The 141754-nt window shown below is 39.3% G+C and overlaps 13 protein-coding genes across 18 annotated transcripts; 5 read left to right on the forward strand and 8 right to left on the reverse strand.

The window, feature by feature from the left end:
- Positions 1-1751: 1751 nt before the first annotated feature.
- On the reverse strand, positions 1752-3289 carry LOC116248614 (EPIDERMAL PATTERNING FACTOR-like protein 9). The gene is made up of 3 exons (XM_031621509.2): positions 3012-3289; positions 2342-2406; positions 1752-2236 (listed from the first exon to the last, which is right to left on the reverse strand). Exons 1-3 carry the CDS (start codon positions 3265-3267, stop codon positions 2057-2059), a joined length of 501 nt encoding a protein of 166 aa, XP_031477369.2. The 5' UTR covers positions 3268-3289; the 3' UTR covers positions 1752-2056.
- Positions 3290-6802: 3513 nt separating this feature from the next.
- LOC116248441 (asparagine--tRNA ligase, cytoplasmic 1-like) lies at positions 6803-11430 on the forward strand. Its single transcript, XM_031621229.2, has 7 exons — positions 6803-7434; positions 8001-8237; positions 8421-9005; positions 9355-9590; positions 9859-9988; positions 10186-10244; positions 11113-11430. The coding sequence occupies exons 1-7, from the start codon at positions 6940-6942 to the stop codon at positions 11294-11296; spliced, it is 1926 nt and encodes a 641-aa protein (XP_031477089.1). The 5' UTR covers positions 6803-6939; the 3' UTR covers positions 11297-11430.
- Positions 11431-15190: 3760 nt separating this feature from the next.
- Positions 15191-17105, forward strand: LOC116247631 (ras-related protein RABA5c-like). The gene is made up of 2 exons (XM_031619855.2): positions 15191-15985; positions 16586-17105. The coding sequence occupies exons 1-2, from the start codon at positions 15658-15660 to the stop codon at positions 16909-16911; spliced, it is 654 nt and encodes a 217-aa protein (XP_031475715.1). The 5' UTR covers positions 15191-15657; the 3' UTR covers positions 16912-17105.
- Positions 17106-18008: 903 nt separating this feature from the next.
- LOC116247629 (pirin-like protein) lies at positions 18009-20135 on the reverse strand. Of its 2 annotated transcripts, none has more exons than XM_031619853.2 (8): positions 19954-20135; positions 19713-19843; positions 19558-19607; positions 19435-19473; positions 19290-19318; positions 19130-19192; positions 18920-19023; positions 18009-18818 (listed from the first exon to the last, which is right to left on the reverse strand). In XM_031619853.2, exons 2-8 carry the CDS (start codon positions 19829-19831, stop codon positions 18314-18316), a joined length of 909 nt encoding a protein of 302 aa, XP_031475713.1. In that variant the 5' UTR covers positions 19832-19843; positions 19954-20135; the 3' UTR covers positions 18009-18313. The 2 variants fall into 2 exon arrangements, with proteins under 2 accessions (XP_031475713.1, XP_031475712.1); XM_031619852.2 differs by having other exon boundaries at positions 19713-19832; positions 19954-20134.
- Positions 20136-22655: 2520 nt separating this feature from the next.
- LOC116247630 (protein CMS1) lies at positions 22656-26627 on the forward strand. Of its 2 annotated transcripts, none has more exons than XR_004170866.2 (6): positions 22656-23288; positions 24120-24315; positions 24960-25032; positions 25192-25241; positions 26141-26267; positions 26362-26627. XR_004170866.2 is itself a non-coding variant. In XM_031619854.2 (6 exons), the coding sequence occupies exons 1-6, from the start codon at positions 22898-22900 to the stop codon at positions 26438-26440; spliced, it is 903 nt and encodes a 300-aa protein (XP_031475714.1). In that variant the 5' UTR covers positions 22656-22897; the 3' UTR covers positions 26441-26627. The 2 variants fall into 2 exon arrangements, 1 of the variants encoding a protein (XP_031475714.1); XM_031619854.2 differs by having other exon boundaries at positions 26154-26267.
- Positions 26628-30050: 3423 nt separating this feature from the next.
- Positions 30051-32048, reverse strand: LOC116247416 (cytochrome b561 and DOMON domain-containing protein At3g25290-like). Its single transcript, XM_031619601.1, has 3 exons — positions 31377-32048; positions 30444-30695; positions 30051-30299 (listed from the first exon to the last, which is right to left on the reverse strand). Exons 1-3 carry the CDS (start codon positions 32046-32048, stop codon positions 30051-30053), a joined length of 1173 nt encoding a protein of 390 aa, XP_031475461.1.
- A 2625-nt stretch (positions 32049-34673) lies between these two features.
- LOC116247417 (cytochrome b561 and DOMON domain-containing protein At3g25290-like) lies at positions 34674-37041 on the reverse strand. Its single transcript, XM_031619602.2, has 3 exons — positions 36363-37041; positions 35082-35333; positions 34674-34925 (listed from the first exon to the last, which is right to left on the reverse strand). Exons 1-3 carry the CDS (start codon positions 37032-37034, stop codon positions 34674-34676), a joined length of 1176 nt encoding a protein of 391 aa, XP_031475462.1. The 5' UTR covers positions 37035-37041.
- A 104-nt stretch (positions 37042-37145) lies between these two features.
- LOC116247252 (uncharacterized) lies at positions 37146-38592 on the forward strand. 2 transcript variants are annotated; one of them, XM_031619300.2, is made up of 2 exons: positions 37146-37689; positions 38463-38592. In XM_031619300.2, exons 1-2 carry the CDS (start codon positions 37146-37148, stop codon positions 38468-38470), a joined length of 552 nt encoding a protein of 183 aa, XP_031475160.1. In that variant the 3' UTR covers positions 38471-38592. The 2 variants fall into 2 exon arrangements, with proteins under 2 accessions (XP_031475160.1, XP_031475159.1); XM_031619299.2 differs by having other exon boundaries at positions 38427-38513.
- Positions 38593-40677: 2085 nt separating this feature from the next.
- LOC116249216 (uncharacterized protein At5g39570-like) lies at positions 40678-43733 on the reverse strand. Its single transcript, XM_031622421.2, has 2 exons — positions 42767-43733; positions 40678-40963 (listed from the first exon to the last, which is right to left on the reverse strand). The coding sequence occupies exons 1-2, from the start codon at positions 43679-43681 to the stop codon at positions 40892-40894; spliced, it is 987 nt and encodes a 328-aa protein (XP_031478281.1). The 5' UTR covers positions 43682-43733; the 3' UTR covers positions 40678-40891.
- A 1766-nt stretch (positions 43734-45499) lies between these two features.
- LOC116246860 (signal peptide peptidase-like 2) lies at positions 45500-70598 on the reverse strand. Of its 2 annotated transcripts, XM_031618760.2 has the most exons (14): positions 70151-70596; positions 69833-69991; positions 67641-67752; positions 67378-67497; positions 65826-65983; positions 62767-62949; positions 55851-55885; positions 55613-55769; positions 55132-55185; positions 54907-54999; positions 48367-48509; positions 46715-46785; positions 46261-46344; positions 45503-46170 (listed from the first exon to the last, which is right to left on the reverse strand). In XM_031618760.2, exons 1-14 carry the CDS (start codon positions 70331-70333, stop codon positions 46076-46078), a joined length of 1647 nt encoding a protein of 548 aa, XP_031474620.1. In that variant the 5' UTR covers positions 70334-70596; the 3' UTR covers positions 45503-46075. The 2 variants fall into 2 exon arrangements, with proteins under 2 accessions (XP_031474619.1, XP_031474620.1); XM_031618759.2 differs by having other exon boundaries at positions 45500-46170; positions 54907-55185; positions 70151-70598.
- Positions 70599-78995: 8397 nt separating this feature from the next.
- On the reverse strand, positions 78996-82505 carry LOC116248342 (U-box domain-containing protein 9-like). Its single transcript, XM_031621083.2, has 2 exons — positions 82079-82505; positions 78996-80392 (listed from the first exon to the last, which is right to left on the reverse strand). Exons 1-2 carry the CDS (start codon positions 82373-82375, stop codon positions 79304-79306), a joined length of 1386 nt encoding a protein of 461 aa, XP_031476943.1. The 5' UTR covers positions 82376-82505; the 3' UTR covers positions 78996-79303.
- Positions 82506-100486: 17981 nt separating this feature from the next.
- LOC116247418 (uncharacterized) lies at positions 100487-101389 on the forward strand. Its single transcript, XM_031619603.1, has one exon. It carries the CDS (start codon positions 100487-100489, stop codon positions 101387-101389), a length of 903 nt encoding a protein of 300 aa, XP_031475463.1.
- A 23856-nt stretch (positions 101390-125245) lies between these two features.
- Positions 125246-128753, reverse strand: LOC116248711 (transcription factor bHLH78-like). 2 transcript variants are annotated; one of them, XM_031621661.2, is made up of 8 exons: positions 127305-128753; positions 126691-126918; positions 126518-126583; positions 126362-126430; positions 126197-126268; positions 125902-126084; positions 125713-125806; positions 125246-125614 (listed from the first exon to the last, which is right to left on the reverse strand). In XM_031621661.2, exons 1-8 carry the CDS (start codon positions 128217-128219, stop codon positions 125577-125579), a joined length of 1665 nt encoding a protein of 554 aa, XP_031477521.1. In that variant the 5' UTR covers positions 128220-128753; the 3' UTR covers positions 125246-125576. The 2 variants fall into 2 exon arrangements, with proteins under 2 accessions (XP_031477521.1, XP_031477520.1); XM_031621660.2 differs by having other exon boundaries at positions 125902-126114; positions 127305-128752.
- Between the last annotated feature and the right edge of the window lie 13001 nt (positions 128754-141754).

Consider the following 141754-nt stretch of genomic DNA (forward strand, 5'->3'; position numbering starts at 1 on the left):
TTAGATTTACTCAGCAAATCTGTTATTGAACACAACCTAATGGGATCTTTGAGACATTCCAGCAACTTCTGTTTACTATTTTTTGGTTTTGAAAAGTTCAAGGGAGGAGGGGACAGTCAAAAGACATAAAGTACTTAGCATAAATACATAAAAATGACCACGCCCTCCTTGGAATAACAGCAATAAAAATTTGTCTAACATGAAATTCAAATATTCGAAGAATCACTTTAGGTGCAGATACAAAAGCAGACGCTGAGTGCGCTTGCCAGCACAAACGCGCGCAAAAACAAAATAAAAATCCTTGATGTATCAAGAGAAGCACATCGTTACTTGATGAAATGGAAGTCTTGGAACGCATTCTCAGGTTTCATAAGAATTATGGTGGTGACTATGTTATTGTCTCCCTTATTGGGTAAGGAAAACTAGACAAAGGTTGGAAGGAAGAAGGCCAATTGCTAGCTGGACTAGGTATATTGACCAATTACAGATGAGATTTTTTGTGGAGCAGGGTGCTACGACAGTTGACATAGGATGTCTGATCATGGTTCATGCCAATGATCCACATAATTATTTTGCTGACTTGAAAATGTATATACATAGCTTGTAGGTTGTGGTTGTCTTCATTTTTTAGGTGAAAGGTTGGGTCAATCCTTTGTGCTTATAGTTAAGGTCTTTTCTGACCTTCCCTTGTATATAACCATTTTGTTGGAATAAAAGTAAGGGGCCTAACCCCCAAGCAAGCTTTTTACTTCAAATATCTGATTTTAGTTGAATCAATATAAGATGGTGTCTCTTTTTCATATAATTTAATATCTTAAGAGCCTCCAAATCTTCACCAGATTGATATGTATGCAAATTGTAGCTTTCTATTTGATGAACTCTTAGGAGTCTGCCTAGCTCTTGCTTGATTATCTAGAAAAGAAAAAAAAAAAGATTATCTTTTACATCCTTTCACATGAACCAACTTGATCTAAAGCTCATTTCGAACCGATGGAGAGCCTTGGCAGAACTTTGAAGCACTTTACCTAAACACAGATGCACGATCTTCAGTTTGTCGAAAAGGCAAATTTACCATTGCTACTAATAAATGATGTTGTTGGCGTTGGAATCAGATTTACATGACGTTTTGCTGACTGAGATGGTGAATCAGACCATACCAGTTGTCGATCGGACCATACATGACGGATTGATTTTATATCTGAAGACATAAAAAAAAAATTAAACTAATTTAAAAACTAGTAAATAAGGAAACAGTTCAAGTCTAATATTGGCCTATATAGTTGTCTATCGGCTGATTCTACCAATACATAAGTTTTTGTTAAACTATTAGTAGCCATGCACAACCTTCAGAGGCGGATGGAGCCACCAGTTGATGTTATAATACTGCATCGTCAAGCAACTGAATGGCCCTCAGCCAAGTGAAACATAGCCACATGTGGGCTAGTGTGGGCAGTTGCCCACATCACATAAATTAGTATGTTATATATTGGTAACCCTTAATATCCTACTTCATATTTGAAGGGTTTAAATTTGAGTTACTATGTACTAGTGCCCCTCAGGAAAAGGTATCTGCCTCAGCTAAGTACACCTCGATGTTGAACTCTGAAATCGATGCAGTTTTAAACGGTAAAGTTAGCCCCTAGTACGTCAAATGTGCATGTACCCCTTATTGGCGTTGCATTTTCCTCAAGCAATTACAAAAGAGAATAGCAAAAATCATCACTTTGATTACCACTGTGTGAAGACTAAAATAAATCAAACAGCAAATAAAGTTGCATTTTCATCCGCCGTTACCATTAAAAGCAAGGAAGAACAGCATAAGTTCAAACTAACTAATCTTCTCTATGTACCACCATGAATTCCCATACATTGTTGTAAACATCATTCTTTTTGCTCTTGCACTGATTTTTCTGGGTAATTAAATGGATGGGAATTCCTTAATGGTCCCAACTGTAGAAGAACAATAAATGTTGATTGTCTCTTTTACAACAGATAAACGATAGCAATCTGCTTGCGCTTGAATGGCTCTTTGGTTCTCTCCCGCTTTCCCTCTCATCTACCAGTGACAAACACACTTGTAACGGTAGGCACTGTTCATGGGATCATTGGCATTCACGGGCACTTGCTCTGCACTGCATCTGGTTTTACAGCCTCTGCATTCATTGTATGTGCAGATAGGAGCGGTGGAACCAATCAGCAACCTTCTTGCACTTCTGTCCGATCCACCGCTAACTTCCTTTTAAAATTCTCGCCATTATTGTTCACATGTTAGCATGTATATACATAATGCCCTTGAATTCAATTTTAGTCATCGAACGACAAAGGTCAGTAAGATATTTACCTGTAAATTTCCTTCACCAGAGTGATGAGTATTTGGAGGTCGTTGGCCTTTTCCATCTACACTACCTGCACTTGTCTCATGTTAACCATATGCACCCAACGGGAACATAAAATCCCTTACAGACAACACAATCAAAATTAGTTTAGAAGAAAGCAAACAATTCTGGAGTTTTCTAGATGATATGCCACATGCGAGTACAGCGCCTTGGTTCTCAGTTACAAATCTCATCTTCATGAGTGGAATCCTATGATAACACGGAAAAGAATTTCTGGGAAGATATTGGCATTTTAACATGAAAAAATATAGAACTAAACAAATTTAAATACAAATACATGCAAACTTCAATTTCATAATGCATAAGATTGTGATGCCTTCTGGTAAGCGACATTCTGAAAAGATTTTTTGGAGCTTCATCAGGCTTTATAATCAGATATAAAATCGTTATGCTTTGGAAGGCACACTGATATTTGTTTCTGTAGCTTCAGTAGTTTGGTTCACAGCACAAAACATAGATTAAATTTGCAGAATTTGTCTACAAGTGTGTGCATGCATGACCTCACAAAAAACTTGAAATACTCAACTCGGTGGTAATAGCAGGATACAGTACATGCTTGTGTGTGTGCAAGAGAGAGAGAGAGAGAGAGAGAGAGAGAGAGAGAGAGAGTTGCACCTGACAGAGAAAAGGCAGAAGCTGAAACATAGACTGCATACAGGAGAAAGAGAAGGCAGAAGAAGTTGGTTCTGGGCTTTATTCCCATTCGGAGACCTGAAAGAGCTGAGTTAAGAGGAGAGAAGAGGTAGGTTATGGCAATATTGAATGTGTGCGTGTGAAGTTGGGGGGGTGGTTGTGTGTGGGGATTTACTAGGAGGAGGAGGAGGTATTTATCAAATCTGTGTGCAAACGGTGAAGGTTCCTTTTTGACCATCTATGTGGCACTGGTTAACACAAGCAGGGAACAAGCGTGCCAAATTTTGGCAGAGAGAAAAGAAAGTCTGAAGGTGTGAAAGCAGAGACTATTAATGAGGTCCCCCTTGTCCTTCCTGTCTTCTTCCTTCCTTTTCTATCAGAAAGAATTTTGAAAGGAAAAGGAAAGGTTCAAGCGCTAGTCCATAGATGACTTCTGTAACTCTACAATGATGACGGCTGGGGAGCAGCACTAGAGTTAGCAGAATTTCAACTTTTCTAGCGTCTTCCATTCAGCATTGCAGATGCATACCAAGAACTGGTTTCTGTTATGTGGTCCTTATATGAGAGCTCTTGCTTACTGCTTAGCAGGAGAACAATTTCAGTGAGGACAAGAAGCGGCCATGCTACCAGCCTGTAAGGGGCCCCTGGTTGGTTCTCATTATGCAATGCCCTGCTCCAAGATGAAAGAATTGGATGGTTCCAAAATGCCATCTATGAGTCTCTCTAATCTTCATGGAATCCTGCAGTGAGTGACCATTTATCAGACTTTTCTTATCTTTCCTGTTTGGACGACAAAGGAAATCATCCAGATTTTTACCTGTTGGACTTGCCGATTCAAAAGTGCACATTTATTGCACCATGTTCCCTTGTATCTCTCTAAAATTTCCAAGTTCCCTTTCCTTGTCCGATGGCAAGGTCTAGCGAGTCTAGCCATTGCCTCCGCTTTCCTGAAACATGTATTCTTTGTATGAAACTGTAACCCTTCCCCAGTTATAATAAGAAGGAAGCAAGAAGTGCTTTCTGTTACCACCCAGTACTCTGAAAGTATGTGGCACTTGCCGACTCAAGAGGAGCATTTTTGACATGCCCCTTTCATTAATTTTCACCAGTGTAAAACCCTGCAACTCTCCCTGTCCTTGCGCCAAAGCACCCATCTTTTACACCTTCCTCCATGCAGAGGCTTCAAGTGCACAGAGCGGTTATGCTTGTTTTTTCCTCTGACAAGACCACTCGAGAGGAAAAGGTTTATGCAGTGTCGACTATAGACCGTAGACTAAACCTGCAGTGGTCCCAAAATCAGGCCTGCACTGTACTTTTATTTTATGCTGCAGCAACCTGTAAAAGGCAAGCCATTTATGGTCATTTGGAAAAGGATACCATGCATGAGAAAATTCTTTCAACTTTTTTCCAGCAGAATGTAAGTCAGAAGGAATTTGGATTACCTCTCAACCCTTTGATTTTTTTCATTCCTTCCTTTAAAATTTAGACATCCAGACACAACAAACTATTCTTTCCTTTTCATTCCCTCTGTTCTATCCAACAGGCAGAGGGGATTTCAGAGGTATCTGTTGTTTGACAATCCCTCGTGAATTTCTGGGGAAGTATTTGTTTCGTTTATTTTCATTGAATGTTCGCTTCATGCAATTCACTATACCGTGGGAACCAAATTCCCGGGGAAGGGAGCACAAATTACCCAATGGAAATTGGCCCGTGAAAATTTATGATTCATTTTTTTGTGAATTTATTTTATAAGCGGACGATGACGTGATTTTGAATGTTAAGTGGTTAATTGTAAATATGTTTTTATTTATTTTTCGCAATAATGCAAGCACATGCATTCCTGTAGCTTTTCTGTGAAAGTACCTTTTTTCTTTACCTAATTTCCATCAAATTTTAAGGCCGGAAAATGAGCTGATCAACCGGATACGAGGACCTTCTTCAAGGTCATATATGGATGTAAATAAATCCGATTTAGATTGAATACCCAACCAACCTGCTTCTAGAAAAATCTGACATGAAAAAATATTGAACATCAGATTAAGAAATTGGATCGTATTCAGATTTAAGAAAGATTGGAATAAAATATGATCAAGTTCAAATTCTTATTCGGATTAAATTTGGTTTTAAATAAATATTCTACATTCAATGTTCAAACGCTCTGGGTTCTTAACATATCATAATGCGGTTTTGTTCTGCTTAAAAGATTCGTATGTGAATTTATGGATTTGGATCAGATTTAGAATGAGAATTCAGATTCAGGTTTGGTATCAGCCTTTTTCATTTGTAATCCAATATGAATTCAAATGTAAATATGTGGATATCCAAAAAAGGGGATATGTTTATCAAAGATAAGTTCAGATCCTTATTCAGATTGAATTTGGTTTTAAATAAATATTCTACATTCAACGGTCAAACAATCTGGAATTGGGTTCTTAACATATCATATGCAGTTTTGATTCGGTTTAGAAGACTTGTATGTGAATTTAAAAATTGGATTTGGATCGGATTTTGATTGAGAATTCAGATTCAGGTTTGGTATAAGCCTTTTTTCATTTGCAATCCAACATGAATTCAAATATAAATATGTGAATATCCAAAAAAGGGGTTATGTTTATCAAGTTCAGATTGAATTTGGTTTTAAATAAATATTCTACATTCAATGTTCAAACACTGTGGAAGTGGGTTCTTAAAATATCATAATGCGGTTTTGATTTGGTTTAAAAGACTCGTATGTGAATTTAAAAATTGGATTTGGATCAGATTTAGATTGAGAATTCAGATTCAAGTTTGGTATAAGCCTTTCTTCATTTGTAATCCAATATGAATTAAAATATAGATATGTGAATATCCAAAAAAAAGTAATGGCAAACTCACTTGAATGGCCCTTGAAGACCATGAGGAGCTGCTGTCAAAATCAACTTAAATTAGCGGATTCGAATCAAATCGGTGGCGAATCGGTGACCGATTCAAGGGAGCTATGCCAATTTTTTAATTGTTTCTAAAAATATTATATAAATTTTTAAACTAATATTATAACTTATATACGTATATCTTTATTTCTAATATTTTTGGCTAATTGATAACTAATTCCGGTCGATTCGGCGAGTTAGCAGCACCTGACTTTGAGAACCGGTGAACCTGATTTTGAGAACAAATCAGGAACTGGTTCCCAGTTCCGATATTCAAAACACAGATCTGGTATCAGATAAAGCCTGACCCGGTGCTCGCGGGACCCGTCGCCGCCAAAGCCCTGCCGCCCTTTCAAAGGTACCCTGCTTGCCGACCGTTGGTTCCCGCAACGTTTAAAAAAAAATTGAAGTCGTCTCACGCCATCCCTCTTCAGACTTCAGCCATTGAGTTATACCTTCCTTTCTAATAAGATGATCGACAGCTTCCCGCCAAACAAGTTGGTTCTTCTAGATCAAATGGCGTCTCCTTTACGTGACTCGCTCTTACTTCTCTCTGCCTTCAGATTCCTTCTCTATTCTTGCGTTCAAATCCGACGGTTTCAATCTCTATCCCTCTTACTCGTTCTTTCTTCAGATTCTCTCTCTATTCTTTCATTATCTCTTTCTTTATGCAAAAAAATGGCTTGTCGTCTTGAATTTCTTTGATTGCTAAACTTAGGATCCAATTTTCGTCTAGAAACTATTTGTATTCTTTCCTTCCTCTCAAAATTCCTGTTGCCGTAGACTAGAGTTTTGCAAATAATATTTGTTTCTCAAACCTATATCAGGATTGAACTCATTTTGTTGCTTCACGTCCTCCCCAACAATAAATATCCCCGGGGTTTCTCCAGTTCGAATATCGACTACTCTGCGACAAATAACTTTCTGCAGTTTCACTTTCTTGTTTCCTGACCCCTACAAAGAAGTTAGAGAAGCTAAAGCTCGTTTCTCCAAATCGAAGCATGGCACAAGAAGAAGGAACCGCTGCTGCTTCTGTGGTTGATTCGGCTGCTGCTTCTGTGGTTGATTCAGCTGCTGCTTCTGTGGTTGATTCAGCTGCTGCAGCCCATAGCAGCGAAATTCAGGAAGAAGTGAGTGTCCCTGGAGTAGAATCGTGTAAATACTCAAGAAGGGTCGCTTTACGTGCCATTCTAAGCCGGCCTGATGGGGGGTTGGGCTTGGTTGGGCATAGGGTTGTCATTGGTGGGTGGGTGAAATCTGGTAAGGTGCAAAAAAAGGATACCCCTGCGCCTTCTTCATCTTCTACGGATGGGATTTGCTCTCTCATACTTCAGTCACGACTCCCAAATTGTTTACGTTCAATTATAAGGGCTTTGGCAGGAGGTAGGCAGGTTTCTTTTAATAGATTGGATGGGTTAGTGAGAGAAGAAGTTCAAGATTTAACTGGCTTTGTTCGCTTGCAAGTGAATGATGGATCTTGTGCTTCAAATCTTCAGGTGTGTTCCTAAATTTTTCTTAAGCTAAGGAAACTTTTGAATTCTTGAATTTCAAAAAGCATGTGCTTCTACAAGTTTCCAGATTAGGATTGAAGGATATAATACTGCTTTATGTTGATAGATCCTCCTTTTTCTTTAACTTAGTGGACAATTTATTAAACAGCTGTTTTAGTTCAAGCTGTCCAAAATAAATAATTTCAACCTCATGACATAGACAGGGACGTAATTTAAGAAATGGTTCTGAAATATTTCCTTTCCCTTTCTAATTGATGTCTTGAGAAAAATGTTGATAACTGGCTTCCGTATGTACCAAGCACAAACCTGTAAGGGAATTTATGTGTTATGGGCAGGCAACAGAAGTATTTGGAATTTCTTTTCTAGCGCTCTACACTCTTTCATGATGGTGGTCATTCTTCTTTTTTGCTCTGAAATGTTTTCGTTGTCATGCCATGTCCTAACTGTTGTAGTCCTAAATTAGGATACTGGCAACTAGTAATTCCTGTTTCCTAGACCACTAAAAAGGATTACACTGAGTTGGATAAAGTTTGCTTCCTGTTGTTTGGTAGGTGGTATTCGACTCATCAATGGTTCCTCTTGGCCAAGTTACATCCAGAGGAAGTTGTATATTAGCAGAGGGAGTTCTGCAGACAGCAACTGAACCAGGAAAGCAAAAGCTGGAACTCAAATTAGAAAAGATTCTTCACGTTGGAGTTGTTGATCCAATGACTTATCCTTTCACAAAGACAAAAATGCCTTTGGATTTCCTGAGGAACTACTCGCATTTTCGGTCTCGTACAACAGTGGTAACTTCAATGTTCCAGTGCTTTTTGGATTATTCAATCACATGAATTTGACTGGTTTTCAGAAGTAGAAGAGAAAAATAGTTTTTCTTGGATCGTTCACAGCAAGTTTTTCAGTTATCCCTGAACACATAGAACATGTCACGCTTTTCTTCATGATGCTGATGTTCACTTTCCCATGTTCAGGCAGCATCAGTTGCTCGAATTCGTAATGCAGCTGCATGTGCTACTCAGATATTCTTCCAGAATCATGGGTTCCTATATGTGCATACACCCATTATCACTACTTCAAATGCCCAAGGTGGCAGTGCAGTATTCCAGGTTACAACTCTCCTGAGCGAAGCGGAAAACATGGAGTTGAAGGCAGTAGGTGATTATGGTCAAGCTGAGGTGGAAGCTGCAAAGGCATCCCTTAAGGAAAAAAGTGATAGGATAGAGGAACTAAAAAGAAGTGACAGTAACAAAGAAACACTAGCAGTAGCAGTGCAGGATCTTCAAAAGACCCAACAACTGACATCCGAAATGGAAGCACGTCTAAGACTAGAATCGGTATTTGAATATAAGGATGGCAAGCTGAACTTCGCAAAAGATTTCTTTTCTCAGAAGGCATTTTTGACTTCATCTGCTCAGCTTCATCTTGAGAGCTATGCATGTGCTCTTGGTAATGTTTATACATGTGGTCCAACATTTCAAGCAGAAAAGGATCAAGCTGCAAAGTGCTTAGCTGAGACATGGATGGTGGAGGCTGAACTTGCCTTCACAGTATTGGAGGTGTGCTTTCTCTTGTTTTTTCTTGCTGATGATTACTATCACGTAGATGCAATAGGATTTACCTTTCATTGTAAAGCTTCTGATTCTTCTGTTCAGTATTGCTGTTTATTTATCTGGGAATTGTTATTTGTGGTTATACTTCTTGAGTTCAACATGAAGAGGTCATGCTTAATTTCAAAGGAGGTCTTTTTCAAGTTAAACTAATGGAGCTCTTCTTTTTTTTTTTTTCAAATGGTGCAATGCATTCTTGTCTCAATACTTCCATAGCAACTTGCATATATGATTAGAAGTTGAGGGCTTCAACTTTTTCTGAACTAACATTGAAGAGATCTTTATTTTTCAACACCAGGAAACAATGACCTGTGCAGAGGATTATTTAAAATTTCTGTGTCAGTGGATCCTTGATAATTGCCTTGATGACATTAAGCTACTATCAGGCAGAACTAAGAAACGCAACCTGGAGTTCCTTCGATTGGCAGCATCGAGCGTATATGAGAGAATTACTTACATAAATGCAATTGAGCTTCTGAAGAAAGGAAACTTTAAAATTGACTACGGAATGCAACTAGGCGATGAACATGAAAGGTCTCTCTCTCTCTCTCTCTCTCTCTCTCTCTCTTCCCCCCTCCTCCCCCCCACCACAAAGGTGACTGTTTTCTGAACGATAGCCCAAACTTTTTTATGACTTCTACTCCAGTTTCCCAGTCTTTTGTCAGCAATGCTACCTTTATATATTTGTTAATGATGCTTGCAGATATTTGAGAGACCTCAAAACTTTTTTCACTTCTACTTCAGATTATCAATCTTTTGTTAATGATGCTGATTTGTTTATATTTGTCAATGATGTTTGCAGATATTTGACAGATGAAACATTCAAAAAGCCAGTCATTTTGTACAATTACCCAAAAGAGCTAACTCAATTTCATACTCGAATTAATGATGATGGAAAGACAGCAGCTGCTTTTAACATTCTTCTGCCTAAGGTAAGTATTAAACAGTAATAGCTCTCAATGAACTGACTTGGGTTGGCGGTGAGAGAGTAGAGGGATTTATTGTTTTTCCTTGTACAAGTATCTTAGCAAGGTAGTCTTAGATGCAAGAGCCATACTTTGTTTGCAGCTGTGGTTCGTTCATTCTGGTAATGATATAATGACTTGGGTTGGTGAATTTCTTTGTTAAGGGTCAAGTTTTGATTAAAGGAAGCCAAAGGGAGGAGCGCTTTGAAGCCATTAACGAAAGGTACCAATATTTTGCAGATGATGATCTTATTATTGAACCTCCCTTCTTTGTTGATCCATACTACCTTAACTGTTAGAGGACATAGTGGTTCTTAGAGAAGGAAAAAGGTTATCAGAGAGAGGAAAGAAAACTCTGATGGACAAGTGAAGTCGAGTTTATGCATTCATGGCTTATGTCCAGGATTCTTTTTTTCGTTTTTTCTTCTCATGTCCATACTCTCGTCCTTACCGACTATGCATCCCTGGCATTTTGTTTTTGTAGTTTGGTGTTTGTCACATTTTATGGATAATTTTTCTTACAGCTCAGATGGGCAAATCTTTCAGATTTAAAATTTGAAAATCCTGTCCATTTGAGGCACAGACCAAACATATGGAGAACTTACATATGGATGTTGTAGACCTTATAAATCAGGAAGAGGAGGAAGAATCACTTAAACAACTAAGGCACGTGAAATTTAAGAACTGTGTACTTTTTCACATCATAAAATTTAATGAAAAATACCCATATAAGTTGCAAGGCTTGGCAAGTTGAGTGTCTATCACCTTTCTACTAAAGCATATCACGTGTGGTAGTTGAACTCATTGATTTCATGATATGGGGTTATTATTTCAACCACGAGCTCATGGATTTAACCACACACTACCTCTCCTCCCACACTATCTATCTATCTATCTATCTATCTATCTATCTATTTATCTATCTACATTTAAGATCTGACTCTATCTATCTATCTAGATTTAAGGTCTGGCCTAACGATCAGAAAGTTTTGATTTAAAATGTAGATCTAGATATCTATGCTCTGAGTTTATGAAAAATTTGAGGCATTGAATTTTGTAATCACTGACTTTTGGAGGATATTCTCTTACAGGTTCCAAGAGTTGGGGCTGCCAAAGGAGCCGTATGAGTGGTACCTGGACCTTCGCCGGCATGGAACTGTCAAACACTCTGGGTTCAGTCTTGGGTTCGACAAGATGGTGCAATTCGCGACCGGACTCGATGACGCCAGAGATGTCATTCCTTTCCCTAGATTTCATGGCAAAATAAAAAACTAACACCCTTCGTCCATGGGATTTATTGTCAAACATCTCAAGTATAAACAGGGAGAAGAAGGACATATCATCCTCCCATGTATGTAATAAACATTTGTGAATACAGTGATGCATTCAGGGAAAAGGAGAAGGAAATACATGAGTGTTGATTATTTTCATGGGAATTTCACCTTCTTTCTGAATTTTACGATTTGCCAGTATAAATCGGCCCCGCCCATATCAGGTTTTTTATTTAAAATATTTTGAAATATTTATTAAAGTAAAAATGCTTATTTTTCCAACCCTTGTATCAAGGAGCAGATTGAGCACAGTATCATGCCTGAGATCTTGAGATGATTTTGTGGATGTAAAAGGGTTCAGGTTGGATCCAGCCTTTTACCAGACTTGACTTAATCAGGTTCGGAATCAGATTCTTGCTTTGTTCTAAAAAACTGACATTTATCAGCAATATGGTCATATCTTTGTCAGATCTATGTAGGGTATCTAATTTAAATATGGATTCGGGTGTGCAACTGCATGCCCAACTGAATGCAATTTACAATTTTGGATCCGGATTTAAGTCCAACTGAGAAGATCCGAAAGTGGTTGTTTACCTTTTTTTTCATAAATTCAACATAAGAAGAAAAAAGAACAGTTGACAATTGAGAGAATTGAACATGCCCAACTGAATGCAATTTACAATTTTGGATCCGGATTTAAGTCCAACTGAGAAGATCCGAAAGAGGTTGTTTACCTTTGTTTTTCATAAATTCAACATAAGAAGAAAAAAGAACAGTTGACAATTGAACAATCGGCCGGCCGGTCCATAAATTGCAAATAAATTAGAGATGCCAACTGTTGCCTCTTTAAAAGGGAAGCTTTCATTTTAGTGCAGAAAACTCCCTTAGTGCAGTGCAACTGACACGATAAAAATTCGTTTTTGATGACACAAGATCAAATGCCATTTATGAAATATGATGAAATTTATAAAAAACTTCCCTACAATGGGTAATATGAGAAGAAAGTAAGAATTGAAAAAAAAAAAGTGCTTAACATCCAATTAAGAAATTTGATTGGGTTTGAATTTAAGAAATAACATCTGGTCGGATTCATCAAATTTAGATTTGTATCCACATTTGATTTCAAGTAGACATCTTACATGAATTGTCCATATATTTTAAAAGTCGGTTCTTAACATGTCAGAATGCGATCAAATTTGATTGCATATTCAAAAATCGGATTTAGATCTGGATGAAAAAATAAAAGAGCAGATTTAGATCAGACTTGTATTATGAATTTAAAAATTGGATTTAAAAATTCGATTAGACTCTCTGTTGATGATTGACCGTTGCGTTTATAAGCGTCTAAACTACAATAGACGGCTTTTTCGCAAAGGGGTTTCAGTCGGTGTCAGGGGCGGAGGCAGGTGTGGGCAATTACCTACACAGACTCATAAAAATAATTATTTTTATATTTTGACAATTATAGCACTTTTAAGCTCATTAAAAATTTAAAATTTATTACTAGTGTCTCTTAACCAGGCTTCACCCTCTCAGAGAGATCGAATGAACCATTCTCGGTCGTGCTGGCATGATATCATACATGGCTTCGCATCAATGCATCCTATTTGATAAATAAGATTGCATCATGTTGCCTGACATTGGAAATAGATTTTTAAATTGAAGGTTTCGTTCCAGGTCAATCCCTGATTTTGAAGCAATTGATGAATTTATTGCAATTGCTACTAATGAAGTTAGTTCAGACATTGATTCATTCCTGTGAGTATTTTTTCCTTTCAGTGAAATGGATAAGTATTCTTTGCAAGAAAAAGAAAAAAATTGGATTTATATAATGGAAAAATTGACTAGTTTTTCGAAGGACGCGAACCTATTTTGTTAGGGAATTGATAAATACGAACTTGTTTTAAGAATATGTATGTCATCATATGCATGATATTCAAGCCAAAGGATGAACTTGCAAAACACAATGAACAAAAACTGTTCATGCCAATGATGAAATATGCATGTCCTTGAGAGCCCAAGGCCGCATCAAGGCTCGGGCGTCGTGACAATGCACCTTCTTCCAGTGCATTTGAAAATGAAGAAACCTTCAGGGGTTGTTCGCTGTGGGCAACTGCCCACATCAGCCCATATGTGGTTCCGCCTCTGTCTTCAGTTTAGTGCCGTATTTTGCTATATAAGATCCAAGATAGTATATTTCATGTGAATCGAACTAACTATAATATGGGATTGTGACAGGGTTGAGCATCCTTCTTCTAATCATAGGAAGTATATATATATATATATATGTATATATATATATATATATATATATATATATATTATTTGAGATAATATTTCAATTTTTTTTTAAAGGGTAGGCCTTGCAAAAGCATATTCATTGTGAAATACTACTTATTATCTCAGTTATTCTTTTGCATGTTGGAGAAGGCACTACTTATTCACTGCTGATTATGAGTTTTTAAGTTTGTGATTGTCAACTTAGTGATGTCTACAAGTCATTCATACAAAAGTTGCAAGGGAAAAGGGTTTCACCCTCGGCTGCACATGAGCTAACGCCCATGCCAATGTTGTCAAAATCGACTTTGGGACTGAACCCGCCGAGAAACTAGTTCAGTGATTAATAGGCATACTCGGGAGTTTCAGATGAATTAGTTGTGACTCGGGAGTTCATATATATATATATATATCATTTTTTCAAAATGCAAAAATATTTAGAAAATTTATAAATAAAAATTCCTAATAATATTTAAAAGAATATTTAAGGATTGACATGTGACATTATTTGAATGAGTGAGTGAATCGAATTTGGCTGATTGAGTCCGGCGTTGACATTGTGTAGCCAGCAAAATACATACTAAGAATATTAACAACACTTGACAAAGCTTTCAAAATCATTGTCCCCTAGTTACAGTAAAGAGAGAGAGAGAGAGAGAGAGAGAGAGAGAGAGAGAGGGAGAGAGAGAGATTGGTATATAACATAGTCTTAGGTGCTAAACTAATAAGTGCTAAACTAATAAGGAATCATTTTGGTCATCCATCTTTCCAAAAAAATGATTGAAATAAACATAAAAGAAAAAAATTGTTAATTAATGTTAAATGACTTAAATATTATATCATCTTTCTCCTTTTCTTTCAACCGTTCATCTCATTCCTTACAATAATTTAGCCAGAAGCATACCCTCTCATGTAGTATTTTCCGTCCTCCTGATATTGTGAGACTGCCTAATATATTGAACTCCTAACTTGTTGAAAGAAATAACCAGTTAACCAGTCAGAATTTTCAGTTGACAACTTGACAAGACTTGGACAACCTTAATAAAATACTATTTTCTGTGGATATGTAATGTTTTCCTTGGGAATATCACGTCCATCCGGCAGATTGTACATGAAAATGAGCGAGAAATGTAGAAGATAATTTTGACTGATCTGTCGAGTAAAAAATGACCATCCACAGAGTAAGATGCTTCAGTGTCTACATTTGTAAAGTTATCATTTTACAGAAGACAGCTTCTCTTTCCTTTTCTTCTTATGAAGATTGAAAATCAAATATCTGTCCCGAATTAAAATCTCCTGATTTTTCCTTATACAGATTCTGATGCACCCACCGCTCACCGTTGGCCATACCTGCTACTTTTAGAGGAGGACCAACTTGCCCTCATCGTTTCGGTGTTCTTCTGCAGGTTCTTCTGTATATATGTTGCAGTATTATAAACTATATATTCAGTAAGAACTCGAATCACACCATGATTTTGTTTTCAAAAAGAGGTGGCAGTTTGGTCCTTAAGAATCCCGGAAATTGCGTCATACTCTCTCTCCATAATGAATAGAAATGAATGTGAGATGCAATTCAAGCTCTGCTGCGCAAGAAATTTAAACAAAGCATTGACTAACTAATAATGTCCACCTCTCACCCTCACACGTTTGTATGCCAACGTTTGGCTTCTCGTCCCCTCCAGCCTCCTGTCTCTTCTTTCTGTTTTTGCTTACTTCGTCTTCCCCATTAATAATGAGGGCGGGTTGTCTTGCTTGAACTGTACTCCCTCTCAAGATTTCCGTCATCTTCCTTACAATCCGCTGAAGATCTTACGTTGGCTTCCTTGTATGTCACGCATCAGAGGAGACCCACATTTTGCATCTCTCTGGCTTTTGGCGTTTGGGTTCCTTCTGGTTGAACTCTTTCTGGGACGGAGCTTTTTGTTTTTCTATTCGGACTTGAATTTGGTCTTGCTGGGTTTCTTTGTGCACAAAAGCCCTTCACTGTCTGTCATAGTAGAACCAGTTCAGTCCGGCGAATTCTTCGATTCTTCAAGCGGCATCTTTCTAACCAGTCCTGGTTTTGAAATTTGATACTTCATCCTTCCAATGGAAGGCGAAGATGGTGAAGAGTATCTCTTCAAGGTGGTGATAATTGGAGACTCAGCAGTTGGGAAATCGAATTTGCTGTCAAGGTATGTGAGAAATGAATTTGATTCAAATTCGAAGGCGACGATCGGTGTGGAGTTTCAGACGCAGAGCATGGAGATGGATGGGAAGGAGGTGAAGGCACAGATATGGGACACGGCTGGGCAGGAGAGGTTCAGAGCTGTGACATCTGCTTATTACAGAGGGGCAGTCGGTGCACTTGTTGTTTATGATATCAGCAGGAGAGCTACGTTTCAAGGGATTGATCGATGGTTGGATGAGCTTAAAAGTAAGAAGCTTGTCTTACGGAATGTTCTGTTTATTGATTTTTTTCTCTTCTTGGAAGCGAATAGCGCAGTTTATTTATTATTGTAGAGACAAATTAGCTGTGGTTGAATGGTCGCAACAAATTTAGTTTTGAAAGGGTCTTATGATTCATTTCTTTATATCATTGATTGCTATAATTCCATTGGTGTTTGCTGTAAATCATAATGTTTTTTTATCTAAAAGAGTTGGGGAAAAAGAGTTTCCTTCGCATAGTTGGAAACTAGGACAGAATTTCAGAAAGATGATTTAGATAAAATGTTCCCATCTTTTGTCCATGGAAATTTACGTCCTTGTTAACTGTTACCGTTCCTGGTCTCTTAAGCTGTTCAATGTGCTTTAGAAAAAGTTTCAAACAAGCTAGGGCGACCCAAACTCGTTGATGGTCATATATTAATTCTCATGCATTTTCTGGGATTCATGTTCAGAAAAGAGAAGGATCACAGTGAAAAGGTGTCATTGTTCTGGTCGGAAGATACAAAACTTGATCTCCTTTAACTTTATGTGAAATTTTCTCTACCACTTTGATTGACGTCTGACAATGAAGCTATGTTGAAAAATGCAGCCCAGTTAGACACAACCGTGGTACGGATGCTCGTGGGAAACAAGTCAGATTTGGCCAATATAAGAGAAGTCACTGTTGAAGAAGGCAAAAGCCTTGCAGAATCAGAAGGGATGTTCTTCATAGAAACATCAGCGTTGGATTCGACCAACGTGAAGACAGCGTTCGAAATTGTTATCCGTGAGATCTACGACAATGTCAGCCGGAAAATCTTGAACTCTGGTTCCTATAAAGCAGATCTACCCATAAATAGGGGTGTGAGCCTTTTCACCAATGGGGGTGATGGGCCTAAACCCAAACAAACTGCAAACATCTTCTCTTGCTGTTAGGACAGAAAGTAAATAGTTCCTAGTTCATAGGCAGCTGAGGTTGATCAGCTAGTATTTCTTGTTCTCTTTTGTTGTTCTGTTCTAGATGAAGAATTTCTGATTTTTGTTATTTGTCATGGCGAAAAGAGGACTAGCGGATGGAGAACCTTTTTTGTTTTTGCTGTCAAATAAAGCTAAGTTCCGTGTTAGTAGAATGATTGAACAACACCTGAATAAGCGTGAGTGCAAGAAGATTATGGCCATTCACTTTTATAATCAGCATTGTCTTTACTTCATGTATAATTTGATAACCATTCTTACCCAAACCACACTTTTATATTCAACTCTGTGCCTTCCATATAATTGCTTAATGAAAACCTTGTCGAATGAGGACTGTGAAGGATGTCAAGTTGAAGACCCTGGTTTCAAGTACTGCCATTTTGCAGCCTCCACTTTCTCACGTTGTTCTCTGTGTAAAGCTTGGTGCTTAGTGCTTACCCGAGGTTCTCCTTTGGAGAGCTTTTTTTTTTTATCACTCAAAAGAAAACTTGTTGCATGATTCGAAACCAATTTAATGAGAGGATGGTGATTGATCCTTCCATCTTCACGGGCCGCAATGAGCAGAAATTAATTTCTAGCCACATTATCATCAAACACCACCACCATTTCCACCACAATCATCACCAATGCCATTACTGCATCTTGTTCAGAATAAACAAGGCCTCATGGATAGGCATCTGCGGAGCACGGTGGAAAGACTAAGAGCATATAATTCGCATCAGTCCTTGACAAAGAGAATGCAACTCATCGTATGTAGAGCATCAATGTCTAGTATCATATCTGTTTGTGTGGAAACTACTGCTGGTTCTGTAGTCGTTACTGCTCAGTGGTACCTAAGGAAGACGTTTGTGATTAAGTCATTAAACCATGGAATGGGAAAGAGCAAAAAAAAATCAGGAAGTTAGCGACTCCTTTGTCTGTTTGTGCGGATACCATTGATGGCTCTGATTCTTTTCGTATAAATTCTTGAGAGGCTTTGTGCAGATACTATTGATGGCTCTGATTCTTTTCGTATAAATTCTTGAGAGGCTGAGACCTATGAAATTTCTGTGGCAGAGTAAGTGAATCAAATCGTTGCTCATTATAGCAGTTTCCTTTCTCCTAGCTAATGCGGTACAAAGTTCAGATGAACCCCTGGTGCAAAAACATTCTGCACCATCTCATATAAGGGCCATCAACATTATATATCCCAAGCTGGCTTACATAAACAACAAATAAAAAAACTATTGCCTGATATATTGCAGACAAAATGAACGACTATGATTTAAACCAGACTATAGCATCCACCTAGCTGTAGCTAGCTGCATCAGCATTTGGTAATAATAGATAGATGGCGGTGCCGCATAATCTGTGACATTCCTACTCAATCATGTGCTTCCTGATGAGCCTGAGATTTCCATTGTTTACCCTTCTCAAACCCATTCCTGGAATAGTGATAGTCTTCAATTGCTTGCTCAATCTCGGCTTGGGTGTTCATCACAAAGGGACCATACTGAACAACCGGTTCATTCAGAGGCTGCCCACCAATGAGAACAAATCTGACAGGCTTTTGGGATTTGTTCCACACACTGATGCCATCGCCACGGCTCAGAACCAGCACATAATGAGCAGTAACAGGTGCATTCTTGGCATCGCCAAGAACAGCCTCGCCTTCAATGATATACACGAATGCGTTCCAGGATTCTGGAATAGGCTGATGCATTTGAGCTCCTGGTTTCAATGTAAAATCCAGGAACATTGTGGGCGTCCTGGTATAAACAGGAGATTTGATTCCTAACGACTCTCCGGCTATAACTCGAACTTCTACGCCGTCCTTTTCTGTTCTTTTTACATCTTGCTTCTGCAACTCCTGATATCGAGGTTCAATCCTGCAATCAACAGTTATGAGATGACATTTTTCAAATAATATAGGCTTGTGCCTTTTACTTTTCAAAGTGAAAACACATTGTTTTGCCTTTTGCCTCATTACATTTTATCCTTGGCAGAGAGATTGATCCATAGCTGTAAGCCTTTCTGGGCCCCTTCCCCTGCTGGAAATTCTGAATGAATGATCCCTCTACCAGCAGTCATCCACTGCAAAAAGACTTCAAAGTTTTAGAACCAACCATTTCTTAAACGCTATCATGTTGCGGGATTAACATTCTTTTTTCTGGGGATAGTAGCCATTCTATAACCAGACCTGCAAATCACCAGTCCTAATTGTGCCCTTATGCCCTGCAAAATCTTGATGCATGAAAGCTCCCTGTAAATCAAATTTGCCTTTTCAGAATCTTTTAACTACAGATGAACAAAACAGGCAACGGCTTTGGATGGCATTCTAATCCAAAACATTCACGCACCTGCAGCATGTAAGTAACAGTTTCAAATCCTGCAAAACCAGAAACCCGGTTCCAGAAGCAAACTGTTAGATGCTCAGAGAGAGAGACAGAGAGAGAACAGCAGGCTTTAGTTATGATATATGATGAAAAAGAAGCTTCTCCAAACCTCTGTGAGGATGATCCGGGAAGCCGGCAGGAGCAGTAACTGCAATACCCAATTCCCCATATTGTTAGAAATTCCTCAAATTCAGATCTAAATTGAAAACCAACTTTCAGAAAACATATTTACCTGAAAATTCATCCAAAAGGAGAAATGGGTCCAAGCTCTTCAATTCCATCCTAGAAAAGGTCAAAATGACCACGTCAAAATGTTTACCTCGAACCAATTTCATAGCAAACGAAAGTGGACACAAGAAAGATCAATGTGGGAATTGAGAAACAGACCTCCCAATGCTTCTCCTGACGAAGGCCCCATCACCTTCCTGTTGTGGCCTTGCCAAGACTTTCTTCACGACGTGCCTTGGCTTCTTGAAAGAAGAAGAAGCGCGTTCTGGCTCTGCCATTCTGAAATGCACCTTAATGGATTCAGAAATTGATCACTACCAAGAAACTGAGAGATCATTGAGGTACCGACGCTACCAAATTCGACTTGAATTTATAGGCAATCATTTTTGGACGTGCTCACCTTTTTTCAATCGTTTTCCATAGTTTGCTCTCCGTTCATTGTATTAAGAATTTTCAAACGAAGGTTGGTTGGCCGTTCCCTCAAGTTTGTTCTTCAATCTGAAAAGGTTTTGGGCCCTCTCTGTGACCTGAAATCAAAGTCGATGGCATCATGTGACGCGATCCTGACGAGGGCAACGCCTCGTGAACAGTCATATTTTGATATCGGCCGTTTGTGATAAAGCAGAAGCCAGGGGGGACCAAAAGAAAGGAAAGAACAAATTCGCTAAATATTTCGTCATGCTTACATCGTCCATCTAGTTAGGAAATTTTAGGAAAATCTAGTTAACTGAATACTTATACCAGTATTTTGAATACATCTATAGTAATTGGCAGATCCCAAACCACCAGGTGAAGGACAAAAACCAGACCATTAAAAAATGATTACTAAAGATTTTTTTTTCTGGGTATAATCTAACCATATGGCTATGAACCTAATAATGTTTTAACAAAAATCATACACTAAGTTAATCATTTTTAGTTTACTGGTTTTTCTAGTGATCAAAATATGAACAACTCTTATGACACCAAATTTTTTATAGTAAAAATAAATGTTAAAAACAACTTGAATTAAAACATGTTTTATGTTGAATTAGTGTTTTCAAACCTAATAGAATGTTCATATTTGATTTACAATCAGTTTTTATCCTTGACCTAAGTGGTCTGGGATATAACCAATTTTCCTAGACACACAAACGCACACGATATTGCTCACATCTAAGTTATCCAATGTAGATTAGTTATAAGTTATAAATTAAGTTGTTAACCAAAAAAATTTGATCGCCATTTTCATTTTTCGAAATGTTAAATTGAGTCCTCGTAAGTAATTGGATCACATACTCAGTTAAATATACAAATATTCATATTGTGTGGTTCTTATATTTAAAAAGGTTTATTGGCAAGTGCAAAAACGATCTTCTACAATTCAGCTGATAATCGCCATTTTTTATCGAACTAACTTCTTATTTATGAATTGAGTATCTTTATACTCGAAACTACTGTACCCCATTCTATCGTTACAACCTTTTTTTTTTTGCTGCAAACTTGCTTTACTTGAGTGCATTATAGAATTTCAGTATATGCGATTCTTGGGAAAGAATGTATTTTCTCCACGTTATAAAATCTCTTTAAAATTAATGAGGTATTTTAATATTCCTGCATGCCTTTGATTACACACACAAGGCCATCTAAGGTGGTAGGCACATGCATTAATAATGCATACCACTCTGGGGATTTCCACCTTATATAACTACTTAAAAAAAAAACCTTTAAATTCTAAATCAAATAAATCAAGTCTATTGATCATACGTAAATACACACCATGCTAACATCATTAAACAAGGCCAAAGCTATGGCTACAAAGTTTTTACCTAGAAAATTAAGAAGAACCATTAGTCACAAAATAGGGGATTAAAAAACTTTTATCGATTAAGTTCAAGGGGCATAACATAGTTGGTTGAGCAGAAACTGCATTGTTGGTCAGATTTTCATGGTGCTACGCCCTTGATATTGCAAAGTGTAGGATCATGACATTTTTCAAAGGATGTACCACTTACTCAAATTCCCGACACAGCCCAAGATCATGAAGGTACGAGGAATGAAGAGCCTTTTAACATGTTTTTTAAGTGGAGAATTGTTAACTTCCTACTCATCCAAGAAATCTTCTTGGGTTTGTAATAATCATCCTGCATTTGTTTGGTGCATAAGAGAACTATATTTATTGTCAAGTTCCAAGCCACAATCGAGCTGTAAAACCATGAAAGTCAGGACTTATCAGCAATTTGCCACCGTTTGCTTCGCTAATGAACACTTGTCCAAGATTGGTCGCGTTCAATTTTTCTAAAGCAAAATGAGTGGACACTGCGCTTGAATGAATGATTGGCTGGTAAGCACGAAGGAAAAATCTAGCAGTGTTATCGGCACCTTTAGTCAATGTTTTCCAGCTTGAAAAGCACTCTTCCTTACCAAACAAACGCCAGATAGGAAAAGATCCCACGCCAGCTTCTTTGCTAACCTCAACATCATCATCAAATCTGTGTTCCTTATGTCACGACATTTGGGAGCAAGAAGAAAAAATGACTACATGGACAAAATTCCACCACACTAAAACACCTGTGAAAATTTTGACCGTGAAAACTGAAGAAACAGGGAAATTAGAATAGTTTCAAGGATAATATTTTTAATGTGGAAGAAACTGAAGATGCTAATGATGGGGGATCCTAGCAATGTCGTCAGGTTCTTCGGACTAAAGGGAGAGAGAGAAACACCAAATAAAATAAAATAAGAATATATAATAAAATTTAGAAACAAAAATCCTTTATATACAAAAGTAAACAGCAAAAACAAAATAAAAAAAATGAAATATATAATAGCATCATAAAAAAAATGAAAAGAGAGAGTAGATAGACGGAGCAACAGAATCACCTAATAGCAAACGAAAAACGGTACGATAGCAAAGTAGACATCCCTAGTTTTATCTTCTTCTAATTAGCGATGGCGACCAACAAGAATTGATCATATCAAACCATCAATTACGCCAATCTATGGATTTCGACACTCAAATTTAAAGTCTTAAACAATTCCTTGGAGAGTACTGTTGTCCAATTTTCCATCTTAGCAGTGGATCCATTCTCATACTTAGACCCGATCGGATGAGCTCGTGGTTTGTGTACCGGCTTCAACGTTCATTCATCGCCTCCTCTGGTACCATGAAAATATTACATCGGATTTCAGCACGTCCGTTCTCTTCCTGAATCCAGATCTAGACGCAAATCCATATCCATGGAGTCGAATTTGGTTCCGATGAGCATGATCAGTCGCCGATCTGACCAAGTTTCAGCAAAGCCCTAAGGTGAAAGGCCGCCTCGCCGAGTTCTGAAAGCAGAGAGGGGGAGGAAGAGTGGCCAATGGCCATGGGCAAAGAGGGGGGAAGGCCAAGAAGGGCAGGAGTGCCTCCTAAGCGCAAGAGAACGAAGGGCCTCCACCCCAAACCGCGTTCCTTCAAGGGAGTCAAGCCCACCTCCACCACCAACCCGGAAGGCATCCATGAGAGAAGCAGAAAGCGGCACGAGAAAGAAAGGAAGAAGAAGAACAAGAAGCAGAGGAACGAGGAGGACGAGGAGGAAGAGGGGGTGCTGGTGAAGGACATGGAGGGGGAGAAGAAGAACGCTTCCACCCGTCATGCACAAACAATCTCGCCGGATGCCTCCCCTTCTCAACAGTTGCAGTACTTTTTCGATAGGCTTCGGTCCGCTGTTGGAGTCACACTTTCTTCCCTCGAACTGGAAGAAATTTCAGGTACCATTGTTTTCCTTTTATGAATTATCACTATTAACTTGTTATTGCTGCTTATTGGTTTTTAAGCATGTTGGGAGATTGAAGAGGGTTTTGAATTGGACGACGGCTGTATGCCCTGTAGCTAGATAGAATGTGGTAAAGGTTTAATGGTATGCTAACTAGCCAAGCACGTAATGCTGCTAGAGTGGTAGGGTCCTGAATTGCGTAAAGTGGGCCTAGCATTGTAGCAGGAGTAATACTAATAGTCGTAGGTTGCTACTTGTAGCAGTTCTGTAACGGTAGTAGTAGTAATGGCGGTAGGATTTTAGTCCTCATAGTTCACGGTTGTTGAAATTTAGCGTTTGGTTTGCTTGGTTAGGTATTGTCTTTTCTTATCTTATATTTAACAATAGTTGCACCAACTCATAATTCGTTTCTCCTTAGTAGTCTCAGGAGGGCCTATACTCTTTGTAATCGTTTTTTCATGGTGGAAATACGGTGGCTGCAAATTGAATAAGTAAATGATAGCTTGATTGCGCAGTACTTCTTGGGAAATCCTCTTTATGATGGTCATTTTCCTGTGTATTACTTGAGGTTAGTGTATTACTTGAGGTTAGTGGACGAACTGCAGCACATCAAAAGGAATACCTGGGAAGTACTTCCCTGAAATTTGTAAGGAGTGATGAGGAAGAAATTTCATGTTTCAGATAGTGGGTTTGCCATTTTTTCTGGCCAAACTTTGTACAGTATTTAGCAGTTCTGTGTCGCTTGCTGGGTTGTTATCGGATTCAAGTGCCATGCGCATCTATATGAGCAAAATATTGACCATAACACTATATTTTGCGTTCTTAGATTCGAGCGTGGTGGAGCTCCCCCAAAGTTTAGGTCGTGATGTTGGAAACTTTAACAAGCATATAAAGGCTATCTTTGGTGATTCATGGAAAGCGACACTTTGTCAAAGCCAGCTTGTGGAAGGAAAAGTTGATGCAGGTAGCCCTGCTGTGCTTATAATCTGTGCTTCAGCTTTGAGGTCTTTGGAACTGCTCAGGTATGTCTTTATTTTCCTTATTTTTTTTTTTAATAATTAAGAACTTGCGAACTGGAAGTCTGACTGTTGATGATGAGATTACTTGAGTTATTGAAATTAGTTTGTTTATATGAATGGAAAAATGTTGAAAACAACTTATGTGTGTGTGTGCACACACACTCACACACACATCTCTCTCTGCAATCACCAAGTCATTCTTGAGTGTGAGAAGGTACATAAATAATAGCTTGTAGATATCTCTTTCAATCATGCAGAGCAGACAATATAAGCAATGGACATATATTTGATTTCCAAGAAGAACATGCCTCATGTCTTTTATTCTTCTTTATTTGCTCAACGTGGTGATGAGTTTGAAATAGATTGTTTCTTAGTTTAATCTGTCTTTTCTTTTACTTTTATTTTTGTAAATAAAGAAAGAGAGGGAGAGAGAAGACAAAAAGGGAAACAATTTTGAAAAGGAATACAATAGAGTGTGGATGGGGTGCCAGTCGGAGCTGCATCCGCACCCACACCCGCATCGCGTCGATGCGAGTGCTGCCCCTTTTTCTTGAAGAGTCAATGTGACATAGATTTTAGCCTCTCACTCTTGCATGATTTTGGATATGAACGAGCAATTCACAGAAAGTGTTTGTGTTTTTCATCAGAGGTCTACGAACTCTGACAAGAGAATGCCGTGCAGTAAAGCTGTTCTCAAAGCACATGAAAGTAGAGGAGCAGGTATCTTTTGTGTCTGAATGCTTATGATAATTAGCAAACCCAGTGAGCCAATCCTAGAAAACCTGGACCAGACTTCAACTGAGAATCCTATTATGATTTATTTATGCAATTTTCTGAAATGTGGTTAGATTTAAGTATCCTATTTTGCTGCTATTATAGGTCTCCTTGCTCAAGAGTCGTGTGAACATTGCATGTGGCACCCCTAACAGGTAACTGAAGAAGTTTTTCCTCTCTATTTTTTTTTATTGTGTTGAAGATTGGGAGCTGTGAATGAATAATCTAATATCTCATTTATAATATGTTTTATTATTTTTGTTTGTGCCTTTTTTTGCTTCTAACTAGGACTCTATAATTCGCTAACAATCTTCCAATAATGCTTATTTTCCTTGACCCTTTTTTGCTTTTAGACTTTATATTCTTACTTGCAACTTGACCTGCACTATGAATGGTTATAACTTTTTGTCAGTCCCAGTTGCAAATGGTAAATTTGGTATGTTTGGTTCAATTTTTTTTTTTTTGTGAGGCTGATATTGGCATATGCTAATAATTAATCCAAATAATAGATGACAGAAGGTCACCTCATCCCTCCGAAGAAGTAGGAGAAAGACAGAGAACAAACTCATTTCTGGGAAAGAAAATCTACAAAACATTCTTATAAATAAATCCAGGCCCATGCTGGCAGAATCTAAACAGGTAGCAGGGGATATGCGGATGTTGTACCACAATGCTCTGGCTTTTTGCGACACTTAGTTTTCAGGACGTGCACACTATGAAATAAAATTCAACCGTTATGCAATATCTATGCTAGTTACTATTACAGGAGTTTTCTGCTTTATAAGCTGTTATTTAAACATCTGTTTGTCGGGAGCGTAGCTTAAGTCTTGCCACTAATACATTCTGCTGAACTTAAGTCTTGCTACTAATACATCCTAGTGAACTTATTGACTTATCGTTAAGGGTGATGACAGCAATAGCCTCCTCTGTGGTCTATTTTATCTTTTGGTTGTATATGATGACATTGCTTCCCCTTCATAAGCTTCATGCAGTGTTTACTGTGAAATTTATGCCAGTTCATTTTATTCTTCATTTTGAGCCCCTTATTTTATAGTTATGGTTTGCAGGATTCAAAAGTTGATTGACATGGATGCATTAGTTCTTTCACGGTTATCTGTTATCGTGATTGACATGCACCTTGATGCAAAGGGCTATTCACTGTTGACTCTTCCACAAGTCAGGTAAATTTTTTTCTAGTCAGCCGGAGAAATTTCTTTTTACCCTGTAAAATCTCATTATTCGTGGACCTTATTTTTCACTTTTGGCAATTCACAGCTTGGAGTTCTGGGATTTGTACAAGACCCACTTTCATGGTCTCCTGCAAGGTGGAAAACTGCGAATATGTTTCTACTAGTGAGTCAGATTACAGATGCTAGATGAATGGGCAGACGTCTGCTCACAAGTTTTGTGATGTGAAAGGAGCTGACAAAGCCAAGTTGATCGCCGGAATTTTTTGTTAATTAGTTTGTAACTTGTAAATTCTGCTTATACAGTTCTTGATAAGTAATTCATGAAAATGGCTGAAGAAATGTTTGTCATTATGTGTTCACTATTTCTCATTTATTTTTGCTCCCTATTATTGACAACCCATCTAAAATTCATCAGCTGAATAGATTTTTATTCTTTTGGCACACACAATTTTCAAGTGCTCTCACTTGATTGTGTGCAGTTTGAACTTCTACATCCATTAACGGATGCGTTTATGACAATCCATCGATGAGCCCCCCACCTCCCATTTCATAAAAGCAAAAACATGAAATAAAACAAGAATCAATGGATCCAGATGTTAAAAAACAGGACCATAATAAAGAGAGCTGCGATGAGCAGTACCATGTCGCTGGACGGATCTTGTCAAGCCGTGAGAATACTAGGGGAGAAATCGAGACCTTTTTCGAAGGTGAGAAAGGATCTGCGGAAAGAACTCTGTACATAAAACACAATTACAAAAAACTGAACTGAAAAGCAAAAACTACACACAGCAAAAGTACCAACAATTTGGGCAGGAACATACGGGGTTCCTCTAAGTTATGGATTTACCAAGCTATAAGCTATATAATTGTAGAGTTTCAACAGCAACATCTAATGGGGAGATGTTTTATCCAGTAAGCAAGATGCATGTTGGATTTGTGCTTAGGATGGATGGTGCCCCTACCTTCCAAGGGTGACCTGATTCACCAAGGGCAGAGTGATGAATTTTTTTCAGGGGCGAGCCAAACGGTTCAATAAATTTATCCAAGTAGGGCCAAACTAAACTCGAATTCAAAAAATACATTACGCAACCAAAATTTTTTAATTTTTTTAATACCAATTTTTTTTTTCAATTACCTGGGGTCGGGCCATGGCCTAAGCGGGCCCCCCTCTCCCTCCACCCTAGATTCACCCAAGCCATCAACAGGAGCAATTTGGATTGCTTTCGGCCACCTACCAGCGAAAATACTTGTAGCCATCCACATTTGAAATTTGAGGAGTTGAGATTGGTGTTGAATGGTTGACAAATCTGATCCAAATCTTCGAGCTTTAGCCTGATTTTTTCTTTGCTGACCTGTCACAATCTACTATTCCTCATGACCCAAATGCTTCAAATCGTGGTGTGAAAACATAGCCAACAATCTTTCTTCTACAATACACCATTAATCTCAAGTCTCAAGTATCGTGTATATTACCATTTGTAGTCCAAAGAAGTAGCATTCATGGGAATCAAACTAAAGACACATTGTTCCATGAACCTGCGCTATTTCTTGAGGTTGGGTTCATGAAATGACAACAATATGTTATAGTCACCAAATGACCTTTTTTATGCCTTAGTACGGCACCTAACCTCCTCAAATTGAGAGGCCAGGATGAACTCAAATAGAAAACATGCATTTGGTAGAAATTCAAAACTGATATGAAGGTAGGGGAGTTCTTCACATTGGAAAAGAGCGCACAGGCACTGACCATATCACCATTTGCCATGGCAAATCTAATGTTACCATAAAGAAAACATAGTCCTTAAGGGGCCGTTTCGGAATAGTAACATTATGTTACTATTCCAAACACCTAACCCAAGAATTGGTTAGATACATTAGACACTTAAAAGTGTCTACCTATTGTTTGAGCATCAAACAGTACCAATGTTTTACTTGTGCCAAAAACGCATAAAGACTCATTTAATAATAGTAACAAGTTATTACTCTCTCATGAATCTGCTTTGGAAGAGGCACAACACTATGTTACCATGGCCTATGAATTTATAATTGAGATAAATTCATGGGACAGTTAACTTGCTACTGTTGCCAAACATGCTCTAAACAGCTTCTAAGAAGGTTATAACAAAGAAAAGAAAGCAAAGATTGGAGACATGGGAATTGAGGTAACCTGCTATTAATGAGCTTAGACGGCTGAGTTCCACTTTCCAGACTTTCATGGCACGATACACAATTCTAGCACTAGTCATCCGATCATGTTCTTGGGATCTGCCCAGCCTTTCCCGCGGGCCTGCAGGGGTCACGGTTGCGGTTGACGCCCTCAAACCAATGTCAATAAAATTGGGCTTTCAAGCCAAAACGACTCAACAATTTGGCGAGTCTAATCGTAATCGGAATTAGAATCATATATGAGTCGGATTGATTAATGATCAGAAATAAGTTTCAAGCTTTAAAAAGCAAATAAAACTTAAAAAGTATTATAAAAGAAAAAAAAGAAAATTAAAAATAATATAAATGCATAAATACTTAAAAGGAAAAAATAAAACGTTAAAAACGTACATTTGCAGATAAATTTGGGCCCGGGTTTTGGATGTCGGGCCGGCTGGCCGGATGCTCACGCTTGGCTAACTTTTGAATCGAACTAAAACAGGACCAATCAGACTTGAATAAGCGCCACTGCCTCAAACCATAAGAACCAAGCAAAAGCATAACTTTCGTAGTTAATATATTGCTAACCACCTTACACCAATATTCGTGAGGCAGAAACAGCCAACACAATATATATGGTGATATGCTCATTTTGGCTTATATTGGCACAGAACTGATCGTTAGCACTATACGTTCTTGCTATATAATGATAATAATAATAATGATTTTATTATTATTTTATTATTAAGGATGATGATGATGCCGCTCTTAAAACTTGGAAGCATAAAAAAAAATGCTTCGCCGTTGTCAGTTGGTTTGCCGATAGATGAACAATCTGTTAAGACAAAAGGCATACACAGTGCCGTCTCCAGTGATGAAACCCGGTTACTCGCTTTAATCCATTTTTCATATGCCATTAAAAGTGGGAGTAAGGTTGTGCGGATGATTTAGATAGTATTATCAGATATTTTGTTTTGTATACATATTCATCTACTCCTATTTGATAAAAAATTAAATTTAGATTTAACTAGCAGTTGAATTTGATTTTTTCGTAAAATTTTATTAACAAATAAAGTGAATACATATACGATTATGGCAAACATCCAAACTTGAGTATTTGTAATAAAAAGATGACTATATGAAAATTTTCGACATAGTTGTGTACGATATATTTGAATTCGACTTCGAGTCAAATTAAGTAGCTAGCATCCACTTAATCGGATATGCTAATACATAGTGATATCCTATCACTAGAAAAAACTTTGGATCATGCATTCAAGAATCTTGTGTGCAACTGGTATGAGCTCTCTTTCTGTCTCTGCGATCTCTCTTACACATGCACATGACTCACAAGTGTGGTCTGCAAAAGAAATTAAAGATTAACTGAAAGAAACGAATGTTGGTCATTATCATAAATAGCTCTATGAACTATTTTCATCATCAATTGTGTTCCGTGCAGTCTCTTCCAGGATTGATGACGAGTTCTACGCACTGCATCCATTTACTCACAACCGAGTAGTTTTGAAGAAATATTCAATGAACCAATCCGGCACGAAAGCTTCTAAGTTTAGTAGAGGCTGGATGAAGAAGAGGAGCACCATATCCGCCATCCACACCGCCGACGAACTTTCAGGCGTTCGAATCGCTGGAGTTCGTCTTATTGATCACACTCTCCAGAAAACAGATCAGCAAGCCCATGACAACGACGGCGGAGATGTATCCTTCCATCCAAACTGCACCGGGCTTGAGGATGCTTAGACCTATGAGCACATTGGTAACTCCCAGAAAAACTGCAGTTGCTCCGATGAGTTTGTGAAGCAAATTCCACTGAGGCCTGAGTCTATGCCCTTCCTGTGGCGTATAAAGCAAAGCAGCAACCTACACCAACATAAGCAAAGAAGGGAAACTAAAAGATAGAACAACTACGAATCTAGATCGATGATCAACCCATATTCAAGAATACTCAGAGTGATCATTGTGAAGTAACAGCCACAGAAGTTTCAATGAAGGACTGTGTGGTACCTGGAAGCTGGAAAGGAGAAAGAGTATGTACGCGACAATCCGGTGACCGGAATTTACAGCTGTGGCTGGATCTCTAAGCTGAAATCCGGTGAAAAAGCCAATTGTCCCGATGCTGTAAGCAAACAATTGGCAAGATATATGTGCATAATACCATGCCTGATTCTCAGGCTTGTAGATCTTCAAGTACCTAGCCAGCATGGCGCCGATCGGGAGTAGAATTCCCCAAGTAATACCATTCAGTATGCCATGATTCTGCAACTTCAAATTCTTGTTATTAGCTTGAAGTTCTTACCGTATCTTAGGTTTGTGTTGGTAGCACCACACAGGTGGAGGTAAAGTTGGAGACTTGTAAAAAGTGTGTTGCGATAAGAACCTAAGTCAAGTTCTTGAGCTTTAGCATTATCATGAGGATGTGCCCGTAAAAGGGCATTTGATAAAAAAACAAGTTTAAAATTTTGGAATATATGTTTTAAAACACATGTTTCAAGAGCATTATGTTCTTGTTCTAGAAAAATTTGCATGATTGTAGAAGTCTATACTAATACCTTGTTTTCTATATCAAGAACATGTTCTTTAAACATGTTTTCTATAATCAGATCTCGTTACTTTTCAAAGAAAGCTTAGTATTTTGACTTCTAAAATTATTAATTACTCTGATTTGCCAAAGCTAGTTGAAGCTATATGATCTTCATTTCCCAAAAGCAATGAAGTGAAAGATTTTTTTTTTTTTGGAAACTAAAAGAACAGGGACCTAAACTTTTTTGGGCTTATGAAAGGATTTTCTGTTTTTAGGGGAACTATGAATTTTTTTTGTACGTCAAATAAAATGTTATTAGAGCAATTAGCCTCTTAAAATTGTGTTTGATACCCCAAAAACTATTTATTGGCAGTTAGAAAATAGAAAGGAAAAGGAGAAAAGCAGAATTCTCTCACCTTCTTCTTCCTTGCCAGCGGATCCGCAGTACTGGCGCCGGCCAGGACCGTGGTATTAGACTGCAAGTTCAGTCGGCGGACCATGGTATTAGACTGCAAGTCCAGTCGGCCCTTCGAGTTCAGGTTCGGAAAGTCGGTCCCGTGAACCGCCGGCTTCGAGCCCACCATCGACCCACCGGCCTGCCACACGTGGTTGACGGACGTCTTCCCCCGCGGTATCCCAACAGTCGCGAATATCCTCATCATCCCGCCCGAGACATCGGCCTCCAACCCAGAGACCTCCATGCTTATGGGCGACGGCTCGACGGAGCTGTAACTGGTGAGGTTGTAGGTCTCGACTGTCATCCCGCCGTCGGCGCCCCGGAAAGCGAGCAGGGCCTGAGCGCCGATCATTCCCTGGCCCACGGGGTTTATGGCCCACGCAACCCAGCCGAAGGGGGTGGCCGGCGGCGCGACGAAGGCGAGGTCGAGGGAAGAACTGGCAGAGCGGAAGGACCAGTGGAGGAAGGCCCCCAGTTGGGGAAGGTCCTCACAGTGGTCGAACGATCGGCCCTTGGGGAATGTCTGGGAGAGGCATTGCTGGGAGGAGCCAGGTGTCGCCTTGGAGAAGAGAAGGAAGAAGAGGAATGCTAGAGTTGGAGGGAAGCGAGGGAGGAGGCACGAAGACTCCATGGCTGTGGTGCGTGCTCAAAGCGAGACAGAGAGATATATATCTGGGTGTTGGGGAGTTTAGTGTGGTAAGAGAGTGATGAAGCCAACCTGGTTTAGATTGCCTGGTGCACAAGTGTGGATCGTCTGCCATTTTTGGACCAATCTTTAGCCGTTCCATCTCCAGCTCTCTGGTTCAGTAAGGAAGGTTTGGATGCGCATCTTGGGATTCGAGTTCTCGGGAAAAACTTGCCGACGCCTTTTTTGCCAAGCCGGAGGGATAGAGAAAGAATTCAGGAAGGGAACAGAAACGATAAGAATGAGAAGTTCTGGAGGAGGAGGAGGAGTGGAAGAAGAAGAAAAACGTTTCCACCCGCCATGCACAAAAAATCTCGCGGGTTGCATCTTCTCCTCAGTGGCTGCAGTACTTTTTCGATGGGTTCCCCTCCTCTGTTGGAATCACACTATCTTCCCTCGAACTGGAAGCGATTTGGGATGCTTTATTTTCCTTTGAAGAATTATTACTATTAATTTGTCATTGCTGCTTCTTCTTTTTAAGCATGTCGCGGGAGATTCAAGAAGGTTTTGAATTGGGTGACGGCTGCAGTGCACAACAAGGAAGTGAACTGAAGGTTAGGAAGAAAAACAAAAGAACCGGAGGGATTAATGCTGGTGAAGAAAAGGAATGGAGATCAAAGAATGCAGCGATTTGATGTGTGAATAAACTGCAGCGAAGTAGAACAGAGCAAAACACAGAGAAAGTAACGCACAGAAAAAAGGTAAGAAGATTTCTTTCACATTGCAATTGAGGGATGATGAAAGAAACAGAAGAATAAAAAATAAGATCAATTCTGTTAAAACGTAACCAGTTAGCGCTGCCTTCATGCGAAAAGTGAGAACCTTTTAGACTCTTAATCCAAACAACCTACTAATAAATTCAGAATTGGTGGTTAAGCTGAACCTAATTTGCTAAGAGCCTCATAACTTAAGGGCAAATTTATGTACTTATTGCTTTTCCCTTCCAATCTTTTCACTTTTTTGAGGGACTCGAGATATACACCTTCTTCATTTCCTTCCCCTTCCTCTTTTTTTTTCTTCCTTGTTAAAAGATAATAAAATTCAATCCTTCTTTTCATCTAAATAAGGTGCGGTATATCATTTCTAAAGCTAAAAGAATGCCCCTTAAAATAATATCATAAATTAATACAACAGATGGCTTCTAATTTCAGAACCAAGACTGATCTAAGATCCTTTTTGTGTGAAATTCTTAGTGGACTCAATATATTTGATTTGAAGCAGATATCTAACCAAAACATTATGCAAAAATCAGATATGAAAAAAAAAAAATTAACATCTAATTAATAAATTGGATCGATTTGAATTTAAGAAATTACATACGATCAGATTCAAATTCAGATTTGGATATATATATATATAACCCGAATATATTTGGATATAGATTTAGATCATATTTATTTTTGAACAAATATTTTATATCTAATACTCTTATATTTTCAAAATTAGCTAAATTCAGTTCAAAATTCAGGTTTGGATATGAATTTAAAGATCAGATTCAGATTGCAAAATCGGATTTCAAATTCATATTCAGATATGACTTTTTTCGGATCGTATTTGAATCCAAAAATATAAATATCCAAAAAAAAAAATGTATGGTTAAGAGTATATGCAGTTTGAATCTGATCCATTGACATGCCTATAAACAAATACTAGATTTTACCATTATGTCAAAAAAGAATATTTAAGATTTCAGTTTATTACCAAACTCTCATATTTGAAGTCAGATGGGAGGAAGTCTGACCTTAAATTCATGAATCTAAGATTCTTAATAATAAGAATCTTAATAATAAGAAATCATCTCATATCTCAGATCCGAGCATGTTAAATGCCCCCTAAGGGAAAAGAAATCAGCTGCAACTTGCAAGTTAATTCTATTAGATCGATTTATCAGTTTCCATAGACAAGTCATGGCTGCATTTCCATATTATTGTTGTTGGAACTTGAAAGCATGAAAAGTATTGCAGTTGGATAGCCGATCCATGCAGAATCCCTTGAAGCAAAAGGCATGCACAATCACGTCACAATTAATGAAACCCGATTAATCGCTTTAATCCACATCTCACGTGCCGTTATGAGAATGAAGCAGCGATCCCAATGATGTACTTAGATATTTTTTGTACCTAAATTCATGTTCTCCTATTTGATAAAATATTTAGATCTAATTAACAGTTGAATTAAAATTTGGTATATGTTTTTCTTAGCAAATCCAATTACTATGTAAAAGATTTGGCAGACATCCAAACCAGATTTCATAGAAAACAAGGATATTGCTGTAAATTATATATATATATATATATATATATATATATATGACTGATTAATTGTACAAAACGAAGGTTGGTCATCACCATAAACTTAATTCCCATGATTATGTCCCTTGCAGTCTCTTGTAGGATGACAAAGTTCTATGATCTGTTGCATCCATTAATTCACAACCACGCACATTTTAACGCAAAACCCAAGATCTCGGGGGCAACACTAGCATGAAAAATTAATCTAACGACAGTAGAGGTTGGAAGATCGATGAAGAGGAGAGCATCTGCCATTGACACAACCGATGAACTTTTAGTTTCAGGGGTTTAAATTTTCACCGTGTTTCTTCCTCGCAACGAGAATAACTTTCACAACACAGAATAACAAGCCCATGGCGGCAAGGAGGGAGATGTATGCGCGCCTCCAGATTTCTCCAGGCCTGAGGATGTTGAAGCCTATGAACACATTGGCAACTCCCACGCCAGCCGCAGCAACTATAATCAGTTTGTGAAGGAAAGCCAACACGGCCTTGGAGTTCTCTTCCTTTGGCTTCCAAAGGCAAAGTGCAACCTAGACCAACATAAACAACAAAAATCAAGTCTTGGCTCTTTATAAAACAAACAATAGAACAGGTCCCGAATCAACATGAATCCATATTCAAGAAGGGATCATCTTAATCAGAGCAGAAGCACAGGAAGGAAGTTTCAATAAAGGGCCGTGTTCTACCTGTAGGCCGCATAAGGAGAGGAGTATCCACGCCAAATTCTGGTGGGTGGAGTGTTCAACTTCAAGAGATTTACTTCCGAGATGAATTCCAACGAAGAGGCTAACGATCCCAATGGAGTACGCAAATGATTGGGAACACAGGAATGCGCAAGACCATGCTCGATTCACAGGCCGCTGGGACGGGACGAAAGCTAGCGCGGCGCCGATCGGAAGCAGAATTCCCCAACTTATACCACTCAGTACGCCATGAATCTGCAACATTCAGAAGCTGGAAGCTGTTTGAAGGCGTTACAAGAGATTATGGATGTTTTTTTATTCTTTCATTGCTAATTGAATGAGAATCAAGGATACCTTCAATCGTAACGTGATTGTTTATATTTGTATTAATATTTTGCAAGTGCTTTGTGTGTGCATATGTACGTTATAAATAATCATTATGAACCATTCAATCAATTTGCATGATATAATGAGGAAGGTACTTTTAGAAGAAAGCAAATAATGATCAGTATCTTTTATTTTGAAAAATATTAGTTAATTTGATCTACTCTTGTTGAATAACTTATTTGTCTGTGGATTCTTTCCGAAAGATTGCAGCCATTATATGATCTTCATTTCCTTAAGCCAATGCATTGGAAGAATTTTTTTTTGTGCATACGACCAAAGCATTTCTTAGAAAACAAATGAACCCGATGAAACAAAAACTTTTTCAGCTAAATAAAGCTTCTTTTTGGTCTCTAGAGCAATCATGAAGATCATTTTATACATCCAAAAAATGAAAGGAAACTTGGGATTGTTCAACTATAGGGATGTTTTAGTGCAGTTAGCTTCTTAGAGGGTGTTCGAAAACCCTAAAAATTGTTTTCCTTTTTATAAAAAAAGAAAGAACTCTTTTACCAAGACAAAATCATCATCCCTAAAGTAACTAAAACCTGCTAGCTGCCTGAGAGCTACAAAAGAGTCGCTATATTAGTGCGATTTACGGTATGTCAAATACACTTTTGGTCTTGCTTTAGCAAGAGCTTATAATATGTGTGTGAAGAAAATTAAATGGTGTCTCCAGCTATTAAAAATCATTGTTCTTTCTGTTATTTTTCTTTCAACCATTCAACCATTCATCATGATAAATCAACCATCCTTTCTCTCTCTCATTATATATATATATATAAAATCAGTTGCTAATGCTCGTGTTTTAGAAGTTTATAAATATTTGGTCATTGGGGCAATCGGATACATATAAGAGAAGGAAGAAGCAGGGGAAGAGGAAAAGCAGAAGGCTCTTACATGCTTCATACGTATCGGAGCATCTGTGGCAGAAATTGAATTCTCGCGATCCAGCGAACCTGCAGTCCCGGCGGAGAAGATCATCTTCGCAGACTGTAACTCGAGTCTGCCCTTAGAGCTCAGGTTCGGACGTTCGAGCCTGTGAACGCCCGGTTTGGAACCCACCATCGACCCTCCAACCTGCCACACGTGGTTGATGGAAGTCTTCCTCGACGGCACATGAACCGTCGCAAATATCATCATCAACCTGCCTGAGACGTCGGCTTCCAACCCAGAGACCTCCATGCTTATGGGCGACGGCTGGACGGAGTTGTAACCGGAGAGGTTGAATGTCTCGACAGCCATGCCGCCGTCGGCGCCCCGGAAGGCAAGCAGGGCCTGAGCGCCGATCATTCCCTGGCCCACGGGGTTGAGGGCCCATGCGACCCAGCCGGAGGGGGTAGCCGGCGGGGCGACGAAGGCGAGGTTGAGGGAGGAATTGGAAGGGCGGAAGGACCAGTGGAGGAACGCGCCGAGTTGGGGAAGGTCCTCGCAGTGGTCGAACGATCGGCCCTTGGGGAATGTCTGGGAGAGGCATTGCTGGGAGGAGCCAGGTGTCGCCTTGCAGAAAAGAAGGAAGAAGAGGAACGCTAGGGTTGGAGGGAAGCGAGGGTGGAGGCACGAGGACTCCATGGCTGCGGCGGGTGCTCAAAGAGAGACAGAGAGATATATATCTGGCTTTTGGGGAGTTTAGTGTGGTAGGAGATTAATGAAGCCAATCTGAGCTTGGATTTTCTGCCATTTATGGAGCAATGTTTTGCCGTTCCCTCTCTCTCTCTCTCTCTCACACACACAGGTTCAGAAGGGAAGGTTTGGATGCGCCTGGTTGGGATTGTAGTATTCCAGAAAATCTTGGCAACGCCTTTTTTGCCATGCCGGATGGATGGACATCGCAATGCTTCAGAGGAGGACATGGAGAATAAAGGCGAAGAAGGGCAGGAGGCCCCCCTAGGCCCTAAGCCCCAGGGAAGCAAGGCCCTCCCCAAGAAACTGCGTTTCTTTGAAGGCCCCAAGCCAACCTACACCTATGCGGAAGCCATCCATGAGAGAAGAAGAGAGCAGCACGTGAAAGAAAGGAAGAAGAAGAGCAAGAAGCAGGAGAAGGATGAGGAGGAGGAGGAAGAGGCTGCTCTGGTGAAGGAGGAGGAGGAGAAGAAGAACGCTTCCACCATCATGCATAAAGAATCTCAGCGGATACATTTCCTTCCCAACAGCTTAATTGCCTTTTTGGTAGGCTCCGATCCTCTGTTGGAGTCTCACTATCTTCCTCAATTGGAAGAAATTTCAGGTACCCTTGTTTTCCTTTTATGAATTATTATTATTAATTTGTTATTGTTGCTTCTTCATTTTTAAGCATGTTGGAGATAGAATAAGGTCTTGGATTGGACGAGGGCTGTATGTCCTGTAGCTAGAATGCGGCAAATTCTTAATGGTAGTGCGAAATGTTGGTACTTGTGGCAATTCTGTAGCGGGTGATAGAGGTGGTGGCAGAAGGATTTTTTGGGCTGGTAGGCCATCCTCATAGTTCAGTATTATTGAGGTTTGGCATTTGGTCTTCTTGTTTAGTAATAGTCTTTTGACTTCTTTTATGGTTGAGAATGGTTGCAGTAAACTCATAGTTGGTTTGTCTTAGTGGTCTTGGGAGGAGTTATGATCTTTCTAATCACTCATAGCGCTTGTGGTGGCTGCAAATTGAATGGGTAATGGCAGCTAGCTTGATGTTAGAATTACAGAGTAATTCCTGGAGCAAGCTTCCTACCATGGTCATGTTCCTGTGCATTATTTGAGGTCAGTGGAGGAACTGCAAAACAATATGGAATATCAAGGAAAGAAGTTTCATCATTTATAAAGAGATATAAGGATGAACAATTTGTGTTGCAGAAAGTGGTTTCCCATCTTTTGGCCATAGTTTATACAATTTTTGACATTTCTGTGTTCGCTTGTTGCTCATTATCACATCCAAGTGCCATGTGCATATTTGTATGAGTAGAATCTTAATCCTAACACTATATTTTGCGTAGTTAGATTTGAAGGAGGTCGAGATGTTTGAAACTTGAACAGGTTTATAAGATCTATTTTTGGTGACTCATGGAAGACATTGTGAAAGCCAGCTTGTGGAAGGAGTTGATGCAGGAAGGCCTGCTGTGCTTATCACCTGCGCTTCAGCTTTGAGGTCCTTGCAACTGCCCAGGTATGTGTTTAGTTTTCTTGAAGCTTTTTCATATTAATGAGAGCTTGTGAATTGGAAGTCTGGCAAATGAGATTACTTGAGCTATGTGAAATTAGATTGTTTTTTTGAATGGAAAAATGCTGAAAACAACTTATATATATAAATCACAGTCATGCTGAGGAACATCAGCACGAGTTACGCATGCTTCGCCACTATTCTTAGCGTGTTTCTATTCTAAAGATGATGGTCAGTGCATTGAATACATCATTTTCTTCGATCTAATGAATTCCTTTCCCATTTAACTCTAATGTTAATTTCCCCTTTGGTCCTATTTGTCTGTGACGCAGAACTATCCATTTTGTCTTAGATCCACTTTATCAACTTTGGACCATTTTATATCTTCCGTATATCTTTAGACGTCTGTTCCGGATCCGAGTTCCATCTGCTTGACAGCCCTATCTAAGGGCACGTGAGTTCTTTTGAGACATTATTGGAGTCATTAATGGAATTGAGCTCTAATTTACTATGTTAGTCTTCTTTTTTCGTCTTCTTTCCCCTCTTCAATTTCTTTTCAAGACGGTCCAGCTTGTGATGTTATATCTATGCTCTGGAACTCCAAATAGTTTTGAATTGCCCTTTGTCTTGGCTCCCTGTTCTGTCCTCCAATTGTCCCCTGCTTAAGCTTTATGGTGGTTTTTGTATGTCCGACTTTTGTTCTTTCTATGTATTATCCTTAATGTAATGCAGGTTTCTGGATAATAAAAGTAGGAGACCAACCTCCAGCAGGGCTGTTTCTTCCCTCTTCAATTGCTTTTTGTTGTAACTTACTGAGCGGCAAGGTAGTCTCCTTCAAAGGGATCTGGTTATAAATCCCGTGATTGCTTTCACAAGACAGTGTGTTATGTTTTTGGACCATTACCAGGGGCACAAGGGGGAGGCAGTGGCCTCTCTTTGGAACAGTGGAAAAAGAACTACTCACCCTAAATTTTTTAAAAAAAGACAACTTTTGTTTGTTTCATATTTTCCTGGGGATTAGAGCGAGAAACCCTAACCACTAATGTCATGGAATGTTATAAACTATAACAGATCCTCTGATGTGTCGACTTTACAATCTTCATTTCAAACCCGGCATTGCAACAGTGGTGACCAGGGGCGACAAATCCTCAAGTGAAGAAAGCAATGGAACCTGAGACTCTGTCCCTCATTCGACATGGAAGACTACCAGAAATTGTTTCTCTAGAAAAAAAATCAAACTAACTCCATCAATTTCTATTTCTAGGGCCAAGCAACACATGAGTGCAGTCAACTTCATTTTCAATTCGGCTGCCTATAGAGGATGTGGCCCATTATCGATCACTTACTTATCTTTGTAATCTTGTTCTTGGTAATGTCTATGCACACTGGCCTCCAATGTCAACCTTCAGTTATTAAGCTTCTGAAAAGTCCAAACTATATCTTGATATTGCATTATTTTTCTTGAAAATTGTGATTGGATAGGGTGAGGAATGGAACAGACTATATTTCATTCATATTTGACACATTCATTGCCTCCAACAACTGGTCATATTTCTTTTTCTAGTAGTGGACTTTGGGATAAGAGGCTTGCACGTGTCTCTTTTTTCTAGTATGAATCTCTTCGGAATGTGCTCAGATGCTCTACGCCTGTAGGATGCAAATGGCTCCATCATATGAGGTACAAACCATATGGGACCAATGATCGCTACAAAGTCTGGTTGGTAGCAAAAGAATGTTCACAATAAGGATTGGACTACACTGGAACTTCCACTCCTGTCGAAAAAAATGGTACATTTGAATCAAATGGTACATTTGAATCGTTCTTGCTATCGTGGCTGCCAAAAATTGGATTATTTTTCAAATATACGTTCATAAAAGCTAGTTCTAGATAAAATGTAATATCAAATAGGCTTTAAAGGGAGGACCTAGTTCCCCTTCTATGTTTTTGCAGTTCTCTACTCTTTCGAGATAGAATAAAAAAAAACAGCAAAACAGAGCAACGATTGTGCCGAATTTCAAATCTTGAGGTTAATCGATAGCATATACCAAACAAAGGCAAGTAAAGGAAAGTAAACAGAGACAAATAAAAGATACATAACAAAGCAAATTCCAGACTTCCCTGCCACATATTGCAATGTTCAGGAATTTATTCAGCACGCCACAGAGAGTTTATTCACTCGTACTTGTCGACCGCATGATGATAGAACAGGGTCCACAAGAAACACACCATAAAAACAGTAGGGTCTTCCAGCAGATATTAGGATATAGATCTGCAAATTGATTGCAGTGGACATGGTCGATCCTTTCACTCGTAGTCATGCCTGCGGTGATGGTGGTGATGGCGCTTCTTTTCACCATCATCGTCATCATTGTGTCCCTGCAAGTAATCCATGTACACCCATCAAGCGTCAATACCTTGCATCCAGGAAGCAAAAGACAAGAAGCATTACAAAGAGGAACATCTAAATACTATTCTGCCCGCTCCTAGATACAGATACAACAATTCTGGAGCACAGGGTTTCACAATTATAGTCTGAAGCTTTCAAAGAGAAACCAATTTCTTGATTTAAATAATCCACATGGATTACCAAGATATTGCCAATAGGCTAACTCCAGCAGCTGAGTATGGGTAAAATCAGACGGGAACCAAGGTGACATTCACATCAAGCACCGATAACAGAGAAGCAAGCCTAGAAGAAGTACGAGCAGGAAAGAGCCAAATGCCACTTATGGAGACACTAACAGAGGAAAAATGCCATATTGATGACACTCACAGCAAATTAATCGATCCTAATGTTAACGTAATCATATGATTTACTCCTGTCTGTGTCTACATGCATTCATGTGAGCAATTATCTAGGAGACTAGGCCTATTGTTATCCTAGTTTTTTTTTCTCAAAGCATTAGCGTTCCTACAGACAAATTTCTCTTCAAAACCAAAAGGAAATCAAAAAGTAATGCAACAGAAGGATGTAACCCAAAACTTTTAATAAGTCAATAACCGGAGGAACAAATAACAATACAGATGCCTTTTGCGTGAGGTGAACAAACTTCCGTTGCAACAGGAAAACAACTGATTTCTGAATTGAACATTTGAATGTGACTAGCAAAACAGTAATTCATGGCTAATTGGTCGACAACACCAAAGCCAGCCTAGCAGCAGGAGAGTGCTCGGTAGGTCAACAGCCCAGCAGCACAATCTCCAGTCGATCATCAGTTTGATATTCGTCTGTTGCCAGGTTGCTTAATGTCTCACTCAGATTGGATTGTTAGAAGTGACGAATATGGTGAACTCAGACAGAGAAAAATCTTTATGTTAGGAGATCGGTGATTCTATTATGAGGGGCACAGGATAAAAAATGGAAGTCTAGTGCCAGGGTAATTATGTGTATGCAAGATAGCTGTTAGAGAAGCAAAGGGAATTTAAACAGCAAATTGCATGAAGAATCCACTGATCGTTCACCGGCAAAGATAAGGTACCATCAGACTCCAAGTTACTATGAGTTGACTGAACAAAGACGTACTGATGGAGTGAAGTTTAGATTTGAAACTCCAATGGATTAAGTGTCATGATACATGTCATCCAGTCAATGGTATCAAAGTAGACCATGTTCATGAGATCACTTTACATCTTTCAGAGCACTTATTAGGTGAAATACAGTAAGCAGAAAACAATGAACACCAATGAAAGAGTCTTGCACAACAAGCCAGAAAAAAAATGCAAAAGTTGAGCAATCAATATTTTCATGTATCCTTCCCGACAACCACACCTCCAGCAATGGTTAAATCAAGGTTCACGTTTATTGACAAAACCAGAACCGAAAAGAAAAATTGGGAATTGTAGTTATTTCTATAATGCTTTTCCATAAGACCCCAAGATTGAACGCAGCAGAAGTATTTATTACCTTAAAATGGCTCGAACATAGAAAAAGAATGGCAGTTCAAAAGATTCTTCTCTAGATCATTTCATTTAAGATAATTAGATGGGTCCTTGGGCTAATGAATTCCTGTACTTAACATTGATTATGGTTAGAGAGGGTTCTCAAATGAGGGAGCGCGTTCACCTCTTGAAAGCTCCAAAAGACTACTCAAATTATCAAGAAAAAGCAAAATCGAATAATAATTCCACCTCAACTGAGGAAACGAGGAAACAAACAGATGTATGTCGTTGTTGACTTACATATTTGGGGCGGTTGTACCCTTCTTCATCTTGATCAGCACGATGGTAAGAAGGCCTCTCCTCGCTCCTACCGTATCCGAACTCACCACCACCATATCTTCCTACTCCTTCCTCTTCCTCATGGGATCTAGGCGGTGGCCGGCGTCCGCCTTGCTCTGAACCAAACTCGCTCCTCTCCGGCCTTCCGTAACCAAATCCTTGTTCCTGTTGCTCGAAGCCGTAAGACGGACGTGGCGGAGGCGCTTCATATCCATAGCCCTCGTGCTCCACTCTCCCGCCGAAGCCGGACTCCGGTTGGAAACCGTACGCCGGCTGAGGCTTTGGCCGTCCATAGTCCCCATACCCTTCCTCTTGGTTCGTTTCTTTGCCATAACCATAAGCTGGCTGGGGCTTGGGTCGCCGGCCATATTCACCATAACCCTCTTCAGCGGCAGGTTGGAAGCCGTAGGCGGGCTCCGGCCTCGGGCGGTACCCACCCGAATCAGATCCCTCCTCCTCACCGTACGAAGGCTTGGGCTTCGGACGATGTCCGCCATAACCAGATCCGTGGTCCTCACCATAAGAAGGATCCGGTTTCGGACGATAGCCTCCGTAACCAGATCCTTGACCTTCCCCATAGCCAGAAGGCTTCCTGCCACCGGAATAGGGATCGTCCGTGGATTGGTACTGGGACGTCTGGTAATGAGACCCCTGATCGCCTGTAGTATCAGACTGATAGGGCGACGGAGAAGTTGAGGATCCGTACTTGAAGGTGGAATAAGAACCGTCATACGAAGAGGACGAGGGGGATTCGATCGGGTAGCAGATCTCCTCGTCGGGAGGGAGAGGACGGCCGAAGGTACGGGCTAGATCGTAGCCACCGTCGTATGGGGTCGGATCGTACTCATCGAAATCGTCGGCCTCCGCGGAATGCATATTGCAGGCTGCTGCTCTTCTTCTTCGCCTTCTTGGATTGATCAGATCAAAAGCGACCTCAGATGGTGAAATGAGTGGGCTTTTAAAGGAAGACGAGGAGGGCAGTTTCGGTATTAGGTAAAAGGAAGTGGTTCTTTGGGAAAGTCTTCATCTCGACCGCTCATCGGAACCGGTTGTATGATGTGCGGCGCGATGGGCGTCAGCTTGATGGAACGGTGTTCTTCGGTCACTCACAAAACCAAGTGCTACACACGTTGCGAATTATGAACCACAACTAGATCGTAGACAACTGGTGGAATGACGAATAAATGATTTTAGTTCTAGTTTACAATGAAGAATAAACATAGAAGATTTATTCAAAGAATATAGCTCTACTCAGTTAATTCAAATTAAGTGGATATTTTGTTTTTGATACTTCATTTCATGGAACTTTTCTTAAAAAATTATTATAAATGTTTTAACAGTTTTGACAATGCAACGCATCCTACAAATTATTGAGAAACATTATGTTGTGCTACTGGGTTTGATTGCATCCAAGACTGATCTAAGATCCCTTTTACGTGAGCCACACTATAAACAAACATAGGATTTTACCACTATATAGAAAGGAGGATTTAAGATCTTCAGTTGATAGTGAAAACCTCTATTTAAAATAGATGGAGGGTGATCTGACCTTAAATCTAAGGATCTGCGATCCCCAATTGTCTTAAATCACTTTTCATCTTAGACATAAGACAATCAAACACCTCCGAAATACAATAAGAGGGCATTTGGTAACTGGAATATTGTGTTTTTTGGAAGACAATGTTCCATAAATCTGACTCAATCTTTGGATCACATTCATGAAATATTGTATTCTGTTCTTATTTCCAAACAGCGACAATTGGAGTGTCAGATAATTCAAGTTTGAGTGGGCATCTAACAAAATCCAAATCGAGTCTACTTAATTTCGGTGCAAACTAGATCTGACTTGTACTTAGATTCAAAATCACAGTCTAGATATTAAAATTTGTTGAATCCAATGACTTGTATTCGCATCGAAGTTATGAGTTCTAAATCCTAAGTAGACTATGTGCGACTTTCTCATAAGTCCAAATCCAAGATGCGAGCAGATATTATGGGCCTTATTTTGCATGGTACCTCACATTCCGCATAATCTAGTCAGGAACTTTGAGAATAAGGGTTTTGGTGAACGGAAAATTTGATGAACAGGTAATATATGCATAATCCCAGCTTGCTGTCTTTGCAAATGCACAATTCAAGTTCATCCGAAGGGTCTGGTTCTGAAATTCTGTCCCGTGCTTTTCTCAAATTGATCCGAACATTTTTTGGCATAGCAAGCGACGCTCTTGCTTGCTACCATTCTTCGTTGGAGTTGGTCCTCAACAAATTAGACTTGAGATCCAAATCCGGATCTGAACCAACTACTTCAAAAGTTCTGTCCCAATTCGTTGATCATGAACAGAGGCCCAAAGATTCCAAAGCAACTCAATCAACTTTGAGACAGCAATAAAATTCCAGGTTTCTTTTGAAAATTTTCTGCCTTTTTATCATGGAAATTTGGAGAAACAATGTCGTATCAAATAAGCAATATATTTTTGGAAGATCAACCATTGCTGAGATTATCACACTTTGGATACCCTTCCCTTACAATTTGAATGGTCTGTTGCTTAGTATATGCTTATATATTATTGAATATGCAAAATACTTTTCAAGATATGTGTGCTTCTAAAGAATCGCACCGCATACAATCTTTGATCATGCAAAACCATTCCTACTTTGATAGTAATACGTTTGATAATTATGACAGAAGCATGATAACAAGAGCCTGCTTCACACGTTGTGTCCACGCATGGATAGATTTTTACATGATAGCATTTGTACAGAATTTTCACCGATGATTAACAGAGACAAACAGGATTAGATCCACGCGTGAACTCGTGACATTCACGCATCCTGATGCACTTATTATCTGAAGCACCAGAAGTGAACTAAATGCTCTCATGTGTCACCAGACATCTTGGCGTTCATATCTGTGATATATGTATGAACACAAAATGTATTTGAGGATGAAAAGCCGCCTGCTCTTGTAAATTTACACATGCAGCTGCACTTACGATCTGAAGAACAAGTGTCACCAGACATCTTGGCGTTCATATCTGTGATATATGTATGAACACAAAATGTATTTGAGGATGAAAAGCCGCCTGCTCTTGTAAATTTACACATGCAGCTGCACTTACGATCTGAAGAACAAGCACCTGAAGTAAAAAAACTTAATGCCATCATATGCCACCGGACTTCTTGGTGTTCATATATCTACAATAATAGGTCTATTGAAGTGGTCGCTCATGAAGTTGGAATTTCCAAGATCTGTCACACTCAGTAGCGCATTCAAGCTCCTGGTACAGAACCAGTTGTTTGAGACTCCCCGTGGCTCCACAAATCTTTCAGTTCTTTGCGCACCAAGCCTAGTACAACAGAGACACCTGAAAGTACCACGAAAAAGGATGAACTAAATGCCAGAAACTTGTATTTGTTGACCTTAATACAAACAGGGAATGGGTGATATGTCATACCTAATGTGCAGGGAACGAGATATAGGAGAGCAGGTTGGCCGTGACCATCCATTAAATATAGACCCAGATATGTGAGGAAAAGTCCTGCGTTATATTGTTGAAGAGGTGAGTGTGAAGCAGGTATTATTTTTCAAAATTTTACAAGCTAATGCACGTTAGCGCACACTGATAATAGACCACAAAGGTAACAAACAATAAAGCATAGGTTCTGGTATGTAATAATCTAAAGTACGAGAAAAAAAAAAGGAGAAGATTACTTCTGCTCTGTAAAGTACATCAAAAACTGAATTAAAATGTGCAATACGCACATAAGCACACACTTGTGTTAGATACACATAATCATACACTTGTTTTTAATGCACTCTCCTTAGACACTTGAAAAATCTAATATAACCTTAAACAGTGTCCGAAGATATAGCAAGCTAATCGAAGAACATCAAACTTGATTACTCACCAACTCCGTAGCCAATGATTAAGTAAAGAAAGTAACCATTTAATATACCCTTCTTCTTCATTCTATCAAATCTGCAAACAAGAATCGTTTTAAAGAGATAAAAGTTAGAAGGTAACGGCTTGAATAACCAAATAAATTGCCAAAATGCACTAATATTCTTAAGATCCAAAAAATGCAGAAATCCTCATGAAGTATATGCCGAAGCCATAGTCTTAATTTAGATATTCAAACTGAACATTTTGAAGAAGCAAAAGATCATATCATATTTCCAGTAACTGTGGAATTATATTTTACTTGACTACTCTGTTGTGAGTAGTGGACCATTGATGAGTATCAAGAATATCCGACAGAAGTCAGACTATCTAAGTCACATGGATACGGGTATGTGTATGGGTAAGGGGGTGGGTACAGACACAATTTTGTGTATACAGGAACACATCAAAGTGTGTATATATATATATACACACACACACACGCGCGGTTGTTTTGCATAACGCGCACGCGCTTGTTTTGCATAATTAATATGAAAAAATAACATGCAAAACTTTTTAATTAATATGAAACATACAAAACTTAATATGTTTTTTTTAACCGGTGTCCAACAGTCCAAGTGTGTGGCCATACCCATGTCCGCATGTCAGTATGTCCACATGGATACAGTGGCCATTTTGCCATATTTGTGCCACTTAGCAGACTATGTGCTTTGATACTGGCATGAGAAGGTGACAATTTTTTATACACTCCATGGATTTTGCTTGCAACTTTGCATTGGAAGAGGAAGCATTCAGTTTTCACATTTCGAGCAAGAATAATGACCTCTACTCTAGCAACATGTACTAGAATCTCTTGCCATAGAACTAGAACAATGTACATTGCAATAACAAACTAATGCTGAGTGAGTCCAATTCTCAAAAACAAAACAATTTCTACTAGCTTGTAAGATGATTAAAATTGTGAAAGGCCTCCAGATAAACTATAAGAGCAGTTCTTATTTTGTCAAGTAATTCCATGCTTCAAAACTACGTTTGGCAACTGTGCTCCACCACAAAAAAGATGAAATGACAGTTCCAGTTGCTGATAAGTGGAAAACTGTCCCCAAAAGACTTGGATTTAAAAGGATTTTAGAATTTGGAACTCAAAACAGCCTATTACAGTCAATAAATAATTTACAAAATCATGCTATATCTTCGGAACCTACATTCCTATCAATAACTACGCTACACTATCCATCATACGGCACAAAATAAGAAACGGTTGGAATACATTTGAAACAAATATAGTGGCCATCAAAATCAGCCATTGATCACATTATACAGAAATACTATATATAATTATATAAAGAAGATATAGAGCAATAATCTGAACAAAAGTAGTAGAAAATTCAAGCTAAAAACATCACATGCATAGTCAAGTACAAACTAAAATATAAATGTAACTCTGACAATTTTTGAAAGAAAGAGAAAACGACTAATACACAACGAAGAGAAATATTGCAAAATGAAATGTATAAAAGTAAGAGAACATTAAGCAGAAACAAAAGTAAGTTTGTAATGTTCATGAAATGTATTCTAGTTTGCAAGTGTTATATCATCCATGGCTCCATAGACCACATGAAGTTCATGTCCAAAAATCTTAAATACATTATGTTGTACCTGAAAGCAAATGAAACAAGAAGCCCGGGGAACAAAACATCTCCGAAGCCAACGAGATTATAACCACCCCAAGGGTCAAAAAATCGTGGAATTCTCAATACCATAGGAATACTTTCACCACCACTTTTATCACCTCGTGCAACCTATATGATAAGCATTTAACAGATTATGTTATCACAAACTAAAAAGATTTTTTATGATGTCGCCTCAAAAGGCATAATATTTGGCATACAATAAGTCCACCAAACTGATAGTATCTTATCAAACATGTAGAAATTAAAATTAATGCATCTCAAGCAATTTATCAAAACAAGTATTAAATGTTCAAGCACAGATCACAAAGACACCATCAGATTATAATTTGCAATTGTTAATGGCAAATAAGGGGATCAAGCCCGTTCAAATACATATGTAAATATATTATATGGTTACTTGTATATATATATATTATGAACTGTATGCAATTGCATAATATTGGAATGATTAGAGTATCTTAAACTAGGCATGTTCATACAAAGGAACATGGCACATAAATGTTTCCTCCAAGAAAAAGCTAGGCATGTTAAGCAAGGAGATAAAAGTATTAGAGGTTATTATACGGAATTAGATTCCATATGGAATGAGTAGTCGCAGCTTGAGCCAAAAAATGGAAGAACATCATGAATGTCATAAAATTAAAAGGCTGAAATTGAAAAAAAAAAAAAAAGTTACATTTCCATATGGAATGATCTGTCCCAGCTTGAGCCAAAAAAAATGGAAGAACATTATGAATGTCATAAAATTAAAAGAGCTGAAATTGAAGAAAAAAGGTGGCCTGCTTTCTTCCAAAAGGTTGAGACCCAAGTTTGACCATGAGCGTCTCTCTTACCTCTTTTTACTGCTCCACCTATCCATGACACCCTTACAAGATTCAATAGAGAAGAAACACGGTTCAACCTTAACAAGACTAGTGACGTGTTCCTGCTATAAAAGAAAAACAAAGCTCTTACTAAGGCTCCACTGGTAATTACATAAAACCTTATATACCACCAGAGGTTTGCCATTTTTGTCCTTACATCTTTTCTTGGTATTAAGGTTTCTTAATCCACCAATATGTATATTTTATCTCAAACAAAATTTGCATGACAAATCACTGGGTAGACCTAGGATTATTGATGAAAAAGTTACAAAAACACCTGAAAGGCTGAAATCATTGACAGATAAACAAAAACCTAAGATGCAGCGAAGGCATAATATATATATGTGTGTGTGTGTGTGTGTGTGTGTATATATATATAATTTTTTTTGTCAAAGTTACCTTAATCTCATAAAATTCAAAATTTTCTTAAATAAAATCGGGAGAGAAGAGAAAGAATAGGGGAAAAGGAAGAGGGAAAAGATAGGAGATGAAAAAAGGGAAAGAAAAAGGATAGGTGAGGTCAGCAGCACGACCAAGTTGGGTGCCGGCTGCACCTGCACCTGAATCGACTCAAGTGCAGCACCATTTTTGGTGCACCCGTGTGACTTAGACTAAAATTAATGATAGCATTCCACTAGAAAATTCAACCACATACAAGGAACTGGTAGGATCTCTTATATCTAATTTAGAGACTTGACATATCTCATGTTCTGTGTCTTGTTAGTCAGTTTCAATATGTTCTATCACATGAATGTTGCTTTAAGAATTATCAGATATATAAAGGGAGAAACCAATAAGGGAGTATTTTTTTCATCATCTTCTTCACTTAAAATAATCACTGATATCGATTCTGACTGGAGAGGAGATCCTAATGACCATCACTTGACCACTTTCTAGAAGAACAATTTATATCTTGGAAATACAAGAAAGAAGATAAGGTTTCTCTATCATCTATTGAGGCGGAACACAAACCAAAGGTTATGAAAAGTGTATAGTTGAAAAAAATTATTGAAAGACATAGGAGTTCACTAAATCAGCTAACAAAGTGTTGTAGTAACAAAAGCTCAATCTATAAGTTTGAAATCCCACTTCCATGAGCAAACAAAGTATATTGAGATTGATTTCCATTTTGTTAGAGGAGAATATCTAAAGAAGACAATTGATATCCCCTATGCCAATGTTATCACTGGCATAGCGTATTGCGTATCGATCGGGCCGACCTATACTCCGTATCGTAACGTATCGTAAAATTAATTTTTTAATTTTTAAAAAATATTAAAAAATCATAAAAATTTCCAAAAATCATATAAATTCAAAAACAAATCCGAAAAAACAAGTAAAAATCAGAAAAAATAAAGGAAAATGTATTTAAAGGAACATTCATCATTCATGTATATGACTATGAAGTATGAACTATGAAGCATGAACAACACATTCCAAAATAAGAAATCAGACATTCAAAATAACATAATAAGCAGCTGAAGAGAATTCGATTACATCACAATTCGTAAGTTCAAAAGTGAAAACATATAGTTATCAATCATGATTCATTCAAGTTTCAACAACAATCCTCGTCAATCGTCATTTCCATCATCATCTTCATGGTCATCTTCATTTTCTTCATTAAGTGCTTCTATCCCCTCTGTTGGAAATGGAATGTCACCAACATTTCATTGCTCTCCAGCCTCTCCTTCAATAATCTCTGCTACTCCTTCAAGGTTCAAAAAATCAAGATCGTCCTCAAGGTCATCAAGTATTACAGATTGGTGTTAGAAACCAAAAAACCCTCTTTCTCCAAGCTTCCCACCGTCCCGAGACTCCCCACAACAAGAAATAAAGCTTCTTCACCGACAAATCTTGATGCAAATGGAGAAAATCTCTCCCTCCCACGTCTCTTGCAGTGTTTAGAAACAATAGAAGAGAGAGAGAGAGGAGTGTAGGCTTTAAAAAAAGACGCAAAAAAAGGGTCGTCGGGCCCCTTTTTCATTTTAACCCCGTATTGTACGATACGGGGGGTGTATCGCCCGTATCGTATCGTGCGTAATACCTGTATCGTATCGTTTTTGTTGATACAGACGATATGTATCATACAATACGCGTCTGTATCGTACGATACAGATAACATTGCCCTATGCATCATCAGAATGTTAAATTGATGACCTCTTCAAACCTTTATGCTCCCTGCGGTCCAATTTCCTCCTTAACAAACTTATAGTTATTCCACTAGAAATTTGAAGGGAGGTGTTAGACTATATATGTAAATATAATACATGTTTACTCCTCTATATATAAATGTGTGTGTGTATAGAGAGAGAGAGAGAGAGCGGTGGTGCTAGACTTGTAAGAAACACTCAGCCATTAATATTTTTCCACATGAATGGTGAAGAGAAAAAGGAGGAAAATGAGATGGGGCATCTTCATCATCTAGTACTAGTTCATAGTTTTCTCTTTTTTTCTCTCAAGGGGGGTGTGAATGTCTGGCATTTTAATGCCAGGTATTTAACACCAAGCTTTGGTGGCATGGAACAAAAGTTCCACTTTCGACATTGCCATGGTGTTTGAATACCTGGGACTTTTGTTCCGTGAACCTTAATTCCTTGTTTGAACGAGATGGCATTAACGCCAGGAGTTTATTATTGACTGTCGGCATTTTGTGCCGGCTCAAGTAAGCATTTGCAGATTGATCAGTTCTTTCCTTGATAATCTAGACAGCCTTTTTCATCAGAAATCAGTCCAGGATTTTGCCAATAAGATCTCAAATTGGAAAAGGCCAAAAATATCACATAATCTGATGTGATTTGTGTAATTTGCTACCAAAAAAGGTTTGATTAACCATTGTTCAATCCTACATTATCAAGAAGTTGCTTAGGCTTCCTGTCTATCTTATTAGTCTTTTAAGTGGATTCAATCTCAACCTGATGCATACACCTATTAGTTAAGCATGACAAAACCTGAAAACTGTCCTGAACCAACCAACTGAAATCCAATTTCGAACAAAACATCACAGCTTTAAGTTCAAGTGTAACCTTCACCAGATTCATTTTTTCTGCAGAACAAAATCATCAACAATATGCCATTAGAAAAAAAAAAAAAGAATGCAGAAAGCACAGGCACAAAATTCATTACTCAAACGTGAGCAACCAAAAGGACAGAAAAGCCGGAACTGAACTTTGATAGAAGACAAGCAGTTCTATAACCTATAATTTGCCATCAGCAAAAACAATGCAAGAAGAGAAAAACTGAATGACTGAAAACCAGAAAAGGAGAAAAAAGGAGCATCTTCACAAGAAATTAGTTGCCATTATTCAGATTGTTTCATGAACTGGATTAACAGAAAGAAAAAAAAAACGACAGAAGATGGAGATAATGAAGACCAATTTCATTCTGAAATGCCCAAAAGGTATCTCTTTCTCTGTCTGTCTCCCTTTCTATCGCTCTTATCGTCTTTCATGGAGAGGGTGACCTTTTTGGGCGTTTCTGAAAGGGACATAGAGAGAGAGAACAAGAGAGTGAGAGAGAGAAAGTGAGCGAGAGGAAGAGAGAGACATGGAGAGGGAAATGCAGACACAAAATTGTGCGTGTTCCCCATTCTTGGCAAGTGAACATGATAGTAAGCGAGTGACAAAGAGAAGGCATGGGAGAGAGAGATAGATAGATAGAGCGAGAGAGAGAGAGAGAGAGAGAGGGTCTTTCGTTGCTTAAGCTACCATTGAGTTTGTTATGTTGATGAGAAGAAGAAGATTAGGGGGTGTGGCAGCTGACAAGAAGAGGAAGTCGGAGCTTGACAAGACGAGAAGTCACGACTCACGGGCGGTACAGGTGGAATAAAACACCCGAGAGAAAAGTCACAACTAATTAGGTGTGAATTTATTGATGGTATTAAAATACCAGACTCACTGAAAACTCCCAGGAGTTTCATTCCATGTTTGATGGGATCTGGAGTTTTTAGTGTATGATGGAAGTAAAGTTCCACTGCTAAAGTGGAATTCCACCTATTCAAATGCCCCTCAATAATCTATGTGACAAATATCAAAGCCTGCGAATTGTTCCTTAGAGTCTAGCACCTACCTGTTTCTATATATATATATATATATGTATGTATGTATGTATATATGCTTGTATTATCCAGTGTATACATTTCCATACCATTGGATATATGTATAATATGGATAAATATATAATACCATAGAATAATTTGTACAAATCTTATTCTATACTTTTTCTGTTTTTTTAGTTTTTATTTTCTTCCTTTTTGCTGCTCATTTTGCTGCAGTGTGTTAGCCTTTGTTCTGTCAATCATGAATGAGATATCTGGACTGCAAGGACCCATAACTACAGCCATTTGTTCTGCTGTTCAAATGCCATGGCAGTTACTCCCCAGCTTGTTTCTCTGTTTAGAGGAGAAAATTACCAATGTAAAACAAGATTGACAACGCATCACTGAAATAGAGCAAAATCAACAGGTTAAGATCCTGACTTTAAAAGAGTTTAATATGGTTTGTTGTTGGACCTACATCTAAGATAGCGTGGGCTTTCTCCTGACACGAACTGTTAAGGGCTTTTCCTTTAAATAGAGAAAAAGGCAGGTAAGCTAAACGAGCTGGTACATAGTTGTATCTTTGTGGTTTGCATGACACTTGCCTTTTACACTTGGTGATTTCTTAGATATATTAGGCTGCATATGGTGGAATCATTTAGATATATTAGGTTGAGGTACAGTAACTGGTAAGATTACCATATGAATGAAGGCTGCCCTCCAGATCATATTGTTTGACATAGATAGCATGGTCAAATAACTTGTACAGACTGATCTTTGTGACGAAGACAAAGCTTCCAAAGAAGTTCATGCCCTTACTTTGTGAAGAAGCATATGAAACAAAGTGAAGTTCATTCCTCAAAGATAAGAAGGTTTCTTCCTGGTTCCTTTGCAGCAAGAAGCCACTTTTAGCTTGTCTTTTAATTGATTTAGTCTTCTTAATGGATTCTGTTGCGCCTAGTCCAGTTGTACTATCATTACCTCCTCATGTTTCTTATCTTAATGTGCATTACATTTTATCATAACAGGTATTATCACATGCTGCAATTAAATCTCATTGGCAATTAACTATCCCAGAATATTTAAATGGATAATAATGGCAAGCATGAGTTTCTTTAAAAGTGGAGGAACTGCTTAAAGAAGAAACTTTACTCATATAATGTTTTTAATATTTTCTCAATGAAAAAACTAGAAACTCAGAGTGAAGAAACACAGAAATGTCAAGTTCTAGAGGGAATTGTATAGGCCAGTGAACAAGTCCAGCAGTTGCTTCAAAATTTCAGCATTTTAACTCCTATTTCTTATCCTTGTTATCAGTGTTATTCTAGATTTTATATGAAATACTCCCCCAAAGTTTGTAATAAGATAAAACTGCAGTCTGCCCAGAAGAATAACCAACTTCATTGAGTTGGACCAAACCGACCGCTTAAATTTCTAACACCAGTAGCTACTTTACATCATTGTGTTACAGGTCTGAGAAAGATGCTTTTGAGGGAGAACTTCCAAGAAACATAGCCAGCTGAGACCTGAGTCTGTTCACACCAAAAAAGGACTAACAAACCAACAAACAACTGAAAAGTGACAAATGATGAGTTCAGAGACTTACTGCAATCATTACACTTTGGTGGAACAAAAGTGGTGATATGAAGACCCAGAAGATATCATATACAAAAGCACAGCATAAGAGTGCCGCGGCAACCTGGAAAAGACAACTTATATATGTAAAAATATAAGTATAGCATATATGTATGCATACAATGTACCTACATGTGTGAAAATAGTTGTAACAAGCAACAAAAGAACTACAAAAAGTGTATTGGAAAAGTTCTACCTTGATATTTGGCAAGCGGGCTGTTTGTAGAACAGTTATCATCAGAGAAATACCCTGACAGTGGGTAATTTGAGAAACATTAGCAAAGCATGAATGAAGATCTTAACCATCAACATATAATTAAGTTGAGTAGAAAAAAAATGCTGTACAACCCAGAAAAAGTGGAAAACAGTAGTTTGATTTGTGTTTATGAGGTGACTTCATCTGTGAAACTCAAACATCTAACCAAGGCCAGAGTTAATCAGGCATCAATCAACACACTCCAGCAGTATTCAAAATATGACAAGTTTTATCACTTCAAGAAAAGATTTTTTCCGTAAGTTACAAAGAAAAAGGATGATTTCTTTAAAAGTGTATATGATTTAAGTGAATTTGGGTATCTAGAGAACCAGTTCACTGTTTTTCAGGTTTCTGATTAATAAGATAAAGAAGTAAAACTATACTAGAAGCAAAATAATAAGATATTAAAAGTGAAACTTACTAGAATGTCTTGTCCAATCCAGGCATATGATGCATGCCGATTTACAACCCAAAATATAGCAAATGCTGCACAAAATGGAAAAATAACAAGAGATAAAACTGACACTTCACCACATAGAGGAAGACTGACTTTCTTCTTCTGAGAACCTCCAAAAAACCTGAACAAAGTAGTTAAAAAGGTAGTTATGTCAGGTGAAATACTCTGATTAAATGGAGTAGACTGCAAGGTCATGATGTACCTTGAAATTATTCCCACTAGACATGCACGCATCCCCTGCAAAGAAAAAGGTCAAATCTAAGACGGTATGGGTTCCACTAGGAAACAATCTGAAAGCAGTGTCTGCAAGGCATAGATTTTTTGTCTAAAAATCCATGGATCAGAATCCATGAGATAAAAGTCCATGGATAAATTTTTTGTCTTGTGTATGATGGCATAGATTAAAATCCATGAAATTATGTCTACAGTATGATGGATGAGAACGAAAATCTTCAGACAGAAAAAATAACTGTTGCATTTTACAACGTCCGCTGTGGAGGGAGAAGGCAGAAGTTGTGTCTCTCATTGTTAAGATGTGTTTATATTCAGTTTTAGGTTTAAGAGGGTACTTTTGTAATAACTTTTCCTTTAGATGTTTCTCTTGTAACTTCTCTCTTTCCTCTAGTCTATATAAAGAGGAGTTAGGGCAGATTTCGTTGTTAATCAAAGATTATTCTTTCTAATCTTATCATGGTATCAGAGCAGCAGCCGTCTCCTCCTCCTTGGCGCGCCGATTGAGCGGCGCCACCCGCCGCCTGACCGCGCCCATCGCTGCGCTTCCTCCACCCGCTCGTGTCCACCCATCTCCGCCCGTCGCTGACCTCTCCACCCGACGCCTCTGCCAGTCGCTGTCCTGTCTTCTCCACCCGACGCCTCCGCCCGTTGCTGTCTTCTCCGCCCGACGCCTCCGCCCGTTGCTGTCTTCTCCGCCCGACGCCTCCGTCCGCTGTTGCAGTCATCTTCGCCGCTGCCCGCCGTGGCTGTCACCTCCGCCCGCCGCCGCCGTCTGTCACTGTTGCTTCTCCGCTGCCGCTGCACACTGCATCGCCCCTGCTGTCTCCACCATTCTCCTCTACTCCGCCGCTGCTCTGCACGCTGATTTTCCTCTCAGCGTCTTCGCTGTCGCCTCTGGTAATCTGTCTTCGTTCAGTTCTGTTGTTGCCTCTTCCAGCCGATCAGACTTATGGATTGCTGCCCGTGTTAACTGCTTCATGATCAGCATGTTGTCTTTCGATATGTGATTGTCTTCTTTTTTGCCTGCACTTCCTATTCCGTGGCTCGGTTTCCTCCATTGTGTTGAGCGATGTCTGAAATTAGCAGCGGCGCTAATACCTCTTCCTTTGTGTCGTCGGGAGAGATGAAGAGTTCCCCATTTTCCAGCTTTATCACCAAAATGGATGGGGGTAATTACGAGATGTGGGCCATGCAAGTAAAAAGAACCTTGATCGCTCATGAGAAGGAACATCTTATATTGGAGCCCGAGCCCGTACAGAAGGTAGGAAAATATACTACTTGGTTTAAAGATAATTCGTTGGTTATGGTATGGATTGTTGGTACTCTTACTCAAGACATTGCCAATGAAGTCCTGCATAAGGAAAGTGCAAAGGATATGTGGGATTCCCTTGCAGCCACCTATTCACAAGCAAGGAATGAAACCAGAATTATGCAGCTTCATCATGATATTCATCAGATGCGCCAAGATGGTCGCCCTCTACATACTTATTATTCTAGTCTCAAGTCCATGTTTGAGAGACTAAACAGCTACTTTCCTGCATGTAAGTGTGAGCAACAGAAGGCATACAGAGATATGCTTATGGTCGGAGTATTTCTGTCTGGATTAGACTCTGTTTATGAATCAGCAAAGAATCAGATGCTCACTAGTCCCTCGATTCCTCCTATTGATGAAGCTTATAGTAGGCTAAGCAGAATTCCAATCCCTTCATCGACTGTTCTTGATACCACTTCTGCTATGCTTGCTACTCGTGGCAGAGGTGGGTCCCTCTTTGCCAGAGGACGAGGATACCGTGGCCGTGGCAATACCCCTTCGCGCCCAGTATGTCAGTTTTGTCATCGCATTGGTCACACTGTGGATAAGTGTTGGCAGAAACATGGTCGTCCAGCTGTTGCCAATCAGACTGTTTTTACTGATTCTCCAGAGCAGCCTAAGACTCAACATCCTGTTTCCTCCAGTGAGTTACGTGCAGATGATATTATCTCTCAGTTGAGACACTTGATTGGAGATAGACCTCAACAAGCTCATGATCCGACCACCTCTACTATCACTACTGCTGCCAGTGCATCTTCATCTGGTATGTATTCTGACACTACAGATTGGCTCATTGATTCGGGTGCATCGACACATCTCTGTGGAGACAAGGCACAGTTTACTTCTTATGTCTCTACTCCACCTGGTCGCTCGGTTATTCTAGCAGATGGCAAATATTCTCCCGTTGTTGGACTTGGAGAGGTCCAACTTACTTCATCATTACCATTGCAACATGTTCTTCATGCACCAGAATTCCCACATAGCCTACTATCTATCAGTCAGATTACCAGAGATTTAAACTGTCGTGCGATATTTGACTCCTCTTCTCTTGTGTTTCAGGATATACTGACGGGCAGGGTGATTGGCAGTGGCCGTGAACAGGGAGGTCTTTACAGGCTAGTGCATCCCTTTCCCTTTGCTGGATCTACCTCTGCAGGGTCGTCCTCATCCTCGGCTTATACTTGGCATTTACGTTTTGGACATCTACCGTTTCAGAAACTGCTGCATGTTCTTCCTCAGCTGTCTCCCAAGTCTTCTTTTCAATGCGAGTCTTGTCAGTTGGGCAAACACCATAGGTCATCCTTTCCTCCGCGGCCCAGTCGAAGTAGCCATTCTGTGTTTGAGTTACTTCATTTTGATGTTTGGGGTCCGAGTCGTACTCCTGCTCTTCAAGGTCATCGATATTATCTTGTTGCTGTCGATGACTATAGTCGTGTTAGTTGGGTTTTTCTTATGAAGCATAAATCTGAAGTGGGTCATGTAATCAAAAATTTTATCAATGAAATTCTGACTCAGTTTGATACTTGTGTCAAAATTGTGCGCTCTGACAATGCTCTTGAGTTCTGTGCTTCCTCTTTGGAACAATTTTTCAGGGATAAGGGTATCATCCACCAAACTTCTTGTGCCTATACCTCCCAACAAAATGGGGTTGCTGAACGGAAACACCGTCATATTCTTGATGTTGCCAGAACCATTATCATACATAGCCATGTTCCCCATTCTTACTGGGGCGATGCTGTTCTCACAGCATGCTATCTTATTAATCGTATGCCGTCATCTGTGTTGGGAGACCTTATTCCTATCTCTGTCCTCTTTCCTGACAGAGACTTGTTTTCTGTTCCACCTCGTGTTTTTGGATGTGTTGCCTTTGTTCAGTTGCTTGGTCCTGGGCGAGATAAGTTGTCTCCTCGGGCCATCAAAACGATCTTTGTTGGTTATTCCCACACTCAAAAGGGATATCGATGTTATGATCCTTCTACTCGTCGGTATTATGTGAGTGCTGATGTTACATTTTTTGAATCAACCTCTTTCTTCTCCCCAAATGGAACTCAATTAAGGGCGCCTGCATTAAATGATGAAGTCCAATTTCCTCTACCTCTCATGAGTTGTCCAAACCCAGTTGATCCACGTTTTGGGGCTGTCTACCATCGTCGTACTAAGCCTGCTGCGCCTGTTCAATGTGCACCTGTGCCTTCACCCAGCACGCCCAAGGTAATTCCTGACACAAACTCAACTGACAATGTTTTATGTAATGATGACATAGGAGTATGTCACGAGCATGTTCCTGCTCCTAATGAACTTGATGTGCCCATTGCTCAAAGGAAAGGCAAACGCAGTTGCACTTTGCATCCTATCTCTGGTCATTTATCCATGGATAGACTCACCCCTATGTACCGACAGTTTGTCAAGGGGCTGTCGGCTATTGCTCTTCCACAGAATCCCATGGATGCTCTCTCTGATCCCAAATGGGCAGCGGCTATGCAAGAAGAGATGGATGCTCTTCAGTCTAGAGGCACCTGGACCCTTGTTACTCCTTCAGTTGATGCAGCCATTGTTGGTTGCAGATGGGTCTTTACTATCAAATACCGAGCAGATGGCAGTATTGACAGATATAAGGCTCGTCTGGTTGCAAAAAGCTATACCCAAACTTATGGGGTTGATTATTATGATACCTTCTCTCCTGTGGCACGACATGCTTCCTTACGGATTCTCCTTGCTGTGGCTGTCAGCAAGAATTGGTCCCTCTCACAGCTTGATGTCAAAAATGCCTTTCTCTATGGTGACTTACATGAAGAAGTGTATATGCAGCAACCACCAGGGTTTGTTGCTGAGGGGGAGTGTCAGAAAGTGTGCAGATTGCGAAAGGCGATTTATGGTCTGAAACAGAGTCCTCGAGCTTGGTTTCAGAAATTGTCAGAGAATATTGAGAATGAGGGCTTCAGACGTTCTTCGGCCGACCATTCCCTCTTTGTCAAGAAGACTTCTACAGGTACGGTGATAGTTCTTGTTTATGTTGATGATATCATTGTTACAGGGGATGATGATCAGGGGATTTCCAACATCAAGGATGTCCTTGGACAACACTTTGTCACCAAGGACCTTGGTGAACTACGTTATTTCCTTGGTATTGAGTTTGCCAGAAATCAAAAGGGCCTTATCATGTGCCAGAGGAAATACGTTACTGATGTTTTGCAAGAGACAGGGATGCTGGGGTGTCGGCCTGCATCCACGCCTATGGATATCAATACCCGCTTGTATGATGATGATACTGAAGATGTTGATGCAAGACAGTATAGAGGGATTGTTGGGAAGCTCCTATACATCACTGTTACTCGACCTGACATTGCCTATGCTGTTAGCAGAGTGAGTCAATTTATGGATAAGCCCAAGAAAGTTCATTGGGATGCTGCTATGATGATTCTTAGGTATCTAAAGAATTCACCAGGAACGGGACTCTTCTTTCAGAATGGTACCTCACTCACTATATCTGTGTATGTTGATGCCGACTATGCAGGATGCCCCTCAGACAGAAAATCCACTACTGGATTTTGTGTGTTTATTGGATCCAACTTGGTTACATGGAAGAGTAAGAAGCAAACTGTGGTTGCCAGATCAAGTGCAGAATCTGAGTATAGAGCTATGGCTCAGGGTACTGCTGAAGTTATGTGGGTTAGATCCCTGATGTTGGATCTTACTGTCGAAGTGCATCTTCCTATGCAACTGTTATGTGATAACAAAGCTGCACTGTTTATTGCTAATAATCCGGCTTTTCATGAAAGAACCAAGCATGTTGAAGTAGATTGTCACTATACTAGAGACATGATTCAAAAGGGGTTTGTAAGTACCTCACACATTTCAACTACAGGGCAAACGGCTGATATCTTTACTAAGGCTCTTGCAAGGGGACCATTCCAAAGCTGCTGTTCCAAGTTGAGCCTATTTGACATATACGCTCCAACTTGAGGGGGAGTGTTAAGATGTGTTTATATTCAGTTTTAGGTTTAAGAGGGTACTTTTGTAATAACTTTTCCTTTAGATGTTTCTCTTGTAACTTCTCTCTCTCCTCTAGTCTATATAAAGAGGAGTTAGGGCAGATTTCGTTGTTAATCAAAGATTATTCTTTCTAATCTTATCACTCATGAAATGGCCTAATGGGCAGAAAAAAAAAATCCACAGACAAAAGTTGGACTATGTGAAATCCGACTTTTTCCCGTGGATAAAAGTCTGCAGGGATGGGTCTGAGCAGCACAGATATTTTACCCGTGTGTGACAGGTAGGATCAATTTTTCAAGATACAGATATTTATCTGTTGTCGACTGTAAAATCTGAGGTTATCGAACTCCCCCTAAATGAGTATTCAGAAAAACATTTTTTATGTCTTGACAACCGACAATTCTCTTTATATGTGTCATGGTTGTCTGGTAGGTGAAAAAAATGAACATCACCAAATTTACAAGTTACAACTTACAAGTCCAACCGGACAGTTTTTGTGCCTTGCTGCAACATCAAATCTGGTCTACACCCAGCAGGAATGGGGAACCTTAAGGACGAACGTGTTCAAGTCCCTATTACAGTATTTCTGAGACAGCCCATATCTCAGACATGAAGCTATGAGAGAGGTTTCTCTGATGGTTCTCCACTTGCACCCACAGACGTGCCACTTATTTTAGGGTCATTTTGAGATAAAAAAAACTACGTGTTCATGTGTTTGATTGAGCAGCTACACTTCCATTTTCTGCAATTGGATGTCTTAAAAGTACATCTTCAGGCATCTAGTCCACCCACTCAAACAACGGCTTTACCAACTGTGAAGCTCTAAGCATAAAACTGTGGAATCTTAGTAAACAATTTCTCTCTGTAGATAGGAGGCATATGATGTTGATTGGCTATTTGTTCATGTGTTGTAAATTTCTGTTCAGGGCTGTCAATTCCTTTGTACAGGTTCTTGTTGAATAACTAACAACTGTCTTCCAGCAGTTCAGATTCAAAAAAGTCTGAAAATCTTTTAGACATTCCTACATTATCCTTGAGACCTGCTAATGAAGAGCCAGCAGTAAGGAACACTGGTACAGTGACCTCTTCTTTAATCCATCTCTCTGAAGGTATATTGTAACAGCATTTTTGTGATTATTTGTCAGCTCAGGTGTGTTTGGACTTTTCTTTGAAACCTTTGCACAAGTTATATAATCACAGCATATGTTGCCTAACATTTATTGCATCAAAGCATTTGTTCCAATGATGCAAAGTTGCATCACACGCAAATAAAGGAGAGACCAAAACCATGTGAATAAATTTAGAATATCCACAAATATACATCATGCTTGAAATAAAAAATCTCCCAATAGCAATTATAAAGAAAAAAAGAGTAACGAACAACAAAATCAGCATTTACAGCATAGGCATAAAACATGCAGCACAAGGGTAATAAAAAACAAAGAAAAGCACCAAAAATGAATGAATTTACAAGTACCAAAGCATGCTCCTTTATGACAATTGTATCAACAGAAATATCCTGCTTCATTACATGTGCAGATATTCATGCATCCAAGATTTGAAATGAAGCTGAACATACCTGACTGCCACCAATGCAGAACATAATATAAAGTAGCCAAACAAACCATGCCGACATAAAAAAGAATAACACCAACAGAAAAGCAGATGCTGATAGAATGAAAATGACAGCTCCTTTCACACTGATATCAAGAGCCTCTTCCTCAGTGTCATCTTTTGTAGTTGCAACAGAACTAAGGCTTTCCTAAAAATGAAAAATAAAATGCTGAGCGCACTTCCCTTAGGAGATTGAGGAGTATATGAATAATCACAAAATTTGCACATCTGCACAGGATAAACAGAGAACTGAATGGCATTCACCAGCAAGTATGAAGACACCAAAGGGACAGAAAATCAGCGCATATTTAATCATATCCCATATATCCAGATTACTTCAACAGCCCAAAATGAAAAGTTTAGACATAATAATAATTTCTAAGTTCCGTGTGTAAGAAACCAACATGAGAAAAAATTATCGGAATGCTAATTCACATGGGTACTTCAATAAGGTCCATATACCCGTGTCGCCGTATCCGTACCCAAAATAGGTACTTGGACACACTCGGGTACCTTTAGATTCAAACTGCTTAATTTTACTTTGATTTAATTTTTTCTACCTTACTTTTCATTCTATTCTTAGAGTAATTGTTCATTAACATACTAATGTTTTTATTTATATCACTTATTTACTAAAATGTTGCTTTCATTTTGATTTTTTTGTGTTATTTTGCATATATACATACATATATCCTGCCGTACCCCCGTACCGACATTTTTTAAAGTTGTCATGTCCGTACCCGTATCTCCGTACTCATACCCAAACCGTACTCATACCCATGTGACTTAGTCGGAATGTGTTACAAAATGCATTGAAACATGGATTAAAGCATTTGGAATCATGAGAAAAACAGAGAAGAAGCAATAATAGCAGGATTTCTGCAGTGATGACGATTAATATTTCCACTTAAATACATTTTTTATGCCTTATAGCATAGAAAACACAACATATAGAAGGATTTCATAGCAAAAGGTTTTAAAAAGGGATATGAAGTCTGCATCTTCAACATGAGATGAGTTTGTGCAAGAAGAAGCATAATATAATACCAACAAATTCTGGAATAACTGAATAAAAGTGCATCAGCTTCTCCATCTAGAGTGAGCTTCAAATGTTTCAAGAAGATTTACATAATAATTGTGTAAATGACAATTTATCAAGAACTCAACAATTTTGGCCAACATGAAATTCCCTCTAGACAGCAAGATAAGATTTCGCTTTAGCATGCTAAAACAAATAATAGCAATGTTGCTACCTGTCACGGGCCAACTTTTCAAGCCTATTTGGCCCACGCGGAGCCGAAGGTTTCTCCAAGCCTTTGGCCAGCCTGACTCATTCTCAATGTAGCGAAAGCTTTCATCAATCTTATGGGACCGCAGACTAGACGAGGAGTGCTACGCACTCGGCACACCATCACCCAGGTTCATCCCACAGTAGACCATCGGCAAGCCGTGGCCATGAGGCCCTGTGAGAACATTGTCATTCCTCCAAGCGCCTATCTACTTCCATACGAAATCTGGGAGGGGGTAGAGTTCCATTGGGAAGAAGCCCTCAACTGAAGCCAGTTGCCGACTATATGTTATTAAGCAAGGCGGCCGACCATCGCCCTACTCGACGATGAGCATTCACTTACTCGCCCCCGCATGACTCTACGCAGTTGTGGACACAGCATATGCGTCCATCGGGGCAATTGCCCCTAACCCACGTGCACCCCCATGCGCATTCAAATGCTACACATGGGAAACTCTTCTGATTCCCCACTGACGGACTTGCATTTTCAAAGGGACTGACGACCATGATGCACTTATACGTTTTGTCGCTGCACATCCACGTGCATTACTTTCTGTTTGACTTAGCGTCCAATTGGATCCCACATGCTTCCCGAGCAATGCCTAAGTTGGCCAAGCAGCACCTCCTTCTACTGGCTTGGCCGGGCCAGACATAGTCGGTCCGCAACATTCTCCCACCACCAAATCGTCACTGTCCTCAATGACTTTGCCTAGGGCAAGAGAAATTCTGCAGCCATCCCCTGCTTTTCTTTTCAATTAAGCCCATGTTCGTCTGATTGATGCACCCGCCACGTCGCGGCTACCTGCCTTATCGGGTGTTTTACCTCTGCCTTAGCGGTGGACTGACAGATGGAAGAAATTCTTTGGCACAAAACAAACTATCTAGGCGAGCCGAAGAAGTACCAAGTGAAGTAGATAGATGAACATAATCCAACTTGGGAGTATGCATTCCGTATGAAGCAGCGGTACCCGAGAGAAGTCAAAGCCTATCATGAAGCAGTTGGCGCCGAGGATGGCGCATGATTTGAAGGGGGGAGCCTGTTCCCTTGTGTCTAAGAGTCTGTACAGTTTTTGCTTTGTTTTATTATGTAATTCCTTTGTTTATGTTGAGTCTTTGCTTATGTTTGTTCACTTGTAAGGGAGTACCCTCCCACCGGTCTAAGTGTCATGTTTTGGGGATTCTATGTTTTGGGGTGGTCAGCATTGGAATCCTTGTATGCGGCTTCGGCCATCCTATGTAAGCAAGTTGAAATCATTCTCCTTTCTTACCTCTCTCGTGATGTACAAGTTTTTCAAAATTAATACATTGCGAGATTTCTTTATTCACACTACTTTCTTTATACACTTGTTTTCCAAAACGATCTTTGCACCCCTTTCGGTGGCTTGAAAACTGATGGCAATTAGGTTCTTACCGTGCCACACAGACTAAAGGAGTCAGCCCGTGACACTACCTTTGGGCATAAAGAAATATAAGATGTTTTAGTTTAAACTACCAGGGTAGTTACATACATACTCAAGTACCTTTAACAAGGAAAAACAAAAAACAGTCGTAGTTTGTAAGCTACTACTATCACAGTACATCTAACACCCGTGGTCAAACAGCAAGACAAAACACATGCATCAAGCCGTTAATGTACTCAGTTGAATGTACCTTTGTCTTGAAGCAAGAAACAAACAAGAGAAAAGTTAACAAACTTCACAAATCATAGGCATACACATGTCAGCCACAAAGCGTACCTTCCTCGTCAGCTGATCATAACTTTCACTAGTTTGTTCACGTGCAACAAATTCAGACCATAAAGAAGCACAGAATACAGTGCCAACAGACATCATCCACAAACAAAATTGTGAGAAGTCAATCACCGGTCGACTGGGGGCATACATTAGAATTTCCACTGCAGTAACAAACATAAGATTTATCTCAGGTTCCAGGGGCAACAGACATACCAAACCACTTAGACAAATATAATGAAAAAAAAGGCCTGGTCTAGAATTTTTCAATGTGGAAATTGATATGCAATCAAGGCGCAATTAGCCTGAAAGGGAAAGAGCACTGAGATTTAGATGCCAAAAAGAGCAGATCAAATAAGCATCTAGAGAAAGAATTATGATAGGATGACTATAGCATGGCCCAGACAGCATGAACACAATAAGTTCCATTTATAGAATATGTAAACCCAAGAAAGTACCAGCGTAGTGTATCATCGAGCTGGACTATAATCTGTGACTTTGACAGCTATGATAAATATATTATTCATTTATTTATTTATTTATTTAATTATTTGAAAGTTAAAATGGAAATCAAGGCTTAGGAAAAAAACCAAACAATAAGCTGAGCCACGGATCGAAAAGGCTAAACACCTTTTCTTGTATTTCTTGGACTTAAGACAAGTTTTACCCACTAGGCTTTGAGATAACCTGAACTTCTGCCGACCGTCTGGCAGAATTCTAAAACTCTCACCAGTATTATGATTGTCAGAAACATTTATTCTCACACATAAGAACCTAAATACTTTGTTTCTCATCAGTAAGCATGCTAGTCAGCTAAACGAATGTTGTAGAATAGCTCCATGAATTGACATCATAAAAGGGGTATGCGAACAATTTGAAGTGGACAAAGCTTTACAACAAGCAGAGTATAGTTGAAGGCATAACCAACTCAGAAAGGCTTAGGAATCTGCCAGTAGAAAAGATGCATTACGTTCAGAGAAAATAGCATATGGACAGTGCACTATTTATATGCAAAAGAACAAATCTGATGGAACCAAAATCTCTAGAATACCTAGAAAAGTCTCAAACAGCTTTTGATCAGTAGGATTTATTGTTCCCCAGGTTCAGTTGCAAGTTGAAGATTTATTTTCAGAACATTCAGCTAAGAGGTTTGAAGGCCGATTGCTCAGCTCTAGAGGAGCTATTTTTAACTTCAACTTCATAGAGAATACATCATCAGGTCCCACCAGCGGCCTGGCTAAATAAGGGAAGCATTTTTTTGGATTGATCATACAGAAAAAACAGAGAATAGGTACAGAAAGCACAAACAGTCAGAAACCAAAGATGTTCAGGAATAGAACCAAAAGTAAAGTTCACTACCAGGTCATATGAAAGCACATCTTTAGATACACATAATTTTCACAAAAGAAGAAGGATTAGTCATCATAAACATGCAAACCTTACACACATGGAGGATGTATTCAGATATGCTTGAACAGGAAGTTCCTGTCCACTCTAAGTCCAAATTTCAATAGTCTTAACCTCACACCCTTTCTTCAAGCAAAAATGGAAAACTCACCTGCCTGTCCAGCAACCAAAGGTTGTCGGATTGCATCCCCTGCTGACTTTGGAATCATCACAATCGGGATGGTAATGTTAATGGAAGTATCATTTGAAGTGCAAGACATTTTAAAAAGATCTGCATCATGACAGAAACAAGAATTACAAATAAAAAAGTTATACATCAAAGGCATCTGTAAGAAAATCCAGCAGCTGTACAGATGGAAACAAAATGTTTGAGAATCAAGTTTTCTGAAACCATGATGGAAAGGGCTAGTATACCTTCATCATCATTCATCACAAGTAATGCTGCTGCACCTACAGCCTGTGCAACGTTTCCTTTGGTTGTGAAGGCACAATCCCCTCGTCTGGCCAAGGCTAGCAAACCAGATAACTATATATAACACAACCATGGCCAAGTTAAATACTATTTTATAATGTGAAAATTTTCCACAGATGTGATATCCAAAAGAACAAAGATAAATTAATTACATTATAATGCATTCTATTATGCTCCATATTTTCTTTCAGTCCACTAGGCATAAGAAATACACTTTATACTTTTCCTATTAATGTAGATCCAACAAACATGTACTATGTAATGCATTTCAAAAATGATAATCTGCTGACAAGATTTCCACACACCTGACTAGACAAGTCGGCTTAAAACCCCCCAGGGGGTCTGAAATTCAGTATTCCATGTGGGCCTTGCCACAAGGCCAAACAGTGGAGAGTTTTTCCTGGTGAATGTAGAACCGTACAAAGGGAATTTACAAGTAGAAAACTAAGGCATAATAAATTTGCACATTATGGGACAATCGACATGTCCAAAAACCAGTGTACGTTTCACAGCAGAAGAAAAAGGGAAATGAAGGTCCAAAAGTCCAAGGACAAAATCAACAAGGTTCATAGCAGAACATACTAAAATCCAAGTTTCAGAAAATCTATGTTAGCCGACTTCTATAAGCCAGTATTTTATGTAATGTAGGGTATTGTCTGATAAGTTACATTACATAAGGTAACTGTGAAGGAAAAAGACACGATACGCCCCTGATACTAGTTTCAGGGGTGTAACTAAATCATATTGGGTGTAGCTCATGATACACCTACCATATGATATGTTAACAGTACGATACATGTTGCTTGAAAACCATAGCCACGAAATTGTTCTCCCATTTTCAACGGTGGAGTTTTTCTCAGGTATTTTTCGGTATAGTTGTTTTCCTCAGGTATTTTTCGGTATAGTTGTTTTCCTCAGGAAAATATCAGAAATCTCGACGATTTTTTCAAAGATGAATAAAACCTAAAAGTTAGGTAAAAATAAAATAAATGAGAAAGTAATAAGAAGATAACAAATATAACTAAATAAAATGATAAAATTGATGTTTCAATGTTGATAAACAATTTAATTTAAGTTTAAAGATCAAATGGTGACAAATAGAATTAACATTTACAACCACAATACCATGATATAGAAAAATAGCAAACTGATAAATGAAAATTTGGAAAAAAAAATGTGATATTAATACGTTGAATTTATTCTTAAGTTTTCTTTTTCAAAGCGTCCTTTTCATGTTTCTTTCATTTTTTTTCTCTGTTTTAACATTAACATCGTTTTTTCAAAAAAAAAATGACAATATCTTTGGCTATATTGATAAGATAAAATAAGTAGAAAAGGGGATTTTGTAATTTAAAGTTACACAAATTTTTAAGATTTAATATTAAGTTCAGGGTGAAAGACATTCTAAAATTGTCACACATTTACAGTAAAAAAAAAAAAAACCTTAGGGCTGACTTCGTACAATAAAGTAGAGCTGACGTGCTTTTCCTTGTAAGAATCTACATTTGTTCCAAAAAATAGAGATTCAAATTTTGTGATCATTAGTTGCTCAAAGACTCCAATGAGTAAGTCATAGATAATGAAAAGTTGTTTATTTTTTATACCCATTTAACTATTAGAAGTAATTTAAGTGGTCAACTTTGATTATTTGTAATGAACCATACACGCTGTAGGTAACATATACTTATCATTTTCTTATCTTTATGCAATTCATGTTGTTTCATATGATTGTTCGTATGATTTTATATTTTTATAATTTTATAATTTTTTTATTTCTAATATTGATAACTAAATTCTGCAATTTTTCACGTGGCATCACGTATTTAACTTTGAACTCGACCGGTATGGGTTATGTTACACATTTTACAACATTGGTATAAGCATGAAGCGTCCTTGTTTTTATATTACGCATCTTGCAACATTGCTTTAAGCATGCAATGTCCTTGTTTGACACTTCCAGATACTGAAACTCACACTAACATTAACAGTTTTATGGGACATTTGCACCCGTTTTTCTCTGTCACGCGCCTTGAATGGAGGGGGCATGGACGAGGCAAACCAGAAAGCAAGCAAATATGGTCAACAAGAATCATAACAATGACATGGTAGTCGCTGAAATTAAAGAAAAACTCACCTTTGAGGACATATTGCCACAGCAAGTAAATGGATTTGCCAAAGCAACCTTCATTTTCATGGCGTCACTCTCGCGACTTGGTAAGGGAGAACCAAACTGCGCGTTAACTCCTTCTGCACTTGTGCCTTCCTTACCATCGACCCAATAGTTCACCTTAACCTGAGAGAGAACGTCATAAAACCATAAACCTCTCAACCGAAGAGCATTAACAACACATACAGAAACTTTATCTAAAGAACATCAACAACATACACAGAAACAGGTCCCATGCAATTATTCTGAAACAAGCATGAAAAATCGACAAAGAGAGGCAAATACCATTTTAAACTTGTTACTGCAACCTGGAGAATTAGGGGTGGCCTGGTCGTCGGCGAGGGCAAGGCGCGGGGAGAAGAAGAGCAGGAGGAGCAGGAACGATCCCAGAGACGGATTCACTAGATGATGTTCATGACGATGATGATGAGGGAAAAGGGAGCAGAAACGCCGGAGGAGTAGCGCCATTGTTGGGCGGATTCACACCCTAACACCCACTTTTTCCGTCAAAAGGAACCATCCTCGTATCGTATCCCATTACCCACCAGCAGCAGCAGCAGGAGGAGGAGGAGAACTTGTCGTGCTTCGCTTCGCCGGGAACCCCCTGCGGCTTCCCTGCGGATCTGGCCTCTCTCTGTGAAAAGCAGGGGAGGGAGGGGTCGTCGGGGGCGCGTTGCATGGTTGTGGAGGCGCCCGTTGTCCCCCGCCGGAGAAGGGCGAAGCCATGACCACGCACGTAATCAGACGCCAACACCGGCGAGAAATCTCTCCCTATTTCCGGAAGTTTCCCTCCGCTTTCAACTAAAGATCTTTTCCATCATGCGCCCTGGTTTATGCGCTTTATTGCAAAATGGTGCGTGTCTTTCCATGACTTTTACTAATTCAGTCCCAAGGAGTCAAGGACGGTCGACTCTTCTTAAAAGTCAGCAACAAATTACACGCACTAAAAGATCATTTTTGTTCAAATATGCTGCGGAAATTAGGATTGGGTGGTTCAGGGAGCATGCTCTATGTTAAACTCTTTTACGGAGAATGATTAGTTGACGATTTTACCGTTGCAGGTGAAAAGACATAACACGCAACTTGATCATCCTTTGATTGCTCTTTGTTGCATGTGTAATATCATTGGAAAAAAAAATGTATGCATACCATTGAATAGTTTTTGGAAACACATTTAAAGATGTTTGGCAATAGTAACACATTGTAACTATCCCATAAATCTAAACCACTGATTTATGGATCTCATGTTTTTTGAGACAGATTTATAAGACAAACACAATATATTACTGTTGCCAAACAACCTCGTAAAGTGTAAAGTTTATTCTATCAGACTCCCTGATAACAACGGGAATAGGTTGTTTGTTTGGGCATTCGATCCGAATGGTTGCGACATTCCGCCTTCGTGGGTGTAAGTCACCTTCTTATAGTGACTTAGGATGTTTATAATGGAAAAAACAAAAAGAGAAAATGAAGAAGGTTAAAGCTTTAAAACTAAATGAATCTTAAAAAAATTCGTCAAAGCAAATTCTCACGTTGTATTACCAGTCTGTATATCTTAATGGGCACACAATGCAATAATCTTAAACATATAGAAGTATAAACAAATACAATTACATACAGAAAATGCTATCAATACAGTACATATTAGATTCCAAAAGTATGAGGTACAAAAGTTATGTAATGGAAAAAATCGCAACGGAAGTTTTACGTATTCACAAAATAAAAATTAATTTTTATGCTCACGCTCCTCCTATCAAAAGGCATAATGTATACATCCAAATGTAGGCCAGCAGTAATGGACGCGGGGGAAGAAGATGCCGCACGTCTTCCTCACTAATATATAACCTTCTTCGCATCCAACTATATTCCCAAACTTGTTCAAAACAGAGGCAGGTTTTTGCTATTTTCTGAAAATTTATGCGTACTTGTGTGAAATATTAATATTAACCCTGTTTTCCTAAAATTTCAAAAAATGGGTAAACAACAATACTGTCGCGTTTTCACTTGTGCGGGTCATCCAATTGGTCCAGAGAAGTCCTACCTTTGGCGACAACAGTACATACAAGAAATTGCCGCTAAAGAGGTACTGGTGTTCTTCTTTCTTTCACTTGTCCGTCTTCTTTTAAAGTCCTCTTGTCTAATTTGAAACTACCAAGTGCAATTCTATGCCACTCTAACTCGTCATTGAAATGTACCAAATTGATCATTCATAGATTTACTTAGTGATGTCAATAAATCATATTCTGATTGGGTATTTGAATTAGATAGATGATTAATCGATTTCAAAAAAGTTGGTTATGAAAAAAAAAAATTAACATCCAATTAGATCAAACCAAATTTAGATTTAAGAAATGACATCAGGTTGAATTCAGATTCAGGTTTAAATAAATATAGAGTCAATATTTAGGTTTGAATTCAGTTTTAAATAAATGGTGTACATCAAATATCCTTACATTTGGAAATCGGTTCTTAATTTATCATAATGCGGTTCAGATTCTGTTGTACATTTGAAAGTAGGATTCAGATTCAAATACTAATCTTAAAGTTGTATCATCAATTAATTTATTTATCCTTATGTATTTGTTGTCCTTCGTAATGTGCACCCAATATGTCTGTAGACTATATTTTCACTTTTGGTAATTAAATGTAAAGTAAAATGTATATAATTGTGCTTGTCAGTTTATAGGTTGGGATTAATGGTTAGTTAAAAGGCCAGGTCGTATGTTGTTCTTTTTTTTTAATAAATAGTTACCAATTTATTGTATTTAGAACATTTGCTGACTATATTTGGTGATTTAAAGAAAATGCTTAATGTTGATAAGACTCTTTCTTTTATTTTTGTGCGAAGTGTATACGTGGCCTTGATCAAGGTTAGTAGTTTAATGAAGTTTAGTTTAGATACCATAATCACCTTAATTAATCAGTTTCACTAATATATCATTTACCTCTGTAGCCACAAGAAACATATACTTCAATGTTTATGCTTGTCATAAGATAAACATCACATTACATGCATAGTATTATAGAAAATACTATCAAATGCATATTATAGGTCAATTTATATATAAACAGTATATGTTTTTTTTCTTCTTATACATATATATGCTCTTCTCATCCAATTTTTTTTTTACTCTAGTATGTTGAGAAGGTACTACTAGTAGCATATGGCTGCTCGTCACAGGGTTTATAACACTAAGCAAGCGACAAAGTACCTTCACCTAAATAACTTTAAAAATTTTGATCATACTGTTAGAAGAATCCTGTTTGTGGTACTCCTATGGTTGGTTTAATAAGACATAAGTATTGAGTTGTATCATTTGCATGCGTGAAAAAGAAAGAAGAAGATTATAAAAACACCAATTGGTCATAATTTATGAGATATGATTACTTCAAAGATATATCAATTTTATCCCGAAACATTACCAAAATCCCAAAAAAGATTAATAATTCTGTAGTGGAAATGTGTATGGCCAGTGAGAAAGTTGCTTTAGAAATAAGGCAACACACTGGAGATTGGCCATAACCATCCAATTTCTCATCCCTGGTCTTTAAATCTATATCATATATATTCGAATCCTTTCTATGTGACCTTATAACTCATGCGTGTCCTTGAAAAATCCTGGGTTCCTCAAAAAACAAAGTCTTCAACTTCCCTATCTGTTTGATCAATTTCAACCAACATCAGATATATATATATATATATATATATATATATATATATATATATATATATATATATATATATATATATATATATATATTCAAGTGGCCCTCATTAGAAAGCTGATGCTGCTGATAAAACCCAGTATTTATTAAACAAATACTGACCAAATATTAGGCAAATGGAAGCTTAGGTAAATAAGATTTTCAATGTTTGAGTAAATGAGAAAGTTTCTTCAGCTATATTTGAGGTCACAATCTTTGCAGGAATGCTATTCTTTCTTATGGAAACTTATTGTGGCTCTGAAATGTGACCAAAAGGAACCCAACAGTGTCAAAATACAGTTCCTTTAAATTTTATAAGAGAGAGAGAGAGAGAGAGAGGACATTGCTAGAAAGCTTGTCGCTTGTAAGAATGTTGAGGATTAATGGATTTAACTTATTAATGTCTCAAATTTTTATTCGAATTAATTTGACCAATCAAAGAAAATATATCATATTCGATTGCTGATTGGAATTGAACTCAATGAATATTTTTGAATCAGAACTGATTCCAATTTCAATTGGTATTAAAATAAAAGGAGAATATGAACTTTAACACATGCAAGTTCTGGATACTAAGACTGTGGCTCTCAGACTGGACAACGAAGGCATTTATTTTTAAATGTAATTAGAGTGCGCATTTGAATTATATCGGACTTAGTAAAACCTAAAGTTGGCATGACTCTAAACCTTTTGCTCACAGATATTAGGGAAGGATGTAAAAGGATCATTTCGCTATTACGGTCAGATTTTAGATGTCGTTTAATTGTTGGACTCTGGACGTGAATTTGGATTCACACATACAAAACACAAAATAGAATTATGGCTTCTGAATGTTCAACTTCAATTAATCTTTTAGATTGTGTTTGATAGTTTCAAATCTAAGATTCGAGCCTGCATTAAAAGGTGTATTCTCAAATCTAAGATTCGAGTCTGCATTAAAAGTTGTATTTTGGGAGATCCTCTGTAACATGGATTTTAAGTTCATGTTAGCAGTTAAAAACCATGGATTTAAGGTCGGATGGGGGAAAAGTTCGACCTTAAATCTATCGATTTGAGATTCTAATAATCTCATATCACTGCATAAATCTGCAGTGAAACAAACACAACCTTAAGATTCTTGGTATCACTATTACTGAATCACTAAACTTGTCCAATTAGATTTCTTTAGTAATTTTCCTTTCAAAACAAACGAAGAAATTAAGCTGCACTGCATCCGTTCCTCTCAACAGGACACCTTTGCAAACATCGTCTTAAAGGATTGTTGAATGTGACTACTAGCATCTTAAAAGCGTATATATATATATATATATATATATATATATATATATATATATATATATATATATATATATATATACTGGTTGTCGAATGGATTTTTATTTATTTTTCGTCAACAAAAATCATCGTAAGAGGTGCATTAACCACAGTTTTTGTTTGGCTACACTTTCTCAAGGCATTTAACAACCATTTTTGGTGTTTCTAGCGACATAAAGTAGAAAAAAAGAAATTCATCCCACAATAAAGGTACCTGGTACTCTCTCTCTCTCTCCCTCTCTCTCTCGCTCTCTCAAAATAAGCTAGGACCACATTCAGCAATCCCTAAGAAGATGTTTGCAAATGTGTTCCGTCAGGTGGAGCGGATGCCAGCAAAGTGTTCTGCAACCTGCACGCAAACAGTGGACAGAAACGCACATTTCCAAAAATCTGTTCTTCGTGTTCTACTAAATTGGCAAAACAGCAAAGGTGGGCCAACAGTATCCTGCACCACATTGCGCCTAGTGCCACAACTAGATGTTCTCTACCTTGCATTCACGGGACAGCGAATTAAACATCCTGTATCCTATTTTGGGGCCCAACTTTTGAATACAGAATTGATATCCGAATTGATATTTCAGCCACCTAACCAAGCACCGATAATGTTCTCTCTCCCTCTCTCTCTCTCTCTCTCCACACACACACACACACCTATACTACCTCAACCGGAAGAAAAAATAGATTTCAAAAACAAAATAAAATTTCTCAAATATATAGGTGTACCTGTCACAAGACTGTTCATGATTTTTCAGTCTGTATTATTAGTCACGGGTCACACTAACTACCAACGATTATAGCCTTTAAGAATCTTGAATTTCACATGTTGTACTCTAAGAACCAGAGGTGATTTCTCTCTCTCTCTCTCTCTCTCTATATATATATATATATATTAGAGAGAGAGAGAGAGGAATGGGGTTCTATCAGATCTACTGCTTGCATCACAGCCATAACAGCTTTTCAAGTTCGATCGACGAAATGTGTAAGCGAGGATTAGAAGATCTCATGTGAGAATGCTGAAAACTTGAACCCTTTTGATTCATGTTCAGTGCCACTAAAACTTGTGACCAGTAATCTTAGCTCTTACGTTTTTAGATGCGATTGTTCATCCCACGGTATTCCCACCCATCACTAGAACGACTATATATGTTCTGTGAGGACCATATGTATGCAGTATTCTTGCATGTAACCCAGATAGTTGGAGGCCATTCTAAAAAAATGTATTTGGTAGTTCACACTTTTAAAAAAGTGGTAAGAAAAATGATAAAATGGTGCTTTTGCATTGATGCCAAGCTATTGCCAACGACAAAGATAATGTAAAATGTATTCTGTGTAAAAAATTATTTATGAAAATGCTCATTTGATGCAACAATACTTTTCTTACATAATCAACTGCGGCCTCAAGCTGCTGAATCTCGTTTCTTTCAGGCCCTGTTGCTTGATATTTTGTAGTTCACATGCCATTGGCATTGTCTCTAGCTGAATGATTGATGACAACTACTAAAGTCTGGTAGGATTGGGACATATGTATACAATAAATCCACCCATATATTGTCATGGTCATATGTCTTTCACATGCATGCCGACATAGGATGGCAAAACCTGCCTATGGACCAACCTTGCATATGGCTGGGTTAACTTTTAACCACGGTACAGTTTCGGTTTCGGGTCCTACATGCGGATCAGCGGCGAAGCCAGAAAGTTGTAGCTGAGGGGCACTAATATACGAAACCTTAAGTTTGAAATATAAACTAAATTATGTTGACAAACCAATATGTAAATAAAATAAATTTTGTGGGTCCGTGTGAGCAACTGCCCACGCAAGCCCACACCTAGCTCGGCCGCGGATGAGGATGGATCATGGTCTGCTCTCATGGCTGGTAGATGTTTTTGGTGAAGGGTGTAGACATGTGAACTAACCCTAATAATATGTCTCAATGTCAATCCATATGTTGTCTTTGAGCCCATGAAATCCAACATATGCCAGCACATGTTCATGGATCATGCCAATAACAGGGGGACCCTCCATGTTTTCTACACCAAAGCATGCAGCAGCCAAGCTTGCCCTCAAAACTCTGGCACTCTTAAATTTTTGCCCTCGCGGCAGCCGGCACCAATTATGCAGGATTCAAGGTCGAACCTGATCCATGCAGCCGGGGAAGGTCCGGACCCACCAGTTCGATCGCCTCGACAAGAATCGGATTCGTTTGGCAGGTAAAATGTGTCTGAATTCAATGAAGATTCACGGGATGCAGCCTATATCATATGTTGCACACCTAACAATTGATGGTTTTCCCTCAGATGAACTGCAAGGATCAAGTGGACAAAGCACTTAATGAGGAGTACATTGTGCTTTTGAACCACCGGCATCCTTCATAAAAGGTGTTATGGCAACAGGCTTGGAGTAGATAAGCAACCAATTGACTAGTAATATAAGACATGAGCTCTTCTCCTTTGTGGTTTGTGATTTAAGAGTACTCTAAATAGACTTAGTTGAAGTTAAACCCCACTGTGTCACTTGGGATTGATTTTAATCCTGGTTTTGGATACCACATTAAAGCACAATTACAGAGCCGGATTCAGATTCGACTACAACTGGACTCGATTGTACATCGGATGGTTCATATGCAAAGTCTCAAACCGAATCCACATTAAAATTTTTAATTTACTTATGAACATCACTATATGAAGCTGCTGCAACGTTTTTTTGTTCTTCCTTCTTTTTTGGTAGGGCGTTGTGTATAAAGGCGAAGCGGGAAGTTGGTACAAAGACTTTGGTGTTTTGTCCAATTTCAAGTTCTCTGTTAGGAACACAGATAAAACAAGAACATTTCATTTCTTATCTGATGTGTGAAGGTGATCCAACGTTACTGATTAACAGTTCATCACGAAAGTAGGTACCATTGGATTTGAGTTTATTACCAATTTGGGAGGGGAGGTTTCATTCCTTTTTGAGTGCTCTCTGAGGCAGATGTGCAAAGAGATCTATACTTGTACATTTTGAGCTGCTATTAGACTCTATGTGTCTCGACTCTTGGTGTCTTTAGATAGAAAAGAGCCTTTTTCTTTGGTGGGATTGCTCGGTATAGAAAGTTATGCAAGAGAGAGTAAATCCTCAAGTTTGAAGTGTCCAGAAATACTTTGGGTTATATTTTCACATAGCAAGTTTCCCATGTAAATTGGTGGCCTTTTTTTTTTTTTTACTTTGCTTAATTTCTTTTCTTCTTCTTTTAACATTTATCTTGTTATATGTTGTGTGATCGTTGTAGTGGTCCTACAAAATTTAACATCTTAATTATATTTTATATGTGTGTTTGTTGCAATATCAAGGGATTTAAATAGAGGAAGTCTTCCGCACGTTTAAATTTCCTTCATCAACTATTCGATGAGGAAATCACGAGATGTACGAGAGGCTTTAAACTCGACCGCTTTCAACTTGAAGGCCTTGAGCCCACCCACCTAAGCAGGTGTGTAGGGCGGAAACTCATTGAGGATAAAATATGAACCATTTAAAAGCCTTGGTCTGCAGTTATGTTATTTTTTTTCTTTCCACTTAATTTTGTGTGATGGCAAACACACACACACACACACACGCACACAGTCCATTGGCCCTCAAGCAGGGAAATGATGATAATGTGGTCCATTGCTCTTCATTCATCATCTCCATAGTGAAAAGTCCCACTTTTATGCGACTCATTATCAACACCTATTTCTCCATTGATTCCATATCTATCAGGCCTAAAAGCACAGAAGATCTTTTAGGTGTACAGGGTTGACATCATGATTGTCCAGATCACACGCTGTCCATTTTCATAGAATACCAAAATAAGAGCTCAATTTAAAGGACTCTCTGCGAGCATTTAGCAGAAAGCAGCTATACGTCTTTTGTCGCTAAAAATTTAACTTTGAAAGGGGATTTTAGGAGGATACAACCACATACTAAAAGGAAAAATCAATTGGTTGACAAAGTTATTCTGCAAGAAGTCTGAGTTGCTCACACCAATTGAAGTCCACTACCCTTTTTTTCCATGATTTTAGCAGCTGCTAAGGTGATTGACCAATAACAGTGACAACAACAACAATAATAACAAATAACTCATATGCATAGGCGATATATTGAGCAACTCCGCAACCATACTCATATATACCTTGCCAAAAGGAAAAAGAATCCCAAGCAACAAGAAGGAACAAGATCTTACCAGATAGATTACAAAGATGCTTTCATGGTGCCCTGCAACAGTAGCAAGACTTCGAAAAACAGAAAGACCTGCGAATTTTTGACGTGGAGCGCGTCATATTCAAGCGGATGGAGATTGGAGGGTGATTATATATGATTGTTTCCTTTACATGCATAAATGGGACCGATTTCCACTGGCCAAAAACTGCTATTTACAAAACTCCCACAGCTTATTACAGATCAACTCATGCTGTGTTGGCGACCCTCCTCAGTCTCTCGAGTATGCTGGCAGCTTTTCTCCGCGCCCTCGATGTGCCGTTCTGTGAGAGAACGGTGAGGCTGCCATTTTCATCTTCCTCCTCCCTCACCTCCTTCAACTTCGTCCTGTCATTCCAGCACACCGCGTGAAGAACTGCTACTGCATTCTCCCTGTTACGTCCAGATGTGCTCTCCCTTATGATATCCAAAATGCACCGTGTGCCTCCGTTCCTACCGATCTCCTCAAGTGCCTGCTGGTTGCTTGAAAGTATTGCAAGGATTGCTAAGGACTCGTCCACAAGCCCCGCTGATTCATCCATGATCGTTTTGAGAAGAACACGAACGGCCCCGTCCCTGACTGCCCTTGCTCTGTTATCATGCATTATGCACAAGTTGAAGATTGCTGCAGCTGCATCTTTCTTTGCCATTGAGCTTCCCTGATCGAGGAGCTCAACCAGGGGACTAATGGCGCCAGCCTCTCCAATTTTGACCTTATTGGCGTCAAGTGCTGATAATGTGAAAAGGGTAGCAGCAGAATTGCTTCTGGTCTCCATGCTTCCTTTCTTCAGAGCTTTTATGAGCAGAGGAATGGCTTCAGGTGTATCTGTAACAATCTTCTTGTTTTCGTCATGGATAGAAAGATTGAGAATTGTGGTAACCACATCCTCTTGGACTTCAGGATGATGATCAGAATCAGCACGAGATAACAGGGACAGCAGCAGCGGGATAGCATCTGGAGTCTCACCTAGAAGTGCTCGAAATGAGGGCATGCGCTTAGTCAGCAGGCGGAGCTCCTTTGCTGCTTGCTTCTGTTGCTCAATGGATGGGAAAGCCATTCTCTCGAGTAATGAATCAAGGTGGATTCTTTCTCCCTCTGTAATTCCTTCTTGATAAATGTCACCTGTCCCATTCTGAGGGGCTGGCAGCTCTATCCCTTGGCTTTCACACCATTGCTGTATCATATTCCTGACCAAGTAATTTGGAGTAAGGATCACATGTGATAAGACCTGCTGTGTCCTAGGGCACGTCCTGTGCCCTGCATTTAGCCAGGCTTGAATATAAGCCCGATCATACGTCTGCATGAGGAAAAGAGGAAATAACTTTATGAAGCAATTTGTACAAACCTAGCCAATTGCAGGTGGTCGGTTATGCTAAAACTAGGTGAAGTAAAAAATCTCGTCCAAAGCAGAGAAATGGAAACTAGCAGCAATATCCCATACCACGAACCACAAGCTAAATAAATCTCTCTATACCGTAGACAGAGTGAGATGAAGCCGCTGAAGAGTCTCTGAAGCAAAGGAAAAGGAAAAAGTAGTAACAGAAACGAACATGGCTGAAAGGAAGGGAATACAGTGCATCTGCAATACTATGCTATATTGTTAAAAGGAGCGAAGAAACAGAAAAGAAGAAAAATTTTGGACAGGACAAAAGAATCATGAAGCCATAAAACAGAACAAGAGGAAAACAAAGCGTCTCAGGCAAACCGTGCTACTTCGTTTCATGGATTAAAAATTGAAGCATAGTTTTCCAAAAAATGCGTGGCAAAGCAAAGCATGCAGGAGTCTACAGGTCGTAAGAGTACATGCAAGTTATGCCACGCGTCTTTCCCGTATCTCCATTTTGCGGTAGACATGGCCAAAAAGGAAGCGAAGAAAACCAATACACTGTTCAGAAGAACAAGGCGTGGTCTAGAGCAAGTTTTCATTCGAAAAGACGATACCAACCAAGGAATTGTGTCGACCAACAAAGATTACAATGGAAATCCAACCGACAAACCATTAAATAGGGAAACCAACAAATCCATAAAGAGCAGAAGACCCATAAATCAGGTACGCACAGTTCTTGCAGTGGTGCTGTCTGACCATCACTACACCAAACCCTCCAGGAAGACAACAACCCAAACATGACAGCTTCACACATGATCAGTGTTTTTCAGAACAAGAAGAAGGCATTTCTGGGGACGGTTGCAGAAAAAAAAAAAGAGACTCACGATCAGATTAAAAGAATATTACTGTACCAAAAAATATAAAAGTATATATAAATCTTTTTCATGGTCAAGATAATATTCCTCAAATTCTGAAATGGGAAGCAAATTCCGGGAGTGGAAGTTCTTGCACAAAGATGAACCGATTCATCTTAGTATAAGAAAAAAAAAAATCGAACCATGAAAGTTTAAAGAAATGAACACCGAACCGAACCGAAATTGAGTTTGGTTGTTTTATTAAAAAAAAAAAAGTACTTGGCTATGCAAAGAATAGCCGAACGAGAAATCCTCAACAGGACAGGGAAAAAGAAAACTTCAAAACCCTAAAACTATTATGAATTGAACGCTGAAGCAGAGACCAAAGTCCCTCTTCTTCATCATCATAAAAGGGAAAAAAGGAAAGCAGGACTCCCCCATTTCCGACACTGAAATCAACTTGTAGTTCCTTAGAAAGCTCATGAAACTCCATAGAAAAAAAAAGAATTATCAACATTGCACACAAAAAGGAAAACGGAGAAACGCTTAGTTCCTGATTCATATATGAAACTACTAATGCCTTCTATTCTCAACTTCCGAACCAAAAGAACCACCAGAAGTCCTCTCCTCGAGTAAACAAATAGCCAATCGACTCTTTAAAACCAAAGAAACTCTTCAATCATCAAGAGAACCACATTCTCGAACCAAAATTCTCCCTCAAAGACGCTCTCCAACGACACCTAAACTTCCAAACCGTAAGTAAAAAACACCTATCGTCGGCCTCAGCAGCGAGGATTTTCACCTGCCCGGTGGCCAAGATGACGGGGTCCTTCATGAGCTCGGAGGAGATCGGGCAGAGGAACTGCTCCGGAACGCCCGCGGCGTCCAGCTTCTGCGACAACGTCCTCCTGTGCTTCAGTCCCCTCAGGGCGCGCACCGTCCGCTCAATCCGGTCGAACACCTCCCCCACCCTCCTCTCCTCGCCGCCATCCTCCGGTATCGCCCTCACGAGCCTCAGCAACTCCCGCTTCAGTTCTGGCGCCTTCCTGGACGGCGAGGCGCCGGCGCCGGCGCCATCCATCCGCTCAGATCTCCCCATCACCGCTCCTCACCACCATCACCAGCAAAGAGAGCGCCGAGAAGAAGATGGCAAGACCGTAATTAAGAGAAGCTCCGCTCCCTCCCGCCATCTTCTCCCTCCATCCCTCTCTGCGTGAGGTCCCCGAGTGAAGAGAGCGAAAATTAAAGATGCAGAGAGAGAGAGAGGGGTGGGCCCCGAGCCCACACTCGGAATATGTGGGGGCCTCGCGGCGACTCTCTCTCCCTCTTTTTCTTTCTCTCTCTAAAACAATCATGGTGTTCATGGGGAGGACAGCTGGCGAGCCTCCGACCCGAAAAGCTGCTTCTCCGTCACGCGATTTTTTCCTTCTTTTTTTAAAAATTCTATTTCAGTCTTTATTTTCGTATATTTCCTCCTTGGTGCATTTTCATTTTTCAATTGAGAGGAGATGGCGCTTCCTTGCTCAATGCCACTGTTTTAGGGAACAATTACGGGTTGCCATTGACCGGGGAGGTTGTAACTTCGGATTCAGATCCGATTCGGCAACTGATTAGTGTTCTAGTTTGGAATTAGATAATGCTACTGAACCTAGAGAGAGAGAGAGACTTTAGATCTGAATTATTTAAGGAAGAAGAACCGATAGAGTATGAAAAAGACTGAAATTAGCAACAAAACCATAGTTGGCAAACTAGTCGAGTTGGCTTGGGAATCGCCTGAGTCAGCTCTCGATCATTTGCCGATTCGAAGCTGAGTCACAGATTTACCAACTATGAACAAAAGCATACTATTCTTTTCTCATTTTTGGATCTTATGCCTTGGATTTCTAATTTAGTTGCACAAGCACAAGGGTCCATGGCTGAGTCGGACCTATGGCTTCGACCCAGTCCATTATCAGACTAATTATTGGGAGACTGCCCATGTGAACCAATTATCCAGATTGTCCATATTTAGATATTCAACCTCTTTGGCAGCTTTAATCGATCATGTCGCATAAAGGTACAAACCGTAGTGACTATTACGAAATCAAAATTAATATATGTTTACTTTTAAAAGTAATAATTTCAATAAAAAAATGTAAAATTCAAGATTTGTATTTATTTAAACAAAATATTAGAAGGAAGTTGGAAAAATACAGATTTCTCCATTATTGGGGCCAATCAAATGAGTTATCAGTTTTTCTGGTTTGATTCGCAAGCTAGACATACGAAGGACTCGTGTCGGGCTGTGATGAGAAAGATAGGCATGAATATCTAACTTTTGACCTATTCCATTTAAACTTGAAACCAAAACCAGGTGGGTGCAATTAAGATTCCAACAAAAAAGTAAATAAAAAAAGTTAAAATTGCTTTTTAGATGTCAATATCTGCTCCAATAAAGTTTGTAGATACAATTGATATTTATTTTGGGTGGCTTATAGTTTAAAAGGAGAATATAAGCTTTTACTCAATTCTTTGTCCTTTTAAATCAAAGAGTATACTTTGGTGCCTCAAGCCTCAAGATGTGGTCGTTGCGCCATTTTAACATACATATCTTTGGTGCCTCAAGATGTCGTTGTTGCGCTATTTTAACATACATATCGCCTGCTCTCTTCCACTCTATCCATTGTGCCAACCTTTCAGGAGCTATCATATTATACCATCACAAAAATCAATCTATATAAGAATTTTACAACATTTCAAAAGTCAGTAAGAAAAATAAAACGATTTTAAAGTTTGGTGAATTTTAAAAACAAATTTATCATGAAAGGTCAAAATACTAAGGTAGATCCACGATGCCGCTTACGTAGCATGCGTTTAAATTCGGTTGAAATGACCAAAATGTTTTTAGATTCATACAAGGAATAGCGTCGGGGGTTGAACCCGAAGCGGCGAATGGCTGTTCCGTTATATTTAGTTCCGAGTAGGGCATTTTCACACCCCGAGTTTTTTTTTTCTTTCGGAGCGCTGCGGGGGAAAGCAAAGGCAAATATTAAATGCTCCGCCGCTAGGATCTAACTTGCTGAGCGATCCTTCCCGGCGACGAGGCCGATCTGAATTGCCGGGTCCGCCGATTCCACGGCGAGATCCTGGCGATTCAGTAAATTACTAAGTTACCCCTAGAGGCTAACTACCTCGTTGTTGCGGTGGGGATGCTTGGAGATGGAATATGAGGAAGTTTCTTTCGGCCCCTACTTTTTTAAAATATGATATTTCTATTTCATGTTTTTTGTATTTACAAAAAATATAGTTCCCTCTTAACCTTCAAAAAATTACTAAATCAGTTTTATTATGAAGATAAATATTCCATATGCATCATATTACGAACATCCAAAAGAGTAAATGTAAAACTGATTTGAATCACGCATAGTAGATTTCAAATTTGTTTCAATTTTTTGTTAAATTCATTTTCATAAAAATTAGCAAGTGCATTATGAGAAAACAAAAACAGGGTCGAGTGGGGCCAAAGTCGAAAATGGGGCGCGTCTCCGTGTTGCTGTCGCCATCCTTTTCGTGCCAAGGTGGGAATGAGATGGGTTGGGCCCCACCTGCAACCCGCCAGGTCGGACGCCACGCACCTGGCTGGCTCCCACAGCTCGGAGTGGGGCCCACCGCAAGTCCCCGATCTGCACTGCAGCCCCCCTCTTTATCCGCTCATGCGTTTCATGAGCTCACCGCTTCTCTATTTAAACTGATCGCGGGAGACCCGAATTGCGCGCCGGTCCGGTGGGCGGCGCCGTCCCGCCCCGGTGGTGGTTTGACGTTCACCAACGCTACGAGCTTTTGATTGCAGGTTTAAAATAGTTAATCAAAATTAAGTGCAATAAGATTAGCATTGTAATCCGTTGGGATTTTTCTTTGTTTGGCACCTAATTTGTCCGATGCGGTTAATTTGATATACACTAACGTGAAAAAGCTCAACTTTGCTTGTTTAGTTTATATAGCATTTTATTTTTCTAAGTGTAAATTCACAAAATTTTCTTTCAAGCATCAGTATGTAAAAAAAATTACAAGACAAGAAATTTGACATTTAGCACCTAAGATTAGATCACATTGATTTTAAAATTTATAAGAAGTTTGTGAGATGTGATCCTGGCCGCTCTTTATACGTAAGTAGGTACAATAAATGAGTGGATCTAACATATGGTTTCCGTAGCAAGATCACGTTAGGTGGGGGAGTAAAGCGGGTCGGATGACATCGCCTACCTGATTTGACATAGTGGCGTCTTTCCTTGAAATTGCAATTGGTCTCAGACTCAGATTTAGGTTCAAATCTGGGTTCAATTGGGGTATCCATACCTTACATCCGATCGCATCAGATCATTATTGGGACTCTTATGCATATTCAGATTTGAATTTGGTCAACTGAACGGAATAGGAAGTATGAATCAGACTAGGATTCGTATTCATTTGTTTTACTGGAGCTGGAGCTGACAAAAGGGAACCAAATTTAGGTCAGAAATCGGATCTTACCTACCCATGACATCCGTACTGGATCCAATCTGGTGGCTCCAAATCATTCAAGTTAGGGCTGTTCAACAAGTCGAGCTCACTTGCGCTTGACTTAAACTCACTCGATAAACTTAACTCAAACTAGACTCGTTTACTAAACGAGTCAAGTTCGACTTAAGAAATGAACTCAACAACCTAAACGAGTCAAGCTCAAGTTAAGTGGACTTGGCTCGATTAAGCTCGATAAATATATAAATTACACTTGATAAAAATATATATAAAAAAAAAAAAACAGATTGCTCATGCAGGTGACTTGTATGTGAGACAGTCCTAGCAAGCACTAATGCAAATCAGCTTCCTGAATATTATCGCCAACTAAATATCTCACAATATTTTCTAAAACTTGCGCTGCCCACCAAAATATCTTGTAAAACCATTTAAAGCCTCATAGATGTAGATACCTTAAAAAGTTTCTTTCTTCCATTAAAAAACTGTAGTCCCATGCCGTATTTGTTCTTCAATGAAGTAGTCAAGCCTGAATTTTTTTGATTGAGGTTCAGAAACATGCACTGATTGCCGGTGTAAAGCTTCTAATGCTCATGTCACTCGAACTGACGTGCCGCCGACCAGTCACCAGCCGGAGTCGGTGCGCCAAACTCCCGCCGGCCATCCGTACGTATAATGCATTTAAGTGGGTGGCGGCCACCGGAATTTCAATTCCGAGTAGGTAAACGTAGTTAGTGGTTAATGGTGACGCAAGTGAGGTGTGCATGAGCCTGCGTCTCCATCGCTCCAGGTCAGTGACGCAGACGGCCGAACCAAAACGAATCGAACATTTTCAGCAACGCTATAGCTTTTAGCGACCTGACCGGACGCGCTCTGTCCGCACAATTAGCTCGCTATGACGGGCAATGTCCCTAATTCACGTTGATCCTCCGACCAGTCGTCATCGACAAGTTGTGATCCATGCACGGGAGAAAAATCCGTCACCTCGGGCTCCCGTATTGGTTTCTTCGATTGACAAGATAAAGAGACTGCATTTGTTCATCCGTCAAATCACAGACTTAAATGAATCCGACATCCTATAATGTTGCTGGCCTGTTTGTACTTATGTCTCTCTTGTTGTTTCATGAGAGAGAGGGAGGTGTTTGTGTAACAATTTCAACCCGCTTCTTAGCTCCGTCTTTGGTTCGGCAGATTTCAACCCACTTTTAGCATAATCTTTAATACGAGACTAAATTTTTGGTTTCCCTTAAAACACATATGTTCGAGTGTTGAACCGGCTTTGATACCACTATAACAATCCGACCCACTCTTGAGCTCAAGCTTCTGGTTTGGTGGATCCCAACTCATCCCTTAACAGTTTTGGCTCTAATTCCAAAAAGGTTACGAACCAGGGCAACTATCTATTCAATAACCTCATTTATAAACATTCAAAGATCAACTTCGATGCGATGCATGTGCAACCGCATACTTTGACGGAGCATATAAAAGAAAAAAGCTCTTTTTGCGTGGAGTCGGATAATGATTTCAATTCAATCGGCATCTCTTTTATGCATAATGAAACAGGGGTATTATTATAATTTAAATTTTAGTGTTGCCTTAGATTCCATATTTAAGAGGGCCAACATCCTTCCTATTTATCAACTTCGAAATTATAGAGCTCGAATATGGTCTGATCTGCAATGTAGGGAGACTATTTGTCTTGTAAAACCACTTAAATACTTGTGTTCTTGTATGTTTAATTTTGATTTTGATTTTTTTTTCTTCTTTTTGATCTACCTCTCTTCCCGTTCCCATTATTGAGTTCGATCCCATACTTAATTCTTGTGTATGTTTCAACGAGCTCCATACAATCCAGGTCTTGCAAAGATGTCATATGTATCAAACCATGTTGTCCAGATCCATATTAAACCCAAAAGGATAAAGAACAGGTGGGGCAGAAAATTTTGATTAAAGGACACTAGTCATAAAATTTTAAAGGGAACCAATATTTAATGGAAAAAGTCACCCTAAACTATCAATATAAAAACAAACTTTTTAATTGGTTTATGGGTGCAATTGCCCACACAGTTGCACACCTGCCTTCGTCCTGATGAGATTCGTTTTTTCGATAGTTTTGCTTCAGTTCATCGGCCTGCAAGTTCTTGTGCAACACGAATCCTACCATTGATTCAGAATCTTCACATCAATTTGGTTTCATGTCACATTCACATAGAAAAATTTCTGATAGTTTAGCACACATTAACCAGATCGTCGAATTAACGTGTAGTCTAAACTTTTGGTGTGTGCGTGCGAGATGTGTCCATAACCTTTTGTCTGTGCATGAAAATCCAACAGTTCACATTGCGTAAAACATCAATTTCTGAATAAAATTACATGGTCCAAAGAACATGATTGTATTTCTGAACAAGGTTGTGCAGAGACGATTGATTTGAAACAAAAAGTCTTCGTTGAAATCCATCGATGCCATAAATCAAGTGATAAAGTCATTGTCGTTTAACCCAAGGCAAGGGCACAAAACACACCAGACCTTGGGGTTCTCTCTCTCTCTCTCTCTCTCTCTCTCTCTCTCTCTCTATATATATATATATATATATATATATATATATATATATATATATATATATATATATATATATATATATATATATATATATATAGAGAGAGAGAGAGAGAGAGACAGAGAGGGGAGGGAGAGGGAGAGAGAGAAGAAAAATAGTATATGTCAGACCACTTAGGGCAGGGACAAAAACCAAACGTCCTGAATTCTTGTCAAAAAAGGTTTTTATAAAAAATTATAAACATTCTGCTATCCTTGTAAATACTAATTCAACATAAAACATGTTTTAATTAAATTTGTTTTTAGGAAAAGCATTATTTTTCTACTATAAAAAATTAGGTGTCATAAGAGCCATTCATATTTAACTAGAAAAACATGTTCAGCTCAAAACATGACTTAATGTATGTTTCTCACTAAAACATTATTAAGTTTATATGCATTCGGTTAGATTGTACAAAATACTTTAGCAGTCAATTTTTAATGGTCTGGTTTTCGATTACTTTACGCACACGCACGCACACACACACACATATATATATAGGTGTGATTCTTCTAATTTTCCCTACTGGAGCTTGAACAGTTACAAACAAAAGACAGGCTTCACTCTGCCCTTCTCTTGATGTAGAGGGGATAAAGTATTTGCTCACATGAAAGGAAAAAATAATATGCTTTGTTTTCTATGCTCAATTTTTTTTTATCATTGTCGGTAAGCAAAAAAAGTTTAGATGTTAAAAAGTAGTCATCCGTATATTAAATTCTAGCCAAACAACGCGCTCTCCCCAAATGCACCTACAACTTGGATATGGAGAGTCCACTTCAGTATGTATAAAAGACAAGGAAATATTTATGATACCTATAGTACTAGACGAGTATCACATAAGTTATTGGAGAAAAGTCTAAATAATGATGATACGAAATTCTATACAGGTTCATTACTTGTCTTGGAAGCAAGCTGATAGCTAGTCCGGTAGAGTGGAAGAAATGGAAGTTATTTTGACCCTTTCTGGCCAATCATCTGCGCACTGGTGGCAGACATTGTGAGGAAGGAGGAAGACTCACAAATTCCAAAACAAAATAAGAATCCAACCTTTGCAGAAAAGCAAGCAGTGTTTGTGGACGAGAGATGCCTATGATTAGGAAATTGTTAGATCCTATCCAAGCCTCTCTTACGTAATTTGACATCAGTCAATTTTTATTGTGCACCATCTAAGTTTGTGTCTCTATTTCCTTGAATTTTTTAATGACTTTGAAGATATAAGTTTTGGTGAAATATGCTACTTAGTTTATATACTGATTATCTCTTTCCTTTTGTGGTCTAAGGGAGGAAATCCTACATGAAATGCAAAATGGGCTTACTTTGCATTCCCGAATTACTGTGAATATGTCAAGAAACGTATTACATGGGCATTAAACATGTAATTTTCTATCAACTTGGTGCTATTCAAATTTGGTAGCTTATTTCAAATTTTGGTCACAAAGATATGGATGCCACCTATCCAGGATAAGAGGACTAGCTCACAAAGCAAGTTCATTGGAATATGCAGGCAATAAGACCAATAAAATTTGAAATTCTAGTTAGTTGGTATTATTTTAGTTTGCACTTATCATTTTGAAAAGCAATTTTACCTAATATATTATTGAAAATATAAAGTAGCAATTAAAATTAACAAAAAGTAGTGTCAGTCAAAAGCTAGAGACATATGAATTGCAGTCCTGTGGTAGTCCAGAAAAAGGTTAAGATGCTAATGGTGTTCAATTATTTTATATAGTTTGGCATGGAACCTTCATATAGAAGAATTCAGAACTATTACAAATCTCTCTCTTCTGCAAAATTATGGGTTTATATTCCAAGTCTTTAGATCAACTTATATACATTTCTATTGGCTATCAATATAATCCAACTTATCGTAGGAGGTTTCTCACGTGATCACTGACGGAGTATGGCTTCCATATATATCACCTGAAAATTTGAAATGAAAGATGCAGAAAATTCAGAGTCTTCTTGCCTCCTCCTTTAGGTTCCTAACCTCAAAGCTACATTATTCAAGGGCCCTCAATATCTTGTTTTCCTTCTCTTCGTAACATGTTATTAGAGGAAGATTATTCTTCAAGGAAAGAATAATTTCAACTGCACTAACGCATGCGTCACATGTTCCTCTACTACCACTTTTGAATAATTAATAATTTAATGATCGAATATTCAAACTATAATCTCTATTAAAGTATTGCTGGGAACATACCGAGAAAACTTCTACCATTGAGAGCAATTTTCAAATGATATCTGTCCATCCCTTAAGGCCCATAGTTTCTGAAATGTTTTTCAATATCGGCATCGCATTGATTCTTTATCATATTATCAGAATTAAATATTTTCAATGAGTAGAAAGACGGCAGACACCAAGCCTATGTGTTATGGGAAAGAAAAATTCAATGAAGTAACGAAATCATGAGTAAATTAACATCAAACACTAAGAGCGAATGAATCGTCGCTTGACAATCTAAAGCTGAAACCAGTCGATCATTATTCGATAGTTCTGTATCAAAAAACTCCCAAACCATCAGCTTCTTTGCGAAATTATGAGGCAAAAGAAAATGCACTTCCAGAAGCATCATCTTCTGCTTCATTTTCTACTTTCTTTAGTGATGTAGCAGAGAAAAAGAAAAAAGTACAAATCATGGTTTGTCTCTGCTAGGCATCACCAAACCCTTTTCTACTCAATCTCTTTCTTGACTTCCTTTCATTGTTTAGCTGTATTTGGCGGTGGGGAGAAAGTGGACGGTATCACCTTCCGGCCAAAGGAAAATCTGCCATGGCCGCTCTGAATGGAACACTTTTTCTTTCTAATGTTTATTCTTTACAGCATACGTAAACAAGATATACATATTCTCCACTACGACAAAAGCAAGGGTCCAAACTTTCCTCTTTTTCATGGTCGAGCCCCGAAATTACTGTACCATTCCAAGTGCTTGATACCACGTCCCATGGTGGTAGTGCTCCAAGTTTCTTGATTTCAATTCAGAAAAGCTATCGGGCACCATGCAATTGTAGCCACAATCTCTCTCGCTCTCTTTCTCTTTCTTTCTTTCTTTTTAAGTTGATATTGAAGGCGTTGACTATACTGTGAGTGAGGTAAATCTTGCTGCAAAAGGCAACAAGATAAACAGCGACACTTCGTTTCACCTGTGTTGTTTGCATGGGACCAGTATGGATTGGTTCATATCCTTTTCATTGTTTCAGAAAATTAGAAAACAGTCATCAATCAATTTAAAAAATGAGAAAAAGATGAGAAGTAGAATATCTTGATGGTATTGAGAAGTGTTCATTTGGTTTGAGGGTTGCATAACCAGAAAACTTAAAATGCTAAAGCTGAAAAAAAGGCACCGGAGGAGCATCAGTGACAATTTATGATATATCAATAGTTCATGGTGCTTTTAATAACCGATTTTCATGTTTTATTGAAACAATTCATTATTTTGATAATTCAAATAATTAGGTTTATATCTGATCTCCTAATTCTTCAAAGTTCAATAATAAGTTAGTGAAAAAAAGAAGACAAAATTAGCAGTAAGTTGTCAAGATTGGTAATCATCATCTAGTTTACCTTATATGTAACTAATAAGGGTTTCATCCACATGAAACTTTTGTGGTTCTATGTCATTGAAAGAATAGATTTATGCAAGAAAACTGTCACCATAACAACAATGAGCTGCTCAGGGTGGCTTGATACTGTCATGCACAAATCTTTCCTCCCAAGAACTGCCATTGGAAAAGTTTATGGCGTGAGTTTTCCCACATACACAAAAACACAGAGACACATATGCCAATGATTTAGAAAATGGTATACAAAAATGTTTTCGTTGTTGCTCTTTTACAGATTATAATAACTAACTAAAATAATTAGGCGTCAAATTGGAGAAAGAAACTGGTGCAATATATCATAATATTATTCAATGTCCATTCTGAATTTCCATCCAATTAGTTGGGTTCCACCAAAAAAAAAAAAAAAGAATCCAGTAATTAATTAGTAATGGAACTAAAATTCCATTTAGGAGCTTTTCACCAAATCGGGGATATCTGAATCTGGTTAAAATTTTGAATCCGGCTTTTGTACATTTGAATCCCAATTCAATCTTACATCCCAATCAATGAAGTGGAGAGTACTGTCTACTAGTAAACTCCGCTCTTGCTTCATTCGGATTCCACTTTCTACCCATATTGAGTGCACGCAACAAGTCTACACCCTTGAGAGGGTTGAGGCATTTTAGACATTTTTTGATCGTGAGTTGAACCTTCTGCTTTTTTATTTTTTTTTACAAGCTCCTTTTTATCTATTTCAAAGCTTTCTTTTTCACTTTATCAAGGGTACATGCATTGGGGTGTACATATAACCAGCTTAGCTTTTCACGCAGCTTATTCATGTAAAAAGTCTTGCATAACCAATAAGAAGAACTGCATTCAGCCTGTACAAATTTTAATTAATTTTTAATTAAATCGAACTTCGTCCCCACCAACCTGGCTAAGGCCTACGTACATGGTCATTTCGCAATAAGAATATTAAAAAACTATTTCATAGATCTACCCCAAGAAACACTATGTTTCAGTATTTCATGAATCTGTTCTAAATCTTTAAAACAGATTCACGGAAGATCGAGTTTATTACTTTGTTCATTGCCAAACAACCTGCAAGGGGCAATGTTTTTTCTGGGAATACATATTTCAAAAACACGCTATCTTTGTTTTTAAGTTTTTAACGAAGATTATGTTCACTATTTGATTGTTGGGTCTAAGAATAACATCTAGAATCACAAGTTATGTTTTCAATTACGAACATGGTGTTTTTTGAAACATCAGTAGTCTGAGCTCCTGAGCTTCGTCTGAGACAGGTCTGAGTCTGCTAGCTCCACATTAGTTTTGCGTGAGATGTACAGTAGATTCCAACCATAAGCTTAACAATGGGTTGTTCAAAAGAGTTGGGTTGGAATTACAATGGTTTCGGAACGGAACTGCATTTTTGCCAAATACTGATACAGTACTTGATCTGAATGGAACTGTCTAAAATTCAAGGAAAAAGAAAAGAAACTACACTCTATTTAATTTGACAGCACATAATTTGATAATCTGAGAATTGATCAGGCTTAGTACAAGAGGATCAAGATAAAAGTAAGATATACGAAAATAATAACTCAAAAAAGCAGAATTAAAATTTAATAAGTGTTGGGAGGATAAAAGTAATGACGAGAGTTCTAAATCTTTTTGTCTCATGATCACCCAGTCAAATCCGGTAGTTTGGGTTTCTCTTTGTAAGTTTTCTTTGAAGAGAAGAAGATCCATCCTGCCCAACGTTGTTGCTAAGTAATAGATCTGAAGGTGCAGGCAGATTGGAGATATTTAGAAACCTCATAGAAATTTGACCTGTTATTTTGGATCTGGATGATTATAATAAGAGCCAAATGTGAAATAGGATAGGATCTGGATTTGTGTATTTGGTCTCGACTTCAATCGATTTCAGCTTGGCGTTAAGATCAAAGCTTCCAGTAAGGTCTAGCTCCGTTCCAGGTCAACATTCAACCTGTTACGTTTCTAAATATTGTGCAAGTAGCAGCTGTGCCCAATTTTTATTGGGCAAGCAACAGAGAAAAGCTAGTGTGTCAAATCAGTTTGAGAATTGCACCATCCGGTTCAGCAATTGAGCTGAATTGATTGTGAATCAGCAGAAAATATTATACATTTACTTATATATCTATATATAAGTTAATTACAAGTAAGAAAATTTTAAAAATATCTGACACGTACCAGTGGTGACTATCACTGGTATAGGTTAGGAACATTCAAGACTCGTCGGAATTGATCAGCAATTGCCAACAGTCAAGAACGCGGGGAATTATGCTCCCAACAGAAATTTTCTCGATGGTGCCAACGGCTCTAAGGGGTCTTTGCCGACGGTGAGAGTCGTCGGAAAAATGTAAATGCATGCGTAGAACTCTTGATCAGCTAGTGCATCGAATCAGTTTGCCACAGATTCAAGATAACAGTATTTGAGCAAATTTCTCGAGGTACAACTCTACCTTGCTTAGTCTTGTTTCTATCGAGATTCAAATTTGGATCAGACGTTACTCTTTTGGATTTAAGTAGCATTTAACATGGTAGAGAGTAGTGAATCGCTTGGGACTTCGCACCCCCAATCGTGAGCCACCCGTTGCTATTTTTGCCTTGAAGAAAAATTTGCTTTACACGAGGCAAAATGCTTCTACAGCGAGCTCTTTATGATCTGACGACTGCGTTCAAAAGCATTAATTCCTGAATCTGATTCTTCCTTCTCCCCGTTAGTGCGAGCGAATCCCACTTACCATCAATGACATCGTATTTCACCATTCAACGTGAATTACAATTGACCTTTCATATCACACACATCACTCAAAAATGAGAAGAGAAAGAAGAATGAGAAAAAGAAAAAAAAAATGCATGCACCGGAGCCATTGCTTGTCAGCCACACAAAGTGTGTGGGCATTAACTGCAACAAGGTCATTTTTTACACGCAACGTCAGTTATTCTAAATAGCGGTATGCAGTCATCAAGGAATCTGAAGACTTCAAGCTCTGTGGATTCCTGCAGCCTAATTTCCATAGTGGTGCAGTCTCTGTTCAGCCTATATACAAAACCATATGGACATATATAGGTCAGCTAAGAACTTGCTCACTGACAGTAGGATGAAACTGTTCATGCCAAGCATGATAAGAGAAGTCAGTACTGTTGCCCTGCAGTGTATTGAAGGAGCTGCTTTCTGAACAAATATGGATAAATAACAAGCGACTGTTATCTTGTTTGTAGTATAGGGCGCTCTGACTTTCCACGTTGTAGCACGTCCCAATTTCAATCCAGTAAAGGCTTGTGCACAAGAGAGAGAGAGAGATGTACAGAGAGTAAAAGATTAAGATTGGGTATAAGAATAAGATCTAATGAATATAGGGTATAAATCATCAGAATCAGGCCTTCGTGTATGATTTGAGACATAGAAGTCCTAAAACTTTTCTATCGAGTCACTTGCTTTTTCCACAGTTACGGTGCCATTCAGAAGACAAGCACATACAACAAGCAATGCCCACATCTAATGAAACAACCATATTCAGTTCACCTGCCAAGATTACTCATGATAAAAAACATTGTAATTTTTAACACGGTCAGAGCATAGGGGAAGAAGTTGTAATGCCCCACTTTCAGAGTTTAGTCTCATATTAAAGATTGTGAGGAATCTTAAACGGCTTCTAAAGCGAGTTGTTAAGTGGTTCGTTGTCCAATTTCTTAACATTTTTTTTTTGGTTGGAGCCAAAATTAATAGGGGCCTGGTTGGGATTTGTCGGACCAGGTCCCAAGCACTCAAGTGCACAACCTTTTGAACCATTTGCAAATTTCAGCTCATAATCACAATTAAGATGCACACAGGCAAGTTGTGCCAAGGTGCAGTCACATCTCCCCATTTTAAGCTTTCAAACAAATTTTTATCATTTCCTGTTCATGCACAATGATGCATTGTGTTCGGTAAAGCTATTCACAACAAAACTTTCTTGGTCCTTATAATAAGCAAATAATAAGTATCGCTCTAACCATTGCACTTATAAACAATATGATAGGAGGCCACAGTGTCTCAAAATGCAGGGAGATTGCCTTCATGGCAGACAAGATAGGCTTATCTTTATAGAACAATAAGTGAACCCACTCAATGTTGTTTAAGGACCTGTAGACATTTCACTAATCAAAGTTCACAGTGATCAAATTAAAATAGTCGAGTTCATTTACTAGAATCCCAAATACACAGCATGTAAACTCCATTTGGTGGCACCTATTTTATTGATCCTTTTGTATGTACTGCATATAGAAAATGAGCTATTTCTGCTTGTGTCTTTCCATATGCGAGGATGGGATTTCAGGAGATATTCAATGATTAAAGGAAGATGAATAAAGTACATGAAGCACAATATAGAGGATATTCATCTATCAAAAGCAGATCTAGACAAGAAAGTGTAATTATGAAAGTTGATTATAGTGGCAAAAGCGTTGTCCATTCTGGCATAGAGATTCCATTACTGTTGTTTTGTTGCTGCCTACTGTATTAGGCTTGTCGGCAATGACATTTTAAACGCTTTTCTTTTAGAATTTGGTCCCATAACCACATGGAACTAAACCCATGATCCCTTCATTAAGATGCCCGATTCATAGATATATAAAGTTCTTCTTTTTGCAAGATTGGTTTTTCGTTCTACATGAACCTGCGTAGCTATCTCAGAGAACTTGTTTCATATATAAGGTAGAGATTTGAGTATCTTGTGTCTTCGTTTCTTGAAGGAAAGCAAAAGCAGTGTACAGGATTATTAGTAAACAAAATTAGTAATTTCATATTAAGAATGGTATATATTAATAAAGTAATATCTTCTGTCTCTATATTGACTTTTTAACGAAAAAGTGATTTTTATGTTTTGAATTATTTATATCCATTTTATTAGTTTTTTAAAAATGGATGGGAATTGCCATGAAAGCAAGAATGCCATGGTAGTGGAGTAAATTAATCAAGACAACTGCACTTTCAGAAGCTTCATCTCTCTTTCTTATACTGTTGTTCGTTTCAAATGGTAACTTTGTCATTCGCTATTGAAGCACAAACATCTCAGGGTCATCCTCATATTATAAGCAACCTGATAGTTTTCCCCTGCTATGAAGCTATGGCGGTGCACGTTGATCTGGATTTTATTACTTTTGTAATCTCGTTGTCATGTCCAGCAGCAGCAGCATATGCAAATCAGTCGCAAGAAAAGCGTCATGTTTGGACATGGAAGTAGGATATTCCGGGCCGCCCAATAGATATATAGATGAGATTACTGATTACAGTAGATTGTGATGAATTGAAAATTCTCGAGAAAGAGACCTACATATTATATCTGATCTCAGGAATAGTTTTCAGGGGCATACAAAAGCATTCATAAATGTCCCCAATTATTTTCAGTTGTTTGTTTTTACCGTTGCTAGGCAAAATGCTGAGAATAAACCCTGTGAGATTCGAATCAAACTGGAGATTCCGAAGTTATATTCGGTTGCATGACATGACCATTGGCAACCTGATCCACCCTTAGCCCCATTAACAAAGTTCAATTAATCTTATGAACTAGAACCAACTTCACCAAGATATTTCCAGCACGCCTTATGGACTTGATATATAACTATCCAATGTCCAACATCTGGATATCTACTGTAGCTTTCATCCGAGAAAAGGATTTCAGAGTCACCAAACTACACCCTCTAGATCATCTATACCTGCGTATTTGAAAATATCATGAATCAAGACGAGGGATGGCTGATTCAAGGGATTTGCTGCCATGGTTAGGAACCATTATGGACGCAAATTCGGCCAAGTTGGCGATGGAGATTTTGGAAAGAAGAACCTAATCAATGGTTAAATTGTTTACTCATTCAGATTCCATGTTGATGAAGATTGAGCATATGATTACCTTAGAGCTTTCAAGTTAAATTGAATGTTTGAGTTAAAAGAAGGTCAAAAGTTCAACTCCTGCCCGGTAATTAATACGATCCTGCTAGTGTCTGCCCGCACAACCCCCAGCTTACGCCAAGCAGATCCAAGTAAAGTTCGTCTTACTTACAAACTTTAAGTTTGTCGAACAATACATACTGAGAAATGCTTAAAGAACAGGCCACCTAAAGTAAAGCTTCACGGTTCACCAAATTTCTTAAGTTATTCACCACCTTTTGGTACCGAGGCAGCTCTGTACCAAGAAAAAGGAGGAGGCTTCGGCTATCACAGGCGGTGGAATAACCTACTTGCTCACCGGAAAATATTGTCGAGGTTACTCTTAGGGTTTAGAGTTTACGATGGACGTATTTGACTGAAGATGGAATCGGGTATTTGACTGAAGATGGAATCGGTGCAAGGGCATCTTTCGGATATTCGCCCCAACGCATTGGTGATGAAAATTAAATGGCACTGTGCCAAGAAGACAGTCTATCAACGTTTTCCTCATTTATGAATCTGCATGATTGATCGGTGCTGTTTTCCAGAAATATTAAGAAACAGCAGCCGGAAGTTTGAATCATTCGCTCCTTGGGACATTTAAAATAATCTTTTATCACAATTAAGAACGCTTTACCTTTCACTTCAAGGTAACCAAGTCCCCTGTGGAGACCAGAGAGAGAGAGAGAGAGAGAGAGAGAGAGCTGCTGTTTCTTTTTCTGTCTTCTTGGTTTGAAACTAAGCAGGACCCACCTTCATCAACGGACAGATTAGCTTAGAACTCGAGGGCTCCATGTAAATAAGGAAGTACATTTAACTTCGTTTCTCCGAGATGATTCTGCAAACTGTGAAAGATTTTCAGGTTGGCAAAATTTTCGAGTTAAAATTTAATAGCAGCTAGTCGAATGGTATTAAAGAAGAGCGGATCTTTTTGGTCCCCAACGACGAAATCATGCGGAATATGCCTCTCAGATGCCAAGCAGTACGATCTATCTACTTAGGAAAAGTTGGCAATGGATGCTGTGTAAAGCAGTTCAACTACTCAGGTTGAGTACCCCACTGGTCCTCGCCCGTATGGAACACAGCCATGTCTTAATAGTGATGCATTCTACTAATTCCTATCATCTCTCTACATATATGCATATAAAATCTTGGTATATTCCTCCAGTTAAGGTCATTATATTGAAATCCATACATTACATTTGCATACATCTTTTGACAAAATTCATCCCCATTGTTCACTTGATAAACAGGTCCCTGATGTTAGTAAAGGATTGTTTTTCTTCTAATAGGAGGATATACATGCCTCCAAAACGATGGAGATAACACAAAAGGGATTTGTGAACAGCACAAGTTGATTTCGCAGACAGTGGGATTACGATAAGTTGGTCACTATGGTTAAATTTAGAAGGGTATGTGAGTTGTTTATAAACGAGTCGAGCTGGACGCCATATGCTTGAAATGTTAAATAAGTCGAGTTTGAGTTGAAGGAACTCGACTACTTTAAACTCGGCTCAACTCAGCTCGATTATGTCATAAATGTTAAATTGTAACGAGAGAATAGTTAAATGAGTTGCAATTAAACAAGTTAAAAAAAAATTAAAACATGCTTAACAGAAACGAGTTAAACAAGTTGAGTTTGAACTCAATGTTGAGTCGATCTCGAGCTTGTTCTATGGAGCTCGACTAGCTCCAAGCACAGGGTCTGACGCGAATGAACTCGTGGCTAGTGAGCCAACCGAACCAAGTCGAGCCTTGCCCGTCATCCGAATCAAGCTTCGAGTTCACAAAAAAAAAAAGCTCCAAAACTATTTCTGCAAATTCCGTAACCGGTTCCGTGTAGAATTAATAGTTCAAAATCGCCGCGAATTTAATCAGGTCAGCGTCACCGAGTCGACCGCGAGGTTTCTCACAAAAGCACAACCCAAGAACAACAAGGTTATCGGGTCTGCTACCGGAATCCGGGAACCAGGTTCATCGAACCTAGACAGTATTTCATTTCGTCAGATTCAATGAACCTGGACAGTTCTGACGCCCCTATTTGAACCCGCTGCAAGACCCCGCCGGGAACTCCAAACACAGGGCCGAATCAAGGTGAGGGTGAGAGGCTGAGAAGGGGTTGGTGTCGATGGCCAAGTTAAAATGTGGGCTCCTGTGGGGGCAACTGCCCACACCGGAAGTCACATAATTTATTTCATTTATGCTATAAGTTTCCTCATATAACTTAGTTGTTTAGATATTATTAATGTAATGATTTGTCGCATTAGGGCTCATTTCCTGTATTCCGGCGGCCGAAGTCCGAGCAGTTGGTCGGAATAAGAGGGAAGATGCGGTTGGATATGCTGCCACGTGGCAGAAAGAGTGGAGGGATGAAGAAGCAGCAGGGGAGGTAGATTGTCCCGAATATTCCCACCTCCTCCCTCTGCCTTTTCTTTTTTTCGCTTACAAAGAAAAGACACGGAAGACGACAAAAGAGCGAGGGGAGAGAGGACCTGAGTGAGGCCATTCTGCTGTCGTATAAATGTTGACATTGGGAGGGCTTTAAACCAGCACGGTTTGATCGGAGGGAGAGAGAGAGATCGGACGGAGGAAGACGGCGGCCGTCGGTCTGCAGATGAGCGACTGCCGGTGGGCGTCGGAGATGATGGCGAAGAAGGTGAGCGTCCCGCTGGACGAGCCCGCCAGGGCCAGGCTGTGCGGCGCCGGAGATCGGCGGCGTGCCGGGTACGTCAGCAGCGGGAGCGAGCACGAGGCAGACTCGGAGTGCCTCGCGGGCCTCGTCCACGGCTTCATGGAGGGAGACGACGACGTGGGGAGGTGGGACGATGAAGAGGGCACGGAGGCGTGTGCGGACCTGGATTTCTCTGACGGCGAAGCCGCCGTGGATTTGGAGGAGCTCCTCAGGCCCCGGGGCGGCGATCCCCTCAGGGCGGAGATCGCCGGCATCGTTTCGGATGCGGTTGCGGGAGCGGCCGGGATTGCCGGTGGCCGGCCGGCCCTGCGGAGATCGGTGATGGTCCGGCTGAGGGAGGCCGGGTTGAATGCTGGGATCTGCAAGGTCAAGTGGGATAAAGCCGGCGGGTTGGCGGCTGGCAGCTACGAGTACGTCGACGTGCTGGTGGCGGGAGACGGGGACCATGAGCAGCAGAGGTACGTCGTCGACGTGGACTTCGCCGGCGAGTTCGAGATCGCTCGGCCGACGAGGCAGTACGACATGATCCTGGCCGCCCTGCCCCGGGTCCTCGTCTCCCGGCCGGAGGAACTCCGCCAGATCGTGCGCACGGTGTCTCAGGCGGCAAAGAAATCAATGAAGGCGAAGGGCCTGCACCTTCCCCCGTGGCGGAAGAACCGATACATGCAGGCCAAATGGTTCGGCCCCTACCGGAGGACCACCAACCCGGTCTCCTCCGCCTCGCCAGACGACGTCTCCTCCATCGCCGCGAAGCACCGACCCGTCCTCGGATTCGACTTCGGGAAATGCCGCCCGGCGATGCCCTTCAGGCCCGGCCTCGCCGCCGGTGCTGCGCTCAAGGCCGTGCCCTTCTAATTCCCGGACCCCGCACCACCGTCCGATGGAGCGGTTGGGCCCAGGTTGGAGATCGTGTTCGGGCTGCGCGGCGACGCGTTTTTGATGTTATCCGCACTCGAGTGCCTGGCTGACGTGGCGAGCGATGTCTTGAGGAGCGTGTCAAGCGTGTGACGTGGCACGTTATCTGGTTAGGCATAGGCAAGAGTGGGTGTGGGGACCAGCTAGAACGGCTCCCGTCTTGTTGTACAGAGGTGTTTGGTGGGGGCCATGCGTACGCTGCACAGCTCGGCATCATCTCTCAAAATTTTGACTTGCTTTATGTAAATGACGGAACGATGGGCGCATCGTTTCTTGTCACATAATTAATAAGCATTAAGCGCTGCTCTCTTTGATATGTGCGTCTGTGGTTTAGTTTGTGATCCAATACTTCCGGTGGTTTGATCGGAAAATTTTCTTGCTTAAGCAAGTTGAAGTGGGGATCAAACCTATACATTTTTAAAGCAAGAATGTGGCGGAAACTACCTTTTTCTTTTTCCTAAAGCAATTAAGTTGATGATGTCTCCCGGTACAGTAATTGTAAAATAGCATCGCTATTTTTTGCCTTGATGATTAGCTTCTTCTTTCTGTCCTTTCATTGAAGATGGAGATATTCTGCCTCTCTCTTAACCTACTCATCTTAAAATTAGATGGAAGCAGTTACGGTGGCGACAAATGGTACTTTGCGCCGCCGCATGGGCGGCAGAAGGCAGACACGAGAGGAGGCGTACGCGATGGCGTGCCCCGGCGCAAGGCGGGTCGTGTGTGGCGTATTTCCGGTGTGCGTTTGCATCGCATGGGCACGTGCATGCCTAACTTGCTGACTCATGCATCCTTGCAATCTCCAAGACATCTTTTTTGGCAAGCAAGATATTGAGAGAGGGTGAATTGATATCAAGAAGTTAAATTAAGGAACTCATGGAGGGAGAAGGGCACTTTGGTAAAGGAAAGTCAAAGGCCATTTTGCTGTCCGCTGGAGCTTTGACGTGGGGACAATGTGGACGCCGAGTATGGGACAACAGTGTGGCGCTTATGCAGAGAATAGTTGGTGCGCGTTTGCTTGCAGGGCATATTCCGACCCCAATTTTATGTATATTATTTTTTAAGTATATCCGCACGAATTATTTTAAAATGTCTCCTTCCATCACATAAGCATGAGGTGGGGCAGCAGGCGGATGAAGGCACCCGGTGGGTGACCCACTCAACGTAAACCACCATCAACATAACGACACACTCCCAACGCCCACGCTGGCTTCCGTTGTCCTACATCTACGGGTGTAGCGCATTGGACAACAAGGTGGTTCATTTTCAAGAAGGTCTATGTTACCACGCTGGTGCTCATGAATATTATCCCTACCCTACCCACTGTCTTACACATCTAGACCAAAAAAAGAAAAAAACAAAAGGTTTAAAAACATGATTTATGTAACCCTAAATGAAAAGCACTCTTAAAAAAAAACGGAAAAAGAAGGACTTGTTCCATGAACCATAAATATGTTCTGATCCCAAAAACAGACAGAGTACCTGTTTGTTACCAAACAGCCTCAAAGACTTGCCCCCGTGATGGGTTGGCTTTTACTTTGTGGGTCGGGACGAGTGCATTATTTGAATCGTTTACGGCTTCGAGCTTTGACAATGCGACGGTCTGACAGTGACTCTTAGTCATTCATGGCCCAAAAAACTGCAATTCCTTATCATCCGTGTACAATCTTAGCCGCATCGTGAAACTTGAACTTAAACTAAATAAAATATTATTATTATTATTATTATTATTATTATTATTATTATTATGTGCCTCTCAACGCCTATTTATCTATTGGTGGAGCCTCACCCATGAGATTAGGTATGACAGAGGGCAAAGCTAGGAATTCTTTGGCCGAATTATAATTTAAAAATTTTAACAGTAGAATTTTTCAAATTTTATTACATATGTTAAAGTAAATCTTTTAAAATTTATGAAACATTTAATAAGCCATTACTGACGGTTCAAAAGCGTCACAGCTTCAAACATTAACTTCTTGCAGTAAAATAATATATATATAAAGAAGAGAAAAATTCTATCCTGACTTCTATTGCTCTTCAATACGAAACCATGTTTGACGAAGAGGAAGAAAGATTTAAAAATTGGAAGACAAAGTTGCAAGAATTAATATTTATCTAGTCTCTCACTCTCTATGCAAATAATATGTAAAATAGCTGGCTGGTCTGGTCTAATTTTTGTAGGTGCTACCTTTCTAACGACATTTAGAATCGGGATGAGGGGCTGCCTGAAGCCGTTCAATGTCCGTCCTCGGCCCCTCTCTTCTCTCTCTCTCTTTCTCTTTCTCTCTCTCTCTCTCTCTCTATATATATATATATATATATATATTGTTATGGACCCTAGAAAGATTGGAAAACAGTGTGTAAATGGATGAAAGAAAGGCAGTGGGAAGTGGGCCAGATTTGCATTTTTAGTAGATATTAAAGAAGCAAACGGATAAAGTTAGGGGTGCCAATTTTTATCCACATATCCCCTTGCGTGTAAAGACACATAACTCGAACCTTACAGGGCATACATATCTTATTAAAGTTAAATAGTCAATTGTCCTTACTTATTCTTCCTCTCTAATCTTTGCGAAGCTTCCTGACCTCAAGCTATAATATTTAGCTCCAGTTCTATAATGGCTGGGATCAGGGATGACCGGCCCCAACGCTGGGTATCTAGTTGTTTTCATCGTTAATTAAATAAGATCTTTAATCTTCTTTGCTCGTTAAAAAAACGTATAAACAAGCCTGTAGTTTACTCCAACACAACTGGCTGCATTATCTTGTCTGCGGATAAGTCTTCAGTCCTTTGATGTTGGAGAAAAGCCCATCGACAAGCAATTTTATATGAACTATGACTGAACACGTAACATGTGGTTGCGTATGCATGCATGTATGTGTTTGTGTAACTACTCGAGCCACTCTCGGGCTCGAACTCATGGTCCAGTGGATCCCATCCCTCTCTAGCAGCTTCTGTTTCGACTCTAAAAGGGCTAAGAACCACGACAACCACTTACTTTAACAACTCTCTTTGAAGATCCATCACAATATTCAATAAGAAACCAAACTTTGATGTGTTACAATGTCTATGTGTATATGTATGCATCAATTGTATGATTACCACCCTATGTACATGTATATTGGAGAGATCCTTCCATATGCCACCCCATGTATGATTATAGATAGGGATATGAATGATTTGGATACGGGTTGGATCCATCTTTTGCTGAATTTAATTTAATAGAGCTAGCCCTATATGTGTAATCTGGTTCTGTTTGGAACTTGGATTTGGACTCTCCTCATCAAAGGCTCGACTATGCGCATTGGTCCACAGTTTAAGCACAAATGTTGCTTGTGCAACACGTCAGTGAAAAAACCAAAACTATGGTCAACCATTGTCGGGGCACACCGTGCACGAATGACATGTATCCCGCGTTGCCCATTTTGGTATGTGTCATGCACGTGGGCATGTGCACGGTGATAGATACAAAGACTAGCTTGGGTCGACCAATCCTCTCTTAATATTGAAGTTGAAACATTTGTTTGTGCTGAACCTTTACTTGGTAGTATGCCCAATAATCCCAAACTAATGACCATATTTTAATATAATATATGTATCTCCATAAAATGTCTCGTTCCATCATAGATGGAGAGTTGGATGAGTCCGAGGGGAAGTTGCTTCTGCTCCGAGTGGGCTCGCTCATTCTTAAAGGGGATGCGGAAAACGACAAAAGAGCGAGAGGAGCGGGTCTGCGAGTGAGGACATCCTGTCGTATAAATGTTGACACTGAGGGGTGCTTTAAACCAAGGAGGTTTCAGCGGAGAAGAGGGTTGGTTCAGAGGGGAAGGGGACGGAGGAGGACGACAAGAAAGGCCGTTGCTCTGCAGATGAACGGCTGTCGGTGGTCGCCAGGGATGATGACGAAGAAGGTGACCCTTCCGCTCGACGAACGGGCCGGGGCCAGGCCCTGCGGCGTCGGAGATCGGTTGCTTGCAGGGTACGTCAGCAGGGGGAGCGAGCACGAGGCTGACTCGGAGTGCCTCGCGGGCCTCGTCCACAGCTTCATGGAGGGAGACGATGACCGAGCTGGGAGGGCGGACGATGAACAGAGCACCGAGTCGTCCCTGGACTTGGATTTCTTATCTGACAACGACGTCCCGGCGGACCTGGAGGAGCTCCTCATGTCCCTCACCGGCGATCCCCTCAGGGCAAAGATCGCGTGCGTGGTTTCGGATGCGGTCGACGAAGCGGCGGGGGTCGCCGACGGACGGCCGGCCTTGCGGAGATCGGTGATGATCCGGTTGATGGAGGCCGGCTTGAATGCGGGGATTTGCAAGGTCAAGTGGGATAAATCCGGCGGGTTGACGCCCGGCAGCTATGAGTACATCGACGTGCTGGTGGAGAGAGACGGGGATCATGAGCAGCGGAGGTACGTCGTCGACGTGGACTTCGCCGGCGAGTTCGAGATCGCTCGGCCGACGAAGCAGTACGACAGGATCCTGGCCGCCCTGCGCCGGGTCCTTGTCTCCCGGCCGGAGGAACTCCGCCAGATCGTGGACTCCGTGTCTGAGGCCGCAAAGAAATCGATGAAGGGCGAAGAGACTGGACCTTCCCCTGTGGCGGAAGAGCCGCTACATGCAGGCCAAGTGGTTCGGCCCCTACCGGCGGACCGCGAACCCGATCCCTTCCGCCTCGCCAGACTCCGGCGGCTTTAATGCCGCGGAGCACAGACCCGTTCACGGATTCGACTTCGGGAAATGCCGCCCGGCGTTGCCGTTCAGGCCGTGCCTCGCCGCCGGTGCTGCTCTCAAAGTTGTTCCCTTCTGAGCCCTGCTCCGCCGTCCGACCCATCGATTGGGGGGTGGGACCCCGCAGGGTGGGGTTGGAGGTTCGCTCTCGAGCAGCTCGGCGACGCGTTTTTGGATGTTATCTGCAGTCGAGTGCCTGGCTGACGTGGACGGAGCTAACCTGGGGAGCGGGTCAAATTTCTGACGTGGCTGGGTATCCCCAAACTGGGTGTGGGGACCAGCTAGATCGGTTCCCGTCTTGTACAGAGCGGTTTTGTGGGGGCCAGATGAGATTTTTGTACACTGAAAGATGGTGAATAAAACGTTTGTTTAAGTCCATCACCGAAAGCGAGAAATTGAACGTCTGAAGCATACATTTCCTTACATATCATGGCGCACGAGGTCTCGTGAGAAAAAGAAAAAGAGAAGAAGGAAGGAGAGGAGGAGACGCTATTTTTGGAAGAGCGAAGCAAGTGGTCAATAAAAGACTTGCTGCCAATCCAATAACCTTCAAAATTTCCCGACTACTTTATATCATAAAGTTTTACTTGGTCACCAAAATCGAGCTTTAGGGTTTGTTTGATAATCTCTGATGCTGATCTAAAACCTCCTCAGATTTTACTTCCATGTAAAAACGAGAATTCCATATCCTCTAACTTCAGATCAGATGGGAGGGTGCTCTGACCTTAATTTCTAAAATTCCGGACAATCTCGAAATCACATCGAATTTCAAATCAAAGGCTATCAAACATTCCGCATTGGAGAATCACAAATTGAAAGGTTCAAGAGAATGGCGTCTCACGACTACATCTCCCCTGAAAATGCAGTTTTCGGCGGAGTAAACAAAAGAGGACTGAAAATAACGGGTTAGAAACCAACAACTCAAACATGTAAAATCAAACCTTGCGTCCACCAACTCCAGTGCATAACTAAATTAGGTCGTTAATGGAGGGAAAAGGGTTTTTTATTTTATTTTTCTTCCCCAAAGAAGAGTCAAAGGCCATTTTACTGCTCTGACTTGAGGCAAATGTGGTGGACCAATTATTTAGTAAGGAGAAGCAGTGTGGGCCTTAAGGCGGAGAATAGTTGGTGCGCATTTGGAGGGCGTATTCCAACCCCCCCTTCATTCCATCTCAACCATCTTCTTCTCATTAATATTATCTTGTGGTTCTCTTTACAAAATACATCTCCACGAATTATCTAGGAAAGTCTTTTATAGCTGGCGAGTGACCATTATAAGCCTGGGCACCGGGCTGGGCTGCTGCCGGGTACCCGGCCCTACTCGGCCCCGAGCCCGGGCTTACATTATCGGGCCTGGTTCGGCCCAGTAACTAATGGGTCCAGCTCGGGCCCGCGACTATCATCATCGGGGGCCCGAGAAGCCTGACAATAAATTAGTTTTTTTTTTTTTTAATAAACTTATGTTAGGGTTTTTTCGTTGTTCTTCATTCACAACTACTTCGCACTGTCTTTAAACTCCTTGCCTCTCCTCCTCATTTCCTTGTTGTTCTTCCTTTCCAAATCCATCACCTTTCTCACCATCGCCGCTATTTTCTCCCTCCCCACCATATTTATATCATCTTGGTGTTATAACTTTGGTCTACCATAATAGAGAAAGTGAGGAAGGGCACGCCGGCAGATATGCCCTCGGTGGTGGAGTTCTAGCCGCAGTGGGTGAAGAAACCGCCAGCGAAGGGATGAGAGAGGACATTCATATGCCTGCACCAGGGCACCACCAGGCCCTTGCCGCCAAAATCCTCCTTCACCAGCCAGTCCTGTTCGCACACAATCCACAGTAAGGGGGACCTGCTTGCTCGGAGGCTCTCATGGCAGCAGGGTAAAACCTATGTCACCTGAGTGCGGGGTGCGGGTGCCGGTGCGGTACATCTCAAAAAATTTAGGTGCGGCGGTGCGGTGAGAGTATTTTATTATTTTTGAAATATAATAATATAAACCACAAAATTATTAAATAACAAGATCAAAATTACAATTTGCTAATCATGATATCATTATCAATCATCAATTCAAAATTCAACAACAAATATATATCATCAATTCAACATTCAACAAGAAATATATATCATCAATTCAACATTCAACAACAAATACATATCACCAACTCAACATTCAACAAGAAATATATATATCTTTATCAACATTCAACAACAAATGTACTATAGTTTTGAGTTCACAAAAAACACAGTTCATATAGTCATCAATACATATTCTTCATCATCAAACGCCTTCATAGTTCATACATCAATACATATTAGATATTACATCATCTTTCATAAACCAGAGTCACGTTCCACTTCCACTTCCACTTCCACTTCCACCAATATCTTGATTTTGTTGAATGCTTCGAACGATATCATCATCATCAAATGCCTCAGAAGGAATAACAGGATCAGAAAAATCCATGTTAGCAACATATAAGTTACGTTCTCCATCGAAATCGAATTCATCTGGATTTACATCCCAATATTGCGATGATCCACATCTGCATTTATTAAAGATGAAAATTAAATAATTAAAAATATGTACCACCAAAATATAAAAAAGCTAATACAACACAACAAATTGAGCAAAACAAAACAACCTAATAAAGAAATACCTGTATTCATTTTCTTTTCTTGAAAGAAGACGCAAATTGGAATCCACATAAACCAAGTCCTCTACACGTTGACTAGTGAGCTTGTTCCTTTTAATGTTGTGTATATGACCATATATGCTCCAATTTCTTTCACAACACGATGATGTAACAGGTTGTGATAGTAACCTCAAAGCAAGTTTATGAAGCACGCGCATTTCTGATCCATAGGACGCCCACCAATCAAAAGGACTCATGTGATCATCTTCTCTTGCTTGTGCTGCACCTTCTGAATTAAAATCTCCTAAAGAAAACTTGTTATATTCACACATAGCTTGTGTTCTGGTATAAGAATCTATTAAAAGTCTGTCTATACATGACATTCTTTGAGTGTTTAACTCAACATCTAGATGTGGAGTAACACGTCCAGGAGTTCATTCAATCCATTTTTTGGTGTAATATTTGGGATTTAAAGAATGAGCCATGCAATGCAATGGATTATTGCTTTTATCTCATTTTTGAACTAATATTGTACTTATATGATCAATGAATTATCAAGTACAATGTCTTTTTTTTCTTTCTTTAAAACTATACATTGAATTTCTTCAATCATATTTTCCCACATTGCGTAAACTTGATGAAGCATAAGCTCATCTTTATCAACAGCTCTCAACATGCACCAAATTGGTTCTGTAAAATCCAAAAAATATGCAATTTTATCCCACCATTTATCTTCAACAATAAGGTTTTTAATACGTTGAGCTTTAGCCTCATCTTCAACCCGATAAAAGCTCCACTCTCTACTAAACACCATTTGAATAAGTGCACTTCGCACTCTTTGAATTCTTTTCAACATGACAATTATTGAAGCAAATCGTGCCTCTGCAACCTTTAACAGTCTGAAATCAGAATAACTACTAAAAAGAGACAATGCATGTTGGTGATTAACGATGAAATTTCAAATATTTCTTGCATCTTTTTCAATCTCTTGAATCCAAGTGAATAGCTCATGTCCCTTAGGATCTACATCTCCACTTGGAGGATTGCATATGTCATTCAGTGCTAAATTCAAAGTATGTGCAACACATGGAGTCCAAAAAATATGTGGAAAATCATACCTCAAACTAAGTCCAGCACTTTTGCATACAGCAGCATTGTCTGTAATGAGTTGCACCACATTATCAGGACCAACCTCCTTGACGGCTTCTACAAATAATTGCTTCAAATATCCTGCATCTTTATATTCTCCAGACGCATCAACTGCCTTAAAAAATATTGGTTCATCACGTGCAATGACAATGAAATTAATTAGTGGACGTCTTTGAATATCTGTCCACCCATCAATAACAATTGATATCGCAGTCGTGTTCTATTTCAACTTTTTTCTTTCTAAACTTTGCTCAACCTCATTTTTTTCATTATGAAGAAGTGATGTGCGTAACCTTTCTGAACCGAGAGGTTGATATCCTGAAAATTTGCTATTTGCAAGCATAGTACAAGCCTTCTTCCAATATGGATTTCTAGCAACATTGAAAGGAATGCAACTAGAATAGAAAAACTTAGCAATCACTTTATCTATTTCTGCCCTTCGGCAAGAATCAAAACATGTCACTATAGTCTTTGTTTTCCTATCAGAACTTTTAAGATTTGTCACGATAATACTTGTTTTCTTCTTGTTGTGTACTTCATCAGCACGATCTTGCAACCTCTTGAACTCTCGAGCTTTTTCTGCAGAAATTTTTTTACATCCTCGAATTCCATGACCTGACAACTTCAACAAATGTGCCTTAATTCTTGTGTAAGATCCTACAAATGTATTTTCACAATATTTGCATACGAAATGCACATTTCCACCGCCACTGCCCACATCTTTAGTGACCGCTTTCATTTCTTTCCATAGTGGTTCTTCTTCGGATGCAAATGCTTCACCAGGTAGTGTAGAAGGCTTTGAAACAACACTTTCATCCACATCCACACTACATGAAGAGCCTATTGCAGGAGAATCTGAAACAACTTCTTTTCCTTTCTTTCTGTTTGCCATCTTTTATGGTTTTACCTTCAAAGTTCAAAAATAAAAAATTTCAAACATAACAAATTTAAGAATAGATAGCAACTTATCACCGACAAAAGAAAAACAAGTTTAGCAATTAACAGATGTAGTTTGTTCACTAATTAACCGTAGTTTATGATGTCTCTCAACCACCAATTAGTGTAAATCAGTCATTCAGTTCATTCAAATTCATAGAATAAATTCATTTTTCAGAGGACAGACAACAAATATATGATCAACACAGAGAAGGTTAAGTCATACAACTCACTAAATGACCACACTGAATCAAAAGTCAGAAGGGAAAAAATGATTAACCATGACAAAGCCCAATTTAAGTTTACTTTATATTATGAGTAAAAAGCATTCTTTTTTTATCGATTCAACCTGAGATCTTGGAAGTAATGCAATCACAAAGTGCTTAAGAATAGGCAGAGGAGGAGAATATTGAGAAAAAAAAATGCATATTTTTAATATATATGCAATAAGACTGATACCTCCAGGATCAAGGACATGCTTTGATAGCATAGACATAAATTAGTTAATAAATAATAACCACAGATGGTGAGCTTGTAGACCCAGAGGAAGTTCGTGAAACATTCCAACAAAGAATCAAGAGAATTATAACTTAGGCTAGCTAGATGACACCAATATATTTAAGGCTTTAAGCATAACAAATTATGGTTTAAAAGAAAACTAGAAAGAAATGCATACTTTTCGCTCCTTACATTGCTTATGACTAGAAATAGATGCAGAAAAATATAATAGAACAAATAACACGAATTGAATGACTAATTTAAAGCAACAAAAAATTGAATGAAACTTCAATGCCCCAAAACCCGCCCACTAAAATTTCCATTCCACTATGCTCACACAAAAGAACAACAACATTATGGGGTCAGCACACAGACAGGCAAAAACAAAAAAAAAATTGCAAACCAGTACATATCAAAGAGTGAGAGTGAGAGTTTACCCAAATCCGAACACAACACAGAGAGAAGGAGTGGCGTCGCAGAGAGAGGGAGCACTGAGCAGCGAGTTCTGGGTGAGGGAGCAACACAGAGAGAGGGAGCAAAGAGCTCCCCAAGCGTCGTAGAGAGAGGGAGCACCGGAGCATAGAGTTCCCCAACTCCAAGCGTCGTAGAGAGGGAGCAAAGAGCTCCCCAAGCGTCGCAGAGAGAGGGAGCACCAGAGCATAGAGTTCCCAAACTCCAAGCGTCGTAGAGAGGGAGCACACTGCACAATGCACAGCGTCGGTCTTGCAGAGAGAGGCTGAGAGGGAGAGAATCAGAGAACTTGTTGCCCGTTGGTCTCTGAGAGAAGCCGAGTGTGAGAGGGAGAGAAGCCAATTTGTGCCCTAACGTCGACGCCCAAAATTTTTTGAGTTAAAAATCAATTCCCTAACTTAAAAATCATGCCCAAAACGCCCAAAATTTTGACCAAAAAGGCCGGTGCGGTTTGACCGCACCCGACTCGTGTTTGACGCGAGTCGGGTGCGCATCTGAAAATGGACGAATTCAGTCAGGTGCGGCTGACCGCACCCGCATCGCGTCGACGCGGGTGCGGGTCCAAATTGGGCGCACCTAGGTATCGTAGGGTAAAACTAGAAGGTCAAGGGAAGAAAGAGAGAACAAGTGTGGTTCGGCCCGAAAAAGACCAACTCAGCCGGTTAATAACCGGGCCGGGCTGGGCCTCTGGCATAAATCAAAGCCCGAGGCCCGATATTGCATGGGCCCGGCCTGACCTGTTTAGAAACAGGCCGAGCCGCGAGCTGGCCCGTTTCCAATACCGGGCTTGGATTTTTGGCCCGCCCGATACGGAGCCTACTGACCAACTTAATGTGGACCAAACACAACGGGCAAGTCTCCATTGAAAAAAAAAAGATCATCAATCGACTCTTGGGCAATATTATATCTTACCGCCTTGATGTACGTCTTGTGGATTGGTCACGATCTGTTGCTTCTATCCGATTCATACCGTGGGTACTTGATTTGTTTGTCTTAGAAACGCAAAGTAATAGAATTGAAGAGGGAAACCACGTTGAGAGAGAATGAACCTAAAAAGCCATATATACTCTCTTAATATATATTTCATAAGCTAATTTGGTGACAAACTCATGAATCAAAGGGATCTTAGCCATACCAAAATACCATTTGTTGGGACCATAGCCAACATGGCAGGTAGACCAAGCCTGGTCTGGTCAATCTAGGCTCGGGCAGGCCAGCCTGGCATGGCGTGGTATGGCCCTGGCAAGCATGGCCCGACACTGGCCGGCTTGGCAGCCCTAGCAAATGCGGCCTGCCACGGCTCGATATGGCCCTGGCAAGCATGGCCCGACACTGGCCGGCTTGGCAGCCCTAGCAAATGCAGCCTGCCATGGCTCGATATGGCCCTGGCAAGCATGACCCGGTGCTATTCTGCTTGGCGTAGTGGGCAGCTTGCCCCTTGGCATGGTCAATGCTCTTGTCAACATATATTTGAACAAATTTAACCCTCTTAGTGTTTTTAAGCTATTTTAAGCAAATAATGTCTAATTAATAGCTAATTCTATTTTTTAAAAATACCACAATGCCCTTGAGTCTCCTTCCTCTATAAATACCTTCTCATTTCTCTCATTTAATATTAGAAATCCATCATCTTTTCAAGCTTTTGGGCCCTCTATCTCCTCTTCTAGATTTCTTCTTCTCTTATTATTTCTCTTCTTCTTGTTGTTCAATTTTTATTGTTTGGCTCTCTTAATCTTGAAATCCAAACCTTAATTTTCAATAAGATGAGACCTTGAAGGAGTTTGTGATGGACTCTTGGGGAGCATCTGCAACCCATTCAAACCACCTTTAAGGAGCTTTTTTTTCTCACAAGAGCTAAGGAGCCGCCTCTATATCAAATCTTTTTTTAATGTATTTATAAGTTTTCTTTGTACCATTTTCTTGTCTCTTTTCTTCATAGCAAGAGATGAAAGTATAGTCTCTCTAAAGCTAAGAATTCTCGTTGAAGCTCCATGAACATGACCAAGGCAAACATTTTCTTTAATATCATTTTCCCTCTCCTTTTAACTTATCTTTTTATCATTTTAACTAGTTTCTTCATTTCTTTTAGCTTGTTTATCTCTTTTAAACTTGTTTTTCTCTCATTTTAACTTTTCTCTATCATTTTAACTTATATTTCTGTCATTTTAATTTCTCAATCTTTATTTGCCCTTTCTTATTTTATTCTTCTTCTTATTTCTCTCTCATTAATTCTTTCTCTTTCAAATATCTTTCTCTTTCTCTCCCTTTCATCTTTATTTCTCTTTATGTATTTTCATTTTTCTTTTCCTCTTTTTCAAATTTCACTTTCATCGTATATTTATCTTTTCATCTCCATATTTAATGCTCTATTTTGATGGTTTTATTGTATGTGGATGTGTATTATGATGTGAGGATTTGGGATGAGTTATTTTTTTATTTCTATCATTTTGAGGTTGAGACAACTCTCAAAACACCCAAATATTTGGAGAATGCAATGCCACAATCATAGAACTGTGGCTTTCCCAACAGCAATAGATGGAAAAAGTTTCTACACAAGTCCCTGGATGACACAAAACATACCATTAAAAGTTTCCTGGATCTGTCTATGGTGGCGATGCAGGTGGTTGTGGTTGATGACAATCTTCCTATGCAGGGCCAAAAGAACTTCCTGGAGAGGGCACTAGAAGGTTGGGAGATTTAATATCGCCACAGGCTTAAAATGAACAGTAGAAGACTCTTGAAAGCATAAGGAATGTCTCTGGAGCCAAAATGGTTTAGGAGGGACGAATTGAGTGGGCTTCTGATAAATCTCGCTCGAGGAAGTCTCAGCAATTAGATAGCTTTGAAAGAATGAAGATCAAGTTGATCAATTAAACCAACAGCATTGATGTGACATTTAAATGACATTTTTGCAAATCATTTCAATTTGGTATCTTCAATTTCTAACCAGAGCCTAACCTTCATTCTTCTTTCCCAATGTCGTCATGCAGCTGCCTGACTTTCAGAAACTTACAGATCAGCTTCGTGTTTGTGGTAGCAGGCGCATTTGCCAATTCTAGTTCTTAGGACCAACACCCATCTCAATTCGTCCCTCCTAAACCATTTTGGCTCCAGAGACATTCCTTATGCTTTCAAGAGTCTTCTACTGTTCATTTTAAGCCTGTGGCGATATTAAATCTCCCAACCTTCTAGTGCCCTCTCCAGGAAGTTCTTTTGGCTCTGCATAGGAAGATTGGTCAGCCAAGTAAAAACACGAAAAAACGCATTGTTTTGAAAAAGTCAAAAAATGAAAAAATATATATTTTATTCGTGTTTTCCCCCTTTCAAGATTTCCCTATTTTTTTCATTTTCCCTATTTTTTTGTGTTTTTTTACAGTTTTTAGTTACCAGATTTTTATACTTTTTTTTTACAATTTTTGCATTTTATTTTTATGGTTTTAGCCACCCTTCTTTTTCTAGTCGAAAGATTAATTGTCTTAAAATTTGTCGAAACTTTCCCTTTCTTTCTATTAAAAACAACTTTGTCGTTATAAAATGTACAAAGCCTCACCGTTTAAAATCCAAAAACTATATTTGTGGTTACGTTATGGCAAAGTCACTAACATGTCTCCCAGCAATCCTTCATTGGAAGCATAGCACAAGCTAATCAAGCATTATTTGTTTTAAGGAAAAATAAGTTAACAGGAACAAATTGAGGAAGTGCATACGCCATATTTTATTATTTTAATACTACCCACCATCTGACTAACAGAGGACAAGAACACAAGATTTATGTGTTTCGACTTAGGGTGAGTCTACTTCCTTGGAGAAATATTTCTCCCTCACAATTTCTTGATTTCGTGAGTGGTTTCATTATCACCTCTTATAAGTTTTGTTACAAGCTGTTTTGGCACAAGCCTTTGTTGAGCCTTGCCATTTACAGTCATGACTATCTTTCCTTTTGCAACGATTTTCTTTACAATAATTTTGGTCTTTATCACCAACAGATTGCTATCTAACCCATTCATCATGTTTTGGGTTACGATCTTTTGTTCCACCGAACTCTTCAATCCATTCAGGTGGGGGATTTGTTCCATCGATAAATTCCATCGAGTTATAACTTTTCAAGAGGGGCGAACTGTGGTTCCCCATATAAGAGAGTTGTCTGATGCACGCTTCACTGACAGCTAGTAATTTAAATTTGCAGGAGCAGGAAATGACAGACTTGTGTTTTGGTAAGAGACACACGGTGTGTTGGTACCATTGTTGCTCTCTCTATTATCAGCCATGGATAACGGATGCTTTTGCAGCCCTCTGATCACCATTCTGATACCATAATAGAGAACAATAACTCAATATTTACGTGGTTCGACTCAGGGTAAGTCTACGTTCACAAAGAAATATTTCTCTCACGATTTCTTGATTTTGTGAGATGTTTCACTATCACCTCTAAGCTGTTTTGGCACAAGGTCTTGTTGAGCCTTGCCACTTACAGTCATGATTATCTTGCCTTTTGCAAAGATTTCTTTTACAATAATTTTGGTCTTTATCACCAACAGACTTGGTATCACCAATAGATTTGGTGGCAATAGATGCGTTGATACGTCCTCCTCCATTATCTATAGTAATCAAATCACCTTGATCCTTATCACCGACAAAGGAATGCCAAGGAATCGTCTCTTGCTGAAGTGATCAGTCCGTTTTCTTTTTGGTATAGCCAAGAAGTTTCCATCACGATCATTAATACGAACTGAACAAATTCTACGTGTTTAATGCTACTGATTGTCATTTTGAAGTGTCGATGATGCTGCTGTAGATATCAGCAACCCCAAGTTGGTCGACACTGCAGATAAAAACGATGCAATGTCCGCTGTTTTCTGGTGCATCGTTAATTTTGCCGCAGTTTGTTCTCAGCAGAGCTGATCCCCTCTACTCTAAAAAAGAAACGATCGAGTGTTGACATGCATCCATAAAGGAACATTAAAAGCCACAATTTCAGCTCCAAAGGAATTTCATACCGAGTCATGTGCAATCTGATTCAGCCTAATGCCATTATCTTCTCAGGTTCAAAAAATTTAATGTGGAATATCTTTTTGAGTGGTATTTTTCAACTCCAAAGGGAAGCACTGTGTGGCGATTGGAGGAAAGAAAATGTGCATGCTTACTTAAGAATTTTAGACTTGAGAGGCGACAGAGAAGTTACTCACATAGCTAAGGCATGTCACTGATCCCACTGAAGAAGGTGCACCAAATTTTGCTGCTATTTCTGCACGTCTTTGATGGATGGCATTGATTGCCTTTTTAAATCTGGTTTTTTAATTGGCGTATGTCAATATCTGCTAAATTTAAATCTGTGTTGCAACATATTTCTCTTGATCTTCACTTCTTGTCCTCCTATTCTACATATCAAGAAATATAATGCTTGTCTGTAAAATGTTACGAATCTTGTCTACAATCTTGACGAATTTAGGGGACCAAATCTGCAGTCCTACAGGGATTTCACTTAAAGATTATGTTGCAAGATGTTGATAAAGGAAAAAGTGATACATAATAAGTTGTTTATCCAAATAACTGAGGATAATATCAACATATGCCAGGTTCTGATTTGTTGAATTAAGACTGCGGTGCACATCATATAACATAAATCTGATTCTCATCCCACAGTTTTTATCATTCTTTTTTTTCCCACTTAAATCTTGTCAATGTTGACTTGCAGGATGGTTTAACAAGAATTCAGTCAATTGAGAAGTAGGCTCCTTATTGTGAATGATTGGATGTCGAAGGATTCTCAACCTTGAGAAGGTAATTAGACTGTGCTATCCTTCGAATAGTATCATCATATGCGGATAATCACAATAACAAAGACATGAAATTGTGACTGTAGAAAAGGCAGAAGCTGGATAACATGTACATTCTTGCAAAGATCTGAACAGCATTTATATACAAGATTTTGCTGGTCATGTCTTTCCTTCTCTCTTTTTCATTTTTTTCAGTGACGAAGCCATCCATTTTCATGGATAGATACTCCAATTTGCCAAATTGATAAGTGCATGTTTACCATGCCCTGTTCTGGTTGTCCCTTGACTTAAACCAGCAAAGGAAAACCGTCCTAAAAAATTTTCCACTTGCAGCAATTTGTCACCTGCCATGGAGAAAGCAAAATTAAAACTATGTGCGATTATATTCTCCAATTGGAGGAAAGGCCAGCCCATGTAGAGGGCTATTAATATGATGACAAGAAATTGAAGAGGAATCGCTTCGTACCCTTAGATTATACCCATGAATTTTTTCCCATTCCTGCACCCGCAGTGGCAAATTGTTCCAATTAAATTGGATTATATTTGAAACAGATTAGTCGTCTCCAATTGAATTAGTACTCATATCGTTGAAATTCATCATACATATGCTCAAAATTTCTCTAAGGTAAAAAAAACAGTGTAATTTAAAGATCAATTTGTAGAAAATTCATCAAGATGAATCCGTCCATCCAGCCCGATTTACTAGAAAAATGCACGAGAGTTTCAAGTGGGGGCAATCTGAAGTCTGTAGTGTACGAGAGGGATCTCTCTTCAAAAAAGTTGCCTGTTGACAATTTGTCCCAACCTCAACACTATCCTCTGCAGGTCATCCTTATTCTCATTTTGACAGATACGAGATCAGAAAGTGCCTTAATTTGATCATGGCAGACAATAAAATGATTGTTGGAGAACAAAGGCATTATATCAGCAGATTTATCTCAGGTTTCTCACGATCTCCAATTGATGAATCTAGCAACAATCTAGCTAATTTTCCTTGCTAATTCTTCCAATTCCCACTTGTCAACTCTGCAGCTAGGGTTAAAGCTGAGCAGGGTTTGAGGCATGTGTAGGCACGGTGTGGGCAATTGCCCACACAGACCAGCAAAAATGTTTATTTTCGTATTGAAACTTCATGACAATTTTTCTCATTTTCATATAGGTGCCCTTTAACCAAAATTTTCTGGCTCTGCCCTTAGAGATGTGGCTGGATTTGGATTCACCACGACAGAAAATGGCCAAAACTCCCAAACCAGATCCAGCCCATTTGCATCCCAACCTGCAGCTCTGACCTTTTCAGCCATATTTGGTAGTTGCATCAGGAAAAGTTCTAATATCTCGAGGAAAGCAACTTCCTCAACCATGCGCTTACAGGTCTACATTTCATGCTATTCGTGGCTCTCATTTTAGATTTGGCGCACTTCTGGTTGAAGGGACGAAGGACCAAAAGATTGATTTTACTTTTTTTTTTTATTATATTCTCCTCCCTGGTTAGTCTGTGGAAGAATTTTGGCTTGATCCAATTTCTAAAGAAATGGCACTCAAGGAATTTCTGGTGACAAACAAAGATGTTGGCTATAACAGCCGTCATCGAATCAAAGTTTATCTGATCCTTTCATTTTTCCGATTAAAGAAAAACAAGTACTCAGAAAAACATTTATCTGATTCGATATGCATTGGCCAATACTGGCTGAAGAACAGCCTGTGGGACACTTGATAGTGCAGCCTTCAGCAGGAAATAGAAACTGGTCTGACTAATGGGTGCAGCATAATAGATCTGCATGAGTAGGAAGAAATTGAGTTTTGCTTCAACCTCCTGCATATTTGATCCTGCTTCTTTTGAACCACGCGCATGCATACCTATTATCACACGCAATGATTAGTTGTCTTCCAAGAAGGATGCGTTCTTTCTGTGTTCTCTCTACTAATTTTTATGCCAAGCACCCACACCACTCCTTCGATTCATAAACTCATAGAGAAGAAACTTGAAAGAGAAATTGAAACTCTCAACCAGCAATTAGCAGAGCCACAATTGTGTAAAGCAGCTATGAAGCCAGCACAGCATACAGATCATGTTGCAGATCCCTCGCCAACCAATTCTGGTGGGGAAGCTTTTGAGGCTTCTTATCCTGAGGAAGACAGTGAAATGATGTGAGAAGCTGGTCATTCTTCATATGGTTAGTATGAGGGACTAAAAGTTAGCTGACATTTTTCTTATCAATTGTAAGTCAATATGGTCTTATTTGCAACAGTAGTCCTGCAAATAGTACATTCTGCTTGTTTTGCAGGAAAAAGTAAAATATCTAATCCTACTGATCTGCATCTTTTGTCCCTTTCCTACACCGGTTGCGAGATGAATGTAATAAATTGTACGTTCCTCCACTATCAAGCATTACAGTAGATGTTGCAGAATGCAACGAAAGCTTGTCTACCATTAAAGGCAAAGCCATGGCCAAGTAAATTTCCATACTCATGCTGTCCACCTAACCACATTATTGCTTCAATGGGGGCTCACAATCCAGACAAGTTGTCAAATTTCTCTGCCACCATGCTGCTAGAAATTGACAAAGAAAAATGCAAGAAATTTCTGCACAAAGCTCAGCCGCCTCCTCATATTTTTCCCAAGGATGTTCCAAGGACTGAGGTGAAACCCGCAAGAAACCCAAAAACCTCCTGCGTACTCAAGTGTCGTGTTTACTTAGTTTGAATGTGCCATAGCGTAAAATTCCTATGTGCCAGCTTGCTCATACATACCGTTCACACAGAAGACTGGGAAAAAATCCAAACCAACTATTGGCCATTAAAAAACTGGCAGCAGACCTAAGCATTTGGCTGCCAAGTTGATGGGGAGCACTTTCAAAAGCAGTTCAGTGTGGTCTGTTGATCAGGGAGGCGAAGGTAGACAGACAGGACACATACCCTCGAGCATGCCATTCCCCAAAAGCTAAAAGACTGAACGGCATCTGAAATTCTGTCATATCAATGAGCCCACAGGGGCGTTGTGCTTGTGCCCTTGTCCTCCTTGGCATGAATGAAGGAATGAACAGAAGCACACAGTTAATAAGAATGAAGGATGATATTCGTGGCCCATATACTCACTCAAATTGCTAACAACGCCTCTAGATTTTCTGGCAACAGGCTCCTAATAATTTCTGGTAGCCACTCATGGCCGCGCAGCAAGGAGAAACAGATCATACCGTGGGGGAAAAAGGACTGTAGCAATCATTTCATGTCATCCTTCTGCTTTCATCCCTTGGTGAACACACAAAAATCACCAAGACCAAAGCAGTTCTTGTCTGGGCGAGAGACAAGGAATGACATTGATGATGCTCACTGATGGCAACAGGGACAGCTGGAGTATGGACCCAATGCCCAACTTTTGCAGTTATCCACTGCCTTTCTTCAAAGTTCAAAAAGACTGACAAGTCTTTTGAGCATCTCAAAGAAATTAAGAGTTTCTTTTCTGCTTTCTGAAATTCCGTGCATGTCTGCGTGCACGCTCTCATGCACACATATGCACAAGAGCTCCCAGCAGCGCAGAGGCACCATCACGTCTGAGTATTCAGCTGCTGCTTGACTGAACCAGACAGAAACACAGAGATGCAGAGAAGAGATGCATGGAAGGTATGAGACAGTAAAAACTTTCCAAGATCTGGCCGCTGCCCAGTAATTTATACGCTCAGATGACTGACTGAGTCACCTGCTTGGAGGCATTTCCACGTTGGATGTTTGATTCCCGTTCTTGGATGGCCAGGAACAGGGTGCATCGTTTCTTCCTGTTGTTCTAGGACCCGCGCGGAGCGGAACAAACGGAACGGGTGCTCCACCCGGGGGTTCCAATGGAGCAACTTTCACATACTCTTGTCTTCCCCTGGTGTTTTCATTGTTCAGAATGATTGTGAAGACATTGATGCGTGTAAAGCACAATTAAGGAGGAACCAAGGTAGCAGGTGTCTGGTTATGACCTATGAGTTCAAGACTTTACTGTGGCCGCAGCTGTGACGCTTGTTCGATGCAACGTCACAGAAGTTGGTTTTGAATCCATAAATTAAATATTAAAAAGAATTAATTTATTTGAAATTTATATAACATTAAGATATTTTTAAAAACAGTTAAAAATCCATACATGGCACTCTCGATTCGGTTATTGAATCGAATTGGTTTGCCACCCACTCGATTCAAATGAGTCGATGGTTATAAAGTTTTAGTTCAAACTATATGCGACCTTACTTAGAATTAGAGAGCTACCAATGGGCAGCAGGTCACTGGTTCGAGTGGCATGAACATTACAGATGCTATGATTTTAGGGTAGAAAAGTAACCTTAAAGCTATACTTGACAGAGCGAGCAACAAAGTAGAGAAATGCTGTTTTGCCCACAAAAAATAAATAAATCAATCAATAAATAAAATTAAATGTATCCTTTCATGTATTATGGGGACGCATTTCATTATTTCTTATAAGGTGGTTGCAACAGATCACGTGTAGAAGTTATTGTACTCTTTTAATTTGGGTTCTTCCTCATGTCATTTTAAAATTGTATCTTTTAAAGAGTCACCATGTTTACAATCGGTGAAAAAGATTAATTATTCACTTGTTTAGTTTTCAGCCAACTTCTCATTCATGCTCACCTCAAGCACGCAGCGTGTCCAAATGAGTTACGTTTGAGTCCGAACCAATATACACAATATCAAGTATTTGGAACAAGGCAAAAATTGGACGACCTCCTTTGCAGTCCGATCTGTCTGTGTGAGACACGGTTTGAACTGAACGCCCTGTTAACAGAGAAACTTAGCTCTTGAGGGTATTTCGTGAAAAGGACAATGTGTCCTTTGACCACATTCTCCTTAAACATATGAACCAAGAAAGCAATGTAAATTTTTCTTAAACAAGGTATGACTATAATATTGTTTTCAAATCCAATAATAAATCATGTTTCTTATAACAAGAACGTAGTAATCTTTGGCGATGTATGCTATAGAATTATGTTACAAGAACGCAATGCACTTGTCATCAAACAGCTTGGGAGGGTGATATTAAATGAAGACTCCACTAAAAAAACTTTGCCTTCTCAAAATAGCAGACATGGCTGCACCCAAGACCGAGTGCAGAGTGTTCTACATGCTGCTTTATACAAATCAAACTATAATTGGCAAACCCGTGACTAAGTTCTTAGATTGACAAATTAGCAGATCATTAGATCAATGAATTTGACTAAGTATTCAAATAACCATAATGTATTTTTACTGCAGCAATTCTACTTCAGACAAACTTTGATTCACAACTGGATTTGTAAGTGATCAGAGCTGCGAACTATGAACCAAATGCCCTCCAGAGATGGTCTCTTTTGGAAGTGCTTTATCAAGTTACCAACACTTTAGCAAATCTGTCAGCGTCGCGACTTTGCCCCATCATACTTGTCAGCTTTCTCTTCGTCCTCCATCATTTTCTTGGGACAAGGAATGCTTCGCGTAAAAGATTGTGTGGGAAGCAAGCTCTGTAAACGAGAACATCTAACAAAATCGCTCTGATCCATGTCGACTAGAATCTGTTTTTGAATCAAATCATTTGTTAAGAGAACGGACCCGACTGAGCGGAACCAGAACTTGCTTGAATCGAAACAGTAAAAAGTCTGAATTTCTGTGGAAGTCCAAAGCTTAAAGTTCTGAGAAAAACTGGTAAGGATGGTGAACAGAGGAAAGTCAAGCTATAATTATTAAATAATTGCCAAACTGTGAAATGAATTAAATAATGTAACCTTAGTCAGTGATCCTACGGCATCATTTTCCTGTCAATTCAGTTTGAATACTCAACCGGGCCGCTCGGAGTTGATTTTGACAACACGGCATTGAATCGGACGATTCCTTAACGTGGTGATCTTAGTGAGCAAAAGCTGGCTACCACTTTTCACAGGTTATAATCAGATTCTAACCACACTTTTCCTCATCGCGCCCCACATGGATTGCGTGCAGAATTCACACAAAAATTAGGTTTCATCGGCAAATCCGGATCACTGTTTGGTAACAGTTTTTTTACAGTCAATTGTGAATTAGATTGAGAGCGGCAACGTTCGAATTTAGTAGTGTATTACTTTACAGTAGCAAGACGTTCGAAATAAAAGATGCATCATAGATCAACTATCATAGATCAACTGGAACAAACTAAAACCTTGGATGCTTTTTATGCGTGAAGCAGTTTTCACTAAGTAAATGTTAAAAAAGATTATATTAAGCAGCAATTATGTAAAAATACAATGAAATGGCCGTAGTAGCAGACTTTAGTAAAGTGAACCGAACCTTCCGTGTTGGTTTGGACCTGTATCTTGAAAAGGATGAAAATCAGTACCACTCTGTTCTGTTAAAATGCTGATGTTGGTCCTAAACAAATAGGGTCAATCATGAGAGGTATAACCATATATAGTTAGAGTATAAAGTCAGTTATATCCCACCAAATAGGGTTGATAATGATAAATATATCATATCATATTGGATGTTCAACCCCACTTACATCTCCCTCTCCACTTCCACTTAAACAGCTTTTTTTTCTAGAAAGTTAGTGGCATCTTTTTCCAACTCGACTCCAGTCCATCATTGTTCCGTTTATCCTTTGTAAAAAGGACTCTAAAGCTTCCTCCTTTTTTTAATTGGCTCAACTTAATTTTGAGGCTTCCGGTGAGCTGCCTGGAATCTGTTTTCTTCAAAAGCTCAAGGGCAGCAGAATCTATGACTATTTTATTGTCGAGCATAGAGATAGATAGAGGAAAATGTCAAAAGGTAGGTAGAGACAGCACATTTCAACACTTTGTATGGCTGGCTAGCAAATAAAACTGCAGGTTGGGGGAGAATAAAAATGCAGTGTCAGGTGCTAGTCACAGTAGACTCCAGCTCATATATATATATACATATATATCTATATATATCTATATACATATATATCTATATATATCTATATATATATATATATATATATAGAGAGAGAGAGAGAGAGGGGGGGGGGGAGGTGTTTTTGGATTCAAGCACATCACCAACGAACAATTGAAATTTTGATAGGAATCACACTCCAGATCATGTTGTTGTTCATGAGATTTTGGCAACACAAAATTTGTGCCATAAGTTTCTTCTTACACGGTTCATCAATATGCCCTAACATGTTTTCTATCGAATCAACCATATGGAAATCAAGTCTATGAAGCTTTTCTCACGATTCCATGCTTTCATTGTATGGTGAATCATCTCTCTCTCTCTCTCTCTCTCTCTCTTTATATATATATATTAGGTTCCTCCAGCCAATAACTGTACGCTGCCCAATGCAATGCATAGAATGGCAGTAATTGGACAGAGTTCAAAATGGCCTGAAGGATTTCAGATATATATATATATATAGCCAAGATGGATAACTATCCTGGGCCCCTTCTACAGCTGGTAGCCAAAATGGATGTGGACTGGACATGCAGCAGCTTAAGAAAAACAAAAGTGGGTTGATGGTGAGACTTTTCAGACTTGATCATGTACATGGAGCGGATATGTTGCGAGGATCACGGTAAATTCACTCATGTGTCAAGACTACTGCATATCAGAGACACCATTTCTATCTGAGCCGGAAGAAATTGATGGCTACAAATCAAAGTTTTTTCATTAATACCAGTTACAATAGTACATCTTACCTGTGGTGAGAGGCTTCATTTGCACCACAGAGACGCAATTAGCCTAGAATTATACAACGATAATACATCTCAAGAAAAAAATTGCAAAAGAATCGGTCGGCAAGGGAAAAAAGAAGGCGACGCGCGCGAGGAGATTGCTTGGCAACCTGCGAGACTGATAATTTAACGACCAGGTTTGCTGGTAATCATCCCAGTTCTCCTATATACAGGGGGCCACAGAGAATTGGAGCTTTTGAAGTGATTGCTTCACAGCAGAGCCAGTGCTTCACATTCATCAATTAGTGTTCAATTTTCATGTGGGCTGTCGGCAATGAGCCTGCATTAGCAAAATTTACAAGACATGAACACATAATACAGTTTGCCAACAAGGAAGATTTGCAGAACTTGACTTTCTGATGCAATTTTTTCCCCTACCATGGAAATTCTGTGAGGTGTATGCAGCTTCCTGGTTCTGTCCAAAACCCATCTGAACAACATTTTGAAGTTCATCATCCCAAAATGTGGTGAGCTGAAAAACATCAAAGCATTTCATCCCTGTTTAACAACTCGTGACAATAGTTTCTTCTGAACTGAAGATTTGACACGAAGGCTTATAGAAGTTACCTGTGAAGAGGCATCTCCGTATCCATCAGCCAAAGGCAAGTGCACGCCAAGACTTCTGGACAGGGCAGACTCTAGTGGATTTACAGAGCACTGAGTCTCTGTGGCACAAGTGATGGAGCTCTGGTGGGGTCCCTGTTGGAGATGGCTGCCATAAGGAAATGCTGAATCTAAAGGGTACATCATCTGCGGAGAAGACCCATGTGGTTGAACCATCTGTTATTGCGTTCAGGAACTCAGGCAAATCCCCTAAGGCCACAATTGTAAGCTAAACAAGCTTGAACTTTCAAAAACTTACATCCTTTGAGTGGATCCCTTCCATGTTGAAGTCGAGTCTTGGATTCACGGTGGCTAATTTCATGGAAAGAAACTGAAACATACAAAGAGAGACAACAGAGTTAAACAGTGCTGTGATTTTATTTTTACTTGATCAACTTTTTGGTTATGTAAACTAACTACCCACCTCAACTTGTCGCTGCAGTGACTGTACATAGTTTATGATCTCATCAAGCATAACAGCTTTGCCGGTTACCTGAAAGAACAATCAATGGCCTAAATATTAGGTCTTGTCCTGCTAATATGGAGAGTACCTATAGATGACAATTACAAACAGAATTACTTTATTGCAACCGGGGACTAGATCCTGCAGAAACTTCATGCGCTCACTGATCTTTTCTCTTCTTACCTGTTCGAAAAGCATATGTGATCAGTTTAAGACTTTGAACAGGAGGAAGCTAAAATTACCTCAACTAGGAGGATTAGAGAGGAAATTATGATGGCAAATTTGTATACCCTTTCTGCAAGACTGTGGCTATCTGTTGCTTGGCCTCTTCGAGCTCGGACGTGGATGTAATCCTTTGGGGCTTCAGGGGGTTTCTGGGTGGTTTCCTTTGATTGCTTTTCGTCTCCAGCCTTTGAACCACCATTGTCCCCAACCGTTGGCTTTGTTTCAGTCTCTTCATTGGGCCTTGCTTCTGTTCCTTTGCTTTTCTTTGTTTTCAACTCATCTGCCTCCGCGTTCTGCAGGCATTTCACATCACCACTAAATTACCACATGGTCCTTATAAAAGGTCCATCAAATTTATCAAAAAAATCGCATTCCCAAGTAGTTAGTCATTTATTTCTTTCCCGTTCCTTTTTTACAATAGATAAATTGGGGCTGGGCAGACGCTTTCTAGCTTCTGAACGCTTGGCCCCCTTCAAATTGAAGGTCTTGAGAGCGTCCCTTAGCCAGGTGAAAGAAGCTGTTGCTGGTAGTAATCATTTTAAACACAACTCTTCCCAGATTCTTATTGTAAAAGACAATACAGAATCTCTGGTGAAAATTTGAACATAACCAAATTACAGACAGCAACGAGGGAGAGATACCTAAAATGAGAATGAACCTCAGGAGTTTCTCTACATACCTTGGTCTGTTTACTGCTTGGTGAAATGGATGCGTCCTTCGGCTTCCCCTTCGGAATTGCCTTCCGCTTCTTGCCACCAGCCTCTGCCGGAGTCTTCAGTCCAAGCTCGCCGGCACCCAACTGATCGGAAGCAGTTGACTCCTCTCGCCCGTTGCCGAATTCTGCTTCGTCTGAGACAGGCGTGGAGGCTCTAGACAGCCTGGTAAGCTTTCTGTCGGCAACCCCATTGCCGACACAACCAGAAGCAGATCTCATCTCTGTTTCAGACAAATTGGCTGAAGCAGAGGCCCCGCCCTTGAGAGATTGGCTACTGGAGACTCTAGAAAGCTTGCCATTAAAAGGCAATTCAGGCTCCGGAAAGCCAAACCCTCCAACCAAGCTCCTGTTCCCAAAGCAAGAATACTTAGCAGCCCTCTCTACGAAGGCCGGGTCAGCTGAGAACTGTGTCAAGCTATGGTGGGCGGACATTGAATTCCCAGACATGGGTAGGCCCCCGCTCACTCTGGACTGCTCAATGCCGAGATTCAGAGTGGGAGGCGGGGAATTCAGAGGCGTGCTGTAACAAGAAGTATTAGCACTGACGTTCCCAACCACATAACTTCCCACTGACTGAGACTGTGGCGAGATCTCTCCAGAGTTGCAGATGCTCCCCAACTTTCCAATAAGTTCTTTAATGGCGACGCTCTCGCCGGCTGGGACAGCAGAAGACGACGTGGGCGAGGAGACGATGGAGCTAACAGCAGAGTGGTACTGGAGACTCTGGTCGATGGGAAAGTCCCAGTTCACGTTGAGGTAGGAATTGTGAAGGGGCTCAGATGGGGAAGAGGAAGGGATGTCCATGGTTAGGGGGATTCTGTAGTTCAAGGCGGAGAGGCTACTGCCACCACCATTCACGAGAAACCTATCCTTTTCCATCTCAGATAAGTTGAGAACAGCAAGTTGAGCCAAAACCAGAGAAACCTACAAAAATTTGGACCGCAGATAATCGACAGAAAAAGAAGTTTCTTCCTCTACCAATCAAAATGGTCCAAGAAGAAGATCACAATGAATGCAGTTTCGAACCACAATTGCTCTTAAGAACAAAGCCACAAATTCCACAAATCCTCTGTCCCCCAGGCCTCAGAGAGAGAGAGAGAGAGAGAGAGAGAAAGAGAAACAGAGAGAGGGAGAGAGAGAGATGGTGAGTTCTCCCCCTTTTAGAGAGAACGGGGAGGGAAAAAGGAGAATGGTGAAACTGAAGTGGGAAAAGAGCGGAGGGATTGGCGATGAGAGAGGGAGGGAACAAGAGAGCGGATCATAAGGGAGGAGGAAGAAGTTGACCCTTAATTACCGTAATCAATGGTGAAGATGACGGGCCTTCAACGTCAAACTGGCCATGTCCCCCCATCTATTAACCTCATGGCAGCAACAAAAGGAAAAAAAAAAAAGAGCGAAATTACATTTCAAAATTATCTGTTCTTCTACACAGGAAATCCTTCAACCAGATCATCAACAACTTCGTTCCTATACTCTGCAATTTAATGAAAAGAAGTCTGTTTATATATATATATATATATATAAGGAGAGAATCAAATTGGAGAGAAAAAAAAAATTGTATTTGTCTCTTTGCAATTTTTTATGTACCTTTGGATTGCTGTGGTCATCACATGGTGGGTAAAGAAATATATAGGGATTAGGTGTTATTTGGGTTCCTACTGTCTTCTTTTGTTCACTGGATTCTTTTTACTTTCCTCTGTTAGTATTATTAAAATGGAGAGGGAAGAAATAAAATATTGTGCAATCATTGGAAGGAGGAGAAGGATTAAGGTGAAAGTCCAATCGGAGTGGTAAAAAAACTTAAGAGGAACATTTTATGGAAGGCCGAGGATTTATTTAATCCCTGGAGAGGCCGTCCTGCCCCGGTGCTCGAGTCAATCATTGCGCTCGATTTCCTCAAACTGACAGGTGAAAATGGAATTCACTCGTTGGTAAATTGTGAGTGGAGCATCTTCGGTAGATCTTTCGATTGCGGTGCTTTGTTCTTTTGCTCCTGTCTCCTCCGGCCTCCGCCGCTCGACGCGCGCCGCCACGGAGGCAAGTTTCTCCCGTTTTTAGATTCAAAAGAGGTTTCCCTTAGTTCCGATTAGAAAAATTTGATCCCAAGAATGTCTTCATTTATGACAACACTGTATTCTTCCGTTAATTCTTTCCACTCTTCGTCGTCAAAACCACTTGCAGACGAGATCTTCCACCTCCACAAGTCCAATGTTACTAAGATTTTGTTGGTGGTGTTCAAATTTCAAATTAGTGAAGGAATCACCTGTTTTTCCCTGTTTCTAATATTTCTGACTAATTGACTTCCCTTTTTTTCCACCATGGCGAGTTTATGAAGGAATTTCCATAGGAAGTGATGATGAGAATGTTGTTCCTTTAACTAATGGAAGTTTTAGGTGAGAGGGGAGACTCATTCGGCGGAAGATTGAAGCTTTTATTCAACCTCTTGTTTTTTAGGGTACAGGACCTGTTCTCAGTAATTTGAAGTGTCAACTTCAATTTGCTTTTTATTGACATTTTCTTTTACTATATAAAAAGTTGACCCGTCCATTGTACCAACCTCATTAGAAACCAGAAAACAATAGTGAGACTATATGTACAAAATATACATTTTCTTATATAAAATTAAGAGAAGATATATATTCTCCTTTACAATCGATGTAATTTTGCCCCTATCATCAACAGGTTTGGTGCATCTAGATAGGTCAGCAAATGAAAAGCCGCCAGTTACTGGTTCAAATCTCATGGGTTGTGATTTCTTAATTTTGTGGACATATTTTATCACTTTAGGAGTGACCAAGTAGCTTTGGGATTTTAATATTTCATCTTGGGGTGTTTTTTAAAAAAAAGGAAAGAAAAGATAAATTATTTCTATTACAGGACCAGCTAATAATGGGTCCAACTACATTATTTGGTCATAATAGGGTGCATAACATATAATTGTAAAAAGTTACTAGCTAAACTTGGATTGTGGCTGTCTCTTCCTAAAAACTTTCAAAACATGCTCAAACCAAATAATTGGGACTTCTTTACAAGTGGACAGTGTTTTTTTTTTAAAAAAAAAGCGCAATTGGGCAATAATAACGTATGCTTTACTAAATAAGCCATACAGATCGTATTATAAGCCTTCATCCTCCAGAAAAAAAAAATGTTTAAGAAACCATTAGAGGAGGTGGTTTGTACTATAGAGTACAGCATAATGACATAAGTTCGACATATTATACTGATAAAGAAATTCTTGTGTGAAACTGATGGTTGGATTTCTTTATCCTTCTTGCCTGCATATGCACATAATAATAGCGCAAACAAAATTTGGCATAAAAAGTATAAAATCCAATTCCGTTTCAAGGGGCGTTGCACAGCTAGTCGTGTAGGCAGGCATGTTGAAGGTATGTCGCTGGTTCGATTCTTCTGGTTCTATTCCCTTAAACTATAAATGATGGGATCACGATACTTCTAGGTGACGAGTGTATTTATTGCACACATCTAGGTCTCGACGCTGCTCAAGACCCCAAGGACAAGGGGAATAAGAAGTCTTCAGGCTTTTTTCCGAGGATGGGTGAGTACGAAATCATGTATAAAGTAGTAACTCCGGTTTCTTGTTGAATCATCTCGTAGGTGCATGGATAGGGACATAAACGTTTTGGATTCAGGACAAAGGCAGTTTTTACCAAATTCGACTTGATTGGATTCGACGCAATTAAATTCGGACCAGGGCTCAGACCAACTTTAAATTGAATTCATATTTGAAGATGGAACTGTCTTTTAGATGTCTTTATCATTCATATATTCTCACTTGCAAATTAGATTGCTGATGAAACTCGCAAGCCTCATTCCCAGATACAAATTAAATCAAAACAAGAAAAGGAGGAAAAGAAGATTCCTGTTTGGTAGAGCTGCAAATATAGAGAAAAGTTGAGACATAATTTCTGGGGAGAATCATTCTTGCTGCTTCGGGTTATGGAGTCTCACTGTCGCTTGTGAAGGACGGTCCGGGACGTATTGGTCCCATGCTGGATGTAGCTTTCTTCCATCCCTTGAAAGAAAGATGCCCAAGCTCTTGGACCTACCTACTTTTTCCAATACCAATTTCTTTTATGCACTATGGAAGACCATATTGGATTTGGAACTATTTCAACATTCAATAGTAATAGCAAATTAATAAACTTTTTCACATGTTAAATATATTAATAAACTTAACATTGCCAAATTCTAAAGCAATGCATAGAATGCAGGGGCGGAGCGAGGGGGCTCGCAGGGGCCATAGGCTAATTAAAAATTTCTGACTCCGCCCGTTGCCATGAAGATAAAAGAGAAAAAAAAAAACATAGACAAGAGCTGCATGGCAGGGGAGAGCCCCATTGCACCGAGCACATGAAGTGTGGGGCCACGCCGAACCCCGAGAAGACTCGTGTCACAACTTCGCCATAAGAGGCCGGGGGCCGCGCATTTGGTTGCCACGTGCATGTGTTGAGCAGATGTCCCTCCCTCTTTTGTCTTCATGTCAAACTCACTGTGTGTGTGTGTGTTTTGGCTAAGAAGGAAGGAAGGGGGTTAGTTCATGGGATCTGCCTCATCCATCTTCCATCTTGGCAGCGGCGAAGCCAGAAAAATTTTCTCATCGAATCTCAATTCCCGAGCAACATAACATGTCCAGACCAATTAAACAAGACTTGATAAGAACCAATTAACGCAAGAGAGTCGCGTCTATATCTTTAAATATATGAGTTAGGGAAGCATGGAATCCTGCAATCAGAATTTTTAATGAATTTTGGTGGACAACTGCTAAGGGACCAGTTATAAATGTAAAATGAACTTTTCCAACCCAACTACCAGCTGTTGATCGTCTTATTAAATCGTTATTTTACTATTTATGAGTTGCTTCACTGTATAAGCAATTACTTGGTTGATAGCTTATACTAAACTATGTAATTTTTTTTTTTTTTTAAAGGTGAAGAATAATCTAGGCTCTGATTATCAAACAATGAGATTATATATAGCCCAGTGTGAACTATCAATCAAGTTGAATCCAATAAGTCATAATCAAACCATATAATTACCATATTTATTTATTAAATCTGCATGTTCCTTTCATGAACAACTGCGGTTTGCTTTCTTATGCTTGCCCACAAAAAGTATGAAGGTCCTAAGTCTCAACTTTGCCTTGCATTCGTAGATTGTAAATTTTCTTTCCTCAAGGAAATATTCTAGCCTTTGAACGCAGTTGTGGCTGATGTTATCCAAATCGGCAAAAAAATTGCTTAATATCTTGTCATTTCAGTTTAAGTGAGCTTTTTGAAATATTATAACAAATTGAAGTTTTTCATAAAAATCAGAACTAGAAAAAAAATTGGCAACTGCTGTCTGAAAATTTCACGAATTTGCATACGTAACTCGAAAGATTTACAAGTGGGCTCAAGTCAAAATCTTTCTTTATATCTTAGCCTATATTATATATATATATATATATATATATATATATATATATATATATATATATATATATAACAGAAAACTTTGCACTTAAAATGGACATAGCAAAAGTATTAAGGATTGAGATGAAGTGAATTAGAGTCCTAGTCACCGGACCATTAAACATAATGGACCTTCGATAAATCAGCCACAACTTTATTTGTGGGAAAGGCATTTTGTTTTCTTTTTATTTTACCTGGCGGAATCATTTTAAATTTGAGAAATTCTCAAGGCCATTCCCTTATCCTAAGGGGGCGTTTGATGGCTTAGAATTATAGTCTTAGAAACAATCAAAATTTTAGAATCAAATTTCCACCTCAACCTAACCTGGAATCGGAATAGCAATTCCCGGTCCAATTTCCTTTGAATTTGATAGTATGGAATTTTGTTTTTAAAACAAAAAATAACTCACTTGATGAAAAGATTCTAGAATTCATGAACCAAAAGATTCATGTTTTGTGCGCTCCAAAAAGAGATGAAAGAATTCAAGAATCTTGGAATTGTAATTCCGCCCCATCGGGTGCGATCATAATTCTAGAATTTTGATTCTCAAATGAGTTTGTAGTTCCATAAATCATAATTTTTTTGTTTGACAATGCAATTCTTATTTTTTAAAAAATAAGATATATAGATATTTTGTAAAATTTATACTTTAAAATTAATTTTTTTTATTTACATATTGATGCCTCTTAAAAATTAAAAGGTTGTAATTAGTGCTCTAGAATTTTCTTGACGGTCAGACAAAGTCACAATCTTAAGAGCAAGAACGCCAATGACTAAACGCCATCTGATTAGCTCACCTAATCTTGACACGATCGCTCCTCGGTGAAATATGTCTCTCACTCAAACGATGATGGAACTCATCTCCCAATTTTGCGTCCTTAAAAAAGCTCTTCCCTTTCCTCTCTTTTTCTGTTCAGATGCCAACTGTCCAGGACCTTGTGGATGTGGAGCATAACTTGTCCTTGGACTAAATGTCTCTTTCAAAATGCCCTTGGACTAAATGTCTCTTCGAAAATTTAAAGGCTCAAAGTTTTTTTTTTTTCTTTATTTTTGGAGTTTGTATTTAAAACAGATTGCTAATTAATATGCACAATATAAACGTGAACCTCAAATCATTAGTAGTTGCTTTGCATGTGAGAATAACATGGACCATTTAATTTCGCTTTTACAAATTCGGTTAGGGTTTAATAAGTCGCAACAACATCATCGTTAATTGTAATTGTTAGTATAAATATATAATTAACAAATTTTCAATTGACCAGTTACCCGAATCTAATGGGACTATCCATATAATTGGACATAAGTTCACATAAATATCAATATTAAATTAACAGGGTAAGCCATGCAAAGACCGCACCTCCCTTTTCCCCTGGTTGCAGTTCTAAAATTATCAAGAAAGAAGAGGAGCGAAGACTCTTGAGTCTTGATCAATCAAAGTCTTAATCTGCATTAAATTGGCAGGCACAGCCCCCCTTCCATAGATCTTGTCACTCTGTTGAAAATCTTGGAACCCTTTCCTTTTTGAATTTATAGCTGATATTTTTTTTTTTCCATCATTGACTCAAATAGATACCTACAATAATATAAGATTATCTGGATTTGTGATCCAAAGCATTTTCAAATCTAGATCGTATCTAGGGATGTCAATATATTAGATTTGAATAGGATATTCAACCAAACAAATTAAAAAAAAAAATCAGATATAAAAAAATTAATATCCGATTAAAAAATGGTATCATATTCAAATTTAAGAAATGACATCTGATCATCCGATCGGATATGGATACAGACCATGCGAGATATATATATATGTATATATATTTAGACAAATATCGTATATCTAAGGCTACCACATTTTGAAAATAGGCAAAATTCTGTTCAAAATTTAGATTCAAATTTGGATATGAATATTGGATTTGCATTCGGATATGAGTTTTCTTTGAATTCGAATTTGAATATAAATATGTGAACATCGGAAAAAGCGGATAACGATTAAGAGTATGTTTGATTCGAATACGATTCATTGGCATCCCTAATCGCATCAAAGTCATTGTGACGTAGCTTGGATGGAAGGGAAAAAAAAGAATCTCCCTTTCAGTTGTCTCAATTATTTTGGTATTGAAAGATCATCGAGACTTCACTTTCCCACACCGGCCGACCACATTTCTCCCTCCCAATCTTCACAGTCGGAGCTCTCCTTCTCAAGAAAAGCACATTTTCTGCATCTACAGAACATCATCCGCGTCAGAAATTCAAGCAATGAGGAGTACGTGTTGTTACGGATACGTGTTTATTCAGTTAGACTTCAACGAGTGATAATTAATTTGAACAGCTGCCTACGTATAGAAGATGTAAGAATAAATTGGTGAGTAGTTGTAAGGTAGAAATCAATGTATTTGTTGACAGATGAGTTAGAGATGAAATAGAAATTAGAGGAAAGGTCAAAGTCCCGGTGGCCGGCCACCGCCCTTCTCATGTCAGGAACGATTCTTCCAACTCGTTATAGAACAGCTGCTTCCAAGTCTTCCTCTTCTCTCTCTCTCTCTCTCTTTTATTTTAATTTTTGTTTATATATTTTAAATTTTTGTCTGTAAATTAAGTTAAGATCACCTAATAAAAGATGTACAGGACAGATTATTTAATGGCCGTCACATAAGGTGTCGGTACTTCATTGGACTTTCTAGCAAAACAATTTTTTTTAATAGTTAAAACTGTGATGCACTGCAATCTATGAGAATTGAGAAAGCTTATTGGTGGCTTCCAACGTGGAACTTGATTTTGCAGGAAATAAACAATATATATATATATATATATATATATATATATATATATATATAGTGTGTGTGTGTGTGTGTGGAGAAGGCGATATATGTATATAGTTTAAAATCAAAGTAGACGTAAAAAGGCTTAAATGGAACAAACTACCAACAATTCAACTTACCTATCAGTCTGCATTTGGAGGAATTGAAAAGTTGAAGACTTCTTCAAATCATATTTGAACCATCATAACTTTAACGGTTGCGTAAATGTCCCAAAATTTGGACCCGTTCCATTTAGTGATGTGGTGGTTGGATTCATGTTCACGTGAACAACTCATGGATTTGGAACCTCATTAATCCGCCTTAGTAAGGGGTTTCGCTTTCGTTAACCAGAATATTTGTGTTAGTATTTTATGAATCTGCCTCAATCTTTAAAACAGATTCGTGGAATAATAACACAATATATGTGTTATTAAATGCACAAGTATGGGACATTTGACAATAGAAAAACCAACACAATTTTTAATGAATCTGTCTCAAAGATTGAAATAGATTCATAAAACACTATATTCAATTATCACATGAATATGCCTCAATCTTTAGTATAAATTCATATAACATTGTGTTTTATTATCCCATAAACTTACTCCAATCTTTGAAACAGATTTACGATTGGTAGATGGTCAAGAAAAAGATCAGCCAAATACATTGTATGCCCAATTCGATTGGGTCGACACTGCTAAACTTTTGTCATATTTGATCCCCCGGATTCGGGGATTTTTTCAAAAAAAAAAAAGAGAGAGAGAGAGAGTGAAGAGAATTTCTTCCTTGATAGATTATTGGCAAATAATTGATGACAACATAAAAATCGATTTAAAAAAATGGAAATTGATAATATCTTTAGATTTTTGCAAGCTTTCAACAAGAAATAGTTGGTGGTCTGCATATTTGCAGAGTCCACTTGTTGCTAAAAGACATGAACCTGAGCTATAAATGGACCTTGCGAGGTTTGGATCTTATTGTACCCAAGGTGGTCGCGTACATTAAAAAAGTACATGGTGTATTCTTTAATAGGCTAAACAGCACCTGGATCCAGTCAAGACCCAAAACCCAATTTCACAGTGAAGACACCTTCATCCTTCTGCCTCAACCTGTTTGTCTGAATATTAAACAGACACTATTTATTAATTCAATATGGGTTTGTTTAGCATGTAGTTAACTACAAATAGAAATCGGATCCAACGCTTGGATCTTGGGTTTGATTTGAAAAACGTTTCAATTTTCGCATCCACTCTATGTTGGACTTGGTGATGCCGAGATCCAATCCAATTCCTAGACACATAGTCCCAAATTAAAGCCACAATGCTGCTACAATACAAGATATATAATCTTTAGTGACGTTCTTTCTTTGCGGATTACGCCGCAGAAAGTCGCGACTCGATGGTAAATCCATTCACTGACAAGGTGTCCGGCGACATATTGTCTCATTTTGCTGATCAAATTAAGCTGGACATGGTTTCAATCACAGGAATGGTGTTCAGTCTGTACCACATATATGTGAGATAACCGGGAAGATTTGATTACAAAATAACAGTGCAATTTCTCCGGTTATCCCACTTTTTTCTGGAAATGGACCACTTTCACCTAACAAGAAGATGTGAAGAGAGACTAATTATTAGGAGCATAGACTTAGCTGTTTGATGCACCCAAGTGGCTGCCACCAAACATCAAGGAAAAAGACTCCCAAGAGTAGATGGGGGAGGGGGGACCTCTAGAACATTCCAAGGCAGGGCCATAAATATGTTGGATCTCGGGACCAGCCTCCTATGTGGGTCCAGATCTAGGCCGTAGATTTATGGATCTGATAGCTACTGGTCCGAGCCAGTGGCTGCAGATCTGAACGGGACATTTCTGGACATGATCTTGGTTGGCCTCTGCTTTGCTATCCGACACCATGTTCGTACAGGTTCTTCAAAAGAAACCAAGCCTATCTTCTTCTTCTTCTTCAGACTATTTCCTTTCATTGATCCAGTAGCATTTATTAAGAACCGTTTCATGCATGCAAAAAAAAAAAAAAGGAGTAAGTGTTGAAGAGCGAACTCGTGAAGCTGTCGATCAACTTATCGAATGCTCGAACCGAGTACGACTGTATTGATCACGAACAGTTCAATTACGGTATTCTGATTTTAACGGCGTAAAAAAAAAAAAGCAAGATATTCCGGCGTCCTCAGGATGAATTGTTACGCTCGAAATGTAATAAATTTTTAGTTGCTGTTTTTTTTTCTCTCTCTATCTGTCTCTCTCTTTCTAAAAGTTATATTTTATGAAGATGATCTTTCCTAGCGCCGAAAGTTACGGTGGTACAAGGCCATTGATTATAGTCAAGCCCCGTAACAATAACAACGCACATAATCTCTCTCTCTCTCTCATAAACTTTTCATTTTGTCGTCTCTCTCTCTAGATTCTCTCACTTATTGTATTCATTTCTTTCTGCAATTTATGAATTATTTTTTGGATAAATGCTCTCTCTCTCTCTCTCTCTCTCTAGTCGTAGTCCTAGTAAAGAAGCAAAGAGTAGTATAAATAAATGAATTACGAGGGTGGTCCAAGAAGAAGAGGGGAGGTGGATTTTTGAACTGTCTAAAACAATGAGAAGGCAGAGTGGAATAAGATTCCCCAGATCAACAGAAAAGGAGGAACACGCATTCCTGCTGGGTCATCTGCAGGACAAAGGTTCAAAGCGCCATTTACTTATATAATCTACGCCACACATTATATATATATATATATATATATGTGTGTGTTTTTGTCCTTTAACAATAGAAACAATTGGTTTACTTTTTTGTGTTTTATAATTTTATTTTATTTTATTTTTCTGACTGCTGTCAATTTTTTTTCTTTTTTTTTTTTTTTGGGAAAATTGTTCTGCAGTGTGAGGTGAGGGCCACAGATTGTTTGGGATGGGTTGATGGAGCTGAGGCTGCGGGACACACCGACCAGCTGGGAGCCTGCTTAGCTCCAACAAGACAAGTTAGAGTCGGTCCGAGGCTAGGTCGTTAGGTTCTGTCCGCCCTTTCTAGCGCCATTTCCGTCCTCCAAACCATTTAAATGGAAAATCTTACCATGGTTTCTGCCGTTCATGTTGGACGAGAACAAATGTTTGACCAACTTTTGAACGGTGTATATATATATATATATAGATATATATATATAGAGAGAGAGAGAGAAAGAGAGAGAGAGAAAAAAATTCTACGGCTTCTCACAGCATACTGTCCGATGCAATGCATCGTGAGGTTGTCATTACGCGGACCTCAAAATGGAGGAAGGATTTCAGTTCCTTTCTATTTATAAAGAAATTGAATCCAGCCAACTGTTAGGTGGATAAATAACTAAAATTCATCACTTAATTAAAAGCACTAACAAACTGTACTTATTAACATCATAAACTGTCACTATATATATATATATATATATATATATATAGAGAGAGAGAGAGAGAGAGAGAGTATGGGGCAGTATTGAATGTGCGAAACGGGAAACTAGTATGTTTATACATGTAAACATGTTTAATATGCATGAATTACTAAAGAATAACCAAATTTAAATAGTTTTACAATTCACGAATACCATTCATTTTTTTTTTTTTGTGATCCAGTGTATCCAATTACCATACAATAGAAAATGACGAAATTATTTTACCATGTTTTTCAACCCCATGCATGAATTACGCTTGGGTAGACCCCGAAGCTTTTGCAACGTATTTTATTTAATTTTCTAGACGATTTTTTTGGATAACCCTTGGTTAATGTGCTTATTATTGGAGATGATTTTCCTGCTGCTTTTGATCAATTATTTTGTCTGCTTTTTCGTAAGGAAAAGTTAAATAAGTATCTGTTTAGGTGAACGATCCGATTGCTGCTGGCACCAAACCACGCTTTCGTCGTTCTTCCTTTGCTTAATTAAAGGAGCTTATGGTGCAAAAATCAGATCGAATCAAGGACAGTGCTGAGCTTGCAGAACAAAAGGCAGAGGAAAGAAGAAGAGCATAAAGCCAAAAGCAATTTTCCTTTTTTTAGGTAAAAAGTAAGGCTTGGATTCTTAATCAGAAGCTTCCTGGAGTACAGAGCCAGCTGGTTAAGATTCAATCAAGGCAGAAAAGAAGAACACATTTTTTCACTTTTATTTTCATAATATGAGAGGAAATTAACCATTGATTTTTATTTTATTTTGATGTAATCGATTTTCACAATACTGTTCCTCCTCCTTCAACTTGGTAAGCTTTGATTGAGCCTGACTGAGACCACCTGCCGGCCGGCCACCGCCGGTGGCGGAGAATATTCCTTTCACCTAAAAAGATATCATTAACTAGTGAGTGGCTTGGCATGTTGCCTACACCTAACCATAATTCATTGAGAGAATAAAATGCTGCGAGGTTGATAATTTATGATAGATCTGGTGAATTATGGGCTCAGACTAGTTTTGAATGCTTATAAGGTAGCATCAATAAATGGATGCGGCTTTATTGAAAATGGTACCCAAGTCTGGATCCTTAATTGTTGACTCAGATCTGCCAACCCTTTCCAAGTGGACCAAATTGAATACACTGTCAGTTGGATCTAGGTGGAAAAATATCATAACCGACATCGTGGATCGGGACCTCGAAGTCAAACGCTCCAGATCCACATTTGAAATTTGGGTGGGGTAACCTTGAAGTACTTTTTATGTTTTTTTAAGCTTACAGCTTTGGACATTATGCATCCATCTATTCGCATGGTTGGAATTATAAAATACAACACAATGTGGAAAACAACATAAAAGCAAGATTGATCATATTCTTTTTAGCTTACAACTCAACAGACCTATAACGATAAAACACTAATTGTTGTACATTGAATAAAAACGTGTTTCAAAGATGAATGAATTCCTTATGCTTAAGCATGCCCATATCATATTTAACACAATGAAAAGAGAGCTTCTGACTTATGATGCTCTGAGTTGATTTTCTCAAATTTGATATGCTGATGTGACCCGGATAGCTAGTCTGATGACAATTTTATCAACCTAAGAATCATATTCTTTTCGGAATGCAAAAACTATATATAGAGTTTTAGATCACAATTTCTTTCGACATTTCCTTTCAATGTTAAGTTGATAAGAGCAACTCCCAAACAACATTGGGACAAGAAGCTACATGCACACAAGCTTGTAAATAAGACTGCTTGTACTATAATATATAGACATTCTGCAGACACACACACATACATCGAAATATGCAGCTATCTGTACACAAGCTTACACACACACATATATACATAAGCTAGGCTGCATGTGCCAGCCCGAAAGCTCCGCTGCTTCAGATGCATCCAGGCTTGTGAATGGCAGGCAGGATCAGGGCGTCCCTGCCGCAATGATAAAAGCCTGCAGCAGACTTCTGAATATATGGCTACAGGCAAGCCCATCCTGGCCATGCTATAAAGTCATGGTACCAGATGTCATGCGACTCCATCTGATCGTATTCTATTCGGCTCCTTTTTTCAGGACATCCCGTTCTGGCAGCGAGTCCTTGATAATCGGGTTTGAATTCAGATGCAAAACATTATTATCGTCTTGATATTTTAATCTTTTTTTATCATTTTCTGCAAAAAAAACTGCTTTTCATGATTTTATCCGGCAAAAGAAATCCTCTACTCCATTACACATAAATGCATGAAATTTTGAACGTTCAGATGGGACCTGTTCATAGGACCCCTCTATGTCATTAGCTATGATGAACGGCAAAGATAGTCCATAGTCGCCTTTACCCGATGTGCAGTCAAATTGATATATATGTAATGCTCGAATAGAGTACCCCATATTCTCCTCTCCTATAAGAACTTGTCAATGTGCTGTTGAATGCATTATTGCATTTAATACTAGACATGAGTACAATGCTCAAGAGCGAAACATCGTGGACAGGCCTCGTAGATGACTTCTTTTCAGTTTAATTTTCATGAGTGTTATTTTTTTTAAAATGAAAACAGAAATATACTTGACATTGTAGTTGAAAGATGTATCATTTGATCACCCAAGTCCCGAAACCACCTTAAACCTTCCAGGCAAGGGGAAATAGGTGGTTGGGCTCTCGCACACCACCAAAATACTAGACCGAGTACTATAATTTCCCATATTTGCCGTCCACGGCCA

Source organism: Nymphaea colorata, chromosome 2, assembly GCF_008831285.2.
Source record: "Nymphaea colorata isolate Beijing-Zhang1983 chromosome 2, ASM883128v2, whole genome shotgun sequence".
In the NCBI taxonomy this organism is placed as follows: Eukaryota; Viridiplantae; Streptophyta; class Magnoliopsida; order Nymphaeales; family Nymphaeaceae; genus Nymphaea; species Nymphaea colorata.

Bases quoted from the DNA above. Each gene is read 5' to 3' on its own strand.
- LOC116248342 (XM_031621083.2), bottom strand. From the start codon at position 82,375: ATGGGGAGATCTGAGCGGATGGATGGCGCCGGCGCCGGCGCCTCGCCG. The intron at 80,393-82,078 runs GTGAAAATCCTC...TTCCTCATGCAG, and splicing joins TCATCTTGGCCACCGGGCAG to ACGTATGATCGGGCTTATAT.
- LOC116249216 (XM_031622421.2), bottom strand. From the start codon at position 43,681: ATGCATTCCGCGGAGGCCGACGATTTCGATGAGTACGATCCGACCCCA. The intron at 40,964-42,766 runs GTAAGTCAACAA...GATTACTTGCAG, and splicing joins GGTACAACCGCCCCAAATAT to GGACACAATGATGACGATGA.
- LOC116248614 (XM_031621509.2), bottom strand. From the start codon at position 3,267: ATGGTCAAAAAGGAACCTTCACCGTTTGCACACAGATTTGATAAATAC. The intron at 2,407-3,011 runs GTGCAACTCTCT...AGACAAGTGCAG, and splicing joins TTCTGCCTTTTCTCTGTCAG to GTAGTGTAGATGGAAAAGGC. The intron at 2,237-2,341 runs GTAAATATCTTA...GAATTTTAAAAG, and splicing joins CTGGTGAAGGAAATTTACAG to GAAGTTAGCGGTGGATCGGA.
- LOC116247418 (XM_031619603.1), top strand. From the start codon at position 100,487: ATGGCGAAGAAGGTGAGCGTCCCGCTGGACGAGCCCGCCAGGGCCAGG.
- LOC116247629 (XM_031619853.2), bottom strand. From the start codon at position 19,831: ATGGCAGAGCCAGAACGCGCTTCTTCTTCTTTCAAGAAGCCAAGGCAC. The intron at 19,474-19,557 runs GTAAATATGTTT...TGGGTATTGCAG, and splicing joins CCTTTTGGATGAATTTTCAG to TTACTGCTCCTGCCGGCTTC. The intron at 19,319-19,434 runs GTTTGGAGAAGC...CTGGTTTTGCAG, and splicing joins CCCGGATCATCCTCACAGAG to GATTTGAAACTGTTACTTAC.
- LOC116248711 (XM_031621660.2), bottom strand. From the start codon at position 128,219: ATGGAAAAGGATAGGTTTCTCGTGAATGGTGGTGGCAGTAGCCTCTCC. The intron at 126,431-126,517 runs GTAATTCTGTTT...TTGTTCTTTCAG, and splicing joins TAGTCCCCGGTTGCAATAAA to GTAACCGGCAAAGCTGTTAT. The intron at 125,807-125,901 runs GTAACTTCTATA...GATGTTTTTCAG, and splicing joins ACGGAGATGCCTCTTCACAG to CTCACCACATTTTGGGATGA.
- LOC116246860 (XM_031618759.2), bottom strand. From the start codon at position 70,333: ATGGCGCTACTCCTCCGGCGTTTCTGCTCCCTTTTCCCTCATCATCAT. The intron at 62,950-65,825 runs GTACGCTTTGTG...TTTCATTTTTAG, and splicing joins ATGATCAGCTGACGAGGAAG to GAAAGCCTTAGTTCTGTTGC. The intron at 46,345-46,714 runs GTGAGTAATCAA...AATATAACGCAG, and splicing joins AATCATTGGCTACGGAGTTG to GACTTTTCCTCACATATCTG.
- LOC116248441 (XM_031621229.2), top strand. From the start codon at position 6,940: ATGGCACAAGAAGAAGGAACCGCTGCTGCTTCTGTGGTTGATTCGGCT. The intron at 7,435-8,000 runs GTGTGTTCCTAA...GTTGTTTGGTAG, and splicing joins CTTGTGCTTCAAATCTTCAG to GTGGTATTCGACTCATCAAT. The intron at 9,989-10,185 runs GTAAGTATTAAA...TTCTTTGTTAAG, and splicing joins TTAACATTCTTCTGCCTAAG to GGTCAAGTTTTGATTAAAGG.
- LOC116247252 (XM_031619299.2), top strand. From the start codon at position 37,146: ATGGAGCAATGTTTTGCCGTTCCCTCTCTCTCTCTCTCTCTCACACAC. The intron at 37,690-38,426 runs GTACCCTTGTTT...TTGCGTAGTTAG, and splicing joins TCAATTGGAAGAAATTTCAG to ATTTGAAGGAGGTCGAGATG.
- LOC116247417 (XM_031619602.2), bottom strand. From the start codon at position 37,034: ATGGAGTCCTCGTGCCTCCACCCTCGCTTCCCTCCAACCCTAGCGTTC. The intron at 35,334-36,362 runs GTAAGAGCCTTC...TGAATGTTGCAG, and splicing joins CTCCGATACGTATGAAGCAT to ATTCATGGCGTACTGAGTGG. The intron at 34,926-35,081 runs GTAGAACACGGC...ATGTTGGTCTAG, and splicing joins TCTCCTTATGCGGCCTACAG to GTTGCACTTTGCCTTTGGAA.
- LOC116247631 (XM_031619855.2), top strand. From the start codon at position 15,658: ATGGAAGGCGAAGATGGTGAAGAGTATCTCTTCAAGGTGGTGATAATT. The intron at 15,986-16,585 runs GTAAGAAGCTTG...TGAAAAATGCAG, and splicing joins ATGGTTGGATGAGCTTAAAA to CCCAGTTAGACACAACCGTG.
- LOC116247630 (XM_031619854.2), top strand. From the start codon at position 22,898: ATGGCCATGGGCAAAGAGGGGGGAAGGCCAAGAAGGGCAGGAGTGCCT. The intron at 24,316-24,959 runs GTATGTCTTTAT...GTTTTTCATCAG, and splicing joins AGGTCTTTGGAACTGCTCAG to AGGTCTACGAACTCTGACAA. The intron at 26,268-26,361 runs GTAAATTTTTTT...GGCAATTCACAG, and splicing joins TTGACTCTTCCACAAGTCAG to CTTGGAGTTCTGGGATTTGT.
- LOC116247416 (XM_031619601.1), bottom strand. From the start codon at position 32,048: ATGGAGTCTTCGTGCCTCCTCCCTCGCTTCCCTCCAACTCTAGCATTC. The intron at 30,696-31,376 runs GTGAGAGAATTC...TTGAAGTTGCAG, and splicing joins CGCTGGCAAGGAAGAAGAAG to AATCATGGCATACTGAATGG. The intron at 30,300-30,443 runs GTACCACACAGT...ATGTTGGTGTAG, and splicing joins TTCTCCTTTCCAGCTTCCAG to GTTGCTGCTTTGCTTTATAC.